Below are 144,179 nucleotides of genomic sequence, written 5' to 3' on the forward strand. Positions count from 1 at the left end.
TGATCGGGAATTGAACCATGGCCTGACACTAACCACTGAATCACACTGGCTAGGACTAGTTAGGAAATTTTAATATCAGACCACCCTATGTGGTTATTTTAAGTCTCTGAATTTGTAAGGTTCACTATGCAGGCCTCTGCTGAGCTTGTCAGGTTTAGTTGTGCCCCCTTTTTCTATCCACAACCCTCAAGGGAGCACATAAGCTGGTTAATTGTAATCCAATCCCCTGCCTTGCTTTCTTCCACTTTAATGTATTTTCCTTACTTCCCCCCTTAATTTCAGAGGAATAAAAGAAACTGCAAAACTGCCCTCTGATGCATTTGAGATCTTGCTTAAATAACTGTTTACAATTTTGGAAATTTCTTATAGCAACAGTATTGTTTAACAAATGAGGCCTGATTCTTGTTATGGGAGAAAGATAGCAAAAGATCATTAGCATACTAAGAAAACCTTGATAGCCCTGGCCAGTTAGACTCTGCAGTTAGAGCATCGGCCTGCGGACCTGAGAGTCCTGGGTTCGGTTCCCGCTGAGGGCACGTACCTCCGTTACAGTTTGTCCCCAGCCGCAGTTGGGGTCATGTGGGTGGCAACCACTTGATGTGTCTCTCTCACATTAATGTCTCTCTCTCTCTCTCTCTCTCTCTCTCTCTCTCTCCTTCTCTCTCTCCCTCCCTATCTGAAGATACATGCAAAAATGTCCTCGGGTGAGGATTAAAAAAAAAGAAAACCTTGACAGTGTAGGAGACATTTTTTTTCTCTCCTAGTATTTTATACAGACAGCCACACCTGCGTGCACACACATAGTGTTTGTCTTCTTACCTGATGGTCATACATTAGTCAATCAAGAGAAACCTATTGTAATAGGCAAAATACTCCGTGCCAGCCCTGCTCTTCTATGACACAAGTGATTTTTCGGTCTGCAGAGAGAAAAAGCAAACATAATACCACATAATGTTCTGCTTTAGAATGGTCAAAAGTGTGCTCTCCCTCTCGGGAGCAAGCCTGTGCTTACCCCTCTTCTTCCCCCACAGGCGTGTGGCTCCTAAACTCGAAGGGATCCCACATGGCTTGCACCCAGGGGAGCAATGGGCAGTGACAGCTCATTCCACTCCCTGAATCTATCCCAAGGCCCCCTTTTCTCTGACTCTCCCCACCTAGTCTCTCTCCTGTTGCTTCTTTTATCCTAGGCTCTTCTTTGTTTTACTGTACCCAGCTTTAATAAACGTAATCGCAAAAAAAAAAAAAAAAAAAAAAAAGAATGATCAAAAAACAGCCTTCTGTACTCAAGGTAAAGCAAAAGCCATTTCAATAACTAATAATGACTTAACCCAGTTTAAAATATGTAGCCCCTGAAGCAAAACATCTATTGATTTGCTCCTATTTGTTGCTCATGACCAAACAAAAGAACAATTAAAATGCTAACTAACCCCAGCTGGTGTGTGTTGTCCCGTGGACCACGATTCTTGGTCAGAGCACATGCCCCAGTTTCAGGCTCAATCCCCAGTGGGGGTGTGCGAGAGGCAGCTGATCAATGTTTCTCTCTCACATCAATGTTTCTATCTCTCTCTCCCTTCCTCTCTCTCTCTAAAAATTTAATAAAAACATATTTTTTAAAAAAACTGCTAACTAAAAACATTGTTAGGATTGAGATGTGGTTTTTCAAGAATCCAGAACTTTTCTAATTGTTGCCTGATGATGCCTCTCTATATAAAAGTACATATTAAAAATATAGCCTATAGGAAATAGTTCATATGACACATTTTATAGACACATTTTAAGTTTGTAGTATTTAAATAAACATGTGATAGTTCTCTGTGTCAGCTTGGTTAGCTATAGCCCCAATTATTCAATCCTGCACTAATATAAGGGTTGCTGTGAAAATATATTTTTCCTTTGTTTTCTTTTATTTTTTTCCATCACTATTTATCCCCACAAACCTTCTTCCCACTCCACCGCCCATTCACCACATTATTGTCCATGTCCATGAGTTCTTTTCCTCTTTTTTTGCCCAATTCCTACCCACTGCCCTCAGCTGTGAAGATATCTTGTAGGTTATGATTAAAATCTAAAATTAGCCCAGCCAGTATGCTCAGTGGATTGAGCGTTGTCCCATGGACTGAGAGGTCCTGGTTCTATTCCCAGTCAGGGCACATGCTGGGGTTGCAGGTGGTTCAATCCCCAGTAGGGGGCATACAGGAGGCAGCAGATGGATATATCTCTCTCACATACATGTTTCTATCTCTCTCTTCCTTTCTATCTAAAAAAATCAATAAAACTATATTTATAAAAAATAATAAAATCTAAATCATTTCACCGATCCTCTATAATCCAAGCGGGCATGATTTAATCCACCGAAGTCCTTAAGGGAAGAATTGAGGCTTTCCTGAAAAAGAAGACATTCTACTTATAGACAGCAGCTCCTAGAACTCTTCTAGAGTTGCAGTGGCCTGTGCTATGGATTGGACTTCCCTAGGCAGCCCCCCATAACAGCATAAGCCAGTTAATATTTTTTAAATTTAATTATGAGAAAATTTTTGAGAAAGTTACGAAGGTAGAGAAGTGAGCCAGCTGGGCTGTATAGGCTCAAGAAACAAGTTACAGAAGCCAAAGCAGGGCTCTTGGAGCTTAAGAGAGGGAAAGGCAAAGGTAATATGACCTGGGGGAAGAGGAGGGGGATGGGAAAGGTGCAGTCTCCTGAGAGGGAGACCCCTCAATAAATTTAAAAAGAAATTTTTATTTCTTTATTGATTTTAGAGAGAGAGGAAGGGAGAAGGAGATAGAAACATTGATGAGAGAGAACATTGATTGACCACCTCCTGCATGTCCCCTACTGAGGATTTGGCCCACAACCTGGGCGTGTACCCTGACCCAGAATCAAACCCGGGACCTCTTGGTGCATGGGTCAATGTCAACCACTGAGCCACACCGGCCAGGCCTCAATAAACTTTTTAATACATATCTTCCATTGGTTCTGTTTTTGGTTGAACCTTGGCTCATAAAAAATAAAACTGAACAAAAAACAGCTGTATTTTAGATTCTTCCAACACATTGCATGAGAACAAAAAGAGGGAAAGGAAATAGATACCTGATTGTCTAATTGCTCATGTTAGATTTTCTTTCTAAAATTATAGAGCTGAACAATTGACAGAAATCTTAGAACCAGTGACATAAGGAAGATTATGTGAAGCTAAACTGAAGTTCAAGTCTACAAACTGCTTAAAAGATCCACGTATATGGTTATAGAGATACAATTTTGGAGTAATGATTATGCTTATTTTCATTGGCTAAAATAAATAATAGTTTTTTGCATTTTCTAAATATATTTTAGAATTGAATGTATAGAAAATAGTGACTAGTGAATTTTTATTAGGTAGAGATAGAAATCTTTGGATAATGTAATTTTATCTCTTTTTCAATCATTTTCTAGGTAAATATACAAAATCATACACTCCAAAGGGAACAAACTATTAGGATTATGGTCAAACTACCCATCAAGACCTACTTGAGTAGGTCTATGTTGTATGTTGTATGTTGTACAGGAAGTGACAAAAAAACAAAACAAAAAAACCCAAACAACTAAAATTCACTGAAAAAAGTAAGAAAATTATGGAGCATTTTCCCCTGATTCAGGCCTGTGTATATGGCCACTTGCAGGCAATAGATTGTCTTCTGCTCTTTAACTAATGGGAATCTCAATAAAGAATCCTGGTGATGTACATGCAGCTTAGCAAACCTGGTTAGAAGAGGAGAATATGGAAGATGATGAGAAATCAGTTTACTTCTGGAGGGAATGACTTTGCTTCGTGGAAGACGGGAGGGATTTTCAATGGGAAGTATGGTCCAAGCAAAGGGGACCCTATGATATGATGGTATCACTGTATAGAACAACATCAAAGTTATTCTTAGTGGGAGGCTGTAGATACATTATGTCCACATGAGAAAAAAATAACAATGGAAGATATTGAGGGTTATTCTGGAGATGAAACAACAGCCATGTGAAAGAGCAGTTGCAGTCATTTAACCCAATTTTGTTGATATTAACAATGTTATATCACTTTACATCTTGGTACTTGTCTAGGTTGGATTCTCTAGGAAGCAGAAGCTGATATAAAATTATGAACTTAAGAGATTTGTTGGGAGGTAATATCTTTGGAAGTAAAAAGGTTTGGGTGAGGAGAGTTGTCACAATATACTGCAGAGCTGACAAAGTCTCTGCCAGTTCAGCAGGGAGCTCTGAAGAAAAGATTGCCCCTTAAAGGAGTCCAGTATCAGGCAAAAGTGGCTAGACCTGTACCACCATCTGTTCAGTCAATGGCCAAGTGCCAGCCTGAAAATAGCATGCCTTCAGGTTGAAAGCTAAAGGAGACCCCTACAAAACAGCTGGACTTTGTCGGTTAATCACACTCCTTGCTGCTGCGCAGAGAGTGGTTTCTTGACAGGGAATACAATCTGCTTATCTCCATGTCTGCCCCAGTACTGTAGTATGGCACTAGTAAAATTTTGGTGGCTGTTTATTTGGAGATGAAAATGAATTAGGCCAGAGCAAGAGGTGTTAGTAAAATGCCCTGCAATTCTTTTTTTTTTTTTTAATCCTCACCCGAGGATATTTTTTCCATTTTTTGTACAGATAGAGTGGGAGGGAGAGAGAGGAAGGGAGAGAGAGTGAGAAACATCGACGTGAAGGGACACATCGAGTGGCTGCCACCCGCACGACCAACCAGGGCCGGGGACAAACTGCAACCGAAGTATGTGCCCTTAGCGGGAACCGAACCCGGGTCTCTCCGGACCGCAGGCTGCCGCTCTAACCGCTGAGCCAAACTGGCCAGGGCAATGCCCTGCAATTCTAAAATTCCTCTTGAGACAAATTATAGTGGTAAACCACCATCAATTCCTTAGGTAATTAGAGTTGTCACCACCAACAGATTAGGGATTAAAAATATTGGGTGTTGCTTAAGGCCTGTAAAATGATAAGAATTGTTACTCCCATTTCATCCCATAAAAGTTGCTCTTCTTGGGCTTCTGCTTGTGATGGCCCATTGCAGCCTTAGCTGTGAAATGGGCAAAAGGAGCTCAGAACGGCTTTTTCAGGAATGATGAGAAAAAATCATTTATTTCATAAAGGTCAAGAAGGTGAGATTTAAGAAAGTCAGATGGGCTCTTCGGGATGCATCACTATTTTTTTGTTGTTGTTCTGTACAAGTTCCACAATAGTGATGGACAGAAAGAAACAAGGGTTTTTGTGGGGGGAAGAGTAAGGGAGGTGTATTATAGCATAGTGCTCAATATAGTGGAAGCTCTGGAGTATCAACAATTACTAATGATTGGGCTTTGGACAGGTTCCTGAACCCTTAGTGCCTCGGTTTTCTGATTTGTTAAACAAGGATTACAATTGTGCTGGCATCATGGAGTTGTTGTGAGGATGAAATGATTCCTACATGCAGTCCTTAGTTTGGGAAGGGCTCAATACCTGTTAGCTGTTTTTCTGCTTCTCTTTCTCCTCCTTCTCCACAGGAAAAAAAATGCTTTCCTGTTGAGTTTTGTCACCTGCTCTCTGGATTAGCAAAATGTTCACAAAACTTGGGAGGAGGGTAAAATTGAAAGAATCTACAACTCTAACAGGATTCATTCAGCATGTCTGCATTTGGTCAGGTCTTTGGTTTTCACCACTGTGTTCTCAGTCTGTTCTGGGAGAGCTAGGTGAAAAAATGGCCCTGCCCTGAGGAGCAGTCTATTTGAAAAACAAATGGACATATAAATGGTTAATGAAAAGGAAAGCACATATAAAATTAAGTTCTAAATTAACCATATACACCATAAGCAACATAGGAATCTAATTTCATTTTGCTGAAATTACCTGAGTTTTTTTCAAAATGATTTATGCTCTTTTATTTTTCTTAATAATTTTTTTAAATCAGTGGCTATTATTCTGATCACTGAAAGGTGATACCATTTGGGGTGAAATTGTGAGGGTGAGCTCTTGTACAGTAATACAATAAAATTTCTAACTCTCTCTCCCTCTTCCTTACTCTCTCTCTAAAAATCAATAAAGAAAAAAGTATTTTATCTTGGAATTTAAAATACATTGTTAGCTCTAAAGAAAGCAACTTTAAAAAATAAATATCATTACCTCTTTTTTTAAAATATATTTTTATTGATTTTTAGAGAGACAAAGGGAGAGAGAGAGAGAAACGTCCGTGTGAGAGAGAAATATTGATCGGCTTCTTCCTGCATGCCCCCTCCTGGGTGGGGATCAAGCCCACAACCCTGGCATGTGCCCTGACCAGGAATCTAAACGGGACTTCTCAGTCCACCAGATAATGCTCAATCCACTGAGCCATACATGAGCTGGGCAAATATCATTACCTCTTAATATTAGTCTATTACTGCTCTCTACCACTAGATGTTAAGATGGCAAAAATAGAAAGAACTGATGAGTGCTTTGGAAAAAATATTGCCAGGAAGTTTACGTTTTTCAATTGTCGATTTCTCAATAAGTCTTTACTGTATTTTTGCTATTTCAACTGACTAATCAGCCTCATATGCTGGCCTTCTTCATTCCAGGAATCCCCTTTGGTGATTCAGGAGTTAATTAAAGTAAAAAAGATAGCTGGACCAGATCGTGTGGGATCAGTTTTCAGGGTATAGGAAGCAGGTCTTTGAGTTAAAAGGTACTTTACGATGCCCATCATACTCTTCTACACCATAGAGAACGAGCAGGTCAGGGTGAGTTGCCATGCCCCAGGCATATAACTTGAGTGAAAGATTTTATGCCAGTTGGGTCCATTGTTCTTGTGCACCGAGGTTAACACACCTTTTTTTCTTCTTCTTTCTTTATTGATTTTCAACAGAAAGGAAGAGAGAGGGAGAGAGAAATAGAAACATCAATAAGAGAGAACATGATTGGCCACCTCCTGCATGTCTCCCACTGGGGATCTGGCCCACAACCTGGGCATGTGCCCTGACTGAGAATTGAACCAGCAATCTCTGGGTCCATGGGTCAGTGCTCAACCACTGAACCACACTGGCTGGGTGGTTAACATACCTTTTAAATAAGAAGTAATACTCTTCAAAGGGATTATGAACCTTTAAGGGATTATGTTTTGCTGCAGCTAAGGGATCACATAATTTTGTTAAATATCCTGTAATCCAATCTCCACCTTGCTTCCTCCAATCTTCTTTATGTCTCCTCCTTAATATCAAATGCATTATCTTCCGGAGCATTTGAGATCTTGCTCCCCAGTATATGTTGTCAAGGCTGCTCAGACAAACTTATAAAAAGTTTCCACAATTTTGGATATTTATGTCGACATAGGTTACCTATATTTAACCAGATATTGAGATTGTCTTACAAAGTTACACATAAAATAATGTCTTGCTTTTAAACTCTTCCGAATTGGTGATTCGTGACCACAAACTAGTCCTATCTTATTTTATTATTTTCTTGTATCCTTCCAGTAACCTCGGGCTCTACAGGCCTGTTTCCTTGGTGAGATATACGAGTATGGCTGAAGAGTCCTTGCTGGATTCTTCAAACCTTTTACTACCAAGAGGAAAACAATATTTTCAAGCTATCTCTTCTCTCTCTAATGGATCTCCCTGCATTGCCCAGGCTGGGTGAGTAACAACAGGAAGTGTTGGTAAATGGGTGGCAGGTCCTCAGGTGTTCTAGGAACGCGTTCCCTCCCTCCTCGACATTTGTTTCCTGCGTGGTGACTGTGCAGCAAACCTGTGCCTGCGCCAAAACTACATAGAAAAGACCAATCAAGGACCGCGACCTCCCCGCCCCTCCACCTCCTTGGGCAATCGCCCACTCTCGACAGGCTGACAACCTAGGCACCCCAGGACTCGTCTTACTTTTTCCATCTCCTCCCACCCAGCCAACGCCCCCGCCACTCGCGCTGCGGCTCGGCCGCCGCAGGACCTAGCAGGCATGCGCGACCGTCCCGAGCATGCTCAGTAGCGCGCGCAGCGCCTCGGAGCTTCACCGAGCCGCTGCTGACGCGGAGGTCTCCGCGGCTGCTGCGGCAGCGACAGGAAGTGAAGCGGCCCGGACGGGTGACCGCAGCGGCAGAAGGAGGCAGAGGGCCCCTGTGGCGACATCGTCGACGGGGTTGGCCGAGGGGGCTGAGCACCTAGGGGACTCGCCGGCTCGGAGCCGGATCCCAAGCCGGGCAGGATGGATCATCTCCAGCCCGGGACTGGCCGCTACCAGGTGGTGAGTTCCTGGCCCCCGCCCCCGCTCCGGCCTCCTGCGCTGCCGGGGGTCCTGGTTCTGTCGCCCGCTGTGGTCTCGAGAGTCCCCTTCCTCGGATGATTACCCGAGGGACGTGCTGGCGTTTATTTATTTATTTGCTTACTTATTGTTTTTCTCTCCTGGACGGACCTGCCCCCTTCCTATCTCCTGTGGAGCCTCTGCCTCTACTCTCCTTTGAGACCCTTCCCTCTGGAATCGTCTCCTATCGTAGCTCCCCACCCCTCACCCACACCCTGCACACCGCTGTGAACCGTCCCCTCCATTTAAACGTATATCTCTTTTATCTGTTTTCTCACTTTCTCGATCATTTCCTCTTTCCCTGACCCAGTCTCTTCTGAGACGGTACACTTGATTGTCTGCCGGAATGGTACTGAGCTCACCTACCTGCTGGGAAGATGATCGGCGTCATAAGTGGAGTGGGGGAGGGGGAGGGGATGTAAGCATTACGTAGTGCGGTCAGATGTGGACTTGGCGAAAAATGTGCGTTTACAAATTGTGCAACCGAGGAGAGGAGTCGGTGCTGCACAGGTGTCTGAGCTCTACTTAACCTGGTCATTCTGTCCTTCATCACTTTGTTACTATTAAAAGGGACTGTGGTTTTTTTCCTTCTATCCCCACCTTTTTTTGAGAGTAGGGAAACAGGAAGTTTTACTAGAAAAATGCTCATCTTGTTAGAAAAATTTTTTTTCAGTAAGTACATGGCTTTCCAGTTTAACCTTTGTTTATATGAGTGAAAAGTGTTCCTCTGTGTTTTCAGTGTCAAGTTTTTTAATATATTTTTCTCTCTGGTATTCTGGTGGTGTCATTGGAGATTCTCACTGTCAACATTTTAAAAAATGGACCCAGCAAGAGCTGTTTTGCTGCAGCTAAGTAGAATGTTATTCTGTAAACTTTCAGATCGTTAATTTATTTAGTTAAACCTATTTTACTGAGGGACAAGAGATAAATAATACACTGATGGTGCAACTAGTACTGTTTATGACATTTTACAAATGTATATATTTAGTGGAGATTTCACCTTTCAAATCTATTTGTACATGTGAAACCTAGTTGTGAACTAAGAATTTCAGTTAAGTGCATTTTGACAGATAATGAAGGCTATTGAAAGATGAAATCCCAATGTATGTAAGTGCATTTTTCTAAGATAAAAGCTCATGATACTTCCATTTCGTCTGGTTTACATCCTGTAAAACTTCCAAATGATCCGTATTCTGAATTTTTTGGAAATTTATCAGTTCTTTTCAGGACAATTTGGAAATCATTGCTGCCAACATGTAAGGATTTTTCCAAGTTGTCAGTGTCTGTAGGTTTGGTGGTTTTATTTTTTTAAAAAGGCATTCTTATTTTTGTACACATTAACAAAAATAAAATGCAGTAGGTAAATATTGAATACTATTGCCAGTGGAACTTGTTTCTTTTTGTAATCTCTTTTCTTTCCTGTTCCTATTTGTTTTTCTTAATGACATTAGCTGATTTGAATTCTTTCACTTTGGGGATTTTGCGTATCAGAATTAACCATGTTCTCATACACAAGTCACTACTCAAAACGTTTTTAACTGATGTAGCTGTGCCTTAAAATAATTTATTGTATTGTCACATTTGCTTTCAATGGTTATGCTAGTTAAGACTTGAATTAATTATTAGTTTTAAAAAGTTTCTAAAACCAAAATATTGAAATTTGCTTTTTCAGTGTTGAGGCTACTTTTTCCCCTTTACAACTCCTTTCAAAATAAGTGGATGGTATCACATTTTATTGTGTTTTAATTTTTTTTTCCTCCAAATTGGAGATGTGTCTGATACAGACTTTGAATGGGTGGAGGCATTCCTTCAGAGCAGAGGGCAGAAAGCAATTCCAAAGATACTACTCACTTTAAGTAAGTAGAACATCGTTTTCCTTGTAAGGCAGTGTTGAGAATCTTAGCGTAGTTTAAATTTGGATTTTAATTCCTGTTACTACATAGTAATTTCATCTGGTTTTGTTAAAAATGGCCTAATCAATAACTGTATCTAGGTATAACAGAGAAGCAGGTAAATTGGTTTCCAGTAGAATTATTTATCTAGGGACTAATCCGTCTCTGTGGCTCATATGATGAACACAACTTGTGTCACTGCCTTTAGCTCTTTTTTTTTAAAACTCTGGAAAGATTAATAAACTTGAGCCCTGGCCGGTTTGGCTCAGTGGTTAGAGTGTCGGCCTGTGGTCCAGAGAGACCCGGGTTTGGTTTCCGCTAAGGGTGCGTACCTCGGTTGCAGTTTGTCCCCGGCCCTGGTTGGTCGTGCGGGTGGCAGCCACTCCATGTGTCCCTTTCATGTCGATGTTTCTGTCTCTCTTCCTCTCTCTCCCTCCCACTCTATCTGAACAACAACAAAAAAGATTAATAAACTTGAGCAATAAACAGTTTGAGTTGGAAAGTTGGAGACAGGCAAGCATGCTCAGGTGTGAAATGGTATGCAGTGTTAATGTACCACTATTGATAGAGTTAAAATTTAGCTTTCCATATTGGAAAGTTAGCAGTGATGCCCAGGACCATCAGAATGACTTACCACAATTAACCAATGCACATGTTTTATGTGGAAACTGCTTTTTCTGCCATCTCTTCCCTCCAATTTTAAATGGGTCTGAATTTTGTTTAGTAAAGCAGTGGATAACATTGCAGAGCTACAAAAAGCCAGCGATAACAGGTAGTTTATTGTGTTGTGGGAAATTCAGTTTTGTTGGGTAGGAAATGAGCAATGTTGCCAACTCTGAAGAGTTGATGTGGCTTGAAGCTGTTAGGCCACATTCTAACTTTGATGTTCTGTATTTTAAAGGATTATATGCCTGTAATAAGCTAACTACTTAAAGATTTCAAAGGTAGTCTGTGTAAAAGTTAAATTGGCACTGTATATTGTAGCAGTAGTTTCCCAAACTGTATTCCAGAATGATGAAAACTGTCTTGGAAAATTTGTCACGTTAGCGTAATAAAACATATATTTACATGTTAAAATAATGAGAAATTCTGTAGTAAATATGGTGATTTGTTTAACCTAGCTCTCCATAAACCTTGGCCACAGATTTTTTAAAAAATTTTAAGCCCTGGCCGGTTTGGCTCAGCGGTAGAGCGTCGGCCTGTGGTCCAAAGAGACCTGGGTTCAGTTCCCGCAAAGGGCATGTACCTCGGTTGCAGTTTGTCCCTGACCCTGGTTGGGTCGTGCGGGTGGCAACTACTCGATGTGTTCCTTTCACGTCGATGTTTCTCTCTCTCTCTCTCTCTCTCTCTCTCTCTCTCTCTCTCCCCCGCCTCCCCACTCTCCCTGAACAAAAAATGGAAAAATGTCCTCGGGTGAGGATTAAAAAAAAAATTTAAGGTTCTATTAACATTTCCAAAATATTAGTTTTCTATGAACATAATCAAGTATTCATATTGTGAAGCTCTAGATACTTTGCTCTTTTATATGGAAAATTAGTTACCCTTGTTAAATCAGCTGGGAAGGAGGATGACTGTTAATGGTTAAAAAAAATGTGTGTTAAAGTCATCTGGGCCTATATTTAAGATATGCCTTTTACAATTTGTGAGCCCTTGGCTTTATTAAGGTTTTTATGAGAGTTATATAATGTAATACACACATACACACATATACATATATACACATGTATATGAAATATGCATGAAAAATAAATGTAAATAATGTAAAGTATATAAACTATAAAATATTAAAAATATTTTAACTATTGCTTATGACCATCTTTCTGTCTCTTGTTTTATTTAGCAACCTGAATGTCAACTAGTTCTTTGTTGTTAATATCAAGAATTGGAAAGTCTTAAGATTTTATTTTACTATATTTACAAGCTTATAAGTTAGTATGTTAATGTTTCATGGTTGCTGGCAGAAAACAGGAGACTCCCCAGGTCAGAAACAAATGACATTATTACTTGCAGCACAACAAGTTTCATGATCATCAGCATTATTTATGTAAATTTTCCTTGCTACCAGGACCCATGAGGATGATGGGTCTAGATGGATGTACTAGTGAGTCACATCTGAGGAACTCAAGAGTGAGGGTCTAGCACTTGTATTTTTTATTCTTTATTGAAATTTAGAGAGAGAGGAAGGAAGGAGAGAGAGTCAGAAACATAGATGAAAGGGAACATCAATGCTGGGCTTCCTGCTTGGGCCCACAACCTGGGCATGTGCCCTGACCAGGAATTGAACCGGTGACCTCTTGGTGCATGGGTTGATGCTCAACCACTGAAGTGCACCTGTGGGGCAGGGTTTAGCATTTTTTAGCAAGCAGAAAATACTGTAGCAAACAAACAAGCTAGTTCACCTTTCCCTGGGAGGGCAGTTACATGTTGTGGTAACCTCCACCTTCTTTGTTGCTATATGACTTACTGTAAGCTTTTCAGACTGTCACACTCAACAAGAATGTGCAGGGACACTCAAGCCCATGGTGGACTGCTTTGCCCAATAGAACATGTTCTGGATGATATAATGTTAATTTTTAGGTACAGTAATTTACTTTCCCATTTTAAAGAAGTATTGCAGTCTTTTACTATACGTTCTCTAGTTACTGCCTTCTTGGCACAGCTCAGTTCCTTTGATCTTCACTTGTTTGCTTTGAATTTATCAATATTCTTTATCTGGTTTATAGTCTTACCATACCTCTTTTACATATCAAGGTTGCCCACTGCTTAATATAATAGATACTTTTCAGTTCTTGTTTTGCTTCTTTTTTGTTAAATTGACACTTTGAACTTTTCCCTTGAAACTCCTTTCTTATTCCTGATATGAAGAAAGTTTCTACTCTTCTCTTTTTTCTGTTGGTGAACTTATTTTATACTTCTTAAATGTTGATGCTTTCTATGGCATTGATTGTTGTAATAGCCTATTTACTACTTTTTCCTTCATCTGACCATCCTCCAGTGTATCTTTCATTTACACTGCATGAGTCATATTAGTAACCTCTTACAGAATCCCTCCTTTACCTACATTTAATATTATATCTTTCAAATATATAGAAAAGTTGAAAGAATTGTACAGTTACCAAGTAGGGTCTACAGTTACAGTTTGTATATTTGTATTTTTGTATACTTGTCAATTCCTTTTATTTTTTGATGCTTCCAAAGTAAGTTGCAGATGTAAGTGTACCTCACTGTAAACCGCATGCTTATCATTAGCCCAGAGTTTAATATTTCTTTTGTTTTTAGTATGTTTTTATTGATTTTAGGGAGAGAGAGGAGGGGAGACAGAGAGAGAAACACTGACCTGCTATCCCCTGCACGCCCCCTACTGGGAATTGAGCCAGCAACTCAGCCCTGTGCCCTGGCCTGGAATTGAACTGGTACCTTTCAGTCCATGGGATAACACTCAATCCACTGGGCTGCACTGGCTGGGCTAATAATTTCTTTATGGTTCCTTCTCTTTGGGGGTAAAATTGATGTATAGTGAAATGCATAAATCTTACATGGCCTGTTGGGTGAGTTTGACAATGCATATATCTGTGTAACCCACATGACTTTCAAAATATAGAGAAGGAATCAGCAAACTTAAGTTCCAACATTTGTTTTTGTAGATAAAATTTTCTTGTAACACAACCATACCCATTCTTTTACAATGGCAGAAATGAGTATTTGAGGCAGAGTCCATAAAGCCTGAATCAATATTTGCTATTCTGCCTCTTACAGAAAAAGTTTACTCATTCCCACCATATAGAACATTGCTATTACCCTAGAAAGTTCCCTCATGACCCTCCCTTTCAATTTCTACCCACCATGTGATCATTATTCTGATTTTTTCACTTCAAATTGGTTTTGCCTATCCTAGAATCATCTAGCATATCATCTGCAAAGCTTCTTTCATTCTGAATGAAGTTTTGAAGATTGATCCATGTTGTTGTGCATATCAGTAGCTCATCCAGTTTTGTTTGTTTAGCCATTACTCTATTGATGGACATTTGGGTTGTTTCAGTTTTTGGCTATTATGGATAAAACTGTTAGGAATATTCTCATACAAATTTTTTGTGGACATGTTTTCATTTCTTCTGTAGAATTCCTGGGCAATAGGGTAGGTGTATATTTAATTTTATAAGAAGCTGCTAAACTTTCCCCCAAAGTTGTCGTATCATTTTTCACTTCCACCAACACTGAATGAAAGTTTTGGTTGCTCCACTACCTTTCCAAAATTTTGGTATAGTCAGTCAGTTTTTTTTTTATTTTTATTTTTTTTAAAATCCTCACCCAAGGACATTTTTGCATTTGTCTTCAGATAGAGCAGGAGGGAGAGAGGGAGGGAGAGAGAGAGAGAGAGAGAGAGAGACATCGACGTGAGAGAGACACATCGAGTGGGGCTGCCATCCACACGACCCCGACTAGGGCCGGGGACAAACTGCAACCGAGGTACATGCCCTTAGCGGGAACTGAACCCGGGACTCTCCAGTCCACAGGCCGACGCTCTAACCGCTGAGCAAAACCGGCCAGAGCCAGTCTTTTTAATTTTAGCCATTCTGGTAAGTTTATTGGATTTTTGAAGTATAAATTTCTGTTGTAAACATACATGTTCCTTGAATTGACCTTCTTATATTGTACAATGCCATATCTTTTTGTGTGTGTGTGTGTACAGTGCCATCTCTTAGCAATTCTCACCCCCCCCCCTTAATTTTTATGTGCTAACTGATGGAGTCCAGAAGAACTTATTATTAGTTCTTCAACCATAATGTGTTCTCTTACCTTCCTGCTTATTATTTTTCCTTTTTGTTTCTCATCTAAAGTTCTGTACCACACCCTTCTAGTTTGTTTGCTTGATAAAAATCCTGTTCTTTAATGTAAAAACTCCTACAGAACTATAATTGGAAGAGGGAGTTGCATCTCTCATCAATATCAAGGCAGAGGAAAAATGGAGAATCACTGTATTAGAGAAATTGTTATACAGAATTGTTTTTGTGTGTCTACTTCTAAACTGGTGTTTTTCTCACAGGTGCTTTAGGGTTTTGTGAATGACTGATTTCTATTTCATCTTTAAAATAGGTTTTAATCTTTTAAAAAACTAATTGAGAAAATTCACACTCCAGATGTGTTTTTTACTATTTTCACAGTTTGAAGACTAGTATTATGTTAATTTGTGTTGACAAGATAATTTATTTTTGAATGGACCCCACATTAAAGTTTCTCTGACTATTTCTGTGCATGTCGTGATATTAACTGTAAGTATGCCATTGACTTGATGGATTGAGGTCAGCTCATTAAAAAAAATATGAATGAGTGAACAATATTAGCACACCTGAATTAGTGTGCTAGCCATTGCTTAGGCATATTTGAGCAGTACATGATCTAGTAATGGTTTAATATTTGTGCAGTAACAAGTAAATGCTTTGGTATTATATCATGAAAATACAACATTATTGATAGTTTATATACTTATTTTATGTTTTGAGTGCCTCTTGTTAGATTTATTCTTAAGATAAGGTATGGAAGAAATTTTTAGATATTGATTAACTGTAGAACAAAGGTCCTATAACTCATTCATTCACTTAATATATAGTAATTTATGAAGTATTTCTATATGCCAGATTCTGTTTTACGTGCTGGTGAACAAACAGTTAAGTTCTTGTCCTATGGTTCATACTTTGGTGGAGGAGAGGCAGATACATAGGTGGTTTAAAGAAAATGAAGCAGGTTGATGGAATAAAGAATAATATATTTTGTCAGTACTAGTCTAGCAATAATGGAACAATAATGACAGCATTATGTCAGGAATATACTGATATCTCTACTAAGTGCATTACACATATGAGCACATTTAAGCTTGTTTAAGTAACGATGGAATACATTCTGCTTACATTTATTAAATGTAAATTTACTGACAAGATATTGTAATTAAGATTAGCCTACCTACCATGTGATTATAAATCATCCTATGTCTATGTTTTCATGCCATGTTGTTATGGTTTCTTCAAAAATTTGATCACTTAGCTGGAATTTAAGGTGTGGGTAAAAGTCTTGTCATAGACATGCCAAATGCAAGTTGGGAAATGTTGCAGTGCTCCAAGACTTACTATCAGATTATTTCAAGGTTTTGACTCGCTTGCTTTAAGATTTGTTTGAACATGAACAATTTAATATTTTAAAAGTTTAGGAATGTGCTGTGGTTTAGATTGTCTGTGATGTTTCTCCAGAATTACCCATTACACTGCAAAGAAATTGTAATGTTTGGCAGAGGCTTTGAGAATAAGAAAATAACTGAATGGTTTTACCTCTTAACTAATTTTGAGGCTCTAGAGACTTGTAGCCTGCTGGATGTTGGACTGAAGAAATCCAGTAGTGAATGACAGTTTTTGTAGAACATTTGTTCTCATTTGGGTGGAGCATACATTTATATTAGCATGACTTTTTTTGTGGTTTCCCCCAAAGGGGAAGGGTCTCGAAATAATACTTGAAATCCTTTAAAGTTTTTGTTTGAAATCTTTAGAGAACAATATGAGCCCCTGCTTACCTCATCCCTGCTTGATTTGCTATTGCACTGCATGTGAACTATAAATACTTTTTTTAAATTGATTTTTTAGAGAGAAAGAGGGGGTGGGGAGGGAGAGAAAGGGAAACATCGATGTGAGAAAGACACATCCCTGCATGTGCCCTGACCAGGGCCAGGGATTGAACCTGCAACCCAAGTATGTGCCCTTGACCGCTGAACCAAATCGTCTGGGGCTAACTCTGTTTTGAACATATATATATATTCAGCTAATCTTGATTTATTAATTTTACTTTTGTTTCTTACGTATCCTGCTTTCCCTTGCCAGATCTTGATCTTCGTAGTCTCACCTCTTGTGTTCAAATCTTGGCTCCTGCCCTATAAGCAATATAACCTTGGGCCAGTGACTTAACCTCTCTATATCATAGTTTCCTCATCTATAAAGCAAGGATTGTACAGGTACTTACCTCATAGTATTATTGTGAGACTTAAATGTTTGAAGAGTATCTCATTTTTAGTTAAATCAGAAATTAGTATTTATATTTTATGACTGTGCAAGTACTGTTCACAATTGAGTCAGGTAATGTATTTTGTATAACTTTAAATTTTTTATGGAGTTGCCTAATTTTTAAGTCTTTATTTCTCTTATGTATCTGTTGTTAATTCTTTGCATATCCTCTGGTAATTTTTCAAAATTTGCTCTTCAGTTATAATTTTTGTTTTGTCAAATGCATCAGATAATTTTAGTTCTTTTACTTTGTTCTTTGAAGACATTCTTCCTGGAGCCCTTGGGTCCAAATTGTTTCTCTGTACTGTTTGTTCTGTAGGCCTGATGCACAGTTGTCACACCCAGACTTCCCTTCATCACTTTGCTATGTGGAGCTTCTATTTCTTGAATTCTAAGTCTTTCTCTGTTTTTTGTTTACTCCCTAATTTTAGTGGACATATTTTCAGTAGGTTTCTTAAGATTCCTGGGGTAAAAAAAAAAAAAAAAAAAAATTAAGGTTTTGAATTTGTTGGCTTCAAGTTCTTAATCTCTTGTTATCATTTTAATGTCTGTGGGTCTGGTGATAACCCCTTTTTCACTTAGTGATTTGCTTTCTCAATTTTTTTTCTTTGGTAATCTAGCTATAATTGTTTTCAGTTTTGTTGATCTTTTCAAAGAACCAGCTTTTGGCTTTGCTAAATGTCTCTGTATTCTATTTTACTGATTTCTGCTTTTACCTCATTTATTTACTATTTCCTTCCTTTTTTCGGGTTTATTTACTTTTTATTTTCTAGCTTCTAATGGTGGAAACTTTGATCATTGATTTTAGACCTTTGTTTTTCTAATGTAACCATTTCCCCCTAGTATAAGCCTTCCTCTAACAGTGTTTTTGCTATGTCCTGCAGAATTTGATAATTTGTATTTTTGTTATTCAGTACAGATGCTTTCTAATTTCTCTTGTGATTTTTCTTCTTTGAACTGTACATTATTTAGAAATGTATTACATTATTTAGAAATGTATTACATTTTTATTTAGTTGTGATTGTTTTAGATAATCTTTTTAAAATTTCAAATTTAATTCTTTTGTGGTAAGAGAATACATTCACTATAATCTCATTTAAAAATTTCATTGAGACTTGTTTTATGGTCCAGTATATTTATCTTAGTAATGTGCTCTGTGCACTTAAAATTTGTATACTCTTCCATTGTTGGATATAGTATTCTAGAAATGTCAGATCAAGTTGGTTCATGGTATTGTTCTGATCTTTTGTGTCTTTAGTGATATTTGTCTTTGTGTTAATCTATTAGTTATTGAGTAAGGGGTGTTACAATCTGCTATGGTTGTAGAGTTAGCTCCTTTTAAATATCTCAATTTCTTGCTTCCTACATTTTGAGGCTCTCATATTATGAAATTCCCCTTTTTATTTCTGGTAGTACTTTTTGTGTTCAGGTCTATTTTATTTAGTATCAGTATAGCCATTCCAGCTTTGGCCAATTTGGCTAAGTGGTTAGAGTGACGGCCTAAAGACTGAAGGGTCTCGGGTTTGATTCCTGGTCAAGGGTACATGCCTGAGTTGCAGGTTTAATCCCTGGCCCCAGTCAGGGTGGTACAGGAGGCAACCAATGGATGTGTCTTGTCTCACATCATGTTTCTTTCTATCCCTCCCTCCCATTCACTCTATCTAAAAATCAATGGAAAAACATCCTCCGGTGAGAATTAACAAAACAAAAATAAGCAAATATTTATAGCCGTTCCAGTCTTATTTTTTTGCATGGCATATCTGTTTACTTACAACCTGTCTGAATCCTTTAAGTATGTATGTCTTTCTTGGTAGCATATAGTTGGGACTTTTTTTTGGTTTGTTTTTTTGTCTGATAGCCCTTACTTTTAATTGGGGTGTTTGTATTTAATGTAATTATTGATACAGTTGGTTTCTGCCATTGTATTATTTCTCTGTTTTGTTTGTTGTTTGTCCTCTTTTTATCCTTTTCTGTGCCCTTTTGGATCATTTAATCAAACAAATGTTTTTTTTCAGTGCTCCTTTTAATATTTACATTGCCTTTTTAGTTATTCCTTGTTACATTATTTTTTTGCTTGCTCTAAGGGACAATAACCAGTGAAAAGTTAGATATGTATATTAAACATTAGTGTCACATCACTTCATGTAAAATGTAGACCTTTGTTGTAACCATGTGGGTCTCTGTACTCTCTACCCACTGCCAACCTTGATGTTATATGTATTATATATACATCCATTGACAACTCCAACAGTGTTACAATTTTTGTTTTAAATAGTTACACATATTTTTTAAAACTTAATAGGAAAATAATTATTTTATTTACTTAAACATTTATCACTCCCTATGCTCTCTTCATTCCTGAGATTGCTGTTTATTAAATTTTTCAGCCTAAAGAACTTCCTTTAACATTTTTAAAAGTGTATATCAGCTGTTAATCAATTATTTTACTTTCATCTGAAATGTTCTTATTTTGCCTTTATTCCTGTGGTATATAGATATGTATTTTGGATATAGGATTTTTGGCTGAGTTTTTCTCTCTCAGCCTTTTAAGGTGTTCCATTTTCTACTGACAACCATGGTTTCGTTTTAGCCTCACTGATGTTGAATTTATAAATTTACTTTACTCACCCCTTTGAAGAGTTATGGACATTATTCCTTCCCTTTTCTAATCTTTTTTTGTTTCCTTTGAGCCTCAAATTATAAGTTTGGGTTTATTTTTTAGATCTTTTAAAGTTTAAAAAGTCCATGTGGCTCTTTGTTTGTTTGCTTATTTAATTTTTAATCCCTTTTCTGTTCCTTAGAAGGGATACATTCTATCAATCAATTTAAATTTGGTGGCTTTCCCACTCTAGCTGGTTAGCTTAGTTGGTTAGAGTGTCATCCCAATATGCCAAGGTTGTGAGTTCTATAAGAATCAGGGTACATATAAGAATCAACCAATGGCTTTGGCTGGTTTGGCTCAGCGGTTAGAGTGTCAGCCTGTGGACCAGTGAGGCCCAGGTTCGGTTCCCGCTAAGGGCATGTACCTTGGTTGTGGTTTGTCCCCATCCCTGGTTGGGGTCATGTGGGTGGCAACCAGTTGATGTGTCTCTCTCACATTGATGTTTCTCTCTCTCTCTCTTCCTCTCTCTCTCCCTCTCACTCTATCTGAAGATAAATGCAAAAATGTCCTCAGGTGAGGATAAAAAAAAAAAAATCAACCAATGAGTGCATTATAAGTGGAACAACATGTTGCAGCACTTGCCTCAGAGCTCCTGGTTGTTAGAAACTAGAAGTTCTAGGGATTGTTGGGTTGGGATTTGTACCTATTTCCTGCACCCAGTATAGTACCTAGAACATAATAGTAGGCATGTAGTAAAGTTGGTTGAGTGACTGATTGATAACTGACTGACTGAATGAAAATGAATGAATCACAGAAAGAAAATGAGGCTGGAAGACCCAATCAAGGTTATGCAGGTAAGGAGGTGGTAGATCTATATCATAAATTTAGATCTTGTGGTATCAAATTATCTTCTTTTCTAGTTATTCATGTAGCAAATACCTTTCATCTAAAAGAATGAAATCAAACAAGACAGTACACCATTCTAATTTTTTAAATGACAAATGAATGCTTGTAATTGTTAACTAACGATATTACATGGTATTATTTGCCTTATGCCCTTGCAAATGAAACTAAATGAAACCAATCACACAGCATTTACTTTCTATCCAGTCTGTTTGTCAGAGGCAGTCTCCACAGCTCTGGATTCAGTTTTAGCTAAGACTAAAGTTGGCAGAGGAAAATCAGGGCCCCTGTAAAAGAAACAGAATGAACAGTAAAAGGTAAGAGGAAAAGCAGAAGGGAATAGTTCTCTATAAGCTAAAAAAAAAACAAAAACAAAACAAAAAACCTAGTTAGAATATACTCAACTATGTTGAATGTATTAAAGATTTTTGGGGTGAGTGTTTTTGCAGTGACCTTTTTTATTTTTATAGAATTGATATATATACTTTTTTTTTTTAAATCCTTACCTGAGGATATTTTTCCATTTATATTCAGATAGAGTGGGAAGGAGAGAGAAACATCAACGTGAGAGAGACATATCGACTAGTTGCCTCCTGCACGACCCTGACCAGGGCCAGGGACAAACTGCAACCAAGGTATGTGTCCTTGGCTGGAATCGAACCCGCAGCTCTTTGGTCCACAGGCTGACGCTCTAACCGCTGAGCCAGACTGGTCAGGGCTATACATATTTTTAAAAATACAGACAGTGTAAGTACAGAGAAAGAAGCAATCTAGGTACCCAGATCTTATCAACAAGAAATACTTTATGTTAACATTTGTTAAACAGCATTCTGTTTGTGCTTATAGATAGATAATAATAAGGTTATAAGAATGGGATAATGTTGTTTATGCTATTTTTAAAAATGAAAACATAAAATATAATGTTTAAATTTAACAGCAAGGAAAATACTGTAAAAAACTGTTGAATTCTAGATAAAGGTTTTTTATTTATTTATTTTTATTAATTAATTTATTTTTGTTACAGATGTTTCTCCTTTTCCCCCCCACTGATTCCCCCTCCCCCCACCTCCCTGCCCTGTCCCCAGCTTTGTTGTCCATGTCCATTGTTCATGCATACATGCATGTAAGTTCTGTGGTTTATCTCTCCCCCACCACCTCCTCTTCTGGGGATTGTCAGTCTGTACCCCACTTCCACGTCTCTGGGACTACCCCATTCCTCAGACTGTTATGTTTATTGTATTCCACAAATAAGTGAGATCATAGGATACTTGTCTTTCTCTGTTTGGCTTGTTTCGCTTAGAATAATACTTTCCAGGTCCCTCCATGTAGTCTCAAAGGATAAGAGATCTTTCTTTCTTACAGCTGCATAGTACTCCATTGTGTATATGTACCACAGCCTTTTTTATCCATTCGTCTACTGATGGACACTTGGGCTGTTTCCAGATCTTAGCTATTGTAAATAGTGCTGCTATGAACATGGGGGTACATATATTCTTTCTGATTGGTGTTTCAGGCTTCTTAGGGTATATTCCTAGAAGTGGGATCACTGGGTCAAATGGAAGTTCAATTTTTAATTATTTGAGGTAGCACCATATTGTTTTCCATAGTGGCTGCACCAGTCTGCAGTCCCACCAGCAGTGCACTAGAGTCCCCTTTTCTCCACACCCTCGCCAACACTTGTTGTTTGATGATTTGTTGATGGCAGCCATTCTTACAGGTGTGAGGTGATACCTCATTGTTGTTATAATTTGCATTTCTCTGATTAGTGATGTTGAACATTTCTTCATATGTCTCTTAGCCATTTGTATGTCCTGTTTGGAGAGGTGTCTATTTAGTTCCTCTGCCCATTTTTTAATTGGGTTCTTTGTGTTCCTTTTGTTGAGTTGTATGAGCACTCTGTATATATTGGAAATTAACCCCTTATCTGATATATCATTGGCAATTATGTTCCCCCATATAGTGGGTAGCCTTTCCATTTTGATGATTTTACCTTTTGCTGTGCAGAAGCTTTTGAGTTTGATGTAGTCCCATGTGTTCATTTTTTCCTTTGTTTCTGTTGCCTTAGGTGTATGTATCAGTGAAAATTCTGCTGCGTATGATGTCTGAAATTTTGTTGCCTATAGTTTCTTCTAGGATTTTTATGTATTCATGTGTCACATTTAAGTCTTTTATCCATTTTGAGTTAATTCTTGTGTATGGTGTAAGTTGATGGTCTAGTTTCATTTTTTTGCATGTATCTGTCCAATTTTCCCAACACCATTTATTAAAGAGGCTGTCTTTACTCCACTGTGTGCTCTTGCCACCTTTGTCAAATATTAATTGAGCATATAATAGTTGTATTTCTAGTCTAATTTTTTCAACACACAGTTTTTGCTTCTGTAATTATTAGAAATATTTTTTCATTAATAATTTATATTCCTTCTGGTGTGCTGTTTCTTTTGTCCAGTAAAATTTGTTTTTCCTGAAGTTTTTATTTATATTAACTTGTATCCAAGACCACTCTTTCTGTGCCTGTTTTTAGTTTTGTTCTATATTCTTTAAGAGTAAGCTGGATTTTTTTTTGATAAATAAAATTCTACATATGAACATTTATGACTGTTCTGTGCTCTAATTCACTGATACTTCTTTCATCATTGTGTAAATAGTCTTTAATCCAGTGACTCTAGCCTTGCCAACTCTGATTTTGTGTGGGAGAGCATAGATCCTTGTCATTTTTGTGTCTACTGTTGGCATAAAATGTGGTAAGAATGACTGTCTCTAGAGCAGTTATTCTAAAAACTGGGGTGATGTGGGGTTGGAATTCTTGTTTAGGATGTGTATGTAATTCAGTGATCTGTGGTTTAATTAAGCTTTTGGGACATATGTTTGCCCACTGAGTTTTGGTGACTGCCCACAAAAGTTGAATGATTATTTCAAGTTTCTACTGTATGTAAAGCTCCGTGGGAATCAGAAATAAATGATCCTGAAATGTTCAATGCATCCATTACTTGATTAAGCTCACTCCTGCCTTTTGGTAAAAGAAAGTCTGGAAGTCTTAGGGAACTGTGCATTTAATGTGAAATTTACTCTATGCCCTAAACTCTGCTACTTGTTTCAGGGGGATACCAGGATGAATAAAGCACACTTTCTAATTTCAGAAGCTTATGATCTGATTGGGAAGGTAGAAACATTCCCAAATCTAATCAGAGGTTACTAGGGTCCCTAAGCCTCCAGGGCCTCATGAAGCACAGCACAGACTTGCAACTTATAGTTTCCTAGAAGGAAATGGTTGCAATCAGAATTTACTAGCTCATGTTTTCCATTCCTGTGCCTGAATAGTTTTGCTTTTTAAAAACCTCTTGAGCCCTGGCCTGTTTGGCTCAGCTGTAGAGCGTCGGCCTGCGGTCCAGAGAGACCCGGGTTCGGTTCCCGCAAAGGGCACGTACCTCCGTTGCGGTTTGTTCCCGGCCCTGCTTGGGTTGTGTGGGTGGCAGTCACTCGATGTGTCCCTTTTGCGTCTATGTTTCTCTCTCTCTCTCTCCCTCCCCACTCTATCTGAACAACAAAAAAAAACCTCTTGAATGTTCAGATTCTGATTGGTGGAAGGGGGCTAATTTCAAGTCTGAAGATACCTATTTTGATATTTTTTCTATACTTTCATGTCTGAGATCTCAGTTCTTTATTATGAAATATACTCTCTAGCCAATTTAGCTTTTAAAACTTTATCAGCTACCACCTTTGCTGGCTAATTTTGGTGCGTGCAGATCAGAAACTTTCTGAAAGCATTCTTATTTAATTTGATTAGGAAACAGAAAGGAATAAAACCTTTCATTACAACTTGTCATTTTCATTAAATTTATCAATGCCTATGTTAGGTAGGATACCAGTATGTTAGCTTGTAAAAATCAGTATATTGGACTATTTTAAAAACTCAGGATTTTGAGTAGTTTTAGAAATTAAAATTTCTGCTTTTGAAAAATACATAAAAGCACTTTCTCCAGTGGGATTTCTAAGTTACGATCCTTAAGCCACTTAAGGACATTTTAAACACTGCAATGGCTCTATATTATTTGTAATAAAACGTAATTTGATGAAAGGCATGTTTGTCTTGGAATTATTCATCTATATTAATTTAAACAAATACTAAAAAGTGCTGTGATGTTTGCTCAGTTGTGTACAGGAAGGAGGAGAGGGTCTAATTTCTCTCCCAACTTTACTGTTTCTTTTCATCAATTCCACAGCAGTTTTGGATACCCTGTAAGTGGATCATCTTAGCTTGTTTTATTGCCCACCTTTGACTCGGGCACCCTGTCCAGGAGGAGGGCCATGTTGGTTGGGACCAGTTGCTGTGCCAAAGAAGAGCATTATCCTGACTGATACAGTCAAAGCCTAGTCCTAGAGTAGAGTGGCTTCCATCCCACCCAAATTACTGTTGCAGGGGAGGGAAAATCTTTCCTCTACCTTCAAGGTTCTTTGCCTGGTCTAATAATCAAATGAACATGAGATAGATTAACAAGAGAAAATAACCAAATTTGATTCCATATATATGTATGGGAATCCCACATACATGAGTGAGTCAGAGACCCCCACATATATGAGATGTTTAGAGACAGAAAGAGAAATTGAAGTATATAAGGTATTTTGAGCTAGGGATGGAGGTATTGTACTTCAGAAGGTAATTGCAAGGACAGCACATGTTCAGTAATTACTAGTTTGCCCTGCCATCTCAACAGGTAAAAAGTCATTTCTGGGGATAATTCTTATTGTAGGCCATGTCCCTACTTTTAATTCTTCTAGAATGCAAGGGTTCTCAGCCTTCCTAATGCCATGACTTTTTATACAGTTCCTCATGTTGTGGTGACCCCCAACCATAAAATTATTTTTGTTGCTACTTTATAACTGTAATTTTGCTACTGCTATGTCTTAGGCGACTCCTGTGAAAGGGTAGTTTGACCCCCAAAGGGGTGGCGACCCATAGGTTGATAACCACTGTTCTAGATAAAGAGCACTCAGAAGTTTCTTTTCAGTTTGCAGGGTGTTGGTTGCTTTTAGCTCAAAATAATTTGTGTAGCACTGAGGCACATCTTGAGGTGGCTTCTTCTGAACCCCTGTATTGTGAATCTATAATGAAAGGGGTGGAAGGATTTTAGGGGAATAATCAGTCTACCATAGATAGCTAATTGCTTAAGCCCACAGCATAGTCACTAATAAATATATCTGAACAAGTTGCTTGCATTGTAGAGAGATAAAAACCCAAGTTAGTGGCCAGACTTTGAAAAATGCAATCTTTTAAAAGTAAACTTAAAATGCATTATATATAACACATATTTTGGTATATAAAACCATAAAAGGTGAGGCCGAACAATTTTCTGTAATGAAATATATAGACACTTATGGCACACATTATGGTCTCATGCTAAATGTTAGATTTATATGTTATGAGAAGTAACCTTGAGAAGACAAGTGGAGGCCAGCAGGGAGCAGTGCCTTAGAGACAACCTTAGATGAAAGTCTGACAAGGTGCCAACACAGCACACTTAAATATTTTTCTCTCCTGTCTTTTGTTCTTTTCTCTGTTTTTTCTTTCTTTTTTTTCTTTTGAGGACTCTTGAGATCAGCAATCTTTGTTAAAATCATACTGATCTGTTTGTTGATAAAGAGGCATAATTGTAGGGCAGATCTTTCTTTAGGAGCTAGCATATTTACATTGCAGTTTTAGCATATAAAAGTATTTAACCAGAAGTTGAATTCTTTTGAAAATAGAAATTTATATAAGATATTTACTCCATCTGTTTGGTTCATTTGTTCCTTGGAGGTCTTTAGGATGTGGGTATGCTCTTTCTCCTCTCCCTTACTAAGGTAATAACTGGCTGTTAGAAATGTCAAAATACTTGGGTTAACAAGATTATTCTCTCAAGTCTTTCTGTTTTGTACTATTGTGATTGGTGACCTATGTTGTATTTTCTTTTAATTTTAACCAAGGCCAAATCCAAATACTTTGGAGCTTACTTTTATTTTCAGTGTTTAACAAGACATACATAACTTCCACTTTTGTAGAGCTCTTACTTTAGCTGGGAAAAGAAATGAACGATTACAGTTACTATTGTGATACGTGTTCTGAAGAACAGATAATCCTAATCTACTTTTGGGAGATAAGAAAGACTTTCCTGAGAGCTTAATTTTAAGCTAATACCTGAACTAATGTGTAGAATTTAGCTAGGCAGTGCAGTTTGGGAAACAAATAATTGAATATACACAGCCCAGCACCCTTTTTTTGTTTGTGATTATGTTTAATTTTGTTTAAGAAACGAATTAATGAATGGATATACAGGTCTGAAGTTCAGAAAAATAGTCTAGTCTGATAATATAAATATGGTCTTATTTAATCACTTTATTGCCCCATTAATTATCCTTCTCTTAATTTTCCTTAAAAAGCATACATTTCCTTAATTGAATTCTTTGAATATATTTTTTTGTATTTACAATCCCAGATTGCATCATTTTCAACAAATTGCATATACATTATCCTATGGGAGCAAATGTAATGATATTACATGATATTTTATGTTAGAGAAAGCTTTTCATCATAAAATACAGTGTCTACCATAACATTGTTGCTTCTGAGACATGCCAACCCAGAAATTAGAAATTTCATTTTATTTGATTTTGGTTTTATTAAAAATTTAAAACTTCAAATTATATTTAGGGTGAAAAATTCAAATAGAGAATCATGGAGTATCTTCCCCCACCTGCAGCTCTTTGCTGTTTGTTGTGTATCCTTCCAGAAATTTTGATTGCCCACAAACAATATCTCATTATTTAAAAAATTCAATCATACTGTATATACTCTCTTACACCTTTCTTTCAGTTGACATCTTGAGCAGATAAGAACAATTTAAAAGTGAAACAAAAACCCTTATTTGTTTAAAAGAGAACTTAGTTGTGTCTTGATAAAATATCTTATGACAGTTGGTTTTAAACAGTTTTTTTTTTTTTTTAATTGTTTAGGTAATGGGGCATCTGGAGCTGATGGTGCTCTCTGTGGAAACCATGAAATATGATATTCTCTCATACTAACAAGAAAGGTTTTTACTGGCAGAAATATACCTGTTTTATATTATTAGATACAACACCACAACCAAAATTCTGTACTTTCAAAAAAAGGAATCTGAAAATTAGGCATGATTTGCCAGCTTGCAGTTTTTTTTATTAGTATTCATTTGTCGCTTATATAGTCTTTCCTAATTGTTCATATTTTTGCTTTGTTGTAAGCTAGCTCACATTAGCGGAGAAGTGTCCAGAGGCAGCAAAAGTTTAGTGGAAAAAGTATTTGGGAAAGAACCCCTAAAATTAAGAAAATTCTGTAATGGTATTTGTGTGTGCAGGAAAACAAGTGCTCTAATAATTACAGAGTTTTAATTAAAAAATTAAAAGGTCTTGCCCGGCTGGTGTGGTTTAGTGGTTGAGCATCCACCCATGCCCAGGTTGTGGGCCAAATCCCCAGTGGGGGACATGCAGGAGGCAGCCAGTCGATGTTCTCTCTTGTTGATGTCTTTATCTCTTTCTCCCTCTCCCTTCCTCTCTCTAAAGCCAATAAAGGAAAAAAGTTATTTTGTTGAGTTTATATCGATCTCCTTGCAACTACTAACTTTTTTCCCCAATTTTGTTCTTTGGTACTAAGTATAGTTAGAATATGGTAGTATACAAAATATATTAGCTTTTCAGATACTTTTTTTACAAGTTAAAAAAAAAATTTTTTTTCTTTATTGATTTTAGAGAGAGAGGAAAAGAGAGATAGTAACATCGATGTGAGAGAGAACATCAGTTGGCCGCATCCTGCATGTCCCCCACTGGGAATCGGGCGCACAACCTGGGCATGTGCCATGACCAAGAATCGAGCCACACCAGCTTTTTTTACAACTTTAAAAATGATTTATTTTTTCTTTTAAAAACGTTACAGTTCTCTCCCTGTGGTTCCAACTTATGCCAACATTGAAACAGAAGAGAAAGGAATGGGGAAAAAGGGGGGTGGCCATATTACTTACTGACTAATGCACTAGGCTCTGGTTAGAGCACTTCTCGCTGAACAATACAGACATTCTCATCTTGGTATGGTTAGACAACATTCAGTGAGGTCTCTACCTTCTCAAAAGCAACGCTTTCAGTTATTACATTAATATGTTACTACCTTAAGATAGAATGAAAGACAATAGTATAGGAGATATACCAATTAAAGTAAAAGAAACAATAGTTTATAAATGGGAAGGCTGGACTTCAAGCTAGAGTTAATCACAGTACTTATAGTCTTCTTATCATTAAAAACACTCATTATATACATATCTATCTATGAAGAGTAGCTACAGATGTGTTGATCACAGCCCTCTTGTCATTCATTCTTTTTTGCTTTAGGCCAAAAAATTGTGATTTGGTAAAAAACAAAAAACAAGCAAAAAAAAAAACAAAAACCAGAACATATAAATGGCTAAGAGACATATGAAGAAATGCTCAACATCACTAATCATCAGAGAGATGCAAATTAAAACAACAATGAGGTATCACCTCACACCTGTCAGAATGGCCGTCATCAACAAATTATCAAACAACAAGTGTTGGTGAGGGTGTAGAGAAAAGGGGACTCTAGTACACTGCTGGTGGGAATGCAGACTGATGCAGCCACTATGGAAAACAATATGGAAGACAATTTTCCTCAAAAAATTAAAAATTGAACTGCCATTCAACCCAGTGATCCTTCTTCTAGGAATATAACCTAAGAAGCCTGAAACACCAGTCAGAAAGAATATATACACCCCCATGTTCATAGCAACACTATTTACAATCACTGTGATCTGGAAACAGCCCAAGTGTCCATCAATAGATGAGTGGATAAAAAAACGGTGGTACATATACGCAATGGAATACTACGCAGCTTTAAGAAAGATCTCTTATCCTTTGAGGCAACATGGAGGGACCTGGAGAGTATTATCCTAAGTGAAACAAGCCAATCAGAGAAAGACAAATATCACATGATCTCACTTATTTGTGGAATATAATGAACCAAACTGATGAACAAAATAGACCCAGAGACATAGAAGTAGAGTACAGACTGACAAACCTCAGAAGAGGGGTGGGGGGAGAGAGAAACCACAGAACTTACAAGTATGTATGGGTAACCATGGACATAGACAACAATGCTAGGGACCGGGCGAGGAGGGTGGATTGGGAGGAGGGTATCTATCAATGGGGAAAAAAGGAGAAGAAACATCGTGTAACAAAAATAAATTAATAAAAAAATAAAAAATCAATGGGAAAAAAATTGTAGTATGGTTTGCAATTTTTTGTTATGCTGGCCACTGTATTAAAGACATTTTAGTTTTTTGTGCTTTTGCCTACATTTTTTTGAGGAGGCTTATAAAGAGGACAGGCTAGAAGGATAACATTTTGAGGCGATGGGTGGAGAAGAAACAGGGCCTGGTTCACTACTGTATATATGTAGGTCCCTCCCCATTCCCTCCCCCGCCTCCTCCCCCTTTTTTTGCTATTTAGGTAATCTTTTAAAACAATGAAATAGAACCATTAGGCAGTATGGTGAAGGAAATTTTTTCACAAATGGCATTGTCTAATTTGATAAACATGTAATTTGATTTAAACCCTTGAATGGATTTAGTCAAAAGACAGTCAAAGTAGATTAATTTATAGAGGCATTAAAATAGCAAAATTAAAATGTTGCATTTAAAGGAAATATGGGCCGACTTTCAGTCAAGATAGTAGCGTAGATAAACACGATATCACCTCCTCCTACAATCACATCAAAATTACAACTGAACTACATAACAACCATCATACAGAACCGCTTGAAATCAAGCGGAATGGAAGTCCTACATTATGAAATGAAAGAAGCAGCCACTTCGAGACTGGTAAGAGGGGAGGATGCATAGATGGGCTGGTCCCACACACACATGTGGAGGATAAAAATCAAGAGGGCTACCTCCTCTGTGAAGATCCTCTCTGAGGAGTGAGTGGTCCCAGTTCTACATCAGGCCTCCCAGCTCAGGGTTCCAGTACCAGGAAGAGAAGTCCCCATAACTTCTGGCTATAAAAACCAGTGGGAACTGAGGCTGAGGGAGACTAAGGCTGCTGGAGTTTCAGGCAGTTCCACTTAAAGGGCCCGCTCCCTCCAGGCTCCAGCTCCCTCCAGGCTCCAGCGCTGGGGAGGCAGCTTGAAAGGCACCAGAGACATCCCTGGGAAGAACTGAGTTGGCATTGGGGTGAGAGCTGGAGAGGCAGCTTTCTCCTGGACAGATGTGCAGGTGGAGGCCATTGTTCCTTTGGTGAGCCCCTTCCCCTACAGGTCCCACAGGCGGCAGCCATATCTGGGACTCCAGCAACCTAGCTCACACTGTTTGCTCTGTGCTGGTGATTCTCTAAGGCCCTGCCCCACACAACTTTCAGGCCCATCTAAGCTGTTTGTAGTGGCTTTATCATAGGATTGGCCTGACTTGGATCCTGCTTCAGATTTTCCTAATTTTTTTCCAACAATCAGCACCTGGCCTCAGCAAGCCCCATGCCTCTAGCTAACTGGCCCCAGGCCTGGCACTAGAAGGAGCCAGCCTTGGTTCATAGCTTGGCTTAGAATGGACACCTCCAAGACCAGCACAAGAAGCAGCCATCTGTAGATCGCTTTGTAGCTTGTGCCTGGTGGTCCCAGGTAAAAAACAGGCAGAGGCTGACCTTGCCCCAGAGCCAGCACACCTAGTGGACAGCTTGAGACCATGTCAAAGCACCACCACCCAACCACCTCCACAAATGACACACTCTAGGACTGGATTCAGTGGGTACCAGAGCCCTGTTGAAGAAAATCTTGTTCTGTGTGGTGGGCCCTGCACAGATAATTCTCCAAGGTAGTCAGAGGTCAGTGGTCAGTGAGTACAGCCAGTCCTTGCAGCTGACCAGCCTGAGTAAATCCCTCACATTGACATGACAAAAGCAATCAAGACTCAGTTACAACAGAAGGGTAGACAGTCCACATGAGGGCTACACCTCAAGGGCCCAGCTGGGGTGACAAGGGAGGCTGTGCCTCTGGACCCTACAGGACACCTACTACAGTAGGCCACCCTAGTAAGCCTAGGGGACATAGCAACTCTACCTAATACATAGAAACAAACACATGGAGACAGCCAAAATGAGGAGACAAGGAAAGGTGTCCCAAATGAAAGAACAGAACAAAACTCCAGGAAAAGAAAACAAATCAGAAATAAGCAATCTGACAGATGCAGAGTTCAAAACACTGGATATATGGACTCTCAATGAACTTAGTGAGAATTTCAAGGAACTTTGTGAGACCATCAAGGAACTTAGTGAGAACCTCAAGAACATAAAAAGGGGCCAGTCAGAAATAAAGGATGCACTAACTGAAATAAAGAAAAATTTACAGAGATTCAGTGGTAGAGTAGGTGAAGCTAAGAAGCAGCCATTGATTTGGAATATAAGGAAGCAAAAAACACCCAATCAGAACAAAGAATTCCAAAAAATGAGGATAGTGGAAGGAGCCTCTGGGACAACTTCAAACATAACATTTGCATCATGGGAGTGTCAGGAGGAGAGAGAGAGCAAGAAATTGAAAACCTATTTGCAAAAGTAATGACAGGAAACTTCCCTAACTTGGTGAAGGCAACAGACATACAAGTCCAGGAAGCACAGAGTCCCAAACAGAATGAACCCAAAGAGGCTCACACAAAGATACATCATAATCAAAATGCAAAAGGTTAAAGACAAAGAGAGAATCTTAAAAGCAGCAGGAAAAAAGCCGTTAGTTACCTACAAAGGATGTCCCATAAGACTGTCAGCTGATTTCTCAGAAGAAGTTTTGCAGGCCAGAAGGGAGTGGCAAGAGATATTCAAAGTGGTGAAAAGCAACAACTTTCAACCAAGAATACTCTATCCTGCAAAGCTATCATTTAGAATCGATGGACATATCAAGAATTTCCCAGACAAGAAAAAGCTAAAGGAGTTCATCACCACCAAACCAGTATTATATGAAATATTGATGGCTCTTTTTGAAGAAGAAGAAGAACAAAAATATGAACAAGAAAATGGCAGTAAATACATATCTATCAAAAATTGAATCTACAAGCAAAATGAGCAAGCAGAACAGAAACGGACTTATAGATACAAAGGACTTTTTGTTGGTTGCCAGATGTGAGGGGGTTGGGGGATGGGTGAAAAAGGTGAAGGTATTAAGAAGTACAAATCAGTTGTTGGATGGATGAACCTCCAAAGGAAGGGGGGAAGGAGGGCATGAAGAGATAAATCAGAGAACATACATGCATAATTAGTGGACACAGACAATAGTGTGGGGAAGGCAGGAGGGGGTCGAGAGTGGGGAGGAGGAGGTCAATGGGGGCAAAAAGGAGGGACATTTGTAATACATTCAACAATAAAGATAAGTTTAAAAATAGAAAAATAAGTGATTATGGGACCTGGCCAGTTTGGCTCAGCAGTTAGAGTGTTGGCCCACGGACCAGAGTTGCAGATTTGATTCTGGTCATAGGCACATACCTTCATTGTGGTTCAGTCCAGCCCTGGGTGGAGTTTTGCAGGAGGCAGGCAATGTGTGTCTCTCACATTGATGTTTCTCTCTCTCTCTCTCTCTCTCTCTCTCTCTCTCTCTCTCTCTCTTTCTCCCTCTCTCTCTCTCCCCCACTCCCACTCTGTCTGGAAATAAATGGAACAATACTCTCGAATGAGGACTAAACAAGAATAAATAAAAATAAAGTAAATATGGAACAGCAATTCCATTTCTGGGTATATAGTCGAAGAAACCCAAAACACTAATTCAAAAGAATATGTGCATTCCTATGGTCATGCAGTGTTATTTATAATAGCCAAGATATGGAAGCAATCAGTAGATGAGTGGATAAAAAAGTGGTGGGGTGTGTGTGTATGCGCCACACACACACACACACACACACAATGGAATATAATTCAGCCATAAAAAAGAATGAAGTCTTACCATTTGCAACAGCATAGATGGACCTAAAGGGTATTATTCTAAGTGAAATAAGTCTGGAAGTCAGAAAAAGAAATAACCATATGATTTCACTTGTATGTAGAACCTAAAGAACAATATAAACAAACAAAACAGAAACAGACTTATAGATACAGAAAACAGACTGATGGCTGCCAGAAGAAGGAGTACTGGGGAACTGGGTGAGAAAGTTGAAGGGAAGAAAAGTACATATAGTTATGGAATAGTCACAGGGATGTAAAGTACAGCATAGGGAATATAATCAATAATATTGTAAATACTATGTTTGATACAAGGGTGGGTAAATACTATGTATCATATGTATCATACATAGGGAACACTTTGTAAAGTATATTACAGTGCTATACCCCTGAAACTAATACAAAATAATATTGAATAAAAAAAAAAACACACTTTTGATTAAATGAAAAAAAATGTAACTGTGAAAGTTCTATGCTATAGTGGGTAGAGATTGTTGCCTGAGTTACTGGATTTCACTGTTGACATATCAGATATACACTGTAAATTATAATTTTGTAAAAATCAAACTAAAAGTGTTAGGTAGGGTAATTTAAATACATTGGCGTCTTTTATAAGTTTGAAAGCTTTACTTCTGTGGTCATATGTAAAGGTATCTATAGTTACTGTTTTTATTGTAGCTATTTGAATTTTGACAGGTTTTAAAAATGAGTAGGTCATTCTGGGGATCACATTTATGTATTTGATGTGTAAAGAATGTTTCTTGTGAGGAACTAGAGAAGAGCTGTTTTGTAATGTAGTATTTTTTCCTTTAGTTCATCTACATTTGCAACATTAATAGTAGATTGCGAAAGTGACACTTTCCCTGTTACTTGTTTTAATTGATATTGCTTAGTATATATCTGTACTTTTATTTGCCTTTACTTGCTCATGTAACATTTTTTTCTCTTAGAAGTATGATTATAAATGACTAAATTAGGAATTCTCCTGGGTACCTTGTAAATGAAAATATGGGAGATGCTTTGTGACACTGGGGGAGTGCTGCCAGTCAGGAGGGTGGTCATTTAGTGCCTACTTAGTATTGTGGTTATACCATTAGGAGTTTTACTTTTCTTTGTAATACCCAGTAATTGATACATGGTAGACAGTGTTGACTGTGGGATTGAATTACTCTGACTTTGTTTCTAATCATGAATTTTTTTTCTTTATAAATTCTTAACAATTTTAACATCATCTTTATTGTGAACTATAAATATTCTAAAGTTCTTAGTGACTGATTAGGTCACTTCACATTTTTATTCATTTTTTTAAATGCTATTTTACTCTTTTTTTTCTTTTCTTTTTTAAATACTTACCTGAGGGTATTTTTTCCATTTATTTTCAGACAGAATGGGAGGGGGATAGTGAGAGAGAGAGAGAAACACCAGTGTGAGCGAGCATATTGATAGGTTGCCGCCAGCATGACCCCGACTGGGGTCAGGACTGAACCGCAACTGAGGTATGTGCATGTGATGGGAATCCAACCTGCAACTCTTTGGTTTGTGGGCTGATGCTCTAACTGCCTAGCCAAACTGGCCAGGGCAATGCTATTTTACTTTTTTTATAGTTAAAAAGTGACCCTTTGTCATGATATTTTTTTAAAATCCTCACCCGAGGATATTTTTCTGTTTATCTTTAGGTAGAGTGGAGGGAGGGAGGGAAGAGAGAAAAAGAGAGAGAGAAACATCCATGCGAAACACATCAATTGGTTGCCTCTCACATGACCCTGACCAGGGCTGGGGACCAAAAGCAACCGAGGTAGGTGCCCTTGACTGGAACTGAACCTGTGACTCTTTGGTCCACAGGCCAGCGCTCCAACTGCTGAACCAAACTGGCCAGGGCTAATTTAAAAATTATCATACATTTAAAAAATAGAATTACTTTAATATTTCTTTTTTTCTTTGTTATCTTAGCTTCACAATGAAGAGGATAATACAGAATCATCTGCTGTGGAGCAACCATCAACTTCACACCCAATACCACAGACCATGCTGATTGCTCCTTCAGCATCAGTACTTGAAACTGACTCTTCTCCTCCACCTTATAGTAGTATTACTGTGGAAGTACCTACAACTTCAGGTATTGTTGTTTTTATAATGAAATACACAATAAATAAAAAGAATGTTTTGTTTAAAAAATTTTTTTTCCTTATTGATTTGAGAGAGAGAGGAAGGGAGAGGGAGAGAAATAGAAACATCGCTGAGAGAGAGAGAGAGAGAGAACATTGATTGGCTGCCTCCTGCATGCCCCCCACTGGGGATTGGGCCCACAACCTGGGCATGTGTCCTGACCGGGAATTGAATCAGCGACCTCTTGGTGCGTGAGTCGATGCTCAATCACTGACCCACACCAGCCGGGCTAACAAGAATGGTTTTAATAGCTCAGGTTTTTTGTTCGTTTGTTTTTTATCAGTATGGTTTTGTGTGATTATGTCTATTAATAAAATTCTTTGGTTTTATGATTAAAAAAAAAAAATGTTTTCCTAAGGATAATTTGTAAAATATTTACTTCATACATTACTTGTCTCATATTGTTCCTTAAAATTTTTAACTTATAAGTGTAGCTATATAAACTTTTATGCTTACTAAAATTTATTGCCAATGGATTAGCATGTAACTTTTGGAAGAAATGAACAAACATACACACGCATATATTAATATACACATATACACATATATACATAATATGTGTGTGTGTTTATGTATCTGCTTACAGTCATAAAACAAGGTGTTATTAATGAGTATGAGTGAGAATATGGAATGTATTGAAAGAGGCATAGAGTGTATGTAATTTCATCCCATACACATGGTATGTGTATACTTCTTGGGCACAAAGTAGTGACTCCTGCTTGCTACTGTGCATCTTTTCCTTTCAGGTCATTCTGAAGAACTACCCTCATCTGTTTCTCTGGGCACAATTTGCATTTTCCTAGACACTAATTTAATCATTATAGTGTTTTAAATGTGATTTTATATACTGTTATAAATAACCTCTAAGTATTTTACATATTCTTTTTGAAATAGTTTAAAAATCAGTTATTGGAAAACATTTTAATGTAAAAACTCCTTCATTAGAGTATTTAATTTTTCTTACCTCATATTCTGTAATTAGTGTCATCTACTTTTCTCAAACTCATGCCAGCTTTCTCTGGTTATTATTTTTTCTTGTTCAAATTTTATCTAGACCATATGGGATGTGTAAAAAGATCCGGTATTTTTTACACCAAATTTATTTACTTCTTTATGCAGTTAGTTAAAATCATCTCTATGAACATGTTCTCACTAGTTAAATTAGTAAAGGCTTACTTCTTCTATTTGTATATAATGTTTTTTGATCAACATGCTTGTTCAGCACCCAGTTTGATACACAGTTTTTATGTTGATTTATATCCGTTTTATTTCTTTGGCTTTAAAATTTTTTTACCAGATTGGTGTTTTCTAAAATTTATTATGGGCTAACTTTTCTTCATTATTTTACAAGTTTCCAGAGTATATACTACAGTGAATTTGCTACCCTAGTTTTTTATTTTTTTAATCTGTTTGATGGTAATCTTGAAGGAAGAAAATCCTGAAGATATCTATTTCTGAATGATAGAAGATACTAAAAGTGAAATTGCAATCTCTTTGTTGTGACTACCATTGCTATGTGGTGTACCAAACTGCCTCAAATTTACTGGAGTAAAGTAACAGTCATTTTTTATTAATTCTCATGGTTTTGGCGGTAGACTGGGCTCAGGTGTGCAGTCTTCTCTCAGCGTCTCATGATTTTCATCTGTCGGTGACTATTCTTGGAGGCCTCTTACAGGCTTTCTTATTCGACAGGCTTCGGCTAAGGCCTCAGGTGAGGCTGTTGCTCTCCACCTATATGTGGCCTCTTGTGGCCTGTGTTTCCTCTCTGATGGAGGCTGGGGTTCTTAGAACAGTATTCTGAGAGAAAGTTAGATGGGAGGTAAATCACCTTTTATGACAGTGCCTCAAAAGTTACACAGTGTCACATCTGCCACATTTGGCTTGTTAGAAGTGAGTCACTAAATTTAGTCTTTATTCAAGACTATTAAGAAGTTAGTCTCCACCTCTTGATGGGAAGAGTTTCTTTCTTTTTTTAAATTAAAAATCTTTTCTGTTAATTTGAGAGAGAAACATTGATTAATTGTTCCATTTATTTATGTATTCAGTAGTTGATTCTTGTATGTGCCCTGACAGGGACTTGAACCCACAACCTTGGTGCATTGGGATGATGCCCTAAACAGCTGAACTACCCAGCCAGAGCTTTATGGGAAGAGTTTCAAACAACAGGCCAAAGTTTAAAACCACCAAAACTGCCTAGTGTCTTTTCCTCTACCACCAAACCTTTTTTTTTGACAGTCTTCCCTATTTCTTTTTTTTTTTTTATCCTCACCAGGGGACATTTTTGCATTTATCTTCAGATAGAGCTGGAGGGAGAGAGGGGGAAGAGAGAGAGAGAGAAACATCAATGTGAGAGAGATACATTCACTGGTTGCCACTCACACAACCCCAACCAGGGCTGGGGACAGACTGCAACTGAGGTATATGCCCTTAGTGGGAACCGAACCCAGGACTCTGGTCCGCAGGCCGACTCTCTTAACTGCTAAGCCAAACCGACCAGAGCTGGTTTTCCCCATTTCAGTAAATGGCTTCAGCAGGTCAGAAACTTTGGGGTAATCTTTTTGGTACTTTATCATAAAATTTTGGGTTTTTCCTCCAATTTGATGTTAATTAATAGATTTTTTTTTCTTAAAGCTAATCCATCCCTATATTCCTGGAATAAATTCTGTTTGTCTTCATATTCTAGTCTCTTCTGGATATAATGTTTATTTAATGTTTTTACAGCTTTATTAGTGGGATCTATAACTTTTATGTACTATCTATATGGTTTTGGTTTTACTATTACAGAAGCAACATAAAATGAATTGAGAAGCTTCTTATTTTTTTCTATGGTCTGGAATAGCTTTGATAATGTAGCATGACATTTTTAAAGGTCAAATAAATTACAACTGTAGGCCCTGGCTGGTGTGGCTCAGTTGGTTGAGCGTTGTCCTGTGCACCAAAGAGTCACTGGTTCAGTTCCCAGTCGGGGCACATGCCCAGGTTGTGGGTTAGGTCCTCTGTCAGGGTACACATGGGAAGCAACCTATAGATATTTCTCACATCAGTGTTTCTCTCTACTTTTCTCTCTAAAATCAATAAAAACATAAAAAATTCCAACTGTACAACAATTTGAGCCTAGTACCTAGCTGTTGAGTTATTCTTAGACTCTTCTCTGTGATTATTGGTATTATTTTTTGAACCTGTGCTAAAAGACCTTTCATAACTATAATTGAGCACAAGAACTGAGTAATTCTAGAATTTTGGGTCTCTGTTTAGTGAAAACTACTGCTACTAGGTTTCTTCGTCTTCTTAGTCATTGTTGTTATATTTTAAACATGGGGAGTGCCAGTTTTCTGTGGAGATTATGTTCTGTGATAGGTCACTTTATGGCTGGTTCATACATCTGAGTAACATCAGTAATGGTTGACATTTGTATAATGCTTCATAGTGTACAGAGTCCTCTTGACTCTTTTGTTTCATTCCATAATAGTAACTAATAGCCTTTCTGGGTTAGTTTTATTGCTTAGAAAATGGGACTTTATGGTGTTTAAGTGATTTGCTTGAGATACATTCTAAGCAGAGGACCTGGGGCTGGAGTTCCTTAGATTTTAAATCCTCTGGTTGAGAACCATTGCCTTAAAAGATAGAGGAAAACTAAGTAAAATTAACAAGTGAAATTAAAGCTGTAGCAATTTAATGCTTCTTCTCAACTTTCATCTATTACTGGTGGGAATATTTTTTCTATCTTGGATGTTAAAATTTTATTTTGTTCTTTTTCTTTTATATTTTTTCTTTATTGATTTTAGAGTGAGAGGAAGGGAGAGGGAGAGAGATAGAAACATTGAAGAGAGAGAACATCGATCAACTGCCTCCTGCATGCCCCCCCACTGGGGATCAGGCCCACAACCTGGGCATGAGCCCTGATCAGGAATTGAACTGACGATCTCTTGATGATTGGGTCAATACTCAACCAGTGAGCCACACCGATCAGGCACTGGATGTTAATACTTTATGAAAACTTACATATCTGTTAATTTAAAAAAAAAAAAAATTATTTGCGAGAGAGAAAAAAAATTTTGATTTGTTATTCCACTTATTTATGCATTCATTGGTTGATTTTTGTTTGTGCCCTGACCAGGGACTGAACCCACAACCTTGTATCAAGGACTACACTAACCAACTGAGCTACCTGGCCCCGGTTATATCTGTTGTTATTATAAAAGATCTAATATCCTTGGATAATGTGTCATTGTTCTAGTTTTTAAAATTATTTAAATATTATTGCCTTAAAATTTATAACTTTTATTTTCACTTAAATTTTGATTCTACTCTAGTCTTTAGAACTAAACAAATCTGTTTACTTGACTCTATTGTGTTTTTATATCCTAATAATAAGTCTCTTCTAAGAATTATGAATCGTGTGCCTTTTGGTAGATAGCATTCAAGTATTTTATTGGTACTATCACTTCCTTTCATCAGATTAAAAATCTGAAGTTCAGATTTTTAGCTCTTTTAGATAGCATTAAAAAAAAAACCCCTTATTGCCCTGGCCGGTTTGGCTCAGCGGTTAGAGCGTCGGCCTGCGGTCCTGAGAGACCCGGGTTCGGTTCCTGCTAAGGGCGCGTACCTCGGTTGCAGTTTGTCCCCGGCCCTGGTCGGTTGTGCGGGTGGCAGCCACTCGATGTGTTCCTTTCACATGGATGTTTCTCTCTCTCTCTGTTCCTCTCTCTCCCTCCCAATCTACCTGAACAAAAAATGGAAAAGTATCCTCGGGTGAGGATAAAAAAAAAAAAATTAAAAAAAAAAACAAAACCCTTATTTTAAAGCCTATATACATAAAACACAATAAGAAAAGTTTGCTAAAGTAAAATGTGTTTTCATGTTAGAAATGCAAGAAATTCTGGTAAAGATAGAGAATGTTATAAGCCAATGTAGAAAATGTAAATGCTGTAGTTATAAAAGAGGAAAATACAGAAGTGATATCAAACATTGTGGTATGTATTATTTGTAGACTGTGCCTATCTTTTCTTTTTTTTTAAATCTTTAAAAAAATTTTCAGTTACTGTTGACATACAATATTATATTAGTTTCACATGTACACCTCAGTGATTGGACATTATGAAACTTATTAAGTTATCATCCTGAAAAATCTCATACCCATCTGACACCATATAATTATTAGAATATTATTCACTGTATTCCCTATGCTGACTTTATACCCCCAAGACTACACTATAACTACTAATTTGTACTTAATTCCTTTGTGTTTTTCACCCATCCCCCTAACCCACCTCCCATCTGGCAACTGTCAAGATGTCCTCTGTATCTATGAGTCTGTTCTGCTTGTTTATTATGATTTAGTTGTTGATATGTATGCACTGAGAGGTCAGTGGTTCGATTCCCAGTCAGGGCACGTGCCCAGGTTCTGGGCCCAATCCCCAGGGGGGCATGCAGGAGGCGGCCAGTCGATGTTCTCTCTCATGGATGTTTCTGTCTCTGTCTCTAAAAATCAAAAGAAAAAAATTAAAAAAAAAAAAGTTAAACATCAATCTTTTATCAAAACGAAATACTGAGTTTTCTTTTGAAATTAGGAAAATTGCTAAAACTGACGTGTAGAAAAATTAACCTCTAATATGAGCAGAGTATTTGGAGTTAGGAAATCTCAGGGTTTTGCCACCCCATTGGTTGTCTGATACTGGCATATCACTTAGCTTTTTAACCTTAGAATCGTCAAGGTCATTGTATATACAAGTGGTAAGCCACATAGTACTGTAAGTGTTATGGTACAAATTATGGGCAAGTAAATTAAATCTTTGAGTATAGATAGCACTGTTGCTTACCTCTCTTGTACTCCTTTTCAAAATCTTACTCTTAAGGTTCTTGTTTTGTGTATCAGTGTTTAAATAATACTTATCAGTACTTTCTCTTTATAAAAATATAGGAATAAAATAATATTTGTGATTATAGTAGTAATTTCTATGTTTTATAGCTTAGGGTTACAATAGAGTAATAGTCTTTAGTGACCTTCCTATTGTAAATTTTTAAATTATTTTTTGGCTATAAAAATTATATCAAGTAGTTCCTTTTAATGGTTATTCTTTTTAAATTCCTTTTCTTCAGATACAGAAGTTTACAGTGAGTTTTATCCTGTGCCGCCTCCCTACAGTGTTGCCACCTCCCTCCCTTCATATGATGAAGCCGAGAAGGCGAAAGCAGCTGCGATGGCAGCCGCAGCCGCAGAGACATCTCAGAGAGTAAGGACATGTTATTTCCTTTGAGAATATTATTTTTATTAATTGATATGTACATTTAGTAATATCAAAAATACTAGTTCTTGTATTTGAGTGTTTTTGCCTGTAGATGTTTTTAGTGTTTTACTACTATTTATGTGTCATCATTTTTAGTGAAATTGATCCTCGCCTAGTTAAATTCACCTTCATACCTTGACCTCATTTTTATTTCTGTTTCTTTTGATCTCCCCTTTATCCCATTTTAGCTTGTGGTCCTCCTAGATGTTATCTTTAGCAATACAATTATCAGTTCTTATGCTTGATTTTAGGCATCTCATGTGCTGCTCTTAACCTCCTATCCTTCTGACTCACCTTAGTTGTTCTTCTCTTTCACTTAGACTGCAAGTCCATCAACCTCTTCACTGTCGCTGTTCTTATTTCTCTCCTTACATAGTTTATAGTCCATGGTCCAGCACTATAATCATAAATTCTATTTTTTTCTATTCATGTTTTGTATATTAGCATAATCAGTCTATGATTATGATGATTAGCATAATCAGACTATGAATGAACTCAAGGTAGGATAAAAAGCCCGGAGAAATAACTAACAAGGCCTTCACATTATGTTTGTCAATTCCCCTTTTTTTTCCTCTGTTCTCTTTTATTTTGTCCTTTTAAACATATGCCACCCTAGAATTTTGAATGCTGGTCAAGGATTCTACCTGCCTTTCTCCCTCGTCTTCCCTATCTTAGTACTAGAGATACTCAATGATATACATAAATGTTATTTATACTAGAGATACTAGAGATGCTCAGTGATGTACATAAATGTTATTTCTTGTTTTGGTAAAAGAAGTGGCTGTCTCAGTAATGGAGAATCGATGATAATATATGTATGATCTTACACAGCCAGGTAAAGGCAGACATCATTTACATTTTAGTTTGGCTGCAAGCAGGACTAGGGTTTGTTGCCTTTTTTCCTTTTTCAGACTTTGAAATGTTATTTCAGATTCTTGAATTCATCCCATTTTGTTCAGGAAAACAATAGAAAAAAATAACTTCACCCAGGAAAGCTAGAATTAGGTAAGAGGCTGAGAGAGAGAGAGAGGGAGAAAGAGAGATGTTTCTTTGTACAGCATTCTCCTCTTGCCAGTATTAGAGCCCAGCAGGTAGATTCTCTTGACCTAACTGTGTGATCTTGGGCAGTTCACTTAGCTTGTCAGATCCTCTCTGTATGAACACAAAATTGAAACATTAACACCCAAGTGAGGTTATGTATATGTAACATGGAGATGATGTATATGCATCTCAGATCATGCCACTCATTTGTTCAAAACTCTGTAAGACACCCTCCCTCCCCCCAGTTTGCTCATTAAAGTATAAAGTCTTTCAGTGGACTACCTAACTTCATTTCTTCCCATTTCTCTTATTCTCTGTAGTCGAACCATGCTAGCCTCCTTGCTATTTCTCTAGCATGCCAAGTATGATCCTATCTTAGAACCTCGTGTATAAGGTCCCCATGGGCACTGCTTATTTCTTTGTCTGAACACTTCTCTATGACATGTCTACATAGCTAACTCTTCCTTCTTTAAGTCTTTGCTTAAGTGTCATCTCTTGACTACCGTATTTAATACTGTAACCCGTAACCTCGAGTATTCCTAAACCATCTTTTCCCCCTTTTTTGTAGAGCATTTGCACCTCTTAATAATTGTAGAAATAACTTATTTGTTGTGTCTTTTTTTTATTGTCTGATACCCTTTACTGGAATATAGGTTTCTGAAAGGCAAGCATCTTTGTTTTATGTACATTCATGTGTCCCAGATACCAGGAAGCTGTCTTGTGTAGAATGGCTATTTCATCAATATTTGTTGAATATTAGAGACAATCAGTGATAACATATTTTTTATATACTTTCAGAGAAGTTCTCCACATTTACAAGCAAATACATTAATATCTTGGTTTATCTGGGTTTTTTTTGTATTCTCACCCGAGGACATTTTTGCATTTATCTTCAGATAGAGCAGGAGGGAGAGAGGAGGAAGAGAGAGAGAGAGAAACATCAATGTGACAGAGACACATTGAGTGGTTGCCACCCACACAACCCCAACCGGGCAGGGACAAACTGCAACCGAGGTACGTGCCCTTAGCGGGAACCGAACCTGCGACTCTCCGGTCTGTGGGCCTACGCTCTAACTGCTGAGCTAAACTGGCCAGGGCTCTTGGTATATTTTTGTACACAAAAGGCATTGTACTATACAAGTGATAGTCATTTAATATACTTTGGAGATTGTCATGAGAATATTAACATTTATTCTTATTTAAAATTTTTTATGTTACTTTTTTAATTTCATCAGATATTCAATAACTTATTTTATTGGTCTGTCAAGCATTGTGAATGATCTGAGACTTTACCATAGTTGGCAAACTACTTGATTAGCTTGTCAATTTTGTGAATGTAGGCAGAAGACAGGAGACCGGTGGGGTTAGAGACAAAAACTTTATTATTCACATCAATAGTTTTAGTCAGAGTATTAGCATTTTCTCACACCAGTTTCCTGAGCCTTAGTTCCCCCAGGGCTCCTCAAAGATGGCCACGTGATGCCTCCACACAGTGTGGAACCCTGAATTTAAGGAACACAGTATTTTTCTAATGGTAAATAAGCATGCCCACACCTTTGCTCTGATAGAGACACTCTTTTTCAGAGCAGTCCATGATATACACATCCTTGAACAGATAGTACAGAAAAAAGGCAGCCAGTGCCTTTACCTAGAAAATATGCAGAAACATGAGAGACTCATGGAGAATTATCTCTGATAATACTTCACTATTGATGGGCATTTATGTTATATCTAATCTTTGCTTTTTGTAAGTGGAAGTATAAGTGTATATCTGTACAAAGTATTTGAAGAGCTGGAGTTGCTGGGTCAAACAGGGTGTGTTCATTTTTGTTTTTGATAAATATTGCCACTATTAATTATGAAAGTTCCTGTTTTCCATTTGACACTAATGCAGCATTACATTGATCTTTTTAAATACAATTTTTATTAATTCAGTGTATTCAACTTTTATCTTTTTTGTGTTTACCTTTGAAGTTACTCTTTTCAAGGGTGCCCGTGAAAAATTAACACTTGCTAGACATTGTATTCATTATCTTATTTTGTCTGTGTAACAAATTGAGGATATTAGATTTTATTTAAATTCTTACCTTTATATTCAAGGTAATAAAGTTGTAATTACTTTAGTGAGCTATTCTGATGTCTCTTGTTTTATAGATTCAGGAGGAAGAGTGTTCACCAAGAGATGATTTTAGTGATGCAGACCAGCTCAGAGTGGGTAATGATGGGATTTTCATGCTGGCGTTTTTCAGTAAGTGATATTTTCTTTCCAAACTATTTTTTTTTTTTTTTACATACTGGCTGTGTGTTTTAAAAATAACAGGCAGTGAAGAAAGGCAAATATTGTTAGCATGTATCTGCCTTGTTTAAAATGTAACTTGTTTCTGATACTAGCTAATTGTGATCATAAGTTATATAGTACAAATCCTAGAATTTATAAGATACAGTCGGTCCTCGTTTATCGCGGTTAATCAGCTCCCGACTCTACTGCGATAAATGAATTTCTGCGAAATAGGATTCTTTATTTATAAGTCGAGTATTTTCACAGAGCATAGAAAACCTGTTTACAACTTTCTAAATATGTTTTTAACATTATTAGAGCCCTGTAGACATAAAATAACACCCTATAGTCACCATTACACTCATATTACCCAATATATTAGACAAAATAAGAAAAAATAAGACATATTAGAGGTTACAGATATATTATTATTATTGTACATTTAATTACACACACAAACATAGTTCCACTAACCTATGAAAATAGTGCAACTTGTTTGATAGTGAAGTGATGAAGATGAAGAGATGTATTGCACAGCAAAGAAGAGCAAGGTTACTGCTCCTCTGAAGGCACCACCTCAGTAGGAGAGTCTTCAGGTGGTGCAGTATTTTCAGCAGGTGCGTCGTCATCTTCCTCTGAAGGGGCACTAGGAGTAGGCAGTGGGTGTCTGGGTGCGCGCCTGAAGAACATGATAGGCAGTTGCTGGCACTGTTTTTTCATATGCGTGAGGAGGCTTTTGTAGGGTTCTGTCAGTGCACGCATCATTTGTGGGTCCCATTCACCAATCATGTCCTGTACTACCTTAATAGTTCTCACGACTTGCAAGAGACTCTCAAGTGTAAGGCCAACTTCCTCCTCCTGACCCCCAGGAACCCCTGGCTGCTGTTCCTCCTCACTCGCAGACTTAGTCATCTCCACCAGATCCTCGTCAGTTAAGGGATCTGAATGTGTCTCCAGCAGCTAATCCACATGTTCTGGATGATACTCGCCCTCCTCAAGGATCTTTGTTCACGTAGTCCTCTGCTGTAGAATGGTCAGCAGATGCAGCTTCTCTCTGGAGAGCGACACTCTTCAGATGATACCTCTTTTGGAACTTCTCGAACCAAACCTTGGTCTCTGTGAAATCCACATAAAGTGCTTATAGAGCTGCCTCACCTTCTCCCGGATGACCAGTGAATCCAATAGAATGTTTTTCTTGTGGCTGTCGCTGATCCAAATGGCTAGGGCAGACTCCATTTTCACTATGAACTTATTACGACTCGTCACGACGCGCTTTGCTTCCTTGTTGAAAGAGACAGTAGCCATTGCACAGATGTTCTTTTCATCTTTACTGGTGGAGTGAATGGTAGACTCATTCAAATTGTAATGGCAACCTTCACGATTTTCTTGCCGTCTTTGATCACATCCAAGAGTTTCACCTTCTCCTGGATGGTAAGCATCTTCCTCCAGTGCTTAGTTTCATTGTCAGAAGGCTTAGAAGAAGCAGCACGTTTAGGAGCCATCGTGGGGTTTAGATAAAAGTTGTCAGAAATCGCAAACACAAGAGCAAAGATGCTTCTGATGCATAGTGATGTAGAAGCGAGTATGAGAGAAACGAACTTGCATGAGGCTGAGCCAATCAGTGGCCAGACTAGGAAGAGGATAGGATAGCCAATCAGTGAACAGCACAGTCTGATTGGCTTGGTTTCACTACACCTGATTTTTTTTTGAAAAAACTGACTGCCCCCACATAAGGAGTGGCCAAGCGGTTGCACCTCGTGTTGAAGAATTTGCGGGGGTGCTCAAATATATAGGCCTACAATCCATACGAACAGTAATTTTAATTTTAATTGTAATACAGGTGTGTATAATTGACTCAGACAGCTGAGCGCACACTGTATCATTTTCACTGTCTCAATCAACTTTTTAATGAATATATTTGAAAAAACTGCAATAGAGTGAAGCTGTGAAAGTTGAAGAGCGAAGTGGCGAGGGATGACTGTAACTATTTATTGTAGCCATCATACTAGTTGCTGACTGTATAGAGATACATAAGCATGTTTAAACTAAATATATTTTTGTATGGGAATTGCTGCATCTCCATTCAATATCGGAGGAGCATGTAGAGTGAAACTGTAAATTCTGCTTTTGAGGCAAATGACTTCCACTTGAGTGTCTTTAAACCAGAAGAGAGGTTGGAAAAAGAAGTATTCAGGCAGGTAGAACAATGTATTTGAGACACAAAAGAATGAAAATGTAAGGGTTATTTGAAAATGGTTGAGTAATTAGAAGCCCAGAAACCTAAGTTACATTTTATAACATCTTGCAAAATTCTTAGTTTAATATTTGACTTATAAGTAGATTTAAGATACTTGAGGGAAGACTGTGTTATAGTCTTTTTTATTTCAGTTACTAATTGGCTCCTTGTAAACAGTAAATAAGATTATGAAACTCAATAAACTGTTTAAATTGCTAAAATTAGTTTTAGAAACCTAATATTCATGTAGCCTGTATGATATGGTTAATTTCTGCCCTCAGCTTAGTTAAATGATCAAGTTTTCATACCTTTTTTGATAGAATGCTAATTTAATTCATTTTAATTTATGATTTATTTTGATAATAAAACCGACAAATAGTTTACTTAAGGTTCCACATTCAACTTTAAAAATAGAAGATACATACTTTTTGATTTGAGTTACTTTTGAGTCTGGAAAAATCACTGACCTCTTACTCCAATTTTTTTTTGAAAGACTTTTTAAAAATTGATTTTTAGAGAGAGAGACAAACATCGATGTGAGAGTGAAACATCAGCCTGCTGCCTCCTGCACACCCCCTACTGGGGACTGAGTCCACAACCTGGGCATGTGTCCTGACTGGGAATTGAACTGACAACCTTCTGGTGCATGAGATGACACCCAACCATCTGAGTCACACAGGCCAGGGTTCTTGCTTCCTTTCTTTTATTTCATCTTGTGAAGAACAGAAGTGAATAATCACTCAGAAATGGGTGGGTGAATGGGCAGGCAGTTATATTTTTCTCTTCAGATTTACTAAATTATATTCAGGTTGGCACCAACTAATGTAATACAATATTTAAATCTCATGGTTTAGTTAACCATGTCTAGTTAAATATAATGTTAGATATTATGCAAAGAAAATGAGTGAACACTTTGGCTACAAATAACTACTGTTTATTGTTAGTCTAGTAAACCTTTTTGTCTTAGTTTTAGTTGAGCTGATAACCCTTTATATTGATAGCACACTTTCCACATATTTTGATTACAAGAGTCACATAAACATTGATTCCTTAATTAGAAAAGAATTTAAATTTATTGTACTACGTGTAGTATAAATACCTGTTTGTTAGGAATAAAGATGTTATTTGACACTATCTAATTATGACTCAGAGCTTAGTTATTTCTCCATTTCTGTAGTTCCCAAAACCCTACTTACCTTTTTAGTTTTTACTTTTTTAGATTTGAAAACATTTTACTAATGCAACAGTGTGTAAATGCAATGTGTAACCTAGACACTTGATTGACTTTATTTTTGGCCAGTGGTGGAATATTAATTAATGTAAATGTAAGTATTTATAGTTAATATATATTATAAATTATATGACTTATATTAAAGTTTTACTAAATTATGTTTCTACATTTTATATTTTTACACTATTTCATAGTATACAAATATCGCACCAATATTATAGGAGTAAAATTATAAGTTATTTATCTTTATTTCATTATATATTTTTTTCTGGTGGTTGTAGGCCAGAGCTTGAGCTTATATGCTTTAATGAGCATAGATTTATGTGTGTTCACTGCCATCTAGTGGCTGTTCTACAAATTGCAACTTGTATTTTCTTGCTCCTTCAACTATCTAGTAGTTATTGTCTAGATTGTTCTATTGTCTAAGGTTCAGAAATAGATTTTCTTTAATGTGGTTTATAACTTAAGCATTTCAGGTTATATAAGTTGTCCAAATAAAACTACAGTGAATATCAATTACAACATTTCAGTCAAAACCTTTTGTTGGTTTAATTTTTGCTATCTGTTTTCAATGTCTACATTTCTTTCTCTTACCACATAAAACCCTAAAATAAAAGTTTACACCTAATATGGTAAGATAATTGCTATGTTTATGTTCTGAAAATGTAAAAAACGAAATGTATGTATTCCCGATAATGTTTTAGCTTTGCATAATCCCTTGAAGTGCCACTGAAAAATGCCTTCTACAGGCCTAATTGCCTATTTCTGATCTTATATTTAACAGATTTTCTAAGAGAATGGAGGAAAAAAAGGAAATCAGTTATCATTTAAGAACTAGAAATTGAGATTTTGTTTACTGGATAATTGACAGTGTATGGGAATGACCCTGAACACATTTACTTAAAAACGTATTGGGCTCTATCTAGAAATTTTTTCTTGTAAGGTTGAGCCTTTTGTGTCATGTGTGAATCTTCACATCAGCAAGCTACAGTGGTAATCATTCACCTGCCTCATTTCCATTTTAGACTTGAGAAACACATAATTAAAGAAAAATTAAGTTAATTGTACTTTTAAATTAAGAGTGTTTTGAAATGTGAATTCTGACTTGTAAGAAATTACCAAACTGTTTTCCATAGTGGCTGTACCATTATATATTTCCATCAACAGTGGATGAGAACTCCTCTTGCTCTTCATCCTCCTCAGCATTTAGTGTTGACATTAAAAAAAAAAAGACATTCCAATAGATGTGTGATAAGTCATTGTGGTTTTAATTTGCATTTCCCTAACAATTAATTATGTTGAACATCTTTACTTAGTAAATTCTTTTGAGCACCTACCACAAACAAGTCATAAAAGTTAGTTATTAAAGGGGTTGTCTGAACACCACCCCTATGAAAAACAGTACATTGATGATCTGTTCTCTGCATATAAAGCTGTGTTTTTTTTTATAAGCATTCAGATGGCATTACACATTGTAAGTGAATCCAGTTAACGAACATTTAAGAATTGTAACTATAGCTTAAAAACTCATAATAGTTATGAAGTATTAAATTTTATTGAATTTGTTATATTTACAAGAAAAAGAATTTTTAATTTAACTCTATAATTTAGTGGAAATATCTTAAAACAGTGTCTTCTTTAAAAAAATTATTTTTTACTGATTTTTAGAGAGAGGAAATGAGAGGGAGAAACATCAGTGAGAAACATTGATCTGCTGCCTCTTACATGCCCCCTACTGGGGGTGGAGCACACAACCCAGGCATATGCCCTGACCAAGAATTGAACCAACACCCAACCAACTGAGCCATACTGACCAGGGCTAAAAAACAGTGTCTTAATACGTTGCTAGCATCATGTCTCTAAATGGCTGATAGTTTGGACAAAGAGCCTAAGGATAAGACAGAAATTTATCCCTCTGTAGTTCAGAATTAAGTATAGTAAAATGGATTATTCTTCAAGAACTTACTTACTGTCTTAGAAACCTGGTGCATATATATGTGATGAAAGTTTTTCTCTGCTGAAAAATTTAGTAGTAACGTCTCAATATTTGTAGTATATGCATATTTATAATTATAATTTTCATTTATTTTCAAAGCAAGTTCAAATTTTTTTTAATTTAAATTTTTTATTTTTAAATACTTTAAAAATTAGGAAAAAGTTGCCAGGCTGGTGTTGCTCAGTGGATTGAGTGTCATTCCATGGACTGAGAGGTTCCAGTTTGATTCCCAGTCAGGGCACAAGCCTGGGTTGCAGGCTCAATCCCCATTAGGGGGTGTGCAGGAGGCAGCCGATCGATGTTTCTCTCTCACATCGATATTTCTCTCTCTCTCCTTCCCCCCCCTCTCTAAAAAATCAATAAGAACATATTAAAAATTTTTTTAGCCCGGCCATTGTGGCTCATTGGTTGAACGTTGACCCATGCACCAAGAGGTCCCTGGTTCGATTCCCAGTCAGGGTGGCCAGTTGATCTCACTCATTGCTGTTTCTGTCCCTCTCCCTTCCTCTCTCTCTAAAATCAAGAAAGAAAAAATATTTAAATTTTTTTTTTAATTAGGAAAAAGTTGCAAAAAAGTACAATTCCCATATAACTTTTATCCAGCTTTTCCAAGTTTAACATTGTACAAAACTTCAGTCCAATAATCGACATTCGGAAATTAACATTAATGAAATACTAACTGGTTTACATTATCTTACTGAAATATTGCCAACTATTTCACTAATGCCCTTTTCCTGATTCAGAATCTAATCCAGGATCACACATTGTTTTTAGTTGCCATGCTTCCTAGTCTGCTTTAATTTGGAACAGTTTCTTAATCTTTCTCTTGTTTCTTATGACTGTTTTGAACATGACCAGTTAGTTTGGGGAAAGCAGGAAGGGAGTGGGATTGGGGAGGAAGGGGTCAATGGGGGAACATGGGAGATATCTTAATACTTTCAACAATAAAGATAAAATAAATAAAAAGAATACCAGTTAGTTGTTTTCTCTCTCTCTTTGCAAAAATACCACAGAAATGATGAGCCCTTCGTAATGTATCATATCAGAAGGGAATGATCTAGATATATCTTACTATTGATGATATTTACTCTCATCAGATTAAGGTGATGTCTGTCAGCTCTCTTTACTATAAAGTGACTGTTTTTCCCTTTTTAACTAATATCTTATAGTTATTGAAAAATTAAAAGTATAGTCTTTCCACTTAATGGATAAACCATAGCATACAATATTACATTCTAGGTTGTCCCGCTAACCTTTTTGGGTAGGTGAGAGGTATAGATGGTAAAAAGAAATTGGATATAGTGAGTAAAAAACTTAGAAGCTTCATAGCTAGTATGATGAAATTAATGTGACCGTACCCTTCTTTTTTTTTTTTTAATATGTTTTTATTGATTTTTTTAGAGAGAGAGGAGGGAGAGAGACATAGAAGCATCTGTGTGAGAGAGAAACATCGATTGGCTGCCTCCCAAATGCCCACTACAGGGGATTGAGCCTGCAACCCAGGCATGTGCCCTGCCCGGTAATCGAACGGGGACCTCACATGGGACTGTGCTTAAGCCACTGAGCCACACTGGCCGGGCCGACTTTACCTTTCTTAAAAAGCTAATGTGAGGAATAAATGAATGAAAATATATGAAATGTCATAAATTATAGAATTCTATTAAGGCAAGGTGGTGGTAATGTTCTCCTTCCTCATTCTTACCTGTGAATTCACCTTTTAGTGTTCATAAGTAATATGACTTAAAATGATTGGCAGCCTTCTTTCAAATGTCATTAACCTGTTCGGACCTGCCTGATTTGCTTTCTTACGAAGAAGGGCACACCGAAGGCGCTTGTGGAGAAATATAATCAGAGCATCAGTAAGCCTTCTTTACCCCCTTTCCTGAGTGTATTGCCTTGCTTCCTGCTGCTTGCTTCCCCAAATCTTACCCTAGGAATATAGGGTATGTAAGCTTGTTGCTTCTTTGGGCTTCATTTTGGGCCTTGCTATATGGGGAATAGGTGCCCAATACCTTTTTGCCAACTCTGACATGTCATAGGGGATCCAGAATTGAATCCAGAAAGGATTCTGCCCTTAAAGACCTATTCTACTTTACTTTCTGTCGTATAGGCTCAAGGGCATAAAAAGTGAATCTATTTATGCTTAAGTGGTCACCAACTTCACTGTTTTCCTAGTGCTTAACCCAATTAAAGATGGTTACAGTATGTGTCTATTTGATCTTCCATAACAAAATATCACAAATGGGGTGGCATACAAATAGAAATTAATTTTCTCTTGTGAGTTTGGAGGGTAGAAGTTCAAGATCAGGGTCCAGAAAATTTGGTTTCTGGCTTGGAGATGGCTGTCTTCTTGATGTGTTGTCACATGGCCTATCCTCTACATGTAGAGAGAGAGCACTCTAATGTCTCTTTCCTCTTCCTTTATGGACACCACTCCTATCAGATTAGGGCTCTACCTTTATAACCTCATTTAATCTTAATTACCCCCCTGAAGCCTCTGTCTCTAAATACAGTCACATTGGGGCTTAAGGGCTTCTGTCTATGAACTCTGAAGGGGCACCGCTCAGTCCATAACAAGTTACTGCACCTGAGCACAGTTTGTAGGAATTCATACCACTGGCAGAGAGCAAAATGAAAACATGATGGCTCAGTAAATACTTTTTTGTTCTTTTGGATTTTATTCCTAATGTGGGTACAATATGTATAATAGATACTGGTAAGTCTGATGTGAAGAAATTTATTGGACATTGTTTGAGTACATACTCAAAGGAAAAATAAGCTTTTGGAGTGTTTTGCTATTTTGGATTTTCTCCATCAGTGCTTCCTATGTTATAACAACATGGCGTGCTTACAAAATGATGACATGTTTACCGCACACTGGGATAAAGGAAGAAGGTGCTCAGGGCTGGTGGCAGTTTGTCCTCTGCCCCAGACCTCAACTGCCTGCCCTGAGGCCTGAGGAGAGATACAGCTCAGCCTGTCACTAACACAAATGTGGCATACCAGTTGGGAATCTCTGCTGTTACTCGTCGATGTAAATTTTTAATTATAAGTAAATAAAAAAAAATTACTCTTTGATTGGCTAAGTATTTTGTGTTTTCCTCTATAGCTAACATAAATATCAGCCAAATAGATATAGAGCAGTTATGTCTGATAGAATATTCTATGATGTTGGAAAGATTCTATATCTCCGCTGTCTGATAATATGATAGCTACAAGCCACATGTGACTTTTTTTTATTTGCCACTTTTTTTCGTTCCTTTTTAAATTTTTACCGTATTGTATTGATTTTAGAGAGAGGAAGAGCAGGGGAGAAAGAAACATCGATCACATGCCCCAACTGGGCGATCAGATCGGCAGCCTGTGTATATTTCCTGACTGGGAATTGAACCCGCCACACGTCATAGAATATTCTATTAGACCTAACTGCTGTATATCTATTTGGCTGATATTTATGTTAGCTATAGAGGAAAACACAAAATACTTAGCCAATCAAAGAGTAATTTTTTTTATCTACTTATAATAAAGAATTTACATCGATGAGTAACAGCAGAGATTCCCAACTGGTATGCCACATTTGTGTTAGTGACAGGCTGAGCTGTATCTCTCCTCAGGCCTCAGGGCAGGCAGTTGAGGTCTGGGGCAGAGGACAAACTGCCACCAGCCTTGCACCTTCTTCCTTTATCCCAGTGTGCTCCAACCATCTGAGTCACCCAGCCAGGGCCACACGTGACTCTTGAGCACTTGAAATGTGGCTGGTGCAATGGAGGAACTAAATTTTATTTAGTTTTAGTTAATATAAATTTAAATAACCTCTTTAATAGAGGAGGATGAGTTCCTGAGGCACAAGGAAGAAGCGATGTAGCTAGTGACACTGGATAGCATAGATATGGAGGATAGCAAAATACTGATTGATATCTAGGTTTAAAAGAAGGAACAGAACATTAAACATGCTTTATTTCCAATAGTGCCTCCTGAAAATTTTTTCTACAGAAAGGATAGGACCTGCTCTGTACAGTCAAGAGATCATTTTGTATGGGTGGTACTGATAACTAACACTTCAGCAATTACCATGTGCCAGGTTCTGTACAGTGCTGAGCTCTTTATATTCATTATCTCACTTAATCCTCTTATCAACCTTATGAAGTAGGTACTTGCAGATCAAAGAACTGTGACTCATAGAAGTCAGCAGTGAGTCCAAGGTCACATATTCAGTGAGTGAGTCCACTGCCACTCAAAAAGGGTCTCTTATTTCAAAACTTACTCTGTTGAACTGTACAGTACAGCTTCCATCAGTGATCACGAAAGCTGAGACTTTTCATAAGCATTAGGTAGGAAGAAATTGCAAGAGTAGGGAAATTGTTTCAAAGAAATAGCTAATTCATTTAAACTTATCCTAATGTGCTTCCTCTTTGTCTTCAGAATTCTGAAAAATCAGAATTTCTCTAGGTAATTTACTTTGTGTTAATTGGAGATAGGTAGGGTTAGAGGGTGGGTACTAACAGAATCAAACCTAGGCTCTAATTGCTCTTTAGAAGTTTTATTATTATTACTGTTATTATTTTGATAATGTTGACATCTTGGGTACAAGAGGGCACTCTGCTGTGTAAGAATGGTTTTGGCTGTAAGTAATAGAAAACCATTTTTCAGCTGTTTTAAACGGTTAGGAGATTGTCTCACAAGACAAGGCCATGGATGAGCAGTCTGAAGGCCCAGAAAGTACCAATGTTGTGGCTCTGCTTTCCTTTGCTTTTCTTTACTCTCCCCCAGTCAGGGTGAGGGTTTAATCCTCAGGCTGATAGCAGGATTCTAGCAGCAGTTCCAGGTATTATGTCAAAACTTCCAGAGAAAGAGGGAGAGTCCGTTTCTTCTTTTCCTTTTTTGTAAAAGTAGGCAATAGTATAATAAATCTACATGTATCCATCATCCAGCATCATCAGTGATCAATTTGGAGCCACAGTTAATTACTTAACCTGTATTCTATCTTCCCTCCCCTTGCTGTGTTTTTTAAGAACCAAGGAATGTTTTTGCCCTGGCCAGTTTGGCTCAGCAGTTAGAGCGTCGGCCTGCGGTCCAGAGAGGGTTTAGTTCCTGCTAGGAGCGTGTACCTCGGTTGCAGTTTGTCCCCGGCCCTGGTTGTTCGTGCGGGTGGCAGCCACTCGATGTGTCCCTTTCACGTCGATGTTTCTCTCTCTCTCCCTCCCACTCTATCTGAACAAAAAATAGAAAAATGTCCTTGGATGAGATGATAAAAAAAAAAAAAAAAGAACCAAGGAATGTTTTTAAGAAGTGCTATTTAAAAAAAAAAAAAATCATTGGAAAGGAGTTTCCGCCTCCTGTGATTTTTTTTCCCCCAGACTGCTTTGGACCCAACCCACTTTTGGGGGCTAAGTGTGAGATCCAGCCTTCCCTGAAGAGACTAGAGGTGGTGGTGGTGGGATTCCTGGGGAGGGGTAAGACAGGTTTGGTTGGAGAGGAGGAAGAGACAGAGAACAATATCTGTTCTGGGCACCTTCTTTTATAATTTATGTGGCTCATTTTTAATATTGACTAATTGGTTGACTGATTGCTTAGGCTGGGCTTTTTGGGTGGAATCTCATGGAAGCTACATTGTGACCTGGTTTTTATCTGATATAAAAATGTTTCAGCCATTGGTGATGTGCTTTAAAGAATTAATTCCTATTGATCAAACTGACAAGAAACCAAGCTTTACTCACTTGTTAATGTCTAGTAAATAACTTATATTTGTAAAAAGTAAACTACAGTCTATAAAGAAGGCTAAATTGGTAGAGTTAAAAAAGAAAGGGAATTACTATTCCTATTGAGCAATGAAGTATTATTATCAGTCTCTGTTCATTTGTTTCCAGAGTATGTTTTTTTAAAAGCACTGTTTCTCTTGCTTTTAGTGGCATTTATTTTCAACTGGCTTGGATTTTGTCTGTCCTTCTGTATCACCAATACCATAGCTGGAAGGTATGGTGCCATCTGTGGATTTGGCCTTTCATTGATCAAATGGATCCTTATTGTCAGGGTGAGTGTCTTGATAACCTCTGTCACTTTTATTTTTTAAATTAAAATACATGAAATTTCCTGTGTGTTTCATAAATATTCATTTTATGCATATGAATTCAGTTATTTTGAGACTTGTACTTAACTTCTAGACTTTGTGTTCTGTGGTCAGTCACGGTCCAAAAATATTAAATGGGAAATTTCAGATCTTTTGAGGGGGTGGGGAGGGGAGAGAAAGAGAGAGAGAGAGCGTGCAAGAGCACATTCACTTAACTTTTAATATAACATATTGTTATAGTTATGTTTTATTGTTAATCTTTCGTTGTGCCTAATTTATAAATTAAACTTTATTATGGGTTTGTATGTATATGAAAAAACATAGTATAGGTAGGATTCAGTACTGTCCACAGTTTCAGGCACCCACTGGGGGTCTTGGGACATATCCTCTGATGATAAGGGGAGACTACTGTATATGGAAAGAGCTTTGAAAGAAAAAGTTGTGTGGATCTCATCTTTATTATGTCAGTATTCTAACTAAGTTTTCAAATTCTTTTGAGCATTAGTTTCTTCATAATAAGCTGATAATAGCTGCCTTTCAGGATTTTTGTGAGCTAAGGTTAATATTATACCTTTAGTATACATTGAGAAATGATATAAGGCAAATATTTAAAAAATCTTTGGTATCACTTTGCAAAGTATATGACTGTCTACTATGCTGTACATCTGAAACTAATACAAAATAATGAATGTAAACTATAATTAAAAAATAAAATTTAGAAATAATAATAGCTGCCATTTATTGAGTACTTTATTATGTTCCAAGCATAATTTGTTACAAACACTAAATCCTTTCATCCTGTTAGTGATGTTGGTGACAATCTAACCATTTTATTAATGATAAAACTAAGAATAAAAGATTCTAATAGCTTGCTTAGTGTCCTTCAATTTGTATGTGGGTTAAAATCTAGCTTGTTCTCTTTTTTTTCTTATTAAAATTTTTTTTTGCCCAGCCGGTGTGGCTCAGTGTATTGAGCATCGATTGTCCCATGGACTGAGAGGTCCTGGTTCAATTCCAGGTCAGGGCACATGCCCGGGTTGCAGGCTCGATCCCTGGTGGGGGAGAGGGCTGCAGGAAGCAGCTGATCAATGTGTCTTTCTCACATTGATATTTCTATCTCTTCCTCTCTCTCTCTAAAAAAAAAAAAATCAATAAAAGCATATTAAAATATTTTATAAAATTAAAAACAATTTTTTTCCAATTACAGTTGATATACAATGTTATAATAATTTCAATTTCAGGTGTACACCCTAGTGATAGGATAGTATATAACTTACTAAGTGATCATTCCAGTAAATCTCATACCCATCTGACACCATACATGGTTATTAGAATATTATTCACTATACGTATTCCCTGTGCTGTATTTTACATCCCCATGACTATTTGGTAACTACCAATTTGTACTTCTTAATCTTTTCACCTTTTTCACCCATTCTCCCAACCCCCTTCCGACTGGCAACCGACAAAATGTTCTTTGTATCTATGAGTCTGTTTCTATTCTGCTTCATTTATTTTGTTTATTAGGTTTAATTGTTGATAGATATGTATTTATTGCCATTTTATTCATTTAAAAAAATTTTTTTTTCTTCTTGAAGAAGAAGACTCTAACATTTCATATAATACTTTAGCTTTTTCTTGTCTGAGAAGCTCTTTATCTTTCCTTTGATTGTAAATAATAGTTTTGCTGGGCAGAGTGGTCCTTGCTTTTAATCACTTTGAGTATTTCTTGCCAGTCCCTTCTGTTCTGCAAAGTTTCTTTTGAGCATTCGGCTGACAGTCTTATGGGAGCTCCGTTGTAGGTAACTAACTGCTTTTGTCTTGCTGCTTTTAAGATTTTCTTTTTGGCCCTGGCCGGTTTGGCTCAGTGGTTGGAGCATTGGCCCACGGACCAGAGAGTCCCAGGTTCAGTTCCCGCTAAGGGCACGTACCTTGGTTGCAGTTTGTTCCCGGCCCCAGTTGGGGTTGTGTGGGTGGCCACCACTTGATGTGTCTCTCTCGCATCGATGTTTCTCTCTTTCTCTCTCTTCCTTCCTCTCTTCCTCCCACTCTATCTGAAGATAAATGCAAAAATGTCCTTGGGTGAGGATTGAAAAAAAAGGATTTTCTTTTTGTCTTTAACTATGAGCATTTTAATTATGATCTGTGGGCCTCTTTGGGTTCATCTTGTTTGTGACTCTGTGCCTCCTGGACTTTATATCTATTTCCTTCACCAGGTTAGGGAAGTGTTCTATAATTCTTTTTAAAAATAGGTTTACAATTTCTTGCTCTCTCTCTTCTCCTTCCTGCACCCCCATGACGTGAATGTTGGTACGCTTCAAGATGTCCCAGAGGCTCCTTACACAGTCTTCATATTTTTGGATTCTTTTGTCTTTTTACTGTTCTAATTTGCTCCCTTATAGTCCAAATCACTGTTTTGATTTTTGGCTTCATCTGCTTTACTATTGATTCCATGTAAATTACCCTTCACTTCAGTTTGTGTTTTATTCTTCATTTCTGACTGATTCTTTTATGGTTTCCATGTTCTTTTTTTTCAAATTACAAGAAAAAGTTTATTTAGAAAGTTAAAGAGCTAGTAACAGGATCCAACTTGGCTGTATAGATTCAGGAAACAAGTTACAGAGGCAGAAGAAGGGTCTTTGGAGCCTAGGAGAGAGTAAGGGAAAGGTGCAGGCATGCTTCCGAGGGGGAGAGCACGCTCCATGTCCTTTTTTATGCTGTAACATTCTAAATTCATCTACTTTTCCCCTGAGTTGATTGAGCATCCTTATAACTAGTGTTTTGAACTCTGCATCTAGTAGATTGTCTTCCTTTTGTTTAGTTCTTTTTTTTGGAGTTTGGTTCTGTTCTTTCATTTGGGACATGTTTCTTTGTATCATTTTGGCAGCCTTCCTATAGAGCTGCAACGTCTCTCGAGTTTGGTAGAATGGCCTAATGTAGTAGGTGTCCTGTAGGGTCCAGTGACACAGACTCCCCATTCACCCAAAGTGGGCACTACAGGTGTGTCCCTTCCTCCCTCCCCCCCCTTGTGGGCTGTGTAACCCTCTTGTTGTAATTGAGCCTTGATTGCTACTGGTACCTTAGTGGAATGGATTTATCCCCAGGCTGATCGGCTGTAAGGACTGTCTGTGGCCACTGACCACTGACCTCTGACTACCATGGAGGATCATCCACAATCCCAACTGGTTTTTACAGCCTGAAGTTATGGGTTCTTCTCTTCCTGGCACTGGAACTCTGGACTGGGAGTCCTGGTGTGGGTCTGGAACCCCTCACTCCTCATGGGGGACCTCTGCAGCTGAAATATCCTTCCTGACTGTATCTGCCACATGTGGGTGTGGGGCCAGCCCATTCCAGTCCATGTCTCTGCCCCTCGTTCCAGTGTCCTTGTGGCTTCTTCTCTATATCCTTAGTTGTAGGACTTCCATTCAGCTAGATTTCAGGCAATTCTGAATGATGGTTGTTCTGTCGTTTAGTTGTAATTTTGATGTGGTTGTTGGAGGAATAGAGTACCAAATTTTCCAGCTTGTTCTCAATTCGGTGCCTCTTCTAACTCTGTAGTGCCTCTGTACTTGGACTTTTATTATAATGCTCCAAGCAATAAATTCCCCTTGGAGGTGAGTACTGAGAAAAGGGTTTTCTCCCAGAAGCCTGGGTGTTTCCTTTTATTAGACAATAAGTAATTTATAAATCATACTACTACTTTCTTTTTTGTTTCTGAGTTGCTGTGAACTTCAGATTTAATGTAAACATCTTTAGCCCAAGATTCTGATATTTTATTTCTGCCTAAGGCTTTTGATGTTTTCATTGTTTCTTTTAAAATGCATATGTGTTTTATTAAAACTAACAAGCGTTTTTGAAAATAGGATGTAAACAATAAAATACTGGTGTTATATTAATAAAACAAAATCAGATAAATTCTTGGTAGTTAATTTGTTTTTCAAAATTTCATTTCTTTTGCCTGTGTTTAGCCAATCAACATGATTGATTTCCTTTTTTTTTATTTTTTTATTCTTTAATTTTTTTTTTTATCTTCACCCGAGGACACTTTTCCATTTTTTTGTTCAGATAGAGTGGGAGGGAGAGAGAGGAAGAGAGAGAGAGAGAAACATTAACATGAAAGGAACACATCGAGTGGCTGCCACCCACACGACCAACCAGGGCTGGGGACAAACTGCAACCGAGGCACGCACCATTAGCGGGAACTGAACCCGGGTCTCTCTGGGCTGCAGGCTGACCACTGAGCCCAACTGGCCAGGGATGATTTCCTTTTTTTTAAACAACAACTTGACTCAATCCTATGATTTTTAATATTTTTAAACATTTTGATAACTCAGCAATGAGCCGAAAAATTTGCTTTATGAGTCTTTCTCTTTGACATTAAGGTGAAGGTAATTATAGTCTTTACTTGGGAGTAAATAAAGAATATTTTTAAGTAAATACTGTGGGGGAAGAATGACATTGTTCCAATTTTCTGGTTGCCTCTTGACATATAACATTATATATTAAATTTGTTTTAAAATTAGAAAGTTAAAAATATATTGCTTTGTTCTTTTTCTTCTTACAGCCTGTAAAACTTATATGAAAACCTTTTATTTCTAATTATTAATCACTTGATTAAAAGTAGTGTAGTGCAGTCCTACTTTACAAATTATATTTTCCTAATTTTCTAGTTCTCCTTTCATGGTACATATTTTAAAGATGTTGGAGTATGTGGGATTTGCACCTCTAATGATACTAGGAAATTTTTCATCTTTGAAATTTCTAAAACTCTGAACTGAGAATTTATATCATGATTCATTTATAAGTAATACTTCCTGTAAAAGTACCTAAAACGCTTTACAAAACAGATTTAGATAATCTTTAGTGGACATCTTTCCTCAATAGTGCCATTATTCATAATTCATAAGCATTTTTGTTACTATACAAAGCTATAGAATTTTTTGGGTTTATGGTAATTACCAATAAATAGTTAGAAATGCTGGAAATGGATACTTTAATTAATTTCAGACTTGAGGACAAATCTGTATTGAACAAAACTATTTTTAGTTGAATCAGATTCAGTTTGGAGATCAATGGAAACAGAATAGATAAAACAAATTAATTTTTAGTAGTTTTAGAGGAGGTTATATTAAACACTTCTAAAAAAACAGTTATTTGAAGCATTGTTCAGATCCTAAAGGATAATAGGAAAGAATTATCTGAAGTAGCTCTGAAGAAAACTAGATTGACTTAAAAAAACTTCAAAATAATAAATCTTGATGACTAAAGTCTAATCAAGGAAAAGTACCTGTGTCCAGTGTCATCAGACCCTGTCTTCCATCTGCCTGTTCATGTTTTCATTTCACAGAGAATATAAAACTGCCACCATGGCCACCGTTGAAATGCCACTTCTAGGCTCATTTAGCTGTTCTCAGCTCACCGTTGGGTACTGAGTGCTGGAGCATCAGTTTGAAAATAAAAAGACTAATGAATTGGGGGTCTTTATGGTATTCTTGGCAGTAAATAACGGTAGGGGTATACAGAGGATAGAAGCTCTTCTTTTTAGAGGTTAGCAGAACATATCTATCTGATAAGATTAACTATTTTGGCTTTCGGTGTAAATATCTAAAGTAGCGGGTTGCTGTAATATATTTGGGATGGTAGTAATAGTTTTGAGAGATTATGAAAAAATAACTGACTTGTGAACTCTTTGATTAGAAAATGTTGGGTTCAGATATATAGTATTTACCCTTTTTTTTCTTACAAGCAGATGGAAACTGATTTTTGTTTCCAAGATATTTTACATATGTTTGTTATGTATGAAAGATTTTTTTGTCAAATCAATTTATACGTATGTCATTTTTTTTTCTTGTGCTGTTTTTAAGCGCTAAAGATTATGTGAGGTAAATCATTCTGAAACTGAAGCTACGTAATTTTCAAATTTAGGTACACAGACATAATTAATATATTTATTTTCACTCCATAGTTTTCTGATTATTTTACTGGATATTTCAATGGACAGTATTGGCTTTGGTGGATATTTCTTGTACTTGGTAAGTTTATTCTTAATGCATTTCACTTTGATTAATTTGCATTTAGATTAACTTTGGTATTTCCTAAAATTTTAAGATGTAAATACATTGTGTTACAGTTTAGGTAGAAATAAATTTACTGTAAAATTCTCATATCCTAACACTTGTATAATTATGTCAGCTATTCAAATAATTCATAGTACTCCAGATATCTTAGAACGGGAATTCAGAGCCATTCAATTTAAAGAGTCACTGGTTTAATGACAATTGAATACTACAACACTTGAAAATCTAACATGATTAAAAATAATTGTGTTCAGTTTTTACCTTGGAAAATATACATACATAATTTATTTTAATGGTCTTAGGAAATGTTGAGAGTAGAATAGTTGGATATCCTATTCATTCTGTTATTTTTGAATCACTGAAACATTTTTTATACTTTTGAAATGTGTCCTGCCTTAATCATTGATCAGCTAAGGAAAGGTTTCATGCCTAATGATCACTGTACTTGTGTTGAATTGTCTTCTGACAAGGTATGTCTTTTTATTAATATTGATGAACTTAGGATATCCAATTTTTGTTCCCTTGTGTTTTTCACTTTAAATGTATGGTAATTAAGTTACTTTTAAAATCACATTATACCTTTAACCCACATTCAGATTCGTTTACCAGCGCGAAGTATACATTTTGTTTCTATTTGGGTTTAAAAGCCTACATTTCTATAGTAGAATAATTGTAGCAGAAAATAATAGCATTTCAGTAGGTGGCAGTCTTCTCCTTGAGTTTTTATTTATTCCAGCTATTGGATCTTTAGGATGTTTTGGGACACAAATTCTTAGTAGTCAGTTAAGATCACTAAAGATTCTGGATTCTTTCTCTAGTAATTATAATGAAGTTATTCTAGTGTTCTGATTTTGTTGGGGGGTAAGATTCATACAGGTTTCAGCCAGGTTTTTATATTGTTATATTTTGACTGCCAGAATTCTGTTTTTTATTGCGTTTTCTTACTTAAAAGTGAAAAATATATAAAGTTTATTAGATAGTTAAGCATATTAATTGAGTATATTTGCTCATATATATTATTAACAGGAAAATTCTAGGAAAACAACTGTGGGGCAGAGTGAGCTATAAAAGACAAACCCAGTTCCATGTCAGAGCCATAATCTAGCATTTAGGGGAATGTGAAAATTTAATCTGTGATGAAAATGTTGCTCTCATATATACTCAAGAATGTTGAGCACATTGTAGAACTCAGAAACAATAGCTGCTAAGTGATTGGTTTCTAGATATGAACTGGCTTATTTTAGAAAGTAAACAGAACAAAAAGTCTTAGAAACAGCATCTTCATAGACAAAAGAAGGGATTTCACAAATAATTTTGGTTTATATTTTTTGATAATACTTTTATATTTGGATCATGATGTCCATTATCTTTGAATAGCATCTGGAAGGACATGGGGTGGAATTCAGAATGAGAGTCACAATTGGAAGGAGTTAAGATATGGGAAGCAGATAGAATCAAATTTAGCTGAAATTTATACCACTTGTTTAAGTCATTGTTTGTATATCTCTTCTATCTTTCCTCTCTAATTTATTATGACCATGGCTTTTTTTTTTTTTTTTTTTTTTTTTTTTTTTAGTGCTTTGATTATTTGGAGTTGGGGTACAAATTTAGTTTGGGACTTTGTATTTTAAACTGACAAACTCTTCCTCCTTGTGAGGAAGGTTACACGCATACATGTCTTCTGTTTTTTGTTTTTGGTCCCACGATTACCCGGTTAAAAATTTACTGGTGTTAATAAATGTTTTCCTTAGAATTGTATGCTTAAGTATATCAAAGACTTAAGTCTACTAATAATGTTACTATTTTTTTTTTTTATATGTAGCTAATATTTTTCATTTGAAACTTTGAAGCGTTTCACAGGCATTATTTTATTAATTATTTAAGATTCCTGTGATGTGAATGATTATTATGTAAAAATACTGTTTTACTGAGGAGAACACTGAGATAGATAGGAGATATATCCCAAATCATTTAAGAAATTACTAGAATGGCTGCTTCCTAAGTCTTCTTTCCTGATTCTTCTTAATTTTTATTATTACTTAAAAATAATAACTAATGGTTAGAATTATTTACATAATGCATATATCTTTAAATATAGATTTCACTGATGACAGACACTTGATATTGCTAGATAGGCTTATTAGTTTTATCCCACAGTTGTTAGCATTAACATGCGTATATTCTCTCTTGAACACTATTTTATATCAGAAAATATGTCTTAGTTTGGTTATTAGCTACATTAATTAAAAATTTGGTAAAACGGGATTTCTATGAGTTGAATCAGTTTAAGTGCATTAGGTTACTTTGCTATTTAAAGAAATCATTTAATAAATGTATATTCTTGTGTAATTCTAGATTTTCATGGCTGGTTTGCTTTACTTTTTACTTTAGATATATTTAGACTTAATAAATTGAAAGTTTTTAAGGTAGCAGTAAAATTTTATCATATTTCCCCATGATGGAGTTGTCATTATAATGTAAAATATGCTATGGAGTGAATGGAATTCTACAGATAAATTTCTTAAGTCTAGAGGATCTTGCTTATAATTGTCTATTTTAAATATAACATGCCCCCTTTCTGTATAAGAATATAATATATCTGTATTATTTCAACCTTCTTAGGCCTGCTCCTTTTCTTCAGGGGATTTGTTAATTATCTGAAAGTCAGAAACATGTCTGAAAGTATGGCAGCTGCTCATAGAACAAGATATTTCTTCTTATTATAGAGGTAAAACATATTAATGTATTAACTCTTTATTCCCTTTATTTAGATACATATTAAATGCTTAATATGTACTCATGTTATTTACTCAAATGTAACATATTTAACATTTTATACTGTGCATAATCATCTTACTCAAATTTAATAAGTTGTGCGCTGGTAAAGATAACTTAGATTTGCAAAATTGAATTTTACAAATTTTAGTTTTTAAATATATAATGAGTAAACGGAAACTTTGACCAAGGATATATACGAAGTAACCACCAGCACAAAATTTAAAGGCTTGAAAACTTGAAAAACAAAATATGACAAAGTACTTACACAGAAGGGATGGACATTTTGCATAAAACAATGTGAAATCCACATAGACATCTGATTAAAAGAACAGAAAGCAAATCTGTGATTGAAAAGCTATTTGTCATGCATTAACCTTAACGGATTGGATCAAAGAATGCAAGTTATAATGAAAAAAAATAGTTCTGTCATTGTTTTCTTAATGTGTGACAGTTAGTATCAGCAATGAAGGCTACAACTTGAGTAAATGGAAATATAAAGAAATGAGTAGAGGTATCTGTCTAGTTACCCAGTGAGTTTCTGGAGGCTATGTATCGTGATAGCTTTTATTTATTATGCAGCTAGCAGTGTTTTCACATAAAGAGACTTCATATCTCTGCTCTTTATCCTAGTTTTTAAAGTAAGTACCATACACTTCATAGCTATAAATGATTTGAACTTTTAAAGTATTTGAACTGCATAAGCAAAATATCTGCTAAACCACTTAACTTCTGGATGTATCTACAAGTATAAAATATTTCAGTGTTGCTATATACTAAGTATATTCTTTCAGTAAATTGTGTGGTTTGTGATTTCATTGCTTAACATTTATTTTTAATTTATATGAATTTTATATAAGCTAACAATTTATTTCTGCTGAAGAGTACAGTGAATACAGTTGTATTCTGGATCATATTAAAATATCACTTTAAATGTTCCATTAAGCTCTCCTTCCCAAAGATGTCATATTGTCTTTTTAATCAGTTGCACACAGTGACATTAATAATTTGTCAGTTTTAACTATAAGATAAAAGAAAAGCAATTTTACTAATTTAAATGATATTCTGTGATTATTCACAGAATGACTATTTTGTTTGTATTTTCAAGAGTCTAAAATATAATGTACTATATTTAGATGGTCTCCTAAACTTTAGAAAACATTCTGATAAATGGTACTCTGTCATTTTTGTCAAAAGAACATTGTATACTTGATATAATGCTGCTATAAAATGGGTTTTTAGTATATTACCATTTAGGTAAATGCAGCATAATATATTTTAAAACTGATTCTTCCTTTGTTTTTAGACTGCATCAACCAGACATTCCTTTCTTACATCAGTGTGAAATTTCCAGATCATCTTGTAAACCTACAACTTTAATAGGATAGAAGACTACTAAATAACAGAAGACAAATTAGTTAAAAGATAGAGCTTCAAAATTGAATGACAGGATGGTTTATGCTTAAAAGCCATTTCTGTTCATTCTCTTAAATATTTATATTTCATTTGTTTTGTGCTGTTGCATATGTGCCCTTTCAAAGATCTGCATATACTTGAAAGACACCATAAAGTTGTAGCAGTAAAGTCCAGTCACATTTTGTTAATCAGTGTTTGATGTAATTCAAAGAGTTGAGTGATAAACAGTCTTCTAGCATGTAAATGCCATTGACTTCTGACCTGACTTTAGTATAATAAAAATGAAATTATTAACCATGTCAAATGCTTTAGTTTCTGGCTCTCAGATTCATCTAGTAACTACACATGAAACATCCTTTGTTAAATATAAAGTTTTTTGAAACCTGCAGTGCTGATTATTAGAAAGGCTTTGTCAGATTTTTGAACATGATTTTACATCATTATTTAACAAAGCTCTTTCTGTAAATAACCATGCATAAACTACTTTCTGCATTGTTTTCTTAGAAAATTGTGTCTAGATACCTTTCCATTAATTTTAAAATAAGTGAACTTAATATATAGAGAAAATTTGGGTGTTAAAGATAGTTTGTTTTAGGACACATTTTAAGAAAATATGGGTTTTCCTCATATCCTTTATTAGAAGGATATAAGTTTTTATCCTTCTTATAAGAAAAAAGTTTTTAAGGGACATGCTAGTTTTAGGGATTCTCAAATGAGAAGCTTGGTTTTCAGCATTGCCCATCTAGAGATTCTTACAGGAAAAGATTGTATTAGATATTATATTTATTTCATTTAAGACATTTTTGAAAATTAATTTTTTGAATAAGATATTCTCATTTTCATTTGTCTTTTAAAAAGCCAATGAAAGTATCTTTCAGTATCATTGTAATAATAATGTTTAGATGTTTAGTTTGTTAAATTTAGCAAATAAAAACTTGTACTATTAATAGCTTCTTGCTTTGTGATTGTAGGATTAACTTGTAAAAATCATATTCTGATATGCAAAATATGTTTTCAAGTTATGGAAATGTGTCTGGATCATAGGGGTGTGGGGTGTGTTTGTGTGTTGCGAGAGTGTGTGTGTCACCATTATTACAACTGGAATCTACATTCATAAGCTACTACATTTTGCAACTCATTTTATGTCTCATTTATTTTTCTTTTTTAGTTAAGTCTTTGCTTTTGAACGCCAACATTAAAAATGATGGGAATTATATCATCTTTTAAACTTAAAAATCATTTAATACAGGTAAATAGAGCATATAAAATTGTTTATTATTAGGCACTGACTACTACTAAAAAATATACCTAAAACTATTCAGGGACATTTTCCATTTTTGAAAAAGAAAAAAAATTATTATGTTTTTATAATTTTTTTTGTATTTATCTATTTTCTGATTTATTTCATTGTCTTTGATAATAAAACATACATTTTTGGTTTTGCTAATTGAGCCTATTTTTTTGTTTGCCCTCATTCATTCTCCTCCCCTGCAGAGATTTGTATTATTTACTTAACTACCTATGTTACAACCCTTGAAGCAGAACAATAGCATGAGATAAAGAAAACAATACTTAATTTAGTTTCCTGATTTGGAAATTAATTAAAATTAGAATGTCCGTACAAAAAATGTAAAGTCATGCCAGATCCCTTTCTTATTTTAATTTTCTAAAGATCTATACTTTTTTTCTTTAATAATTTTTAAATGAAATTAAACTATGATGAGTGCTAATTTTAAATTATTACATCAGATACTTGCTTTCTGAATATGGATGTGTCACTTTTAATCCAACATCAAAACTTTGCTTTTTGTTTGATTTTTGTTCCCCCAAGTCTATAAGATTTGAGTGTGTATGTTACTTAATTCTCTATAACTGGTACAGTTTAATAGTAGCCTTAAATCTCCTCATCCAAGCAGAGAAATCGGAATACTATTTTTTAAAAACTTTACACATCCTCTTTCAGATTGATCAAATCCTGCATATTTTTCACGAGCTTGGATAGAACAGCTGCTAGTGTGTTTTGGGGACACATCCACCTTCGTAGTCTGCCTTAAAGATTGAAAACCAAAACCCTTGTTAGGGTGTCTAAATTTTTGAATGAATGTGAACTTGGATTTGGAAGTTAATGAAAAAATTTATTAAATTATTTCTATTATATTTGAATAGGCTAGTTATGGCTAGGTAATTCATTTTTATGTGTTTATGAAATAAACTGATATTATGATAAAAATATATTTTTCTGTGTTAAGAATAGATTTTAGAAATTTAAAAATTAAGACAATATTATATTCAGTAAAAATGAAAATCTCTGTTTACTAGAAAACATACTAATTTCTAGCCTCTTTTTTTTTTGAATCTATAAGATATATCCCATGCCTTTGAGATTGTTCATGATTTTCAACCTGTTAAAACAATAATCACTAATGTTGCCAATAAAACCTCTCCTAACAGGAAAAGTGGAGTCTAAAAAGTCCATTTGCAGAAAAATTCAAGGTTCCTCAATTTAATGTTTTTCAACTGGTCTGTACTGTCCCCAAAAGCCCAAAAGTAATGCTTATGCATCCGATACTGTATTTACCCAGAGTGACATGTATCCTGTGCTGGTTCTTTCCATTTCCTCAGCTTACATGGGGCATCTCCTCACTCTCAAACTGTCCTGATTTGGAGGATAACTTATATGATCACTGCACATATAACTATATGTAGTTATATATACAGAACTGAGAAGTGACTGCCTAAATCCCCTGCCCTTTGAGAGAAGGAGCCTGGAGTACTAGGGCAGGAGCCAATTCTTGTTACAGCCTTTCCCAGTCAAGTCGTTGGTTTGTAGAACACACGTAGTATCTTTCCTTTAAAGTATTTGAATGATTCCAGCTTATGATAAATAGTAAACAATGAGCTTTATATTTTTAAACTGCTGTTAAGTGTTATTTTAATTGTTTATTATTGAATTCTTGAAATAGTCGTGTGGAGTATTAGTGTATTATTTTTAAAAACCTCATTCTTGATAAAGTTCAACTGTTAGATGATATTGTGCCATTTATTATTATAGGAATGTCCTTGCTCATATATAAAATAATGCTGATGTGTTTTACTTGTTAATAAAGTTCTATAGATGTGGAAATGTGAACTTGTCTATGCATCCATCCTTTTGAAAATCAGGTAGATTCACAGTATATTACCACCATCATGGCCTCACTAAAATGTTTATTTGTGATGAAAACAGCTGGCATGAAATTAGGTTGGAGTGTGCAAACATCAACTTGTCATTGTAATTGTGTGTTAGGAGGTAGATTGCAGTTTAATTTTAATAAATACAAGAAAATCAGCTTCATGAAAAGAATTCATGTTCATTTCTACTTTGCAAAAAATCAGTGGTCACCATAGGTAAGACCTACTTTGGGGCTTGTATTCTTATTTGGGACATGAGACTTAGAGTGTAAAAACTTTTCTCAAGTTTAAGGGAAAAAAAAACTTTCATTCTTTCTAGAAGTTAAAAAGGTAAATGTTTATCTTGAATTCAACATGTTTGCTTGTTTTAACCTTCCTTGATGTTTTCAGGTTAGCTTTCATTTTTGTTTTTGTTTTGAGAGATTGAGCTATTTGCTTCTAAAAAACCCACTTGGTCCATTTTAAAAATCCATTAGCTAAATAGAAAAGAGATGGGGTACTGCCCTTTTAGCAGTTGAGGTTGTAAGTAAACTGAAATCAAACACTTCTGGATCACAGAATCTTAGAACTTGTTTTCCTGTCTCTCACGCTTGTAAAAAGTAACACCTTCTTACTTCCCCATGCCTTTTTTGTTCGTGTTAATTAAATCAACACTTTACCTTCGGTGACACAAGAAGGGGCATAGGCTATCCTTCCGTAGAATGAATGAATATATTATATATATATTTTTTTTCTTTTAGCCTCACCAAATGAACAGCAAGATCAGCAAGTAAAACAAAAGTTTACCCAAAGCTTCAAAGAAATTTGTAGGGCAGCCTCTGTCCTCAGAACATGAAAAGTTGTAACTAACCTAGTTGGGTAGCATGAACTGTTCAGAGGTACAAGAACAGTACATGTGCATAAAATACCTAATATGAAAATATATTGTTCCTTTTGCATCAAACTTAGTTCCTCAGCCATCTGAATGATTTCTTTGGCTTTGCAATCTGTGGGACTTGGGGTCTGAAATGCTAATTCACAGCTCATTCAGCCAAAGATAAGATCTGAAGACTTAATTGCTAGCAAGCTTTAGTGAACACCCATCCTAATATAATACGTGGTGATGAAAGAAGTGTGAAGTATCACTTCCTAAATCCAGATTTTTTAAATGATGAGCAGAGCCCAGCGGTAGAGCATCAGCCTGCAGACCAGTGAGTCATGGGTTCAGTTTAGGCCAAGGGCAGGTACCTCGGTTGCAGTTCGTCCCTGGCCCTGGTCGAAGTCTTGCGGGAGGCAGCCAGTGGATGTGTCCCTCTCACACTAATGTTTCTCTCTCTCTTTCTCGCCTTCTCTCTCCCTCCCACTCTATCTGAAGATAAATAGAAAGAAAATATCCTCGAGTGAGGATAAAAAATAAAATAAATGATGGGCAGAGTATGGAAAACATGTAACATCAGTTTGTTGAGAGGAACTTTTAAAAAACATCTGAGTCGTATATCTCCTTAATCTTATGGGCTCTCCTGGGATGAATTTTTGATTGAATGGTTCTTAGGAGCTCTCTAGATCTGTGATTATTATTCAGTGTGGTGCATCATAATCAACTGGGAATTTAGGGAAAATTAGCATTCTGGCTTCAATTTCCAGAGGTTCCAATGCAGTACATCTGCCCCATGACAGCACATTTGCTTCTCATAGTTTGAAGTTCTGGGGTTTGGGTCTTAGTAGTACAGAGGATTTTCTTTCTCATCGTGTCCTCTCCATATCTAGCTCCTGGTAGTGATAGGAAGTGACAGATATTAGGGTTAGTGTATCAGTCAGACTTCTGTAGGGAAAGGAAAAGGCACATAAAGCAGATTTCACAGAGTTAATTAGCACTTCTTGAGTTCTTGCTTTATGACCTCAGAGCCCTGCTGGTTTTCACGCCTTTATACACAGAGCCCGCCTCCGCGGGGCTGTATCAGCAGAGCCTAGTGGCATGGTGACAGGATGGACCCGTAAGCCTGTAGAGCGAGCACAATTGGATTATCATATAGCTGATGTTTCTTGCCTGAGAAAATATAATTTCTTCCCACTAGCATCTTCCCTCTCTGGCCTTGAGGAACCTATGGATTATGGAGACAGGCAGCTAGCTTTGTGTAACAGAAAGACGGGGTTTCGGGACCAGATTAGCCCTGGACTCAAATTTCAGCTCTCATGCAAGCTCAGGCAGTTTGCTTAACCAAAGCCTCAGTTTCCTCACCTGTTTGTTGGGAAGCATTATATGTACCTGAGGATTAGGTGAGATTTACGCCAAAGAAAAAGTTAGCATTATGATTACATCTTTGCTGAGTGTGTTTCCTGATCAGGCTGCCGATTGGTGTTAAGCAGATGCCTCCAGGACTTGGAATAAGCCCGTACCTGATGTGGGCATTGTATCTGCCAGCCCCTTTGAAAAGCATGATTATAATAGGATCATGTTGACCTAGCCTTGGCTCCTTAACATCTTCTCTGCGGCAAGTGGAATTAAAGCAAAAGTTGCTTAGGTGACAATTGATGTTAAGAGACACAATCACAAAAAGAGAAAAAGGGAGTTGCTGGTTTACCAAGCAATAAAGTATTCCAGCTGGTAGGAAAAGTAGACACACAGATCTCTCCTGGTCAAAATTGGGGGGCCTGGATACCAGTCCCTCAGAGTTCAACTACAAATTGATGAGATATGATTGGTGACTCATTGCTTTTGCTCAGGACAGTGAAATTCTGGTTTGGAAGTGATCAGAAAATAAGTTGGTGGGCAGGTTGTTTCTGATTCTAGGTCAAATTACTTTACCAGCTTTCACCTATAATAACGGGATCTTAATCTTGGATTTCTTTTTTTAAATGTCTATTACTGTGAAAGGGAAATAATTTGATGGGAGTTAAGTCCCCTAGACTCCACCTTGATCATAATATGGGCCAATTAAATATTTTTGAGTGCCTGTTTGTAGTTCTTTTTTTTAAATCCTCACCCGAGGACATTTTTTTGCATTTATCTTCAGATAGAGTGGGAGGGAGAGGGGGGAAGAGAGAGAGAGAGAGAAACATCAGTGTGAGAGAGACACATTGACTGGTTGCCACCCACACAACCCCAACCGGGGCCGGGGACAAACTGCAACCAAGGTCCATGCCCTTACGGGAACCGATCCCGGGACTCTCTGGTCCGCGGGCCGATGCTCTAACCACTGAGCAAACTGGCCAGGGCTATAGTTCTTAAAAGGATGATGCTATCGCCTTCACGTACTCTCCTCTCCTACTCCACTTCTCTTTCTTCCCTCTTAAAGAGCTTCAATGCCATGTCTTTTGAGAAGCCTTTCTCATCTTACTCTGATTCTGGTCCTCTTTTCCCATAGCCCTTTGCATGGTTTCTGTCAAGGCACTGTCGTGATTTATTTCTGTGTTACTATCCTCAGTGGTCGATCGTACACTTTGCACGCCTCCCCAACACCCAGAACAGAACTTGAAAAATGAATGAATGGATTGAATGGATGGGATTGGTGATAGAGACAGTCTGTTGGTGAACTGGGATATGTGAAGTGCAGCCTGCCCTTTCACTCAGAGTCTAACAGGAAAATTCGTAAACAGGAAAATGTGCTTGTGTTAGGTAGGAACCAAAGATCGTGTGTCCAAGCAATCAAACTGGGAGAACGAGGGCACCCTTCACTGCACAGCTGCCATTAGAACCAGATCTTAGAGAAAAGATAGAATGTGCAAGTATGTTTAAACATTTCATCTTTTACCATTTCTTTGCATGGTACTCTGCCTTCCTTGATTCTCCTCGGAAGGAGGGAATTGTCTGTCTAATTCTCATGACACTTCATCTGAGGCTCTTTCTTCAATCACTTTCTACTGTGTGTCACAGTAATTGCATTAATGACTCATCACTTCTGCTTAAGGACAAGATTCATGTCTACTTCATAGCCTCCAACATGCCTCACACCTTTCAAAAAGTCAAGTGCAAGATTTTTCACATGTCCTTGTGAGCCACTCACTTTGCCACTGTGAATACTACTAAGTCCAGAAGTCAACAGTGGTGTAGGCACTGTCTTCTTCAAGTACAAAGACCTCTGTGGACTTCTCCCACGTCTCCTTTCTCGTATCTCCCAGCTCCCTTTCTCTCTCCAGAAGTGACTACTGTTGACAATTTGTTATATGTTCTCACAGGCTCTTTCCGCAGAACATTTTTATTAGATAACTCCGTGTTCTATGATGTCCACATGACTTCTGGTCCCAAGTACAGTGTCGGAGATGATGTGCCTTTCCCTCTGTATCCCAAGAGAGAGCTCTCAGGAGAGAGGACGATTTCTTCTTAAACATGTAGTTTATTTCTCTTGCGAAACCAACATTTATTTCCTTGGTTCTTTAGTCTCTAGATGAGGGTGACTTATGTCTTCAAGGCCTTTGGGGGCTGGGCTATTTCAGGATCTGATATTAGCAGCATTTAAATGTCCTGTTTTATGATGCTAAAGCTCCTTTTTGGTGAGAAGGTCTCTGGAACCAGGTTATTAGGAGGAAAGGGATTGGGACTGACAACATCTAGCCTGAGTAGGTTTAGAGGAGACCAAAGTGATTCTGGGTTTAAAATACATTTTCCTTGTTTCAGAACCAAAATTGTGTCCCAGGATGTGGCAATCACTGTTCCTGGCTAAAACTAACAGACATTTAGAACCCCTCCTTTCCTCTTCCCAAATTCTTCCTGCCTTGAGCTCAAGTGTGACATCTGGAGCTGCAGCAGCTATCTTGTGCCATTGAGGCAACAGTTGATAGAATGAAGAGTGGTAAGGAAGAAGGAGCCTTGATCTTCCCTGACAACACAGAGCACTGCACCATGCTTTTCACCTTCAACTTTTCGCTCAGTGAGAAAAATAAATTCCTACTTGCTTAGTTATTATTAGTCAGGTTTTAAATTACTGGTATTTAGGAAAAATCTAAACAGATACACAGGCATAACTATCTATTTCCCCACAATTGACAGGAAAGCTGCCCAGGCCATCAGAATCCAACAACATGAAAAAGAAGAGTTGCTCCTGGCTCCTTGCACCTGGTTTATTGATTGACAACTCATTACAGTGGCTGTGTGTAAGCAGTGGCTTATTCTGCATTATTCACAGCCCTTCATTCTCTCAATTTTCCAACTGGGAGTCCCACAGAGAGACTAACTTCACAACAATTGCTTCTAGAGATGGGCTTAGTGAAAACAGTCACAGTTCCACTGCTATCTCAAATATTATTCATGTCCACCAGTAGACATTGTCAAGGGAAGCAGGTGCCATTTTCGAATCTCTTCTTGGTAAAAACCACAAATGAGAATGGGTCAGCTGAAATAGGCACTCTTACGTTGCCGGTTCCCAAATGCACGAACTTTTTGATTTTACTTTTAGAAATGAAACAAAATCTTTTGCGCCAAGGAGGGTTCTAGGTAGTGATCCTGCTGTTCACATAGGCCCAAAGAACACCCACAGCCTACTCCCGCCTGCCCCGAGTTCTGCTCTCTGGTCTAGAGCAGGATAAATGATCCTGAGATTCATTGGCCGTCCCCACCATGAAAGTCTTGCACAGACACTTCCCTATAATGTGTTTGCATGATTATTTGTTGCTTCACACTCTTCCTTAATATTAGTTAGAAATACATATTTCCCCACCCCAAACACTTCCCCAGAAAATTTTTTTTTTTCTCAGAGAAGAGTTAATGAAAGAAAAATTTTAGAAGTCCTGCAGGGGTAAATACCTCTTGCCTATTCAGGTTCCAGATTCTGAAATGGATAATTCTTCTAACTCTGGGAAGTGAACCCAGGAGAGATGGGTGGAAAAGGTCTGGAACTGTTTACACCTGCTTCTTAGCAGGGCTGACCCCCTTCCTTTCCCTCTCCCTTTCTCTTTTGTCCCCACCCTTCCTTTTCCCCTTCCTCCCTCTCTCACCCTTTCTTTGCTAACACAATCCTAGTTTATCACTGTCTGAAGTCAGGAGTAAAGACCAAACATAAAAAGTTCTGGAAGAGAAATTACTTGTAACACGAACTCCATCCTGTGTGTTAGCCTCAGCCATTCATCTGCATTTGGTAAATCCTTGGTCCTCAAATTCTAGGATAATGTTTCCAATAATGCTAACATCTTACATGTTTGTGAACTAGAGTTTTTCTTTGTCTTTTTAAAATTTAATGCACTCTTGGCAGGTGAATAGGAAGTTCCCCTCCTACTTTTGATGTTGGTGGGAATGGAGTTAGTGCAGCTCCTGACTGCCCTCTCTTGACTAGCTCTTTCCCCAGGGGAGTAATATATTTGATGGGTAAATTTGAAATATAAATCCTTGGGTATGCTCTGCTCAGCTTCTCTTCTTACCCTGGGAACCAGCGGGCACAGGAGTCCCAGCTGTGCTCTGTTCTCCAGGGCAAGCTCTGCTTCTGCCCAGGTCAGCCGGCCACAGTCCTACTACCTGGGGAGGGTACACCTGCCCAGTTCTGGAGTTCGTTTAGCTGAGCTAGATCCTCCCATCTAGTTTTATTAGTAGTAAGGTTAATAGCCCGGTTCTCCATGCACCACTCTTTTATTTCTCATTTATACATCACCCAGGTGGGGAAGAGAAGTGCTTTATTGGGATGGTCAGGAACTCACAAAATACATTCCAGACCTGCTGTTGACTAGCTGTCTGATTAGCCATCATCAATATACATGACTCAAATGCAAGACTGTCCGAATTCTTATATTGGAGTCTTTTACAGGAGGAAATTTGGACAGTTCCAGTAGGCAGAAAGTTATTAAGGACATAGTTGAACTTAAGAACACCATCGATCAACTGGATATAATTGATATCCATAAAATACTTCATGCAATAACAGCAGAATATACATTCTTCTCAAGCTCACATGGAACATTCACCAAGATACATCACCTGCTGGGCCACAGGACACACCTTAACTGTCTGTTATCAACCCACAATGGAATTAAACTAGAAATCAGTAACAGATAACAGGGAAATCCCCAAATACGAGGAGATTATACAACACATTTCTAAATAAAACATAAATCAAAGAAGAAAAATGAAGAGACATTTAAAAATATTTTGAACTAAATGAAAATGAAAACACAACTTACCAAAACTTATGGTGAAATTTTGATGGAGAATGTAGCAAAAACAAATTTTAGTCGTACTTAGTAGGAGGAACAGGAAAAATATGTCTACTCCATTTCCTAAAAGCTGGAGTTCGCAGTTGAAATCTTTTAACCATCTTTGTTTTACCTAGAACAAAATCTGAATAAACTGTACCAAGATAAGATGACCAGAATTTACACTCAAACTCCATTTAAATTCAAGCCCAAATATTTTGCTTTCAAAGCAGTTCTGACTAAATATGTGAAAGACTGTCCTAGGTGGGATTGCATTTAATTTATAGATCAAGTTGGGAAGAGCCCATATCTTAATAATATTGAGTCTTCCTATCCATGAACATGGGCAATCCAAATATTTAGTTATTCTTTGATTTCTTTCACCAGAGTTTTGTAATTTTCTTCATATAGATCTTGTACATATTTTGTTAGATTTATACTTGAATATTATATGAAACAGACCTCAGAAAAGACGGAGTAAAGAAGGCAGCCCAGTTAGAGACCTCTGGATGCAAGGAACAACACGAGGCTGAGTTCCCTGTGTTTTCTTTGGCCTTGTATATTCCAGACAAGGAACTGAAGAACCAGCAACTTGGAAACACCAAAGGCACAGATACCTCAGCAAAACACTTCTCTCACCAAAGGAACAGAACAGGGGCAACCTATTCAGGCAATAGTCACACTACTGTAGCCAAACACAGAAAAACTGTGGTCTCATTCCTACCTCCACCAACAAAGTGGGGAGCCTGGCCTTCCACACTGACCAGACTTTAACAAGGCACCCACCCCACTCTCTGCTGGGCTGAGAAGGCCACGGTGGGAGCTTGCACTTGGTGTCAGAAGGGGCCTAGTAGGGAGTCAGGACTTTGGCCAGAGATAACAAGACCACCCCTCCTCATTGTCAGTAGACACTACGTGGGGCCGGAACTCTCTTCCCTCCTCAGCAGTAATGAGGAGGCCCCCTCGAGTGTCCATGTAGGCCGAGTGGGGCTTGGACTTCTACTCCACCTGGCAGCAACAAAGCTGCAGCTCCTTCCCCCACGAGAGAAGGCCGGCTAGAACAGGTTAAATAAGATCCAGAGTCTCATGGAACATGACACGGAATATTCAGGGTTAATTCAACAATCACTCATCATAACAACGATTTCAACTCTGCAGTTACTGAAATCTAAACCAGGGGAAAAGAAAGTCAAGAAATGCTCATATGCCTGTTCAAGTATTTAATCTTAGAAGTAACTTACACTGAAGAAAAATCCAAATGATTGTAGTCATTGTTGGTTAGTTATTTCAGTGTATTTCAAAGATGCTAATAGAGAAAAACAGGCAAAGCCTTAATGATTATTAAGCCCTGAGCTTGATGCTGTGTGGAAGATATGGAAGACAGAGCCTTGGTGATAGCCGCATGAATGGAGAATAAAGTGAAAGGGGAAAGATGATCCAGAGAACCATGAAGTACTGAAGTGGCCTTGGGTTATGAGGCTAGACAGTCCAGATGAACAGTGGGATCTGTATACGCTGTCGTTTTTCTAGAAATACCTGGAAAATAAAGCTAGCAAGATTCTTGGAGAGAGGAATAGTTTTTTTAGCTTTTATGGGAAAAGTGTATTCCTAAGTTAATAGATAATCTATTTAGTTGCCCATGTCAGTGAAAGTTTAAAATGCTCTTAAAAATCTTTAAAATTTCCATCTCTATTGTATATTGTTGCTGATCATTCTACAGATTTGGGGGTAAATTTTGAAACATTAAAAAAAAGTGGACTAGATGACATTCCTAAATATAGAAAATAAAAAATAGCCCTGGCCAGTTTGGCTCAGCGGTTAGAGCGTCGGCCTGCGGTCCGGAGAGACCCGGGTTCGGTTCCCGCTAAGGGCACGTACCTCGGTTGCAGTTTGTCCTCGGCCCTGGTTGGTCGTGCGGGTGGCAGCCACTCGATGTGTCCCTTCACATCGATGTTTCTCTCTCTCCCTTCCTCTCTCTCCCTCCCACTCTATCTGTACAAAAAGTGGAAAAATATCCTCGGGTGAGGATAAAAAAAAAAAAAAAAAAATACTACTAAATTTCTTAAATTTATTTTACATCACTCCCATTCCCCAAGTCTGGCATTCTTTAACATTTACATGTCTGTAAATGGGAATGAGAAATAAATAACTTAATTTTGTAACCAAGTTAGTCTTCTTTTGATTGCTGAGAAGAACAAATGATTAGATGCTTTTACTTAAGAGTAATGACTGGCCCTGCTGGTATGGCTCAGTGGTAGAGCATCGACCCATGCACCAAGAGGTTGCCAGTTTGATTCCCAGTCAGGGCACATGCCCAGGTTGTGGGCCCGATCCTCAGTGGGGGGCATGCAGGAGGCGGCCAATTGATGTTTTTCTCGCACATCAATGTTTCTATCTCTCTCTCTCTTTCTCTCTCTCCCTTCCTGTCTCTCTCAAATTAATAAAGAATTATTTTTTTTAAAAAGAGTAATGACTGAATGGGTATCTGACAGAGTGGTGGTTTATGTGAGCTTTGGGTTCTGCCCGATGCTTCTACCCATGCAGAATGCTCCGCAAATCCTTCACTCTTGTTCATCTCAGGATGAGCCTTCTTGGATTTACCATACAAAGTTTTAATGAGTGACCTATTTGAAAAACTCTCTTCCAGACTGGCAAATACAAGTTGACACATAACGTTTTCTTTGTAACTTCACTTTCTTTGTCTTTCCCCTGCTGAACCTTACCAGAGTGGGAAAAAACACACACACTCCACAGAATCTTAAGCACAAAACAAACCAACAAAACACACACACAAACTCCCAGCATTCACAACAGCAGTCTATAGCATTTTGTACAGTTGTTTCTTGGTATTCGTGGGTGACTGGATTCAGCACACCCCTGGGATACCAAAGTTTGTGGATGCTCAAGTCCCTTATATAAAATGACCTCATATTTGCATATAAGCTATGCACATCCTCCCATGTACTTGAAATAATTCCTAAATTACTTACAATGCCCCAAACAATGTAATTTCTATGTAATACTTGATCTACCGTATTGTTTAGGGAATAATGAGAAGAAAAAAAGTGTATCTGTACATGTTTCGTATAGATGCAACCATTGTGGACCTAACTACATAGTAACACTACAGCAATACTGCAACATTTCTTTCCCGAATACCTATTTTACTGCTCTTTACTTTATTGCATTTCACAGATGTTGCATTTTTTACACATTGAAGGCAAGACCTCCACCAACAAAGAGGTTATGACTTGCTTTATTGTGATACTCGCTTTGTGGTGGTGGTCTGGAACCGAACCTGAAACAGCTCTACCTATGCTGTTATTTTTCATGCACGGTTGGTTGAATCCGTGGATGTGGAACCTATGAATACGGTTGGCTAACTATACTGTGATTTCAGAACTAAAGGAGATAGGCACATTGATTTTTTTTTCTTTCTTTTAACAGTATTTGCTTTAGCCTATGTGGAAGTTTTTAGACAAAACAAAAACTTCTTGGAACATTTGAGATCTTGCTCCACACCATGTCAATTTGGTTCAAATAAATTCTTATAAAAATGTTCTTAAAACAAAACAAAAAAACAAAACTTCTTATTAAATGCTAGAGTTACCACCTGGCTGGTGTGGCTCAGTGGACTGAGTGTCGTCCCATGGACCAAGAGGTCTGGGTTTGTTTCCTGGTCAGGGCACATGCCCAGGTTGTGGGCTTGTTCCCCAGTAGGGGAAGTGCAGGAGGCAGCTGATCTAAGTTTCTCTCTCACATGGATGTTTCTATCTCTCCTTTCATCTAATAAATCAATAACAAACATTTTTATATTTATTTATTTACTTATTTTTGTTACAGATGTTTCTCCTTTTTCCTCCATTGACACCCTCCTCCCCATCCCTCCCCGCCCCATCCCCACCTTTGTTGTCCATGTCCATTGGTTGTGTGTACATGCATATAAGTTCTGTGGTTTATCTCTCCCCCTTACCCTCTCTTCTGAGGATTGTCAGTCTGTGATTGTCACCCTATTTCCACATCTCTGGGTCTACCCTGTTCCTCAGACTGTTATGTTCATTATATTCCACAAATAAGTGAAATCATGTCATAGTTGTCCTTCTCTGCTTGGCTTGTTTCACATAGGATAATACTTTCCAGGTCCCTCTATGTCATCTCAAAGGATAAGAGATCTTTCTTTCTTACCGCTGCATAGTACTCCATTGTGTATATGTACCACTGCTTTTTTATCCATTCTTCTACTGATGGACACTTGGGCTGTTTCCACATCTTAGCTATTGTAAATAGTGCTGCTATGAACATGGGGGTACATATATTCTTTCTGATTGGTGTTTCAGGCTTCTTAGAGTATATTACCAAAAACATATTTTTTAAAATGCTAGAGCTTTTTGTTGAAGTAAGGATAAAGTGATACACAATGATACTTGAAAGCAAAAGTAAGAAGGATTAGGACCTGTTACATTTTGATTTACAGTAGACAACTAGAATGCACTAATGCTGCCAGCCATCTTTTAAGTCAATTTTACAAAAGAGGAAATACTGTATTACTTGTCCACACAAAGCAAATCCATATAACCCTCAGTGTTATTTCCTTCTTATTCTTTATTTTTTTTCCCTCTGGAATTTGTATACAAGATGTAAATTAAATTCAAATCTGAACGAATGAAGACAAAAATACAAAATAATATATTATTCATGTTTAGTTAGATTAGTCATTATTACAACCTCCTAAATGTGCATGTTTGTGAGAGAGAGCAACACCATAAAAACAGGGTACTTTTAACATAGTACAAGTATAGTTCGATTGTGTCATTAAAAACCATAATGCTCTGAGGAAAAGCCATTCTTTTCCCACACACTCTGTAAAGAATAAAAACACTTTTTCAATGAGAAACTCATGTGCCCCTATAACTAGAAAACTTCTGTGGTCATTTTGAAAAGTTCCAGCAAAATTTCACATTATTTTCTAAATTTTTGAAGAAAAAAAAAGGAATCCACGTCCAATCTCCTTGTCTTGATACGATTTTCATTTCGGCACATTACTTCCAGGTCTTGACCTCGTGTATAGTTATTGCAGTTTTTCAGGCAAATTGTGTTCTTTTTTTCCTCTTAAATAGTGTACCCTAAATTGTATTTATATGCAATTGTCATAATTTTCATTTGTAGTTTTAATAATGAACTACATTTAATAATGAACTACAAATGTAGTTTTGTTTTAATAATCTCATGTGTGGAAATGTATCAAATGGAAAAAATTCAACAGAAGAGAAACATACCTTCTAGAGATAATTCATGACACATTTTACATAATAATAAAATAATGAATACAATCATTGTCCAGCTGTGGCAAATCATGGCCTCTAGACTGTATGGAATATAATATCAGTGCTTTCAACAGTAGCCAAAAGAATGAAGATTCAGATCACAGCTCTTGGGTTTGCTCCAGGGACAGTGACAGTCAAGCTGAGTGTCACAGTAGGTCGGGTGATCTTCCGGTGTTGCCTTCTGTGTTATGTCTCCTACAAAAACACCTGACTTGAGAGACAGAATATGAAGAGAAGACTAATGAGTAAGGCAGACCCAGGGATGGCTTAATATTTGGTGGCATTTAGAGCAAAAGAAATACATCCCATAATTAGTGCTATAATCTGAGATGAGTTGACAAGTTGTAGATGTTATTTTTTCCATTTGGTTTTTGTATAAGGAAGGACTAATGTGCTGAGCTGACTTAGGTCACCTGGTTCTGGAAACCAGAATAGGAAAACGTAATGTGCTAGGCAAAGAAATGGTGTGGAGGGACTGGACTGGATTAAACTGCACTGAAGCCCTGGGTGCAGGCAGCCTGGGTGGCTGGCTCAACACAGATCGGAGTATTCAACTTGCAGAGAAAATTGGCACCTGCTACTTCAATGGAAAGAGCCAAGACTGTGGCTGAAGCCCACAGAATTCTTGCGATTCTGACCTATGTCTATAAGTAGGGCAAACTGGCCAACTCAAACTGCAACTTTGTGTTTTCAATGGATGTAGTCATCCCACTGGAAATATATTTAAGAAATGTGTTAACAACATCATTATCTTTCTTTCTTTTTTTTTTTATCCTCACCTGAGGACATTTTCTCATTTATCTTCAGATAGAGCGGGAGGGAGAGAGGGAGGAGGAGAGAGAGAGAAACATCGATGTGAGAGAGACACATCGAGTGGTTGCCACCCACATGACCCCAACCAGGGCCAGGGACAAACTGCAACTGAGGTGTGTGCCCTTAGTGGGAACTGAACCCAGAACTCTCTGGTTCGTGGGCTGACGTTCTAACTGCTAAGCCAAACCGGCCAGGGCAACAACATCATTATCTTTAACAAACGACCCTCCCAATGTGTCAAAATTAAAACCCCCATTAAAAATGGATTGGACATTTCATGAACAGATTCGCTGTTTATTGATACATAATACATGTTCTATATAAATTATTTATGGTAAGTTAAAGGACAAATATTTTATATTTTTAATACCATACGTATTTTGAAATGAAATATAAATATAATTGCAAACTTTTCTTTAGTGCAGTGAGGTAATAACCTGAAATATCAATCAATGCTCTTTCCTTGGTCTTCCTGTGAGTGGTACCATGCACCCCAAGTCAGGCAGCAGGGAAGGTAATACTGGCGGTTCTCGGTGTTTGGTTATTAGAACAGCGATGCAAGGACTAACAAGCAAGGGGCTTGATTAACCAAAAGTTACTTTTCAGTTTCATGTTCTGAAACATACATTTTACATTCATGACAAGGATAACAGTTGAAGAGAAAAAGGGTTTTGAGTTGTAAGAAATCAGTATCAAAAATCGGTACTCTGAAGAACTGAGGTGTAAGACTGCACCACCAACAAGGGGCACATCCAGGTGGCCCACCTAGCAAAACTAGATCAGGTACCACAGTCAGGCGCAGGAAGAGAGTAGACAAGGGAGCCATGGTTAGCAGGTGACACGAGGGAATGAAGGCCTCCGTACTCATGCATGAGGGAACAGAAGTACATTATAACTCTGCTTTTTTTCCCTGGGTGGCAACTGAGAGAGGGACAAGCTTCCAGATTTCACCCACATTATGGTATGGGTCACAGTGTCTAGGCAAAGTGGCAGGGAAAGCATCTAAAATCTTGCCCTGTCCCTAAGATGGACACAGCAACAGGAAGAGAGGACTGTTTGACATTCAGAGTCTCAAAGACAAGGGAGACACAGAGAAACTGCAAAGGAGTTTAGACTGTAGACTAGATGGGACAATGGCCATAGGCCTATGGGGACTATAGATGTCCCATGCTAAGGACCAGCAGGAAATGCCAGCATGGGCAGATGACAGCAAGGTCCAGATGCCCTCTAACCTCACTTCTTATGCCTGGATGTTATGGATCATTCTGAATCTTGAATGCAATCTTGGAGAAATAGAAAAGGGATGAAAAAAAATTCTAACTTGGTAGAGAAAATTCTGCTTGATTAGCATTGAATTTATGTCATTAAGGAAATAACGGCTCAAACATAAAAAGAAGTTTAGATATAAAAAAATAGTTTTCCCACTTGAATTACCGCCTATGAGATTCAACGTCTTTTACATAGCTATTAGCATAAGACCTAGTCAAATTTTTATCAGAACCTGACACATTCAAATAAAATGAAATATCTTAAAATATTCACATATAAAAATTTAAATATCAACCTTTGGAGAGAGGTTTTCATTTTATAGATTCATTTCATGAAGATTTAATACAGTTGGAAGGAGTTCCCACTCAAACTTGAACAGCGTTCGTGACATGAATGTCAGAGCTATTATAGCAGTTTCCTTTGTGGAGAAAAAAAACTTGCAACATAAAACTAAGTTTAAACAAGAACCTTGGTTCAGAGGAACCAATAGGTTGGAATTGTGCTTTTTCTCCCTTTGTAGGAAAATGAATATCCCAAGTACTGAATCCCTATGTCTCGTTCCTAGAGGAGAACTTTCCACCTAAACCCGAACAGTGCTATGGCAGCTGTCATGTGTCTGCAGTCCCCTGGCCATAGCTAATTTGTCCAGAGGTGCACAACTGACCCAGACTGAGCCAATCTGATCCTCTCTTCCAGGAATTCAGAACTTAAAAATACAGAGCCTCGGAGTTTTTGGTAACTGAGACCCTGCAAACTCATTTGGTGAGGTCCCCAGAGCAGCCCTGAGTGGATGATTGAAAGCTTTGCATTTCAGAGGCTTTTCTAAAACTGTTCCATCATTTTTGCTTAAGTTAGCTAGACTGGTTTCTGGTACTTAAAACGAAAAGAGTGTTTTAACTTCTACCTACAATTGATATATTTAATGAAAGTAAATAAATGTACTTGATGCAACAAGGCTCTACTACATTATTCTAGTGCCAGCCTCTATTTCTCTGCCTGAATATATAGGGCTTTTTCACATCCCACTTCAAACATGTACAAAACACACCCAATAAAATCACAGTGTGCTTTCTGAAACAAAGATTGTTGAGCACCAAGTCATGCTTTCTTATCCAATCAGCTACTCTGTGTCTTTTTATTGGAGCATTCAGTCCATTTACATTTAAGGTGAATATAGATATGTACTTATTTATTGCCATTTTTGTTTAGTTTCGTTATCTTTTTCTTCCTATTTCGTCTACTAATTACAGCAGTCTTTTTAACATTTCTTGCAGTGCTGGTTTGGTGCTAATGTATTCCCTTAGCCTTTTTTTTTTGTCTGGGAAGCTCTTTATTTGACCTTCTATTTTGAATGACAGCCTTGCTGGGTAGAGTAGTCTTGGATTCAGATCTTTGTTTTTCATGATCTTGATTACTTCATGCCACTCCCTTCTGGCCTGTAGTGTTTCTTGTGAGAAGTCAGCTGAGAGCCTTATGGGGTTTCCTTTGTAGGTAACCTATTGCTTATCTCTTGCTGCTTTTAGGATTCTCTCTTTGTCTTTAATTTTAATTACTATGTGTCTTGGTGTGGGCCTGATTGGGTTCTTCTTACTTGGGGCTCTCTGTGCTTCTTGAACTTGAATGCCTTCTTCCTTCACCAAATTAGGGAAGTTTTCTGCCACTATTTCTTTGAATATATTCTCTAACTGTTGCTCATTTTCTTCTTCTTTCGGGACTCCTATGATGCGAATATTATTCTGTTTCCAGTTGTCCCACAGTTCTCTTAAGGTGTCTTCCTGTTTTTAAATCGTTTTTTTCCTTTTGGTTTTCTTATTGGTTGATTTTTTCTACCCTGTCTCCTAATTCACTGATCCGGTCCTCAGCTTCCTCTCCTCTGCTCTTTAGACCTTCCAATGTGTTCTTTATTTCTGATATGTCCCTCTTGATCTTTTCTTGGTGGTTTTTAATTTCCAATTGGTTGATTTTCAACATTTCTATGTCTTTACTCATGGTATTGATGTCCTTACTCATGCTGTTGAGCTTCCTCAAGATCATGGCTGTGAATTGTATGTCTGTTAACTTGCTTAACTGCTCCTCATTTATCTCATCTTTGGTAGAGGTCTTTTGTTCTTTCATTTGTCATTTGTTTCTTTGTTTCACCATTTTGGCTGTCACAGTGGGCTTTGGAGCCTGCCAAATTTTCCCCTGTGGGTGTCAGAATTCTGCTATTTGTGGCTCTCTCTCCTGCGTTTGGATGAGCATGGGAAGACCCACGTTAAACACCACTGTCAAGTCTTACTGTCCTGGGCAGACTTGTAAGCCCAGGATAGGTTCAGTTGTCCTCTAGCTTTTTACCTGGAGGTTATTATTCATGGTTACTTGAAGAGCCTTGGGTTCTCAGTTGAATGAAAAACTCCGTCAGGTGCTCAGCGTAAGGGGATTTCCTGAGGTTGGGGCAGATGCTGGTTGTTAATAAGCCTCAATTTGCATTTCAATGGTCCACAGGGTGGGGTTGAATCTCCCTAGAGCCCTGGGAAGGAGTAAGATGACCACCGTCCTGCGTGGCTGCAACTCAGCAAAAGCTCTGAGCACCGTCCAAATCCCAAGTATCCCCATACATTTCCAGTTCAGTCTGCCCTCCCTCTGCTGGAGCCCAAGGTGAGTGGCTGCTGCTATTTTAGCCTCTGTCCCGGCTCTGTGCTGTGGAGCCGCCTGGGAGTGTAACCCGAGGGCGCTGCTCCCCGCTAAGGCCGCTGCTGTCTGTGAGCTCCCAGGCCCCTCTCGCGCCTCCGCAATCCTGCCAGGATCAAGTCAGTGTCCCTGGTTACGTGGTTCTCCAAGCTGCTTTTCTGTTGCTTTTTCCTGACGATTTCTCTTTATTTTAGTTGTAATTCCAGTTTGGTCCTGGGAGACGGACTGTGTAGCTTCCATTCACTCTGCCGCCATTTTGGAATCCATGAATAAAAATATTTTAAAGCCCTGGCCGGTTTTGTTCAGCGGTTAGAGCGTCAGCCTGTGGGCCAGAGAGTCCCAGGTTTGGTTCCTGCTAAGGGCACGTACCAATAAATGCAAAAATGTCCTCGGGTGAGGATAAAATATATATATATATATATATATATATATATATATATATATACACACACACACACACACACACATACATATATATATATTTAAAGTAAAAATAAATTGATAAAATTCTCTTTGTCTTGTGATGCAGTACAATTGGTCTTCATTGATATTCTCACTGAAAAAGTGTGTCTTCTCTTCACCTCTTCCTCATAGGCCAGTTCTGTCAAGTCAGCACCTCTGTACCTGCTTTTTTTTTTTTTTAAAAAAATCTTATTTATTCTTAGACAACCACAATTACTTACCAATGGCGTGTATTCATTGTTGGATACTACATAGCTTCTCAAACCTTGGGCTCAGATTCAATACCACCATCCTCGTTTCCTGTTCCATACTGATTTCTCAGTGGTGCTTACTCATTTTTTTAATCACAGAAATCACTGAAAACTCAGCTTCACCAAAATATGGTGTTATGGAAATAAAGGTAGTGTGATCTAAAGCAGAAGCTGTGAAACTACTTTGAATGACTAGTTTGTGCATTGTCTGATAAATGTTGCTGTATTTGTCTCAAAAACTTAAACCAGCCTGTGGCTTCCTTCTGAGTTGGCTGCATGCAGAACCTGGTATTTGAGTTCCGCTAATTTTTGATGTGTATATTTTGAAGTTAGGTCACTGGGCATGTAGTAGTATAATTGCTATGGTTGCTCAGAGTGGATCATTATGAAAAACCGGTCTCTAAAAATGCTTCTTGCCTTAAAGTATACATCATTTGATATGAGCGTTTCCCATACCTATACCTGTGTCTCAGTGAAACTGTTCTTGATAGCATTTTAAATCTGTTCTAGGGAACATTTATATTTGCAAGTGTATTTCCTTCTTTCTTTCTTTCTTTCTTTCTTTCTTTCTTTCTTTCTTTCTTTCTTTCTTTCTTTCTTTCTTTTTAATCTTCACCCAAGGATATTTTTACATGTATCTTCAGACAGAGTGGGAGGGAGGGAGGGAGGGAGAGAGAGAGAGAGAGAGAGAGAGAGAGAGAGAAAGAGAGAATGAAACATCGATGTGAGAAAGCACATCAACTGGTTGCCACCTGCATGACCCCAACAGGGACCAGGGACGAACCGCAACGGAGGTACGTACCCTTGGCTGGAATTGAACTGGGGACTCTTTGGTCCACAGGCCGACGATCTAACCACTGAGCCAAACTGGCCAGGGCGCTAGTGTATTTCTTTATAAAAAAAATGTTAGGACTACTTGAAAGTGAAATTAAGATTACAGGGTACTGTTTTAGGGCTTATTTCTGCCAATTCTGTAAAATGCTATTTAAATAAAACAATACAGGGTTTGAAGAGAACTTAACTGCACACTGCATCCCCCTGCACAGGCCCACGTTTTGGTTCCCTGGAGTGACCTGTCTGGGACCAGTGGCCCAACTCCTAGCCTGGTGGCAGGAACCCCTCACCACAGCCAGTTCTGTTACTTCAGATGTTGCCTTCCTCTTCTGTTCCCTTGGAGACTGTAAGCATACTATTTAAGTAAAGGGAAGAAAGCATAAATGTCTTACTTATAAAGTTCTATTTATAAAATGTAGAAGTTTGCAGAGTGAATTTCAAGCTGCCTGTTTCCTGTCCAGCATCTGAAGAGCAAAGGTTTAAGTTTCTGTGAGTAAATAGCTTTCCTATAAACATTATCAAATTATTTTAAAACTTAGCTTTGAGTTTAGATTTTAACCTTTTTTTTTTTTTTTTGCAAATATTATTATGGCATAAAAACCTTGATGACAGGATTCATCCATATAAAGCCTTCTGTGAAAAATTGATTGGTTAAATAATTGGAACAAATCAAAAGTATTATAGATAGTGATTCTATAATTAATTGATAATCAAAAATTATTACATTAAATATAATAAACTTTCTAAATATTTATATTGTGTGATGTCTGTTGGTAAAATTAGAGAGAACTTTAATTTTAGCAAACAGATATGGTTTAAAGATTTAATTTGTGTTACAGATAAATATATGTTATATATCTACTGAAAGTGACTTTATATTGTGGCAAAAGACATTTTTCACACATTTCTTATGCTTTGTACTCAGAACTTAGTTTTTGGACTTGAGAGTGTTATTGCCAATATTATAACTCTCTTAGACATTTTGATGTAGAAATCAAGAAGGAAAAAAATATAAACAATTTTATAATAGAGTTTTATAAAAGAATGATGGTTGTGCCCTGGCCAATTTGGCTCAGCAGTTAGAGCATCAGCCCACAGACCAAAGAGTCGTGGGTTTGATTCCAGAGTTGTGAGTTCAATTCCGGTCAAGGGCATGTATCTTGGTTGCGGTTTGATGCCTGGCCCTGGTCGGGGTTGGGCGGGAGGCAACGAATGGATGTGTCTCTTTCACATCGATGTTTCTCTCTCACTCCCCCCCCCCCACCCCCACACACACTCTATCTGAAAATCAATGGAAAAATATCCTTGGGTTGGGATTAAAAAAATAATTTAAAAAAAATTAGAAGTTTAGGTTTTTTTTAAAAAAAGAGTGATGGCTGGTTTGTGCTAAATTTGAACAGACTTATATAACTTGTCCACATGCTGTGTCCATTTAAAATTAAAGATCATAAAAAGAAATACATCAAACCTCTATCCTCTGTTAGATCCATAGATTCTTTTTTTTTTTTAATGGGGAGAAGAGGTAGAGAATTACCTAGAAGAGACAAAGAAGAGACTGAGCAATAGTAAGAAAACAATCCATGTTAAAACCTTAAGCAATTTAATGTTGCTGAGGAGAAAAGTCAGAGGTAAGGAACAATGGAGAAGAGCCTGGAGACTTCAGCTAGGACAGACGACGAAGTCCTAGCAGAAGAGATGAGAGCCAGAGAGCTGGAAGAGGTCAAGATATGAAAGGATAGAGGAGAGCGGAGACTCCCGATGGATCAAGTTTCCTCGTAGGACAATAGGTGATAGAATTAATTCCAGGTGCTGGAATCTCCTGGGGTTGGATTTAGGAGAGCTTATAGGGGTTGGTTGAGCAGGCATTTGCTTGATGCCTTTAATCTTCTCATTTACAAAACACAGTTTTCCAAATTACAGTGTACTTACTGATGGTAATAATATAAGTGGGGCATGGATGAACATTTTTAATACTGTGTTGTAGAAAAATATGTTGCATAGCACAATAGGCCCTTCTGGATATTGTTGCTCATAAATAAATTAAAAAAACACAAAATGAAATGGTTTAGAGAAAAATATTAAGCATGTAAGTAAGAGTCCCAGGATAAATTATTAGGGCAAAAATTATGAAGGTGTTATATGATGGAGGCTGGGGAAGCTTGATAGAAGAGGTGAAGAAAAGACAGGAAGGTTGTGGAGCTTGAGGGGAGTGGGGAGGTTTGAACAGTCGCTGAAGGGGCGGGCCATGGCGTTCAAGGGCAAGGGAAAAATTAACGGGTAGTTCTGCGGGCCCAGCTAAGGCTGGAGACTTGGGACTTTTGTACTCCAGCCAACCTGTGTGGTTGTAAGATTTGTCCCAGCAGCTCAGTCACCTGTAGCAAGGACCAAGAAGGCAGAATGGGGTTTTGCTGAGAGTGTTTGAGAAAAGGCTGGAGATGCAGGGGAACTGAGGGAACCTCTGAGAAAGTATCCAAGGGGTCAACCTTAGAGTGCAGTCCCACTTCTGGGTATCTACCCAGAAGCATGGGAAGCAGGGACACAGAGATATTTTCACACCCATGTTCATAGAAACATCACTCACCAGAGCCAAAAGATGGAAGCAAGTCCATGTCCATCAATGGATAAACAAAATACTGTATATTCATACAATGAAATATTATTCATTAAAAGGAATGAAATTCTGATCTATGCTACAACATGAATGAACCTTGAAAACAGTACGTGGAATAAAGCAGCCACAAAAGGAAACATGCGTGATTCCACTTACACGAAGTACCTGGTGTTGGAGGAGGTCATGTAGAGACGTGACCTCTGGGCCGGGCAACCAGAGGCTCCCACCGTCACTGGGGTGCACACACTACCCCCCCGTCCCCTAGCTGGAGCCGGTTTCAAGGACACAGCCTGAGAGCAGTGTGCTGTCCAGGCCATCCAGGCTGTGCAGGTAACTGACCCCGTTAAGGCCTCAATGTGAACATGGATGATTCTGATGGCAGCTGTGAAGATCTGGTCTTTCGAATCCCCAGACAAGCCTCCTAAGTCTCCTTGCTTATTAAACCCGCCATGTTCATAAGTCTCTTCTTGCCCTCATGTTTGGGAACAGTTTCTGATTTTACCCGAGTTTACAAATCAAAGAAATATTTCAAATAGTCAAATTATAGACACAATTGGATGGTAGTTACGGGGGGCTGAAGGGAGGGGCAATAGGGAGTTGGTGTTTAATGGGTACAGGATTTTGTTTGGGATGATGAAGAAGTTCTGTAAATGATGGTGATGTTTGTACAGCATTGCGAATGTACTTAATGCCATTGAACTGTGCATTGAAAAATGATTCAAAGAGTACATTTTATGTTATGTATATTTTACCACAATGACGACAACAAAAAAAGAACTTTGAATGTATTAATTCAAATGAGAAATAAGTAATATGGTAACACACCGCTTGACCTTTTGACTGCCTAGGCCACTAGTCCTGACAGCGCTGAGGGTCTCACAAGATCTTTCAGGAAGTTAACTCTCCACTTCTTAATCTCCTCTCTCAGACAGACTTGGCATGGCCTGGGGCAACAGATATCAACCCTCATTCTGTATCACTCCCCTCTCCTCAAGAGCCCAAACCCGCTGAAAACATGTCTGCCTCCTTCTTTAGCCACATTTTCATAAGAAAAGCCGGAAAACCAGAGGTGGATCAGTTCAAGTGAATAGGGGACCACAGCCTTCGTCACCTCCGCAATTTAGGACCCAAGTTTGAGCCAGAAAGGACCCACTAGTATAATAAATGAGATAGAGCATATTATTCTGAAACTAATTTTTACTTTGTGTGTACTCCCCTGAGAGGGAGCTAGTCAATTGCGTATATTCTCAGTGCCTAACACGGTGCCGGACACACAGGACTAGAAAAGCACTCAGCTACTTTGTCCAGCTGAACTGGAGATAGACAAACAATGAAACCAAACGTTTAGTAGGTACCTGTACTTGTTACCTATTGCCGTGAGATGAACTACCTCAAACTTAGTGGTATAAGACAATAATAATCATATATTGTCTTTTATAATTTGGTGGGTGATAAATTCAGGCATCACATAGGAGAGATGGCTCAGTGGTGTCTGGGGCCCCAAGTGGGACACTCAAAGCCTGGGGGCTGGAACCATCTGAAGGCCATTCACAAGTCTAGTACTTATTATTGATGTCACCACATGTGGCTTCTCCATGTGGCCTGGGGTTCTTCCCCACAGTTTCAAAGGTAAGCACCCTAAGAGAGAGGAGGGGGAAGGGGGCAGCAACTAAGTACGGCCTTGTATGACTCAGCTGCAGAAGTCACACAGCATCATTTTTGCAATATTTGGGACAGTTCCAAGCTGTGCCGAGGCTCAAGGGGAGACAGAGACCCTAATGGAGGATGTCAGTGACACTTTGTAAGAAGAGCATGTGTGACAGGTTATATATTAAATGTGGCCCTCTTTGGAAAATAACTTTGCCACAAGGCCTTTAATGTGTCAAGCACTGTGTTAATACTTTTTCCTGGGCTTTTAAAAAAAGTCTATTTATTTAACTTCTTTTAGATGCTTGAACAGAAATCAATGATAGTAACTTTTTATTCGTTCTTTTCATGTTCTCATAAGTCTAAAAAAGCAGGATATAATTGGTCACCTTTTTTATGATTCAAGACTGATTTACTCAGTCATTTGTTTGTTTAACAACTATTTATTGAACACCAACTGTCAGGCAGCAAATTTAGGTGCCGAAGAGAGGGGTAAATAAGACTGAAATAGTTTCTGTGCAGGTGAAAGTTATGGTTCGGTAGTGATGGAAGAAAGAATTGTGGCCATTGTTCTATTTATGTTCAGAGTCAATACAGAGTCAAACAATAGAATCATATATGGATAAGAGTATAAAGGACGTTTCGTGAAGGCCACCCTTCTTTCCTGGTAGGCCATGTTGACCAGATGGCTGGCCCTTCTAATTTTCAAGCTATCTAGGACATAAAAGAGGAAGTTTCTGATGACAAAACCTCATGGCAATTTGAGCTCATTTTTCTTCTCTCTGGTTTTCTGTGAAGCTACGGAAGTGCTCCATTCTCTCATGACAAAAACTTGTTATATATTAAATCACTTGTTAGCTTTTACCTTTTCTGACTCAACTTTCTCAACTTTTAAGCTTTTTCTTAAAGGGGCATTGTCTATTCTGTAATCACTCTAATATTTTGTCTTCTCTCTGTAGGGAATCTCAAACTGCACACAGGATTTTGAATAAAGCCAGGAGCCAAGAGAGTAAAAAAGATAATTGTTGGTGTACAAATGTATTTTTGGCTCTGGCTGGTGTGGTTCAATGGTTAAAACAACGGCCCACAGACCAGAGGGTCTCGGATTTGATTCCCAGTAAAGGCAAGTACCTGGGTTGCAGTCTAAGCCCTGGTCAGGGCAGGTGTGGAGGCAACCATTCGATATATCTCTCTTACATCTCTGTTTCTCTTTCTCTTTCTCTCTTTCTCTTCCACCTCCCTCCCTTCCACTGTCTCCAAAAATCAAAGAAAAAAATATCCTCGGGTGAGGATTAAAAAACAAATTTTTTGTGTGTGAGTACACACTGATAACACTGACTTTATTTATTTTTTATCTTCACCTGAGGATAGTTTTTTTCCATTTATTTTTAGATAGAGTGGAAGGGAGGGAGAGGGGGGAAGAGAGAGAGAGAGAGAGAAACATCTATGTGAGAGAGACACATCGATTTATTGCCTCCCACACGACCCCAACCAGGGCCGGGGACAGACCACAACTGAGGTATGTGCCCTTGGCTGGAATCGAACCTGAGACTCTTTGGTCCGAGAGCCAACACTCTAACCGCTGCGCCAAACTGGCCAGGGCAATAACACTGACTTTGAATGTGCCACCTCACTGTGCATTTCTTCAAACTCACTGACTTTTCTGTTCCTTTTCTTTGTAATGTGAGTTCCAACTTCATGTTTGTAACCTTTCTCTAATTTGTGCTTTGTTCTTAAATATCCATGTTCAGCCTCATTACTGGAATGAATGAACACTTTAAGCATGAAATAGGCTCTGGGATCCTATTTTCTTATCTTGAAAATTTAAATATTTTAGTATTCTGTCTTACCTAGGATTGAATGTTTTAATTTAATGTATTTAGACAAGCCAGTTTTATACACCTTTGAACCTAGTTGCATTCATTCAGCAAATATTTACTGTGCACCTGTATTTAGTGTCCAGCAGATTCGGGCATGGTCTCTGCCTTCTTAGAAGCTGGTGTCTGGTAGGGGAACTAGACATGAACTGCAGGCCCAGAAAATGCTTACTTAATAGGAGAAAGAGCAGTGTTTTGCTCTGGAAAGACATGAGGGTTGGGCCAGAAAACCTGATATTTTAGTTAAATGAACTTGTAATTTTTGAATAGTTTTAGATTTACAGAAAAATTGAGAAGGTACTGCAGAGCTCCCGGTGCCCAGTTTCTCCAATTATTATTTTACACTAGTAGGGTCATGTGTTACAATGAATATACCACTTGATACATTATCATTAACTAAAGTTCATCATTTATTCAGATTTTCTTAGATTTTACTTAATGTTCTTTTCTGGTTGCAGGATTTTATTTATTTATTTACTTATTTGTTATTATTTTTTATCCTCACCTGAGGGCATTTTTGCATTTATCTTCAGATAGAGGGGGAGGGAGTGAGGGAGGAGGAGAGTGAGAGAAACATCGATGTGAGAGACATATACTGGCTGCCACCCACACGACCCCAACTGGGGCCGGGGACAAACTGAAACTGAGGTACCTGCCCTTAGCAGGAACCGAACCTGGGACTCTCTGGTCAGCAGGCAGAAGCTCTAACCATTGAGCAAAACCGGCCAGGGCACAGGATTCTATTTAGAATGTCACATTACCTTTAGTCATTTTAGGCTCCTCCAGGTTGTATGACAGTTTCTCAGATGTTCCTCATCATTGGTGAATGACCTGGACAGTTTTGAGGAGTACTGATCAGGTATTTGTAGAAAGTCTCTCAGTTGGAATTTGTCTGATGCTTTTCCTCAGATTAGACTAGGGTTATGGGTTTTGGGGAGGAAGGATACAGAGGTAAAAAGTACCATTGTCCTCACATCAAACAAAGGCAAACACTATCAACAGGGCAAACACTAGCAACAGGACTGTTGATATTGACCTTGCTCACTGCCTGGGGTTGTTAGACTTACCCTTGTGAAGTTCCCCACACCGGTCCAGGCCACGCTCCCTCCCAAGGAAGTCACTATGCACAGCCCACACTTAAGGAGTGGGGATTGGGAAGTCACTATGCACAGCCCACACTTAAGGAGTGGGGATTGGGAAGTCACTATGCACAGCCCACGCTTAAGGAGTGGGGATTGGGAAGTCACTATGCACAGCCCACGCTTAAGGAGTGGGGATTGGGAAGTCACTGTGCACAGCCCACACTTAAGGAGTGGGGATTGGGATGTCACTATGCACAGCCCACGCTTAAGGAGTGGGGATTGGGAAGTCACTATGCACAGCTCACGCTTAAGGAGTGGGGACTGGGAAGTCACTATGCACAGCCCACGCTTAAGGAGTGGGGATTGGGAAGTCACTATGCACAGCTCACGCTTAAGGAGTGGGGATTGGGAAGTCACTATGCACAGCCCACGCTTAAGGAGTGGGGATTGGGAAGTCACTATGCACAGCCCACGCTTAAGGAGTGGGGATTGGGAAGTCACTATGCACAGCCCACACTTAAGGAGTGGGGATTGGGATGTCACTATGCACAGCCCACACTTAAGGAGTGGGGACTGGGAAGTCACTATGCACAGCCCACGCTTAAGGAGTGGGGATTGGGAAGTCACCATGCACAGCCCACACTTAAGGAGTGGGGATTACGTTCCTTTTCCTTGAGGGCAGAGCATCTCCAAATAGTATTTGAGAATTTTCTGCATGACAAACTTGTCTTTTCTCTTCCGAAAGTTTATCTGAATAACCAGCTTTGTCGTTTGCTAGTCCTGTGACCTCTGGCAAGTCGCTGTATCTGGCTTTTGTTTTCTTACCTTTAAAATCTGTCTTCACATGCGTTTTTGAGACATGGTAGACCAACACGCTTGTGCTTTATGAACTGAGACTACATGAAAGTTTTAGTAATTGTTTCTCTTAGTTCAGATTTCTTATTGGGTAGTCTCTCCCTCCCCCACCCCGGCGCTCGGGTGCTTCCCCCCTGGCAGCCGGAGGCAATGGTTTGGCCACGGGGTGGGGAGGAACTATTGCCTCAGGGGGTGGTTGCTGGTTTGGGACAGACCCTCAAGCCCCAGTAGGGATCTCTGCATTACTTTAAATTCCTTCCCTTCCCGCCAGGAAACCTCATCTGGGGTGATTGCTGCAGTGAAGATTACCCAATATAACCGTTCTAAGGCTCACTAACCAGGTCAGAGGTACTGGGGAAAGGAAGGGACTTTTCTCATCAGGTAACGTGCAGAGTCTGAGGTCAGGAGCCCTTTGGGCCCAAGGATTTCAGCTGCGCCCCTCCCCTCACTCCCCGAGTATTTTTGGTTTTTTGGTTTCAGTTTTGTGCAAGTCCCCGAGGCGGTTGCAGGTTGTGATCAGCATGATTGTCTTTATAAAAGACACTTGAAAATCAGGTTCGAACAAGGCGCACGCACGTACTTTGCAGAGGATGTTAAGCTTGTTGACTGAGAGCCTGCCTGCCAGAACAAGATCCTTCTTCGCACACCAGAAACAATCTGCTATTGTCTCCGGGGATAAAACGGTGCCAATAAAAAATGAAAACTCCGCGCCAAGAGGAGGAATACCGCATTAACTGCTTCACCGCTAAAAGTAATTACGGGAAGGCAGAGGGAGGGCGAAGCCCTCTGGTCTGTTCTCGGCGTGGAAACCCACACGCGCAGATGTGACCAGAGCGGTCTGTCGACTCTCCCGGTGCCAGGGAGGGGATGTCCACGCCCGTGTGCCCTTGTCAGGGGCAGAGACCCCTTCATTTGGAGCATGCTGCCAGTGGAGAAAGCGGGGCGACCCCTGAGTTTCCTTGACACTTGTCTGGATCCCAGAAACTGCGCCAGGACTTAGGGAAAGGGGGAGGGGGCAGCGTGCGTAGTTTTTAGGGCACCTTAAGAGAGTAACATGCAGCCTCCATGGAGGGAGCCCAGGAAGGAGAACTGTGAGAGAAAAGACCAAAGACAGGACATTGAATTAGGTAATGGGGATGCTTTATTCTTTAATTTGCAACTTCATGAGCATGGGGGCATGCAAAGATAGGAGGGGGGACTAAAATTCTCAAGCCCCCTGTCCCATATTCTCCCTTAACCTCTGATGAATAAAAACAAAGGGATATTAATTAAGTCCAAGTGGGAACTCCATTTTCTTTCTCCCCACAGTCTGTGTCAGAGTCTGACCCCTACAGCAACTCCCAGAAAGGCTCAGGGGATATTCTGAGCCTCCTGTTCTCCTGACCACCAAGGCAGTCTACCCGTGTTCCGTCCTTACACAATTCAGCCTTCCTGCTTAAACATTCAGGTACTGTGCAACACTCCAAGACTGCAGGAGTTTAGGGTACTGGTTTTATGTGAGCAACCACTAAGAGGCAAAGAAATGAGCTTCTGGAGCAATGATCTGAGTTCCCTCTGTTTACAAAAGGCCTCTCCACACAGAACCACAGCCTTCAGAGGAGAAGCTCATTCCTGAGTTACCATGATTCCTCGCCAGGTCCCATTCTAATATCGTGCATTACAAGTTTGTCTGTGATCCTTTATGAACTATGGTGGGAGAGGGCAATCTGCCTTTCTTTTTAAAAATTTTTTTATTAATCCTCATCTGAGGATACTTTTTACTACTGATTTTTAGAGCAAGTGGAAGGGAGGGAGGGGCAGAGAGAGAGAGAGAGAGAGAGAGAGAGAGCAAACACCAAACATCCATGCAACAGAGACCCATTGATTGGTTGCCTCCCACAGGCCCCGGACCAGGGTCGGGATCAAACTTGAGACCCAGGTACATACCCCTGACCAGGAATGGAACCAAGGTCTGATGCTCTAACCACTGAACCACACCAGCCAAGGCAAATCAGTCTTTCTTTTAAAGTTTGGGTCTCATAGTCTCAATACCTGAATCACAACTGGGTCTGGTTCCATTGTTTTTTTTTCTTTTTCTCCCTCTTAGCCCTCTCCCTGGGGTGTGTCTGATAATCTTCTGGGGAAGGCTGGACCTCGTGTATGAAAAATTGTAGGAAGTCTAGATGGTGGTCTTTTTTCAGAGAGACTTTATTTAGCTTCTGGAAGGCAGTTAGTAGAGGAGCCTATCACCTTCATTCAATTAGGGAGCAAAGTGATGTGAGTCTGGTGTCAGTCTAAGGTTTTCACTATGTTGGGTTTGCCCTTGTTTCTAAGGTATAGAAAGTCTCAAATGAAACCCTGGAGTGTTTGCCTGGGCACCTCCACTTTGGTGGCCCCTGAACTGTTTTTGTAAAAAAAAAATCATCCCAGCACAGTGAGACTGCCAATAGGTCTGTTTAGTGTTTCAGCCTCTTAGCAAGCTGTTTTGGGATCAGCTTCTCTATGTTTTGGCCTGTACAACAGACAGATGGATGATAACTCTCTCAAGAGGAAAAGTGGCTTGGACTGTCGGCTTATTTTCCTGTCTTTCCTTTCTCTCTAGCCTCTTGGCTTCTCTCATCTTGGGTCTTTTGATAACCTTGAACTCTCATTTTTTTTTTTTGTTAATCCTCACCCAAGGATTTTTTCCGTTTTTTTTTAGAGAGAGAGCAGAAGGGAGGGAGAGAGGAAGGGGCAGAGAGAAAGACAGAGAGAGAGAGAGAAACATTGATGTGAGAGAGAAACATTGGTTGCTTCCCAAATGCACCCTGACCAGGGCCAGAGATTGAACCTGTATCCCAGATATGTGCCCTTGACCAAGAGTAAAACCTGAGACCCTTTGGTCTACAGGCTGATGCTCCAACCACTGAGACACACCAGCCAGGGCTTGAACTCCCAGTTTTGACTCCCCTGTCCCATGAAGCTGCTCAAAGTTTGCCCAGTTTCTCTTCCGTCAGCTACTTTCTGCCCAGTCTTTAAATTAAATTAAATTTTCTTCTTTCAAGAGTCTCGACCCCTCAAGTTTTTGGCTACTTTTGTAGTTTCTCAACACCACTAAGTAGGTGTGCATGTGTGTGTGTGTATGAGTGCGTGTGTTGCCTTTTTCTTCTGTTTTATATATTTATTTATTTTTAGTAGGAAAACGGGTTTGTTATCAGCCAGAAAGCAAAGTCCTGCCCTTGTTTTAAATGCCACTGATGGAACTGTTCTGCAGTTTCTTTTTCTTCTGTCTTGTTTTGAGCCTTTACTGTTAACCCAAGGAACTTTCCAAAAAGGTACTTGTTTGACTTTTTACTTCTAGTTTAAATATAACACCTCCTATTTGGGATTGTGTGTTTCCTAAGGACAGGAGTTCATATTTCTTGCTTCTCCCATTGTTACTTACAGACTAGGTGCTCTAGAATAATTGTCAAATAAATGGATTTTAGAGTTGCCATCTTACTGGCAAGAAATCCCCACCTGCCCCCGGGAATCCAGCTGAATCATTCAGGGTGTCAGCCAGACAGAGATTTCCTGCCTGAGATAGGACAGACCATCTGCATCTCACTTGAGGCAAAGGAGAAAGGAAGCCAAACGACAGATCACATCAGTTTCTTTGTAAAATGGATAGGATGACTCTCGATGATATCTAGGTTTTTTCCGACTCTGGTGGTTTGTGCATCTGTTAGCAAATTCACACTCGTTCTCTGGTCCCTTTATTGAGGGTTTTGTTAAAGACAGTGCCACATCTGTACCTTTGTTTCCTCAGGCCACTCATGTGCTCAGTGACGGTGGTGGTGGCGGTGGAGGTGGTGCTCTGTGAGAAGGGAGACTGCAGTCTGGGGGCTGATTTTTGCATTAACTCTGTGCAACACTTTGCTAATTTCCTAGAGCTCCTATAACAAATGACCACAAACTAGGTGGCTTAAAGCAACAGAAATTTATTCTTTCACAGTTTTGGAGGCCAGAAGGTCTGAAATGAAGGTGTCAGCAGGGCGGGTTCCTTCTAGAGCAGCAGTTCTCAACCTTTGGGTCACGACCCCTTTGGGAGTCGAATGACCCTTTCACAGGGCTCACCTAAGACCATTGGAAAACACATATTTCTGATGGTCTTAGGAACCGAGACTCCGCTCCTCTATCCATCTCCAGGCAGGTCCGCCCACATGCAGATATGCCCACATACAGATACGCCCACATACGAGTACTGGCGTGATGACATCATTGTGCCAACCCCATCACTTATACCCCATACAAATACAGGTGTATGTGACGGGGTTGGTGCCATAATATACTTGTCTGGACCAGTCACACATGTGTAGAGAGCAGCTACTGTGTTGAAAGCAGCAGTACTGGAGGTAAAACAACACTTCATGAATTATAATTACTAGGTAAATGTAAAATCATGTACTGTAAAATCATCAACTACTGCAAAAAAAAAAAAATTTGTACCATGGGAACCTAATCTGACTTGATCAGTCTTTTTCTATTCATCTGTGGTTGATGTGAATACTGCCCCTTTGTGACAGTAACAGGTATGTAAAAAACAACAACACAGAGAATGGTAAATCATAGGAAACTTTAATGAACTGTATTGACTAAACTATGCCATGTATCATCTTTTGTATTATTAAAGCTATTGTTATATAATATTTTCACTAGCAAACCATTCCATGACAATGGATTGTGTAGAGAAGAACATTAAAAAAAGAAAATATAGTGAGGATTTTTTACAGTATGGTTTTACCTCAATAATTACAGCAGGAATTGAGAAACTGCAATGTATTATTTGTTGTGAAGTTCTATCAGCTGATTTATGAAACCGAACAAACTAAAACATCATTTTGATAGCAAGGACCTGAGCTTTGCTGGCAAGGATACCAACTATTTTAGAAGCCAAGCTGATGGACTCAAGAAAGCCAGACTTGACACTGGTGGTAAGTACCACAAACAAAACGTAGCAGCCATTGAAGCTTCATATTTGGTGGCACTCAGAATCGCCAGAGCTATGAACCCTCACACCGTTGCTGAGGATTTACTGTTGCCAGTGGCCAAAGACATTGTTCGAGTTATGATCGGAGATGAATTTGTTACGAAATTGAGTGCAATTTCCTTATCTAACACTCTGTCTGCAGAAGAATAGATGACATGTCTGCTGATACTCTTTTTTTTAATCCTCACCTGAGGACATCATTTCATTTTGCTGTTCAGATAGTGTGGAATAGAGTAGGATGGAGAGAGAGGAAGAGAGAGAGAGAGAGATACATAGACGTGAAAGGGATATATCGAGTGGCTGCCACCCACATGACCCAACCAGGGCCAGGGACGAACTGCAACCGAGGTACGTACCCTTAGCAGGAACTGAACCCAGGTCTCTCTGGACTGCAGGCCAATGCTCTAACCACTGAGCCAAACTGGCCAGGGCTGCTGATATTCTTGATCAGGTAATTCAGGAAATTAAATCTGCTCCACTTCCAATATTTAGCATCCAGCTTGATGAATGCAAACTGTTCATGGTTACTGGTTTGCGTGAAGTATGTTAATGATGGCGACTTTAAAGATGAGTTTCTTTTTTTCAAACCTCTTGAAATGACAACTACTGCATGTGATATATTTGACACAGTTGGTTCATTTCTGAAAAAGCATAATATCTTTTGGGAAAAGGTTTGTGGTGTTTGCGTAGATGCTGCTCCAGTTATGTTAGGATGTTGACCTGGATTTCAACATTTGGTACTGAATGAGTCACCAGAAGTCATCAGAACTTACTGTATGATTCATCAGCAGAATTAGCAATGAAGATGCTGCCACAAGAGTTACAAGAAGTAATGAAAAGCATCATAAGTTCTGTCAATTTTGTAAAAGTGAGCACTTTAAACAGTCGATTGTTTTCCCAACTATGTAACAAGTTGGATGCGCCGAACAATGCTCTGCTATTTCACACTGAAGTGAGATGCTTGTCAACAGGATAAGTTTTAAAACATGTTTTTGAGCTTCGTGATGAACTCAAAACTTTTTTTTTTTTTTTATGGTTTGTGTCCCTAGCAGGAACCGAACCCGGGACTCCCTGCTCCGCAGGCCTACACTCAACCACTGAGCCAAACTAGCCAGGGCTCAAAACATTTTTTAATCAGAAAGCAAGACCACAGTTTGAAGCACTTTTTAGCGATAGAAGTGAACTGCAGAAAATAGCTTATTTGGTTGCCATCTTTGCCATCTTGAATGAGTTAAATTTATCACTGCAAGGACCGAATGCAACATGCCTCAATTTGTCCAAAAATATCCGATCATTCCAAATGACACTTCAGCTTTGGCAAAAAAATTGGATGAAAATAAAATTTACATGTTGCCTACTTTATCTTCTTTCTTTAAGGAACATGACATTGAACCAGACAAAAAGATTACGATGATAATTTCTGTGAAAGAACACTTGAACATGCTTGCAGACGAAATTTCATCGTACTTTCCAAATCTACCTGACACCCCTTTTGCATTTGCCAGAAGCCCATTCTCAGTCAAAGTTGAAGATGTTCCTGAGACAAGAGGAGTTCATTGAACTTATTAACAGTGATGCAGCGAGAACTGATTTCTCTACAATGCCAGTTACAAAATTCTGGATCAAGTGTTTGCACTCATATCCTCTTCTGTCTGAGACTGTGTTGCGCCTTCTTCTTTCATTTTCAACAACATATCTTTATGAAACAGTGTTTTCCAGATTGTTGGCTATCAAGTCTAAATACAGAAGTAGACTTGTTGTGGAAGATGATCTTCGTTGTGCTCTTACAAAGACTGCCCCGAGAATCTCTGATCTGGTGAGAAAGAAGCCATCTCAACCTTCACACTGATGTTGGCTTTTTTTTTATTTTATCCTCACCCGAGGACATTTTTGCATTTATCTTCAGATAGAGTGGGAGGGAGAGAGGAAGAGACAGAGAGAAACATAGATATGAGAGAGACACATCGAGTGGTCACCACCCACACAACTCCAACCGAGTCGGGGACAAACTGCAACCGAGGTACGTGCTCTTAGCAGGAACTGAACCCAGGACTCTCCAGTCTGCGGGCTGATGCTCCAACCACTGAGCCAAACGGGCCAGGGCTGATGTTGCCTTTTTACGCATACTGTCGCAAAGTGTCGCAAAATGTCGCAATGTAGTTTACTGTCGTTATATTAAAACTGTTACCCATGCTACACCATGGTTTGAGACAAAATTTCACTTATTTGTAACTAGAAATAAATATTTCACAATATATAATTACATATTGTGTTTTGATTAATCACTATGTGTTAATTCTGTTCAATTGGTAACAATGAAAATACATCCTGCGTATCAGATATTTACATTACGATTCATAACAGTAGCAAAATTACAGTTACGAAGTAGCATCAAAAATAATTTTATGGTTGGGGGCCACCACGACACGAGGAACGGTATTAAAGGGCCGCGGCATTAGGAAGGTTGAGAACGACTGTTTAGAGGCTCTGAGGGAGACTCTCATGCCTCTCAGCTTCTGGTGGCTGCTGGTGTTCCCGGAGTGTAGACGCCTCATTCTAGGCTTTGTCTCTGTCTTCCCCTCACTGCCCTCTCTCTGTATCTGCTCCTCTAGCCACACCCGTCGTTAGAGTTAGGGCTGACTTAATGTCAAGATCCTTCGTTAAATCTACGAAGACCCTATTTCCAAATAAGGTCACATTCTGAGGTTATGAATAGACACGGATTTTTGGAGATCACTATTCTAATCACTATCACCAAAGTAAATCTTTTTTATTTTTTCCATTATGACAAAATTTTAACAGAATGTGAAAGTTTGAACTCTTACACTTTAAACAAATAAAAACTAAAAATTACGGATTGGTTCAAAATGGTTTTATGGAAAAGCTAATCTGTAACAAAAACTTGGCATTGAGTGCTAAGGCTATTTCATTTTTTTTTGGTTAGCAAAATGTACAAAGTTTCTAAGGGGACAGGGCAGTGGGGGAGAGGGGCCTAGACCTTTACAACAGCAGGCCTCTTCTCTCCCTCTTCCTGATGGGGTGGGCAGAGAACAGTTCCAATAGCTTCCTCAAACACTTGAGGCCTCGCTGTGTGAGAGCCCAGCACGTCCAGGTGTTTTACACCCCCGATCTCCTGGGCATGGCTAAACCTCGCGGGTAGGTGATAGGTGTCTTTATCATCCCTAAGGTCAAGCTTAGTCCCCACCAGGATCATGGGAGTGTTGGGACGGTAGTGTCACACTTCCGGATACCACTTTGCAGGAACGTTTTCAAATGATGCAGGATTTACAAAAGAAAAGCAAATCATGAAACATGTCTGCAGAATAAATAGGGGATATAATCTGTCATAATCTTCTTGCCCAGCGGTGTCCGAGAGGCCCAGATTCACTGGGTTTCCAGCTATCGTAACATTGGTGGAATTCTTGTCAGACATAGTGGGGATATATTCTCCATAAAATGCATTGGTTATATAAATGATCAGTACACAATTTTTTTTTATAATTAATTAATTTATTTTTGTTACAGATGTTTCTCCACTCCCCCCCCCACTGATTACCCCTCCTTCTCCCTCCCCGCCCTGTCCCCCGCTTTGTTGTCCATGTCCATTGTTCATGCACACATGCATATAAGTTCTGTGGTTTTTTGTTTTGTTTTGTTTTTTTTTTTTTATCCTCACCCGAGGATATTTTTCCATTTTTTGTACAGATAGAAAGGGAGGGAGAGAGAGGAAGGGAGAGAGAGAAACATCGACGTGAAGGGACACATCGAGTGGCTGCCACCCGCACGACCAACCAGGGCCGGGGACAAACTGCAACCGAAGTACGTGCCCTTAGCGGGAACCGAACCCAGGTCTCTCCGGACCGCAGGTCGATGCTCTAACCGCTGAGCCAAACTGGCCAGGGCAAGTTCTGTGGTTTATCTCTCCCCCACCACCTCCTCTTCTGGGGATTGTCAGTCTGTACCCCACTTCCACGTCTCTGGGACTACCCCATTCCTCAGACTGTTATGTTCATTATATTCCACAAATAAGTGAGATCATCTGGTACTTGACTTTTCTCTGTTTGGTTTGTTTCGCTTAGGATAATACTTTCCAGGTCCCTCCGTGTCGTCTCAAAGGATAAGAGATCTTTCTTTCTTACAGCTGCATAGTACTCCATTGTGTATATGTGCCACAGCTTTTTTATCCATTCACAGTAGACAAGTTTTACCTAGAGCTCGTCTCCCACCACCACACACCTGACGGCCTGCACCTGGGCTGCAGCCAGACGCAGGTGAGAAGTGGCGGGCTCTGGTGCAGGGGCAGCCGCCACCAAAGTAAATTTTAAAACCGTAAACTTTATGAGGACAGGAATCCTGTCTGTCTTATTCAGTGCAGATATACTTAAGGTATTTAATATGTGTTGAATAAATAAATGAAGTTGAAATAGGGTCTGAGTACATGTGCAGTACATGTTGCCAGCTACAATCACATTAAGATGTTCATAGGCCAGTCTTCTAGGGCGCTTGCTCTTTATGTATTGAGCTAATAGAAATGCAATCCATCATTAAAAGTGTATTACTTTGCAGTCTATTTATTTATTTTTATCCTCACCTGAGGACATTTTTCCATTTTTTGTTCAGATAGAGAGGGAGGGAGAGACAGGAAGAGAGAGAGAGAAACATCAACGTGGAAGGGACACATCGAGTGGCTGCCACCCACATGACCAACCAGGGCCGGGGACAAACTGCAACCGAGGTATGTGCCCTTAGCGGGAACTGAACCCGTGTCTCTCTGGACCGCAGGTTGACGCTCTAACCGCTGAGCCAAACCAGCCAGGGCTGCAGTCTATTTTTAAAAATATTTATATTATATATTTATTTCCCTACTATTTTTTTTTTTTTTAATCCTTACCCGAGGATACTTTTCTATTTATCTTCAGATAAGAGGAACATTACTGTGAGAGAGACACATTGATTGGTTGCCTCCTGCATGACCCTGATCAGGGCCGGAGACCGAATCGCAACTGAGGTACAAGCCCTTAACCGAAATCAAACTCAAGACTCTGGTCTGTGAGCCAAACTAGCCAGGGCATATTTCCCTACTATTTTTTATTTTTATTTTTAAATCCTCATCCAAGGATTTGTTTTATTGATTTTGAGAGAGAGAGAGAAACATCAATCAACCGAGGATCAAACTGCAAGCTAGGTATATGCCCTGGCCAGGAACTGAACCCTCAACCCTTTGGTGTACAGGGACGATGCTCCAACAAACTGAGCCACCTGGCCAAAGCTCTTTCCTTACTCTCTATCTTCTTATTCCTCTTATTTTGTTTTGATTTAGTACTATCACCAATTTCAAGTCTTCTGGTTTCTTCTCAGTTTTTTCTTTTCTTCTTTTTACATCTTTTTCATTTCTTCAACTCCTTATAATCAGGCTTTTAAAAGGTATGGATCTGGAATGTAAATATATCTGTCAATAAACTTATATTTCAATACGACAGGTGAAAGAGATCTCAAACATGTAGGTAGATTTGAATTTGAAAAAAAAATAAAGAATGAAACAATGATTTTATATTGAGTTTCTTGAAGAAAGAAGAAGCAACTATTTTGCATTTTAAATTAGTCATAAGAGGAAAAGAGTTCCATGTTTTCCAGTAGACAGTCTTCTAAGGTATTACTGTCTGCATGTCTTCTAACTATTAAACCGGGACATAATGAGAGAGGCGACATTATATATAATAAGCGGCTAGCCACCCAACTAAGAAATCCTTTCTCACGCCATTTCCTGCAGAGTGAGATTGTACGGATGCCTGCAAATATCTAAACTTGCTGCACTGTTTGAACATCCCTATTACCTTTCTCAGCCTCAGATCTAGTTCTTTGATTTGTTCTCTCTCAAGCTCCTTAAAGCTTCTTCTGTGCCAGTTTGGATAGTATTTAGGAATCTTGATGAATATGCTCATTATCTAATACAAAGTGACATAAAACACTCCTGCCACGAACTCTGCCACACAGCCATACCCTGCTGAACTCCTGCAATTCATTCGGTGCTAGATTAATAGCATTTATGTTATTCATAGATCTTAGTTGACCTTGATCTGCTAGAAACTCCTTCCTTTTTATCTCTGTTCCATACTGGGAAGGTTTTGTCCCACATTAACAATAGTTCTTTTGTACATCAAAGCACAACTCCCCCCCAACATCCCACGTTTTAATTTTCCTTGCATGCATAATATGTATCTCTTCTGTTCAATGTCTGTTACTTCTTACCAATGTTTAATTGATGGATAATAGAGATTTCTATTTATTTTGCAAAAGGAAAAGTACTTCAAATCAAACTTTTAGTATATGAATTTTGTAAAAGCAACTTTATGAGTCAAAAAAAGTTTGCAGAATTGATTTTTTTCTTCTCTTTTTTTCAATTTAAGAAATACAGATTAAGTAGAGATCTAGTCTCATGTACCTCCATTTGTCCAGTATCTTTCTAATAACAGTGTTTATTTGTCTTGGAAAATGGAAGAGTTTTAACTACATGGAAATGTCCCTATTTAGGTTGAGTATTAAATATATATATTTAAGTATATATGCGTATGTATGCACAATCTCACTGTGTCACGATACAGACATTGGATAAAGGTTTGTGGGCAATAATTGAGAATTTAATTCATTGAGTCAGTATTTCTTTTAGGAAACTTCTTTGCAATGCCCTTACCAAAAGCCAAACAAACAAATAAGTAAAACAATAAATAAAATCGAAAAACAAAACCCTCATAACCTAGGAATTACTCTGTAATGGGAATTTTCCCTCCTTTCAGTAAAACATTTAATTATAAAGTAACCCCTTCAATTAGCTTGTTTTTTGTTTGTTTGTTTGTTTGTTTTTGTTTTGTTTTTGCAATCAGTGAATACTTATCTGGTGTTTAGTAGTTCTGTGTAAAACATTTGCAACTCGGTTCTCCAGCAATTACTCTAGTAGCAGCAGTAAGTGGATAAAATCTTTTAAAACTTTCTTTCATGCAGTCTAATTCAGAGTGCTCGGTCTCTTGTTTTGACTTGAGGATTCAAAATTTTATTTATTTAATGTATTTCTTGTTCTGGTATATTACTTATCTGTGAAGAGGTATTCCATAACTATTTCTGACAGCAAAGTGAGAATTACCTACTTTACTTAAAGAAAAAAAAAAGTATCCAAATTCTCAAATTTTAGTGTGAATAAATAGCACCTGGGCAGCTTTTTAAAAATGCCAATTCCTGGGAACCATCTAGAGAAATGCTGACTTGGTAGATCTGGGGTAAGGACCTAAGCCTGTGCTTAAAGAAAGCAGCCTTATTGATGCCAGTGTGCTTGGCTACAGATCAACGTTGAGAAACATTGTTCTTAACTGTTAGGGAGCAAAGAGATTAGTTCTATTGCTGGGGACCATGTGGAGTCCGAAGGTTTGAAGAACACTGTGGAAATGTATTCTGGAATGCTACTGTTGCACCTGGACAGACAACAAAGATGCATAAAATACATAAACTAGGTAGAAGAAACACTTGACAGATCTAGCTTTAATACCTTGCCAAAAGTAGGAAGGGAAAACCCTTACAGAAATTGGTGTAGAAGGTAACATGGAATGAGAGATGTTGTTGGAGGTGAAGGAGGCAGCACACCTTCTTCTTTACATCTATTGGACTTATTTAAAATGAGCTATTTAAAACAATCATGCAAAATACTGGGACAGGCTAAAACTGCTCCATGAGAATACAATTATTCACCAACTCCTCTATACTTGTTTATGTTTTTTAAGTCTTCCCATAATTGTGCCACAAGGATACTTTGGAAATGAAGAGATTCAGATCATTAGACAGTTTTTAACTCCTTCAGGATAAATTGCTCATTTCCCCTGATTAATAGGTGTGGCTATTCATAGTCCAGATTAACATAATTAGTGTAAGCCTACTTTAAAATTAGATCATATAGTTAATTGTTTTCTACCTACATTTTACTTCAGTTAATTGCATGAGATAATATATATGAAAGTGCCTGGCATGGAATCTGGCATATGTTAAGTCCTTAGATCCAGTTGCCTATTTAGCATCTCCCCTCAGATCACTTGCAGCCAGCTCAAACTCAATGTAAGCCAAATTGAACTATTTTTTCTGCCTCCTCTCCAAATGTGCTCTATACCAACCAGTTAGTCAAGCCAGAAGCCTTTGTTTCCTCCTGGTATCCTATGTTCTTCTCCCCTCCAAGTCTTATTTGACTTCCTCCATATCTCTTAAATTATCCACTTCACTCATTCATTGCTCAGTGAACAACGCAGTATGACCTGTAGGAGGTTTCTAGGCAGGTTATGTGTGATCACCCTTAGGTCTAAAGAGATTAGTACATACAAAGAACAGACAGGGTCAGTGTGTGGGGCGTGGTGCGGTGGGGAGGCAGAGCACAAAGGGCCCTTTAAAGCCATGTTAAGAATTTTTGAAATTTTATCCTAAGAAAAATAGGAAAATTTTGAAGAGTTTCAAGCATGTAAATGAATGATCAGATTTGAGTTTTACCAAGATTGCTCCTTTCCATCTCTCTGATCCCATTTGTCACAACACAAGACTAGGTTACAGTGTGTCTCCTCTGGAGCATTCCGCCTGGTCTCCTTGTCTTGTTCTGATAAATCAAGGAGCAAAACACACAAATAAAATCCTAGACATCTGATTAAATCACTCTCCTATTTCAAATCTTTTAATGATTTCCTAATGCCCTTATGATAAAACCCAAATTCCTTGACAAGGATTCCATGGCTTAAGGCTAGTGCGTAACCTTTTCAGACTTTTCTCACACACTCCAGATACACTGGGCTTCTTTCAGGTATTCGAATGAACTGTCTTATCCCTTCCTCAGACCTTCCTCTTCTTCATGGCTGGACACCAATCCTGCCCAGCTCCATTTGGGGTGCAAGTTCTTTAAGCTTCACTTTTCTGTTGACTATGTGAAGTACCCTGCTAATGATCGTCATCTTTTCCAGTTGTAACACTTATCAAATGTTTTCCCAGTAGACTGAAGCTCCACCAGTGTCTGTCCTGATCAATAAGTACTTCAGTCACAGATCCTCGAACAGCACCTGCTACCTGGCAGGCTCTCAAGAGACCTGGTAGGATTTTAATACACACCTGCCGAATGAATGAATGAGCGGTACCTATTAGTTTCCTTGTCCTTGCCTTTTATATAGTGTCTTCCTTCTAAAGAGTTCATTGGGAAAAGGAATATCTCAGTAATGACCTATCTGCTTTGAATTTAGATGCCATAGTTCAGTCCTATAGCACCGCTGGAGATCAAGGTAACCAAGTTAAATTTTAGAAAGGAATGTGGGGTCTAACAGATTAGGCAAACAAGGAAAGTTTTAAGGGACAGTACTTTTATTCTAAATGAGGGATGCTAAATTTGGATAGATATTGTCAGTTGTTCTCCATGAAGGTTGGACTGATTTTCATGTCAACGAGCAGCCATGGTATTCCTGGGTCACTATACATTTGCCATAAGCAAACCGTTTGAACTTTGCCAGGCTGATAATAGTAAAAAATGGACTTTCAGTATAGTTTTAATTAGTATTTTAAAATAGTTGTTTGATTGAAGATTTTTTTATATATATAATTTTTTTTTCTATCCATATCAGATAGAATGGGAGGGAGAGAGAGGGAGAGAAAGGGAGAGAGAGAAAAACATGGACGTGAGAGGGACATATTGACTGGTTGCCTCCCACACCACCCTGACTAGGGACCGGGGAAGAACCACATCCCAGGTACGTGCCCTTGGCCAGAATCAAACCCACAACTCATTGATCCATGGGCCGATGCGCTAACACTAAGCCAAACTGGCCAGGACAAGATCTTTTCATATTTTTAAGAAACATTTGCATTTTGCATTTACTCTTCTGTGATTTGTCTGTTTCTAAATATTTTATTAGTAATATCTAGAAGCTCCAGTATTAAAGAAATTAGACATTTTTGACATAAATTGCAAATATATTTCCAGTTTGATTTAGCATATATTTATATGCTATATATATACACACACACATATATATAGCATATAAATATGCTGAGCCAAACCGGCCATGGCCTACTTTTTTTGTTTTTTGATCCATTTTTTTTTTTTAAACTGAAGATATTTAATTCTTGTTTTCAAGACAAATTTGTCTTTAGAAAATAGAAGAATGTATAATTTGAATTTTTTCTTATTTTGGTTTTTGGTCTTTAGATTTGGTTAAAATGTTCACCTGAAGTCGCTCACCAATTCTGTGACTGACTTTATAAGCAGGGGGGCGGGGGGATAGGAAGTTCGGGAAGTTTGTTCTCATACTGTCTTGTGAATACTTGGGCCTGAGAGCTTGAGTGGGTGGATGGATGCTAGCTCCGCCCTCTGCCTTTAGTCCCGAGAGGCTTGGCTGGGAAACACAAACTGCACACACTAGTGCTCTGGAAGTTCTGCCGTGTCCTTGGCTGTGTTTTCCAAGGAGTAATCCACCTTGTTGCGGCCCTGTGACTGCGGTAGCGATGCCCGGTCACCCAGTTCAGGTAACACCACGGCAAGGGGCTGAGTAACCTTTCCTAACCAGCCTCACCCGCATGCCAACATTCAGAAAGGACAACCTAAACAAATACTTATTTACTTGTTTAAATCTCGTCTTCAATTCTGCAATGAAACCTGAGCCTTTGTGAAGTCGACTCCCTGGGTAATAAAAACATCCTTATTCGTGTTGGGCATATGCGCTACTCACAGTGTCATTGTTTTGAGAAGTACATAGATTTGGCCAAAGAGTCTCTGCAGTTTGTAAGGAGCCACTGTGCAAATCTTATGAAACAGTTCTGACTTCTCGGCCTGCTCTGACTTGCCACGGAGTCAAGAACTTCCTCTCGCGGTAACCGAACTCCCTGGATTCCTCACAGCTTTGAGTTTTAAGTGTGCCTGTTTCTCCCAGACGTACTTGTTTCCATTGAAATGATCCCCCTGCAGCCCCTAGGCCAACACCTCTATTCTAGGGATCAACATTTTTTGTCTGTTTATTTGATTGTACTTTGGGGACAAGAGGAACATTTGAGCTGAGTGGCAAATTAGCTCTGTTCATTTGTGGAGCTATTTAATTTTGGGACGTCCTGAAATGTATTTGCTGCATTCTCATTTCCTGCTGTTTGGCTGCACAGGGTCCAGTTGGGGCCTGTGTGGCAGTCGAAGTCAACATGAACTCCAGGACCAGGTAGAAGGAGGGCACTGGCTGTTCCTAATTCATCTGCTGCTCACTACTTTCAGGAACTCACTCTACTATCTGCCCAGTAACCTGGCAAGCCCTAAGTGTTTTTGATGCCATTTGATTTGATTGGTTTTGTTTTTGGGTCCTCTAGGAAGAGTCAAAAGGAGCGATTGTTTTGGTGAGTTGGCTCCACGTCCAAAATGAAAGAGGATATGGGATAGGAAAGGACTCGAGGATGACCACAACTTGAGCTAGTGTGTTCGGGAAAGGCAGTGGATTCAAAGGACAGGACGCAGGTCAGTGTGTCTGGAAGGTGGAGAACAAAGGCAAGAGGGCTTAGACCTAAGGTTAGAGCAGGTGTGGTGTGCGGCTTCCGACACAGCTCCCACCTCCTACTGTTAACACTCTGTGTCGTTCCCTCCCCCCATGTGTGGGCTGGACTAGTGACTCACTTGTAACAAGTGGCAGGTGGCAAAAGTGATGGGATATCACTTCCGAGGTGAGGCTGTAGGAAACTGCGACCTCTTTTTGCTGTCCCTCTCCACTCGACCTCTTTTTTTTTTTTATCCTCTCCAGGGGACTATTTTGCATTTATTTTCAGATAGAGCAGGAGGGAGAGACGGAGGAAGAGAGACAAGCATTGACGTGAGAGAGACACATCCACTGGTCGCCATCCACACAGCCCCAACTAGGGCCGGGGACAAACTGCAACCGAGGTACGTGCCTTTAGCGGGAACCGAACCCGGGACTCTCTGGTCCGAGGGCCAATGCTCTAACCGCTGAGCCGAACTGGCCAGGGCTTGACCTCTTCTTGACTCGCTGCCTCTGGTGAAGCGAGCTTCCATGCTGAGCCGCCGTATGGAGAGGCCCGTGTAGTAAAGGAGCTAGGGGTGGCCTTTAGACTATAACCTGGGGAGCACTGAGGCCCTCGGACCAACAGCCCACAACAGACGGAATCCTGCCAACTAGGGTGCGAATGAGCTTCGGAGAGGACCCTCCCAGGCAGGCACTGAGGGGAGGAGCGGCCCTACCCAACACCTTGGTGCAGCTTGGAAGAGGCCTGAAGCAGAGCACCCAGGAAAGCTGCACTTGGATTCCTTATCAACAGAAACGTCCAGATAATAAATGTTGTTTCAAGCCACTGAGTTTTGGGGTAATTTGTTGTGGAGCAGTAGATAAATAATACAGGTGGGTAGGGCCAGATCATATAGAGATTTCTGGCTAGGGTAAGGAGTTTGGATTCTCTTACCATACCTCTATTCTAGGGAGCAACATTTTTTGTCTGTTTATTTGATTGTACTTTGGGTACAAGAGGAACGTTTGAGCTTAGTGGCAGTTCAGGAAAGAATATGATCACTTTTATCTATTTTTTTTTTCTTTGTTGATTTTAGAGAGAGAGGAAGGGAGAGAGAGATAGAAACATCGATGCTAGAGAACATTGATAGGCTGCCTCCTACATGCCCCCCACTGGGGATCAGGCCCACAACTTGGGCACGTGCCCTGATCAGGAATCAAACTGGTGACCACTTGGTGCAGGGGACAACGCTCAATCCACTGAGCCACACTGGCCAGGCAATATGATCACTTTAAAAAAGATGACTCTGACTACTGTGTGGGGAACAGAGGGCACAGAACCAGGGGCAGCCAAAAAGAAGGCTCTCTGCAAATATAACTGTAAACTGAATCAAGATATATTTGTACACAATTTTGATATGACTTGCTGGGGATTGGATTTCGGGGATAAAGAAACAGGAATGGCAGATGGCTTCCACCTTTTTGGTTTGATCTACTGGGTGGATGCAGTTCTACATGTTCTAGGATAAAAGGGCCATAATAACAGTCTCCATAAACATGAAAATAAACACTTCCAATAACAATCTCCATCGATCCATTCATCACCTCTGGTGCAGCGATTGTGCAGAATCAACACAGACATCACTACTTAAGATATTATGTGGCTTCGGCTTGGATGTTTGTGGGTCTCAGCAGTGATAGTGGTGTCGTGGTCAACCGTCGGTGACGACCACTTCTGTGAGCTGCGGTGTCGTGGCTGCTGTTTCTGGCCTCAGCAGTGACACGAGCTGGCAGTACGGAAGGAGAAAGGAAGAAACGGTGGCTGCCCGTTTGGGATGGAATTGGGAAGGACTGTTATGATGACCCTGCTTTTACATCCAGGATGTGGTGTTCTCTGGAAAACAGGGTTATATAAAAAAGAGCCTTAGAAAGAGAATTCTGTGTGTGTTAGAAAACTGTTGTCAAGACCACGAGCTGTTGTGAGCCCCACAATGTCCATGTATAAAATCCTAGATGATAGTAAGAATATTTACTACTTTAGGTAAGAAATTGATGTGCTTCCACTTTTCAATTCAAACCACTGATACAGCTGACTGGGTTTCGTGGGTTAGCCCCACCTCACAGGAACGTTGCCGATACATTTACTCTCACTTGTTTTTGTTTATGCTTCTGGTTGGTATATTGGTCCCCTCCTCAATTATTCGTTTTTGTTTTATCATTTCATTTTGTAATCCTATTGTTAAGGTGTTAAGATGTCTTTTACTGTGAGTTCTTTCAAACTTTGTTTTGTTTGGTTTTGAGAAAGACATGGGACTTAAATGAGACATTTTAAGGTAACACAATGTTGGGTTATAAATATCAAGTCTTTTCTATGCTGTGCAATATGATACACAGTTTTTTCCATATGTCACTGACTCTCTCTAAAACTTTCTCACCTCTAAAGGGGAAGAAAGACAAACTCAAATGATTAAACTAAACTCTCCTTTTGCCACTCTTTCCCCTCTTTTTCCTAATATGAAGTTTGGTAAAAAAAATTATATAGCCTGGGAGAGGTTAAGAGTTTTTTTGGAATGAGGAAGTTGTTGACCGAGTAGAAAGAGTTGAAAAGAAGTTCTGAACTGGAAATGTTAGCACATGAACTTCAAATATTTGCTCTAATATACTTAGAATAAAATCTTCTTCAATGTGATATTGAGATTTTTTTCCCCCCCAAACCATTCTTTGGTTTTTAAAGTTTCTTGGAGTAGCAGGTGTCACTGTTTTCTCTAAATACAGGAGGTGTTACTTCTGACACGATTCATGAATCAATCACCAGTAAACTTGATAGCACAGAAAAGAATTGCTGCTTCTTTACATTTCAGATGGGATAAGATGAAATTACTAAATGAGGAAAAGGAGGGATACACATGGTATTATGTCACTATTTAAAAAAAAAAAAAATCTCCTGAACCTTTACTCACTATTTTTGTGTTGGAAATTAATTCATATTATATGTAACTCAACATTTAGAAAAACTGATGGGAATCACAGGGCCTGGAAGGAGCACTCTTGTTAAGGAGGTGCTGAGGAATCTCTCTTCCCTTCTCCACACCTAGCCCTGGGGCTTCACCAGGGGAATCAGTTACTGCCCGAGAATGCTCAGCCTTTATCCGCTGCCTGAAAAAGGAGTGGACCGTCCACTAAAATGGTCTCTGGAATTGTGCCAGCCTAAGAGTTCCTGTCTCCCTCACACCTGCTGTTTGTTGATTTTGTGGCTGTTGCACTTAGTTTTTATTTTAGTCTCAGAGTGCAATTTATTTTCCTTATGGAGAAAGTCCCAGAGGGCAGCCTCACAACAATTTCTAAATAAAAGTTTCAATAATTTCTATAGTATGAATAATTAGCTGAGCATATCTTTTTTTCTTTCAGTCAATTTCAGGCTGAACTAATACATTTTCTTTTTCAAGTTTAGTAAATCAGACAAGACTATACTATATAACCTGTTAACTTATCAATAAAAAGTTCCAGACCTAAATTTCTAGTTTGTATTTGTAGTGAATGTGCTTAATATAAGATTGTTGAATAAATGAGTTAATGAGCAAAAGAAATAGACTCCCTTCAAACTGCGATCCCTTGAGACAGGTTTCAATTTCTCCCTTCATTACTAATTAGAAGTTCACCTACTCCTTCAGGAATATTTTCCCCACAGCCTGAAGCATAGCTGACCAGTGATGTATGCTACCTAAATGTGATGTTCATGTTTTATAGCCAAACCACAGCCCTATAGACTTGCAGCAGATCTGTCCTGGGTATTCTGTCTCTGACCAGCTCCAAACGTCTGCTAAAGATGCCTGCCGTGATCTGGGATACGTTTCGTACTGAATCTTGCCTTATACAAATGTACTAAACTTGACAGGTTCCTTTGGAGTGTTGCTGTATAAAACAGGGACATGCTCTAAGCCACCTAAAGTCACAAGTGACCTCGATTAGTCAGGCATTAAGCACTTCAAGAAAGCGTTTAAGAACTAGCATGCTTTTTGCCGCGTATTAATCCTTGTTCCTATGAAAACCGGGACCACGTACACGTGGGCCCAGCATCCGCAGAGAACACCGCGCGCTCCGTGTGAGGGAGAATCCTCACGAAAACCAATAACCAGCCTTCTTTCTGAACATTTGTTTTGTTATGATTGGGAAGTTATATGTTCTGCTTAGATTCATTAATCAAACTTAAGAAGCCTTGAATATTTCGTGAAAGTAAACCTGACCCAGAAACCGGTGTCACGATCCACCCTGTTTTAGAATAATATGCTCTGTCTTGGAACATGACACAATAACTTGTGAAGATTTTTCAACTTGATTTCTAGAACCCTGCCTGGGCTTCCAAATTAGAGGTTTGAGAAATGATCAGGTCAACTGACCATTTTAACAGATGAAAAGGAGTCATGGTTGCCAACGGAGAAGTTTTTACAGATGGCACCTGCTCCTGGTTTACTGACCCAGTGGCATGATAGACTCCAGGGATCAGTTTCTGTACTTTTAACATTTTTATTATTTTTTATTTTGTTAATTCTCACCTGAGGATATTTTTTCATTGATTTTTAGATAGAGTGGAAGGGACGGCAGGAGAGAGAAAAACATTGATGTAAAAGAGATATATTAATAGGTTGCCTATCGCACAACCCTGACCGAGGATTGGGATCAAACCTGCAACCCAGGTATGTACCCTTGACTGGGAATCGAACCTGAGACACTTCAGTACTCTGGCTGACACTCTAAACACTGAGCCAAATCAGCCAGGGCCAGTTTCTGTACTTCTGAAGGGGTCAGAGATTTGGGAGATTGCTGTGACCACCAAAGCAGAATTTGGAAACTTGACATTTAAATACATATTTCAGAGTTCACTTGCCATATGAATGAAATTAATTAACATCAATAGCTCAGATTCTTCTTCTGTGAAATGAGGGAGTTAACAAAATAAGTTCCCGAGTCTACATGAGGTCTAAAATATAATAATTTAAAATATAATATGGTTGCCATTGCAATCTTAAACAGCATTTGTAAGATTCAGTAGACGTGACATTCAGAAGGGTTATGTTCAGAGATCGTCATAATTCCCTAATTCTTGGCTATGAAAATAGGTCACATGTTTTCTCAGTAGATCTTCATGACACAATTTAACCATCTCTTCAATATTAGCTGACGTTTTATATCTCACTTAAGAAACATTAAGATAGCTGAGTGTGTGTGACGACTGGTAGAAAAAAGGATTCGTTTGGATAAATGTGCTGGGCTGTTTTCTAGATCTCAAATCAGGCTTTGCATCACTATAATCTTGGGAACCAATAAAACAAAAACCAGATCCTGAGGCTTTATCTCAGATACATTCATTCAGAATCTGTCTGACTGGTAGGTAAGTAGCCAGATAGCTCTGGTTTTGCAAAGCTGCGAGTCTGATACACAGCTGGATTTGGGAAACAAACGTAGGTCTCGCCACGTGATTTGCTTGCCACGACCTCGTCATTTGGTGCCTTGGGAAAGTATGTCACAGTTTTGAGTTATTCTACTCAAGTGTCTACCTCAAGTATTTAATACTTAAATGCCAAAGTTTTACTTCAGCTTTCACAGTTGTCCTGTACAGTGATCCTGTATCCTGTTTGGGCTGGATCACACCTTTCGGGACGTGAAGCTTTGGACTGTATACTTTTCAAAGGGAACACTGACCGCTTGAATTTACAATCTGGCACCTCTTCTCTGTGCTAATATCTCTGAGGGAACATTTGTCAGTAGGTGTCAGAGTTCGAGAGATCCTTACAAAGCAATATGATTCATGTTATTCTTGCTTTATCAAAAATGAACTCAATCTCAATCTTTATGTGTAAATTACACTTTTGTTCCTGACCTCATTTGATCTGTTATGTTTACTAGTTAGCTGATCCAACATCTATGCCATTACTGATCCAACATTTTTGCCATTTTTAAAAATATTATCTGCTTTCACATTACAGTAGGAATTACCCCAATAACCAAGAATATAAATACAAGAAATAAAAAGGTTTGGTTGATCACTCTAAAATACATATAGTTAATAAAATTCTAAGGGCTTATTTAGTTTCTTTGAGGTAAGTGCGAATTTCAAATAGTGAGATAAAATGGCATCATATTATGAAAAAAGTAAGCTGTTTGCTTGTGTCAGCCTAGCATATGAAACAATGCTCAGCACGCAGTAGGGGCTCAATAGTCACTTATGGTATAATTTAATATGTTTGAATTGAGCTTTGACAATAAACACTGTTTTGAAAGATTTTGTAACAGTTTCATTTGTGTTAATTCAACAAATATTTTCGAGGACGTACCTGAACGACTGGGGATGTATTTGGGCTAAGGGACTAAGAGCAAAATCATATTAGGTCCGCGCCCTGCTTTACCTCTCTCTGCTGGTTGGCCGGGTTCTCCCTCTTTCAGAAGCACCTCCTGAGAGCAGTGTGAGAGCTGGAGGTCATAGCTGGGGTTGCTTTAAGTTAGGGATTCCAGAGGAAGAGGGGCTCCTCCCTTCACAGCCCAGAGAAAGTAATATCCCAGAGAAAGACGCCTACTGACCTGGGCCACACGCCCGTCTTCGGATCGGGCATGATGTGCGAGGTGATGCGCTGCTGTCCAGAGCTGCGTCACTTGCCCACTTCTGTAACTCAGGGCATGGGTGACGTCTGTGACTAACTGGACGTGCTTATCAGTGGGCGCCACAGACAGTGCGAAGATAGGGAACAGGGCAGTAGTTCCCCAAAAGTAGGACTGTTGCTACTAGAAGAAATGTTGAAAGGGAGACTAGGCAGACAAAAGAAAAAGGTGTCTGCAACACCCCTTTCCCTGGATCTGAGCTAGCTGGTGATCTCTGCTCCCTGAGGTTACCCAGTGATGCAGAGAAAGGTATGTCAGTTGACAAATAGCAATTCACAGGGGAGAGTTCTGGGGGAGAGCATCCAACATGTCATGGCCCAGAGAACACCACTTGGTTTGGGAAAGACTGAAATGCCTTCTCAGAGAGCATGACACAAAGAGTGAACTGGAGTTGGCAGGGAGGGTGTGCACAGCACACAGTAAATATTTGTTGGTGAATGAATAAGAGAATGTTAAAATAGAATTTGAGGCAGAGCGATCAGCTTATATAAAGGCATAGGCTGTGGATGGCTGTTGTGTTTGGAAAATGGTGAGAAAGTCATTGTGTCTGTCCTTTTAAATGAGAGGTATTTGGAAGAGAAGGTAGTGGGAAGGGTTGAATCTTTAGAGCTCAGTAGGTCCATTGCTTTATTCAATAAATACTTACTGAGTGCCAATATGTGTCAGGCAGAAATAATAAAAATATATGTAGTAATAAATTTAAGACGATTCAAATGAATTTTATTTGACATGTGATAAGGAATGATGTTGACTAAATTTTAGTTTTAGAAAGATAATTCTGGCAGCATGTGTAAATGTACTTTACCAAGAAAAGGTAAGATGACTATCATTTATTATTCACCCTTATCATTTATTTATTTCACTTGAGCATGTCCACTTCTCTGAGTCTTTTGATTTCTTCTCCACTATTAACCACAGTAGTTCTGGCATTCTTATTCCAACCTAGAGAGGGCTATCACCTTCTCGAACCTGAGTTATCCTAAGCCATATTAAGGTATAATGTTTTTGCTTTGTTAGCAGACCCAATACTGCTTTAGTGAGATTACATTTTGACTTAATTCTAGTTATTGGTCTGGTGGCCAGGACTTGGGAGTAGGTAAAGAAAGTTTTTTGTGTATTATCTTTTTTTTTTTTTTTTTTTTTTTATCCTCACCCAAGGGTATTTTTCCATTTTTTGTACAGATAGAGTGGGAGGGAGAGAGAGGAAGGGAGAGAGAGAGAGAAACATCGACGTGAAGGGACACATCGAGTGGCTGCCACCCGCACGACCAACCAGGGCCGGGGACAAACTGCAACCGAAGTACGTGCCCTTAGCGGGAACCGAACCCGGGTCTCTCCAGACCGCAGGCCGACGCTCTAACCGCTGAGCCAAACCGGCCAGGGCTTTTGTGTATTATCTTATAAGGCAGAGGTCCCTTTCTAATTTTTTAGGAAAGAGAGGTTAGTCCCTAGCCTTTAACAGGGAAAAGTGGACCTAGAGGGTTCAGGAAAATTTGGGGATTCAAAACTTTTTTTTAATGTATCAACCCAGATGTCCCCATCCAATATCCTAGGTTCCCACTACTTCCCAGTCAGGGCCCTGACCTTGGAGTAGCAAATGGGTCGAGGTTGAGAATACAACCTCTCTGTAGCTCTGTTACTCTTAAATTAAGTCCTGAGTCTCCCCCAACTTTTTCTTGCCTTTTGGTTGTAAAAGATGAGACTCTTTTAATACATTACTGCTTAAGGAGGCCTCCGGCTTGAACACTAATACTTTAATTGGTGATTAATCACTCTCAGCTGTTTACTGTCTTTTCCCAAATCATCAATGAGCACAGCAACATGTCTGGTATATTTCCCGAGCTCTGCACTCCCTTCCACCAATACACAGGCCCAGGCTCCACTGGGGAAAGTTTTAACAATTGTACTGCTCCCTGTGCGAGAAACTGCCTGTGCTCCCCTTACCAGTGAGGGGTCCTGATAGCCTGCAGGCCAGCTGCTCATCCTTCAGAGCCCCACTTCAGAGTCCCCTTTCTTGGACCGCACCTCATTCTTGGAAAGTAGAAGCTGAAGCAGAGATTCAGGTGTAGGAAGTTTTTTGAAGAGTTCGGGATTTCCGGGGGATAAAAGAAGCAGGACTGTGCTCAGGGGGAAAGTAAACTACAATGCACTTGCAACAAAGCCCTCAGCCAATTCTCAGGCTTTTAATGTCTTTAATTAACCAATCACTGGATGAAGGTGAGTGGGGCGGTGAACCTTGAGGGAGGGGGCTGTCTTCCATGCAAGGCCATGACTGGATATAGACACAACTGAGAACGGTTGGCCATCAACATGCCCGATAAATAGGAGGTGAGTGGCTTAGTCCCGGAGCAGGAGCTGGGCCAAGTCTCCACTGCATCCAAGAATTCAGTAAGAGTGGAGAGGTGAGTGGGTCTTCCTTTACTAATGAGTTTAACCTTTGTCCCGTGGAGGCTGTAATTGCAAGGAAGCAGACAATACAAACAAGAAGATAGTGTTTAAGGTGAGGAAGAATGTGTCAAAAATGATGTGGAAAGAAATGCTTCTACCCTTGAACAAAAGCTGTGAGTGTACAATATTGGGTATGTAAAGTGTTCTGACTTCTTTTTTTTTTTTTTTTCTTTATTGATTTTTTTCTTTTTTTAGAGGGAGAGGGAGAGAGAGATAGAAACATTGATGAGAGAGAACATGGATTGGCCGCCTCCTGCATGCCCCCAATGGGGATTTGGCCCACAACCTGGGCATGTGTGCTGACTGGGAATTGAACTGGTGACCTCCTGGTACATGGGTCAATGAGCCACACCGGCCAGGCTGTCTGACTTTTTTAAAGCCAGCTATAGCAAACATCTTTACTTACAAATTTCCTGCAGAAAAAATTTTTTTTCTTAATGAGTCCCAAAATCTGTACACTCTAAACTCCTTTCCCTTTTGACCTTAACTGAAAAAGTCGCTTTTGTATTTGAAGATATAGGTTTCACAGATACATAAAGGCTGCTTCTTAGGAGCAATGAAAGAACCAACACAGAGTGAGTGTGCAAATTGCTCTTCCCTGATAGGACTAGAGTTGATGCTAGGCATTTAAACAGCAGATCCTTCACGATTTTGAAAGCTTTTGCGGGAGAAAGCATAACATTCAGATTACCGGTAGTATTTCTTAGTTATGCACTGTTTACTTTTGCTAAGACATTTTCTTTCTTTCTTTCTTTTTTTTTTAACAAACCTTGAATTAATTTAACAAAAGAACGAAAAAGCCTTAATTTATATAATTCCTAAGCTGTTACAAGTAATTTGAATGCTTTTTCTTATTTTTATCTGTAAGTTCTTATTTTTGTTATTGCCCGCTTTTAAAGACGAGGACGCGAAGGCGTTCAGAATTAAGTGAATTGTGAGATTCTGTGCCCTTGCACCCCAGAAGAGCCGGTCACCTTTCAATTACAAGAAGACCTCGGATGTAATTATTTATTTATCTTGCAGCCAGATAATTTAACAGTGCATCTATAATTCAGAAGTGAGAGTGGGGGAAGGGTGCAGGAGTGTGTGAACTTTTCTGAAATGAATCCAATTACGTGGACTAAAAGAAAAGGAGAAATCTTATTTTGCCTGGGGCAGTGACATACCTTGGACCCACCCTGGATATAGGAAGAGGGGGAAAGACCAAAGGGATGTGAAGAATTCAAGAGATTTACCCCAGGGTAGGAAAGTGATTCTGATGAAATGGCACCTGAAAACCACATTTGTTCTGGGAGCCAGAGACCAGAGAAGATGTAGACATTTTCTTGGAAAAAGTTCAGACAAGAAGTCAGGAAGATGATTGAGGGGGTTGGAGGGACTGACTAAGGAGGACAGGTTAAAAGAATAAAATGGGTTCACCTTGGCTTAGGGACAGCAAAGATAGGCCTTGATAACTATCTGCAGTTATTTGAATGTATAAATACCGAGAAAATAAAGTGTGACTTGGGGTGGAACAAAGGAGTATAATTACCTAAAAATTAAAGCAATGAAAAGAAACCTTAACACGAAACAATTTATGTTTATAAGAATGTTCATGACAGTTCTATTATAAACTTTGCGGCTTTAAAGGGCCAATTTACCATAGGTTAAAAACTGCAGAATATAGTTCATTACCTCAAAAAATAATCTTGTTTTAATGCTGTGATTATATTGAACCTGAATTCAGCTATTATCTAAAAACAAACAAACAAACAAACAAAAAACCACTATGGGATTGCACAAAGCAGATGACACCACTGTTGAGCTGGGTGCCAGGGACGCCATTCCTGACCTGTGGAGTGACCCAAGGTGACCAGGAAGGCACTGGATGCTCAGTCCTGGAGAGAAGTTCAGTGACCGAAGGGGAAGGCTGACAACCAGAGGGCCGGTGGGAAGGTCCGTGCGGGGCTGTGGTCAGGCAGGGCTGTGGTTTGGTCTGCGTACCACGAAGAAGGAACTATGTCTTGTCAAACTCATCCTGCCTCCTTCGTGGGAACGTTGAATCTGGCTGTTCAGATCCTGCCCTTGGTTCTTCTGCTGTTTTAAAGTGCAGTCTTTACCTCTCTATGCATTATGTGCTCCTTTCGTAAGCTGGTTAGAACAGTCTCATATTTTCTGAACATTTGCTTTCATTTACTATTACCTATAAACTATTTTGAGGTAGTATATAGCATTGCTGACAGATATTAATTTTCACCCATACATACATCGGGGTTGATTTGCTTTGGGGAGGAATTTCAGAGTTCAACTGTGCTTCTCAAACTTTCTGTGGTGAACAATTTGTTTTTATTTTTTTTTTGATTTTCAAATTCTTGTGGACTGATACTATTTGGAATACAGCAAAATTATGATAAATAATAAAATAAAAACTCTAAGACATACCAAGTGCACACCCTTATTTATTTGTAGGTTTAAAAGAAAAAATTTTACTTTGTAAATTGTTATAAAGGTTTCTAAACACTCACTCTTAGTTCTGCTTCTCACAGAAAAGTCTAGGGTCCTTCTTTGGAGTCTGTCGTTTCCGGTCATGTTTGCCTCAGGCGTCACATTTTACCCACTGGAGCAGAAGTTGTCTTATCCCTGCGATGAACATAACAATCTGCCCTTTCTCCGAGACACGGGGAGATCGCTGCAGGAAGGAAGGAAGCGGGGTCTGTAACTAGGACGTGCTAATTACACTTTACAGACCATCAGGGTGAACCGGTCCCTGTGTGAGCTGCTTCAGAAAGTCTCCATTTGTTCTAGCAAATAAGTGAGATTTCTCATCGAGTTAAATCTTTCACATGTAAGGCATTGTCTTAAAATCTAAACGACTTACTTTTGAACGTTTTTTCTTTTAGGAATTTTTTACATTTTACTGATCAGTAAAATTTAACAGCAAAGGAGCCAATGACATATCAAGTTAAGTATCAGGATAACTTTGGGGCTGTTTCAAGCCATACACGTTGGGCCCTTGTTCCAGATTCTGACCTATTTACCTTCTCCCAGAGTAAGCTATACTGTTTTTAAGGTTCACAGGTTATGCCTTCCCCCGAAGATTTTTGCAAGCGTCTAAAAGGTACACATCAAGACATCAGGGGGCCCTGGCCGGTTTGGCTCAGCGGTTGGAGCGTCAGCCTGCGGTCCTGAGAGACCCGGGTTCAGTTCCCGCTAAGGGCACGTACCTCGGTTGCAGTTTGTCCCCGGCCCTGGTCGGTTGTGCGGGTGGCAGCCACTCAATGTGTTCCTTTCACATGGATGTTTCTCTCTCTCTCTGTTCCTCTCTCTCCCTCCCACTCTACCTGAACAAAAAATGGGAAAATGTCCTCGGGTGAGGATAAAAAAAAAAAAAAAAAAAGACATGGGGGGAGAAAGAATGGGGGCAGGGTTATACAGGTTTAAAATAGCACACAGGAAATTCTGATATTTAACCTGGGCATTCTGATACTCTACCCACCCAGCGCTAGTTCGAGAACAATTACCCTTTACACAGTGTTCGTTTGTAAGGCTCACACATAGGTTTTAGGGATTAAGAGGTTGAGAATTGAAGACATAGAGGTGCTAGCTAATAGCACGAGAAATACCTGCAGATTAGTAAAGGTAATAACAAATTGGGGACAACTCAAATTATATGGAGGCCATCTGCTTAGCCTAAGATATCATGGTGGATTAAGCTTACAGATATTTGCCATCATTAAGATGTAAACATGGTGAAGGTATATTAGCTTTCGGGGGGGGGGGGAGGGCAGGAATCTGATAAACTACGGAACTTTCAAGAAAGAATGTTACGGATCTGATTTTTCTTGGCCGATTCTTGGATTTTCTGTGTTTCAAAGTGCTCATGAATCATAGAATATCTTTTGTTTCCTGCAACCTAGACGCGTGTCCTGAAATGGGACTCCCGACTCTTCTGAAGCTCCCTAGTGATCGTGTGCCATTTCATCTCTTTTCATTTGTTCATATTTGTGCTTTCATTCAAGTACTCATCTATTCAAAAAGATTTTAGACCTTAGATGTAGAAGATAATATTAACAAACAAGGGTGTGTGACACAGCCTTCCACACAATACTGTTAATGTGTGGGTCTGCTGTATGACGAATGGTGCACACACGTACAAGAAAACCTGACTACATTCTAGAATAGTCAGTAATTTAGAATCATGAAGCTGCCCAGAAAACATCGCACACATAAGCCCACATTTCTTCTTTAGCACACCGTTGAGTATTTGTTAGCTTCTCATGGTTCTATGGGTTTAAACTTTGCGAAGTATTTGGAAAACAGGTACAGCTAAAAATAATATAGCCACTTGTACAGTACAATAACACTGAAGGAAGAGTTCCTAAAATTTAAGGGCATGTTAAAGGAAGAGTGTGGGTTTGATTCGGATAAAACTGAGTAGATAGCTTTGCTTGATCACTTACTAGTTGTGTGGCCTTGGGAACAGTACATATTTTCTCTAAGCCCCAGTTTCTTCATCTGTAAAACGGAGCTTATCTGGCTGTTACTGATGATGTCAGTTCTCAGTTCTTGAGTTCGGCAGAGAAAGAATTCAGAGCTAAGAACTCTAGCTAGCGCAAGAGAAAGTTTATTTAGTGTGCAAAGCAAAAGCACGCTTGAAGAGAAGACTTGAGCAGGCTTCTCAGAGAGCTGCCTTTTCTTTTTAGAAAGAAAGTCACAGAGGCAGAAGAAGTGAGCCACCTGGGTGGCATGGACTCAGGGAAACAAGTTACAGAGGCACAAGATGGTTTCTTGGAGACAGGTTCAAGGGGTTAGCCTGGAATGAGCTGCGGGTGCCCACTGCTACCCTGGTTCGTGGGGACCCTTAGAGCTTAGGAGAAAGAAAGCAAAGATACACCTGAAGCGAGCAGGCAGGGTGTGCTCTAGAAAGATAGCACCCATGTGCATGCAGGGCTGGGTCCATTGCCTTAAAAGTTTTTATCTGGCCCTGGCCGGTTTGGCTCAGTGGTTAGAGGTTGGCCTCCGGACCAGAGAGTCCTGGGTTCAGTTCCCGCTATGGGCACGTACCTCGGTTGCAGTTTGTCCCTGACCTTGGTTGGGCTTGTGTGGGTGGCAGCCACTTGATGTGTCTCTCTCACGTCGATGGTTTTCTCTCTCTCCCTCCTGCTCTATCTGAAAATAAATGCAAAAAAATGTTCTCAGGTGAGGATAAAAAGAAATGAAAAATAAAAAATAAATGAAATAAAAGTTTTTATTTGTTTTCTAAAGGCTGAATTATAGGTAGGTCTCAGGAGAAGATCTCAGTAGAATATTCATCAGCTTTCCAGTTGTGTCCTTTAGTATGTTCATCAAAACGAGCATATGGGGTCAGAGTAGTGGTTTCTACTGATGGATCAGTGCTAGGTCAGGGATCATTGGTCACTGCATCTGGTCCTGAGGTCAGCCATGGTGTCATCTTGTCTGGTTTTGCTGCTTTTCTGGGCCTGGAACTGAAATACAACTGAGGCCTAGATGTTATCTCTGGTTTGACCAGAACTCTGTCTCTGTGGTCAATGGACCCAACGCTTTGTTCCTACGATTATCTGATACTGATCAGAACCTCATTGTCCTGAGAGCTTAATGCTTAAGTGGTCATGCAAGGGAGAAGGGGGCAGGCGAGTCAGGGTGCTGGCTGAGGCCAGTGTGTTCAGCTATCTGTCTCAGTTTCCCCATTCCACTTGCTAAGGAATTTTTCCAGCCCCTTACTCTCCTGTCTCATTGCCTTCCTTACAGACTTGTTACAGGTTTTAATGAAAAGCATATAAAGACATCTAATATTGTACCTAGTACAGAAAAGGTATTAATAAATATGAGTTTCTCTTCCTTTCTTTTAGTGGCCTTTTGGGATTTTGGGTTTGTATACACATTTATCAGTGTTAATCAGATACTTATAGTGAAATGAACATTTTAAAGTTCATATACCCTTGAACAACTGGAGATAACAGCATCAGATTTCTACTTCTGAAGATGCCAAGACTCCATCCCCTTTCAGGTAGAAAGCAGTTTCTTGGCTCCAAATGTAATTATTTGATTTATATCTTAATAGTAGTTATTTTTAACAATCCTTTTATTTCATGTTAATCATAGGCCTCACAAAAACACAGCAGATTCATTAAAACTGGAGTAATTTCAAAGCTAAGTTGAATGAGGTAGTCGGGAGCAATTATGCTGAATCCTGCCTCAGTTTCTCTCTGACTGCCTCTGGATCCACACAGAAAACAGTGACCGTGTCATTCCAACAATTTTCTTAGAGACTTAGTGTAATAGGAGTACATGTTTTAATAGCCATTTGCCTTTTTAAAGTGCTTTTCCATGTTCTGATCCTGTTACATTTTAGTCTTTGGATGTCTAGAATTTTCCAGTCATATATTTCTGTCCTTTCCTTGTGTGTCCTTATATTTTAAAAAATCATTTTTGAATCTATTTACTACTTATTCTCAATTATCCTTAGGATATAATGGTAATTGTTGTGGTAGATTGGTCTCCTTCCAAAGACACAGGTGGTCAGCTATCTCTCCTTAGAATCAAGGGTTCATGTACTGACATATTAACCAATAGGTATTGAGTATATGAACAAAGAGTCAGTTAAAATGTTTTTGCCTTGCCCGGCCAGTGTGGCTCAGTGGTTGAGCATTGACCTATGCACCAAGAGGTCGCTGGTTCAATTCCTGGTCAGGACACATGCCCAGGTTGTGGGCCAAATCCCCAGTGGGGGGCATACAGGAGGTGGCCAATCAATGTTATCTCTCATCAATGTTTCGATGTCCCTCTCCCTTCCTCTCTCTCTCAAATCAATAAAGAAAAAAAAATTTAAAAAAAAAATTCTGCCCTGGCCTGTTTGGTTCAGCAATTAGAGCGTCGGCCCGTGGACCAATGAGTTGCGGGTTCTATTCCGGTCAAGGTCACGTACCCCAGTCTGGATTTGTCCCCAGCCCTGGTTGGGGTCGTGTGGGAGGCAGCCACTCGATGTGTGCCTTTCACAACGATGTCTCTCTCTCTCACTCCCACTCTATCTGAACAAAAATGGAAAAATGTCCTCAGGTGAGGACAAAAAAAAAAAAATGTTTTTGCCCTGGTCACTTTGGCTCAGTGGTTAAAGCACTGGCCTGTAGACCAAAGAGTCACGTGTTCAGTTCCTGGTCAATGGCATGTAGCTCGGTTGTGGGTTTGATCCCCTGTCCAGGTCAAGTGGTAGGCAACCAATCGATATGTTTCTCTCACATTGATGTTTCTCTCTCTCTTTCTCTATCCCTCCCTCCCACTCTATATAAAAAAAAAAAAATTAGTGGAAAAATATCCTCAGATGAGAATTAAAAAAAAAAAAAAGAAAAAAAAATGTTCCTGACTAATACAATGGAAGCTTTCATTTATAAAAAACAACAGCAAGAAAAATTTCTTAGCAGGGAATATAATGTTTGGAGGCTCTGCCTTTTAAAATACTTCTGCCCTGGCCAATTTGGCTCAGCGGATGGAGCATCGGCCTGCGGACCAGAGAGTCCCGGGTTCAGTTCCCGCTAGGGGCACGTACCAAAAAAAAAAAAAAATATATATATATATATATATATATACATACACATATATATATGTGTGTGTGTGTATCTTCTGCTAAAATATTAAATTAGGTTACATTTTTGTGGTTAGTTTTCCCATTCAACAGGAATGTGAGTGGCTTGATGTTGCAGTGTTTTCATGAATGTAGATCTGAAGCATAGTTAAATGTAGGATTAAAACAGAATACTTGCCCTGGCTGGTTTGGCTCAGTGGTTAGAGTGTCGGCCTGTGGACCAGAGAGACCCAGGTTCAGTTCCCGCTAAGGGCACGTACCTTGCTTGCAGTTTGTCCCCGGCCCTGGTTGGGGTTGTGTGGGTGGCAACCAGTTGATGTGTCTCTCTCACATCGATGTTTCTCTCGCTTTCTTCCTTCCTCTCTCCCTCCATCCTCAGGTGAGGATAAACAAACAACAAACAAACAAACAAACAAATACACACAGAAAGACTAGTTCATAGCAGCATTATTTCCAACAGCCAAAAGGTGGAAGCAACCCAGATATCCACTGATGGATGAATGGATAAACAAAATGTGGTATATACATACAATGAAATACTATGTAGCTTTAAAAAGGAAGGAAACTCTGACACATGCACAACAGGGATAAATACTGAGGACATTATGCTAAGTGAAATAAGTCAGTCACAATAAGATAAGTACTGTATGATTCTACTAGAGTAGTCAAATTAATAGAGATAGGAAGTAGAGTGGTGGTTCTCAGGGGCTGGGGAGGGAGGATGGGAGGTTGTTTAATGGGTATAGAAATAATTCCAGTTTTGCAAGATAAAAAGAATTCTGGAGATTGGCTGGCTATACATCCGTGTGAATGTACTTAATGATAAATAGTACATTTAAAATGGTAAAAATAGTAAATTTTGTATTATGCATATTTTATCATAGCTTTTAAAAATCCTGTAATTTTGGCCCTGGCCAGTTTGGCTCAGCAGTTAGAGTGTCGGCCTGCGGTCCAGAGAGACCCGGGTTCGGTTCCCGCTAAGGGCGCGTACCTCGGTTGCAGTTTGTCCCCGGCCCTGGTCGGTTGTGCGGGTGGCAGCCACTCGATGTGTCCCTTTCATGTCGATGTTTCTCTCTCTGTCTCTCTCTCCCTCTCACTCTAACTGAACAACAACAACAACAAAAAAAAACACAAAAAAAATGTCCTCAGGTGAGGATTAAAAAAAAAAAATTAAAAAAAAATTCCTATAATTTTGTTAAAATTTTTTTTCTTTATTAATTTTAGAGAGAGAGGCAGGGATAGGGAGAGAGAGGTAAAAATATCGATGAGAGAGAACATCGATTGGCCGCCTCCTGCATGCCCCTTTCTGGGGGTCGGGCCCATTACCTGGGAATCGAACCGGCAACTTCCTGGTGCGTGGGCGGACACTCAACCACTGTGCCACACGGCCAGGCCAAAAGACTATAATTTTAAAAGATTTTACTGTAGTCCTTATTTTTTCCCTCTACTTTATGCTCACATATGGTCCACTGTACAATTGTTTAACTATAATAATGTTGGTATTAGGACATCAAGAATGTAATTTGTACAATTAGAAATGTTCTGTCTCCAGGTGACCCTCACTGCCTGTCATCAAGATTGTGTAAACAAAGTTGTGGAAAGGTTAAAAGAGGCTGCTGGAACTTACCCATTTGCTGAAACATGTAATGTGTATATCAATTTTCTCTGATCTTGGCCATGGCCGAGTACAGACCTCATTAACTTTTTACTGTCTTTTCTTCAGTGTGTTTTCTTCATCAGTCTTCTGTCGGTCCGTGTCACACAGCACTTCCGGTCTTATCCCTGCTTGACAAGGTGGAGCCTGCTGATGAGCTGCAGTTCATTCGCTTTGTTTTCCACAGATTCCCCCTGATAGCCACAGCATAGACTCCAGAGTGTGTCTTAGGGACTGAAAAGAGGCTAAAAGGTTTTTATTAGCGTTTTTATTCCCATATTCAGTAGTTTTCTGGGGGGCAAAAATGTGTCAGGGTCCTCTATGAAAAAAACATATTTGGGCAAAAGAAAAAATGCTTTTATCCTTACATTAAACACAATTCAAAGTGTAATCTTACAAATGACATTTGCCTTTTACGCTGTCTCCGAGTCAATCTAGTGGTTCCCTTTATCCACCTTTTAGAATATATAGTAATTTAGTGTTCTGTTGTTCTTTGCTCTGACATATTCTGAGCTAACATGAGAAATTGCTATGATCAGTTTGCTATTTTAGGAGTGTTTGCATTCTGTGTCAGGTGTTAAAATGAGGAGAGATAATGTTTGATTTTACTCTTAATTATGTTGTATTGGATAGATATAAATATATCCAGTGGATATTTTTAATAAACTTAGATATAACAGAAATAATTGCAAATCTCTGTACTAATAATGGCTATTTTCCTACCGCTGGTTAAATGTCCTTTCACAACACTGTTAAGCAACTTATTTGTCCACCTCAGTTTATACATTATTTTCTCCGTATTTGAAGATAGTTCTGCTAACAGACCACAGAGACCGTAATTTGGTTATTTTTAAAGAACCAGAGGAGATATGAATTGTTTCCATAAACTAAAGCCCAAAGCTTTCCAATGGTTTGTAGGACCTTATCTTATACTGAATTAAGAGATTCTGAAGTAAGCAACTTGCCAAAGCTCATATCTGGGAGCAGTTATCAGGATAAAGACATATCCCCTGCATATCATAAACGGTCAGTTCTGGCCATGAAATAAGATGGCTACTCCTGCCAAAGTTTAGGGATGGAGTGAGGACAGAGAGTGCTGACAGGGAGGAGCTGGAGGGGCGGTGAAACAGGATGGGGCTGTGTGAGGCCAAGTCCTCTCCCATAAACTCACAGATTAGGGAAGAGACTTGGGTCCAGTCCCAGGAGGAGTCAATGCGGAAGTTCCTATCTGTCAGGGAAGGTAATAGCACATACTCGATATGTTTTTCAATAACGGCATGTTTTGTATCAAAAGGGAATCAGGCTATGGAACCCGAGTTTTGTATCAACAAAATGGCCACTGGGAACTTGAGCCCACAGGAACACAGAGTGAATTCGAGGGGAACCAGCTGGAATTAAGAGCTATGGTCTTGCCTCCAAAGTGTACTTTGAGAACAAAGATTCGGGTACCTGTCGAAAAGAATGTTTCAGAGCCAACTTGCAAAGGTACCAGGATGCCCAGTGCTCTCTGGTCTAGGAGAGAGCTTGCAGGCCGAATATCATTACAGGCAGCTGGAATGGACAGGTAGGGACTGTCATGAAGCAATATGAGATGAAATTGAGAGAAGGTATGGGCTCGATTTTTCTCCCCTGGTCCTTCCCCCTGTAGTCAGGTCATTTGGCTCCCACCTGAGATCTAACCTTGCCTGAATGCCAAGGTCCATTTTTTGACTTTCAGGAAGAGGTCCCTCTAAGCCAGGGTTTCTTGACTCAGCACGAGGTCATTCTGCTGATTGGGTGGAAGCAATTTCTTAGCTTCACTATCCTAGTAATGTTTTAGACAACTGAGCTTCACTATCTTAGTGATGTTTTAGAATCCTGTTGTAATATTTTTAGATCCCCATATTTATCTAACACATATTCATTGAGCACCTGCTATCTACCAGGCACAGGGAAAAATAAAAATCTCTCCTGCCCCATGATTTCTGACAAAAAGCAGAGATCCCACTATCTGCTGCTGGTTTCCTTATGCTGAAGCTCGTTTGTCTGCCGTGGCTGCAAAGCTCCTTACCTCTGGGTCCCTTGCGGATGCCTTTCCACCCAGATGTTCTCTTTTAGATTTCCTACATTTATCTGTCTGACCGTACTGCACACCTGGCTCCGACTCCCGACTGATCTTCCAGCACCGGCTGCCCCCCTCACTCCCCCCACCTCTGTGAGCACATGTGCTTGCAGGTCTCCGTCGCTCTGGATCAGCCCCATCCAGCCTAATTAACACGATCCAGGAAATAATAATTCCAAGAGGATGATAGTTTTCCAAGTGCAGTGTCATGAGAAAATGTGTAGGCTGGAGACACATCTAGATTCAAATCCAGCTGAACCATCTGGCAAGTAACCCAAAACAAGTTATTTAAGCTTCCAGAGTCTCAGTTTCACCATATGTAAGCTGCTCAAAAAGAATTACTTCCCTCTCCGGGTTTTTGAGAGGTTTAAATGAGATGATATATCTCAAGGTTTCAGATGTGCGATTCTATAATACATCATCTGTAGTGTCTGTTTTGATAATGGCAATAGCCGTGGAGAGAGAACAGGACAGGGATAGGATTCCTCTTTGGCAGATAGAGAAGGTGACCTTGAAGAGAGCTGAGTTACAGTCAGGTGGCCACTGGTCTGAGGAGGGAGGGAGTCTGAGGAACCAAGACTTCTAATTAAAATGTGCAGTAGTTTTTTTCATTAAACAGTGGTGCTTTTACGTAAAAACTAAAATAAAACAAAATGTGCAAGAACACTGCTACCGCTACTTGTTATATTTAATTTAAAAAGGTTGGTCAAAGTGACTAAATGGCTTTGAGTTCTTTTCCCTTTGCTCAATTCTTGCTATTGATCCTTTCTTGTTAACTTGTTCATGCTGAATATAAATGCCACGTGGGAAGGAACAACCACCACTTGGCCAAAACCAAAACGTATTTCGTTTCCACTACGTAGCAGGCCCTGAAAGTATTTTAAATGTTTGCTCATTTACATCCCTCATCCACATTTTAAGAGGATAGAATTGAAGTAAAGAGAACTTACTCAACCTCATGTTAGCAGAGCTAGTAAGGGGCAAATTATGTGTTGGACCCAAGTCTGCCTGGCATCAGAGCCTAAAACTGCTCATTTTCTTAATAATCTCTAAGTGTTTAGTATACTTTTAATTTATTTCCATCTCTCTTAGCATTTTATGTTGGTAAGTTAAATGTCTGTTCATACGAGCATGGGCTGAAGGGGGCAGGGCCAGCACAAAGCGAGAAGAGGACTTTGGATTTTTAAATTACTGTCAACAGGAATAAGCTTAGAAATCTGTTCTTCTGCAACCTTGGGCTGTTTCTTATAGGATGACTCTGTGGGCAGAACCGAGAGCAGAGCCAGGAGTTGCAGAGAATTATTCATAGGGAGTGGGACTGACCTGGGCCATAATCAAGAAAGTGGACCTGCCCATTCATTGAGACTGTCAGATTGGCAGACAGAAAGACAGGAAGAATATATTTATCCCAGATGATACAATTATGTATAAAACCCAAAACAACTTATCAATAATTATTAGGTATCAAAATTAAGATCAACTTCTCAAGGCCTTCAGGTAAAACATCCAAATAACTTTCAAAAGCAAGACAATTAGGTTGGCAGACTTTTGAAAACTCCCCTAGATAGTGAAGGCAACAAGAGAGTACATTTTTAAAAAAGCAGCAAGGCCCTGACCGGTTTGGCTCAGCGGTTGGAGCATCGGCCTGTGGACCAGAGAGTCCCGGGTTCAGTTCCCGCTAAGGGCGTGTACCTCGGTTGCGGTTTGTCCTGGGCCCTGGTTGGGGTCATGTGGGTGGCAACCACTCGATGTGTCTCTCTTGCGTCGATGTTTCTCTCTCTCTTCCCCTCTGTGTCTGAAGATGAATGCAGGAGTGTCCTCAGGTGAGGATTAAGGAAAAAAACACAAAAAGCCTTGCTTAAAAAAATCAGCAAAAGCCAAGGATTTTTCATTTAACCACGTGCCTGTCAATTATTAAGGCTTTAGAAAAACAGTTCTCAGCATACACGAACTTAGGGAATTCTGTCCTTATCACCTTTTTCTGAATCTACCGGAGGATGAACTTTATCTAACCAAGAGGTGACTAGGAAAATTTCAGCGAAGAACTGATGGTGAGCATTTAAAAATATATAAAGATCCATCTAAGACTCTAAAAGTAGGAAGGAGGGTGGAAAATGAATTTGCAAATGCCACATACTATGATAAAATAGATATAATGCAACTAAAAATTGAGAGAAGGGAGAAAAAAATGAGAAAATAGAAAAAGCCTGTTGTTGTATAAATGGACATTAAAGGACACTGGGAGAAAAAACCCCGATAAACTAGACAGAAAACGTTAAATGAGAAAACAGGGCACTAAAGGTATTAAAAAAGGTAAAAGTATGAAGGTAATCAATAGAAAAAAGAACTGGGCAGATGGAAAATGGCTGCACTGGGGACAAATGGGAATGGGATAGTGTCAACGAAGAGTTACACTCTTTTTTGGGTATGTATTTTAAATAGCTTTTACTCTAGGAACCACAGTCATGTTTCATATACTCAAAGAATAAATAAAGTCAACCAGGATGTAGAGATCCCAAAATGGAACATAAACAGTAACAATTAGCCCTGAGCAGTGGTTAGAGTGTCGGTTAGAGGACCTAAGAGTCACGGGTTCGATTCTGGTCAAGGGCACACACCTCAGTTGTGGTTCGGTCCCTGGCCCTGGTTGGGATTTTGCAGGAAGTAACCAATTGATGTGTCCCTCTCACGTCAATGTCTCTCTCTCTCTCTCTCTCTGTCTGTCTGTCTGTCTCTCTCTCTCTCCCTCCCACTCTGTTCGAAAGATCAATGGAAAAGTATCCTCAAGTGAGGATCAACAAAAACAAACACAAAATAAAAAACAAAAGAACAGTAACAAATAAACCTAATTGTATTACAAATAAATAACATGATCTCACTGAAGGGCGTGGGGAAGATAGAAAGTAATCTGAGTAATTTTGGAAAAAGTGTAATTTGCCTGTGTTGTATGGTTAAAAACAAAACAAAGAAAAAAATCCCACCCTGTAAACAACTACTCAAATTAGTAAATCTGTTTCTTATGGGGAGTGTGGGTTAACAATTCTGCGATCACTTTGTGTGCATATTAAGATTGAGGGAATAAGTGATGCCTTGTAGATACTGAGAGTTAGGTTTATTTCTATTAGGGGAATATATGAAAAATAAGGAAAAGAGAAAGACTAAAATGAATCTTTATTAATTTAGAATCAGAAGTATTAGTATTAGAGATAGAAATACATATACACAAATAGAGAGGTATAGAAATCGATACAGATGTGTGTGTATAAGTGTGAGTTTTTATACATATGTTCATAGTTCTGCCTGCTTAGAGGCTTGTGAGCAATGGCATTCCAGTAGCAACAAGCAAACCTAGCACCCAGATGTTGGTTTCTAAGTACCGTTCTCCAAAAAGGGGAACTAGGCGTTCTCTGAGAAATGGCTGATCACAGGACTGGAGCAGGAAATATCCTACATAAACCTGGACCATCTTGTGGATCCTGGAAAAAGAGAAAGTGATAAAAAAAAGGGGGGGAGGGGGATTGGAACATGTCAGAAGGACATAAGAATCAAAATAAAGAAGCTCCAAACTGGATGAATTTTAGAAACAAAATATTTAATAATAGTACTGGATTATCATCCATAGATGAAACTATCATAGATGAAATGAGATAGTAATGGGCCCATAGTGATGTAAATAAATAATAAATGGCAATAAGGGATAGCCTTCTTTTATTATTATTATTATTATTTTTTTCTTTCTTTCTTTCTTTCTTTCTTTCTTTCTTTCTTTCTTTATTTTTTTGTTACAGATATTTTACCTTTTTACCCCATTGGCACCCCCCACCCCACCCCCCCTCCACCCTGTCCCCGGCTTAGTTGTCCATGTCCATTGGTCATGCATACATGCATATAAGTTCTGTGGTTTATCTCTTCCCACCCCCCCACCCCCCATCCCCTCTTCTGAGGGATGTCAGTCTGTGCCCTACTTCCATGTGTCTGGGTCTACTGTATTCCTCAGACTGTTATGTTCATTATATTCCGTATATAAGTGAGATCATGTGGTATTTGTCTTTTTCTGCTTGGCTTCTTTACTTAGGATAATACTTTCCAGGTCCCTCCATGTCGTCTCAAAGGATAACAGATCTTTCTTTCTTACTGCTGCATAGTATTCCATTGTGTATATGTACCACAGCTTTTTGATCCATTCATCTACTGGTGGACACTTGGGCTGTTTCCAGATCTTAGCTATTGTAAATAGTGCTGCTATGAACATGGGGGTACATATATTCTTCCTGATTGGTGTTTTAGGCTTCTTAGGGTATATTCCCAGCAGTGGGATCACTGGGTCAAATGGAAGTTCAATTTTTAATTTTTTGAGGTAGCACCATATTGTTTTCCATAGCGGCTGCACCAGTCTGCATTCCCACCAGCAGTGTATTAGAGTCCCCTTTTCTCCACACCCTCGCCAACACTTGTTGTTTGATGATTTGTTGATGGCGGCCATTCTGACAGGTGTGAGGTGATACCTCATTGTTGTTTTAATTTGCATCTCTCTGATGATTAGTGATGTTGAGCATTTCTTCATATGTCTCTTGGCCATTTGTATGTCCTCTTTGGAGAGGTGTCTATTCAGCTCCTCTGCCCATTTTTTAATTGGGTTCTTTGTCTTCCTTTTGTGGAGTTGTATGAGCACTCTGTATATATTGGAAATTAACCCCTTATCTGATACATCATTGGCAATGATGTTCTCCCATACAGTGGGTTGCCTTTCCATTTTGATGATTGTTTCTTTTGCTGTGCAGAAGCTTTTTAGTTTGATGTAGTCCCATGTGTTCATTTTCTCCTTTATTTCTGTTGCCTTAGGTGATGTATCAGTGAAAATTCTGCTCCGTATGATGTCCGAAATTTTGTTGCCTACATTTTCTTCTAGAATTTTTATGGATTCACGGGTCACATTTAAGTCTTTTATCCATTTTGAGTTTATTTTTGTATATGGTGTAAGTTGATGGTCCAGTTTCATTTTTTTGCATATAGCTGTCCAATTTTCCCAACACCATTTATTAAAGAGGCTGTCTTTACTCCACTGTATGCTCTTGCCACCTTTGTCAAATATTAATTGAGCGTATTGCCTTGGGTCCATTTCTGGGTTTTCAGTTCTGTTCCACTGGTCTATATGCCTGTTCTTGTGCCAGTACCAGGCTGTTTTGGTTACAGTCGCTTTGTAGTATAACCTGATATCTGGTATTGTGATCCCTCCAACTTTGTTCTTCTTTTTCAAGATTGCTGTGGCTATTCGGGGTCTTTTTTGGTTCCATATGAACTTTTGAAGTATTTGTTCTAGTTCTATGAAATATGTTGTTGGTATTTTGATGGGGATTGCATTGAATCTATAGATTGCTTTGGGTAGTATGGACATTTTAATTATGTTAATTCTTCCAATCCATGAACAGGGTATGTGCTTCCACTTTTTTATATCTTCCTCTATTTCTTTTTTCAATGACCTGTAGTTTTCTGCAAATAGGTCCTTTACTTCTTTGGTTAAGTTTATTCCTAGGTATTGTAATTTTTTTGGTGCGATGGTAAATGGGATTGTTTTTTCAGTTTCTCTTTCTGTGAGTTCATCATTGTTGTACAAGAATGCCGTCGATTTCTTGACGTTAATTTTGTATCCTGCTACTTTGCCAAATTCATTTATTAAGTCTAATAGATTTTTGATGGAGTCTTTAGGGTTTTCTATGTACAATATCATGTCATCTGCAAATAATGACAGTTTCACTTCCTCCTTTCCAATTTGGATCCCTTTTATTTTTTCTTCCTGTCTGATTGCTGTGGCTAAGACTTCCAGTACAATGTTAAATAAGAGTGGCGAAAGTGGACATCCCTGTCTTGTTCCTGTTCTTAATGGAAATGTTTTTAGTTTCTGTCCATTGAGTATGATGTTGGCTGTAGGTCTTTCATATATGGCCTTTATTATGTTGAGATATGATCCCTCTATTCCTACATTGCTGAGCGTTTTTATCAGAAATGGATGCTGGATTTTGTCGAATGCTTTTTCAGCATCTATTGATATGATCATGTGGTTTTTATTCTTCATTTTGTTTATGTAGTGTATCACGTTTATTGATTTGCGAATATTGTACCAGCCTTGCATCCCTGGAATGAATCCCACTTGGTCATGGTGAATAATTTTTTTGATGTATTTCTGGATCCGATTTGCTAGTATTTTGTTCAGGATTTTGGCGTCTATGTTCATCAGTGATATTGGCCTGTAGTTTTCTTTCTTCGTAGTGTCTTTTTCTGGTTTTGGAATTAGAATTATGCTGGCCTCATAGAACGTGTTTGGAAGTCTTCCTTCTTCTTGAATTTTTTGAAATAGTTTGAGGAGAATGGGTGTTAGTTCTTTTTTGAATGTTCGGTAAAACTCCCCCGTGAAACCATCTGGGCCTGGGCTTTTGTTTGCTGGGAGAGTCTTGATTACCTCTTCAATTTCCTTAGTTGTTATTGGTCTGTTCAAGTTTTCTATCTCTTCCGGGAATAGTTTTGGGAGACTGTGTGTTTCTAGAAATTTGTCCATTTCGCTGAGGTTGTCGAATTTGTTGCCATATAGTTGTTCATAGTAGTTGTTAATGATCTTTTGTATTTCCGTGGTGTTGGTTGTTACTTCTCCTCTTTCATTTCTGATTTTGTGTATTTGGGTTCTCTCTCTTTGTTTCTTGGTGAGTCTAGCTAAGGGTCCATCTATCTTGTTTATCTTTTCGAAAAACCAGCTCTTTGTTTCATTGATCCTTTGAATTGTTTTTTTGGTCTCTCTGTCATTTATTTCTGCTCTGATCTTTACTATTTCCTTCCTTCTACTTGCTCTGGGGTTTTCTTTTTGTTTGCTTTCTAATTCTTTAAGTTGTGAGGTTAGACAGTCAATTAGAAATTTTTCTTGTTTTTTGAGGTAGGCCTGTAGTGCTATGAACTTCCCTCTCAGAACTGCTTTCGCTGCATCCCATAGATTTTGTGTTGTTGTGTGTTCATTTTCATTGGTTTCCAGGAAGTTTTTAATTTCTTCCTTGATCTCCTCGGTGACCCATTCATTGTTTAATAACATGCTATTTAGCCTCCATGTGTTGAAATGTCTTTGCATGTTCTTGTTGCAATTGATTTCTAGTTTCATGCCATTGTGATCTGAGAAGATGCTTGATATGATTTCAATCTTCTTGAACTTGTAGAGATTTAGTTTGTGTCCTATCATGTGGTCTATCTTTGAGAATGTCCCATGTGCACTTGAGAAGAATGTGTATTCTGTAATTTTGGGGTATAATTCTCTGTAGATATCTATTAAATCCATTTGGTCTAGTGCTCCATTTAGAGTCTCTGTTTCCTTGCTAATTTTTTGCCTAGAGGATCTATCCAGTGCTGTCAATGGGGTGTTGAAGTCCCCTGCTATGATTGTATTGTTGTCGATTTCTCCTTGGAAGTCCTCCAGAAGATTTTTAATATATTTTGGTGCTCCTATATTGGGTGCATATATGTTTATCAAGGTTATATCTTCCTGTTGGATAGATCCTTTCAATATTATGTAGTGGCCGTCTTTGTCTCTAGTTATGGTCTTCATTTTGAAATCTATTTTATCAGATATGAGAATTGCTACCCCAGCTTTTTTTTGCTTTCCATTTGCTTGGAAAATTTTTTTCCATCCCTTCACTTTCAACCGATGTGAGTCTTTTGTTGAGAGGTGGGTCTCTTGTAAACAACATATAGATGAGTCATGCTTTCTTATCCAATCAGCTACTCTGTGTCTCTTTATGGGAGCATTCAATCCATTTACGTTTAAGGTGATTATTGATATGTACTTATTTATTGCCATTTTTGTTTAGTGTGGTTCTATTTTTCTTCCCATTTCTACTGCTAATTATAGCAGTCCTTTTAACATTTCTTGCAGTGCTGGTTTGGTGCTAATGTATTCCCTTAGCCTTTTTTTGTCTGGGAAGCTCTTTATTTGATCTTCTATTTTGAATGATAGCCTTGCTGGGTAGAGTAGTCTTGGATTCAGATTCTTGTTTTTCATGACTTTGATTACTTCATGCCATTCTCTTCTGGCCTGTAGTGTTTCTTGTGAGAAGTCAGCTGAGAGCCTTATGGGGTTCCCTTTGTAGGTAACCTGTTGTTTATCTCTTGCTGCTTTTAGGATTCTCTCTTTGTCTTTAATTTGTGGCATTTTAATTACTAGGTGTCTTGGTGTGGGCCTGTTTGGGTTCTTCTTACTTGGGACTCTCTGTGCTTCTTGAACTTGAATGCCTTCTTCCTTCACCAAATTAGGGAAGTTTTCTCTCACTATTTTTTTGAATATATTCTCTATCCCTTGCTCCTTTTCTTCTTCTTCGGGGACTCCTATGATGCGAATATTATTCCGTTTCCAGTTGTCCCATAGTTCTCTTAAGCTGTCTTCCTGTTTTTTAATAGTTTTTTCCTTTTGTTTTTCTGATTGGTTGATTTTTTCTACCCTGTCTTCTAATTCACTGATCCGGTCCTCAGCTTCCCCTACTCTGCTTTTTAAACCTTCCAATGTGTTTTTCATTTCGGATATGTCATTTTTTATCTCTTCTTGTTGGTTTTTAATTTCCATTTGGCTTATTTTCAGTGTCTCTATGTCCTTACTCATGCTGTTCAGCTTCCTCAAGATCATGGCTCTGAATTCTAGCTCTGTTAACATGCCTAATTGCTCCACATTGATCTCATCTTCGGTGGAGGTGTCTTGCTCTTTCATTTGGCTTCTGTTTCTGTGTTTCACCATTTTGGCTATCACTGTGGGCTTTGGAGCCTGTCAAGTTCTCCCTGTGTGTGTTGGTGTTCTGCTGTTTGTGGCTCCCTCTCCTGTGTTTAGATGAGCGAGGGAGGACCCGCGTTGAACACCACTGTCAAGTCTTACTTTCCTGGTTAAAGTTGCCAGCCCAGGAAACGTACTGTTATCCTCTAGCTTTTTCCTGGAGGCTAGCAGTCTAGGTTAATTGATGAGTTTTGGGTTGTCAGTTGATTGAAAAACTCCCTCTGGTGCTCAGCCAAGGGGCTTTCACGAGGGTGGGGCAGATGCTGGTCGCTAGTGAGCCTCAATTAGCACTTCAATGGCCCACAGGCTGGGGTTGGATCTCCGAGGGAGGGGCTGCTGCCTCTCCCCAGAGCCCTTGGAAGGAGCAATGTGGCCACCGTCCTGAGTGGCTGCACTCAGCCAAAGCTCTGAGCGCCCTCCAAACCCCGAGTGTCCCGACACAGTTCCAGTCCAGTCCGCCCTCCCTCCGCTGGAGCCCAAGGTGAGTGGCTGTGGCTGTTTCAGCCTCTGTCCCGGCTGCGCTGTGGAGCCGCCTGGGAGTGTGACCCGAGGGCGCCGCTCCCAGCTGAGGCCGCTGCCGAGCTGCCGACCGTGGGCTCCCAGCCCCGTCTCGCGCCTTCGCAAGCCTACCGGGATGGAGTCAGTGTCCCTCGTTGTATGGTCCTCCAAGCTGCTTTTCTGTTGGTTTTTCCCGTCGATTTGTCTGTGTTATAGTTGTAATTCCAGTTTGGTTCTGGGAGACGGTCTGTGTAGCTCCATTCACTCCGCCGCCATTTTTCGGTTTCCTATTATTATTATTTTATTTATTTATTTTTTAATCTTCATCTGAGGATATTTTTTCATTGACTTTTTGATAGAGTGGAAGGGAGGGAGGGAGAAAGAGAGAGACATCAATGTGAAAGAGACACATCAATTGGTTGCCTCACACATGACTCCAACCAGGACCAGGAATCAAATCAGCATAGTTACGTGCCCTTGACCGGAATCAAACTCGTGACTCTTTGGTCCGTGGGTGGACACTCTAACTGCTAAGCCAAACCAGCCAAGGAGGGATAGCCTTTTTAAAAAAAATAAGATAATTCAAATTGACACGTAGAAGGAATAACAGAAATATAAACATCACATAAGGCAACCACCTCAGTATAAATTATTGCAAGCAAAATGCTATAGTCAGTGGGCAAAAGCTTGGCGAGATATAAGACATTAACACAGTCCAAAGTATCTCTACTAAGATATT

The 144,179-nt window shown here is 38.9% G+C and overlaps 1 protein-coding gene and 1 pseudogene across 1 annotated transcript; one reads left to right on the plus strand and one right to left on the minus strand.

The window, feature by feature from the left end:
• The first annotated feature begins 7,994 nt into the window (after window positions 1–7,994).
• NDFIP2 (Nedd4 family interacting protein 2) lies at window positions 7,995–67,570 on the plus strand. The gene is made up of 8 exons (XM_036249835.1): window positions 7,995–8,215; window positions 35,647–35,812; window positions 41,962–42,095; window positions 45,345–45,438; window positions 56,838–56,962; window positions 62,964–63,030; window positions 65,698–65,803; window positions 67,157–67,570. Exons 1-7 carry the CDS (start codon window positions 8,177–8,179, stop codon window positions 65,799–65,801), a joined length of 729 nt encoding a protein of 242 aa, XP_036105728.1. The 5' UTR covers window positions 7,995–8,176; the 3' UTR covers window positions 65,802–65,803; window positions 67,157–67,570.
• Window positions 67,571–105,206: 37,636 nt separating this feature from the next.
• On the minus strand, window positions 105,207–106,665 carry LOC118622343 (annotated as a pseudogene).
• Between the last annotated feature and the right edge of the window lie 37,514 nt (window positions 106,666–144,179).

Source organism: Molossus molossus, unplaced genomic scaffold (genome assembly GCF_014108415.1).
Source record: "Molossus molossus isolate mMolMol1 unplaced genomic scaffold, mMolMol1.p scaffold_m16_p_9, whole genome shotgun sequence".
NCBI classification, from domain to species: domain Eukaryota; kingdom Metazoa; phylum Chordata; class Mammalia; order Chiroptera; family Molossidae; genus Molossus; species Molossus molossus.

Excerpts from the sequence above, each read along its gene's own strand:
- NDFIP2 (XM_036249835.1), top strand. The coding sequence starts at position 8,177 with ATGGATCATCTCCAGCCCGGGACTGGCCGCTACCAGGTG. Across the intron at positions 35,813-41,961 it reads GGAAGTACCTACAACTTCAG|ATACAGAAGTTTACAGTGAG; the intron begins GTATTGTTGTTT and ends CCTTTTCTTCAG. Across the intron at positions 45,439-56,837 it reads TTTCATGCTGGCGTTTTTCA|TGGCATTTATTTTCAACTGG; the intron begins GTAAGTGATATT and ends TCTTGCTTTTAG.